The 127,324-nt window shown below is 42.0% G+C and overlaps 7 protein-coding genes and 1 non-coding gene across 9 annotated transcripts; 5 read left to right on the top strand and 3 right to left on the bottom strand.

The window, feature by feature from the left end:
- Window positions 1-19,079: 19,079 nt before the first annotated feature.
- Window positions 19,080-19,939, top strand: LOC103712541 (ethylene-responsive transcription factor ERF109-like). Its single transcript, XM_008799092.4, has one exon. The coding sequence runs from the start codon at window positions 19,087-19,089 to the stop codon at window positions 19,837-19,839; it is 753 nt and encodes a 250-aa protein (XP_008797314.4). The 5' UTR covers window positions 19,080-19,086; the 3' UTR covers window positions 19,840-19,939.
- A 6,321-nt stretch (window positions 19,940-26,260) lies between these two features.
- LOC103712505 (photosystem I chlorophyll a/b-binding protein 5, chloroplastic) lies at window positions 26,261-31,954 on the top strand. Of its 2 annotated transcripts, XM_039134176.1 has the most exons (7): window positions 26,261-26,625; window positions 26,737-26,869; window positions 30,809-30,921; window positions 31,074-31,178; window positions 31,346-31,434; window positions 31,516-31,685; window positions 31,820-31,954. In XM_039134176.1, exons 1-6 carry the CDS (start codon window positions 26,396-26,398, stop codon window positions 31,656-31,658), a joined length of 813 nt encoding a protein of 270 aa, XP_038990104.1. In that variant the 5' UTR covers window positions 26,261-26,395; the 3' UTR covers window positions 31,659-31,685; window positions 31,820-31,954. The 2 variants fall into 2 exon arrangements, with proteins under 2 accessions (XP_038990104.1, XP_008797264.2); XM_008799042.4 differs by having other exon boundaries at window positions 31,516-31,954.
- Window positions 31,955-44,265: 12,311 nt separating this feature from the next.
- LOC103712540 (protein WEAK CHLOROPLAST MOVEMENT UNDER BLUE LIGHT 1) lies at window positions 44,266-46,832 on the top strand. Its single transcript, XM_039134504.1, has 2 exons — window positions 44,266-44,686; window positions 45,003-46,832. The coding sequence occupies exons 1-2, from the start codon at window positions 44,324-44,326 to the stop codon at window positions 46,755-46,757; spliced, it is 2,118 nt and encodes a 705-aa protein (XP_038990432.1). The 5' UTR covers window positions 44,266-44,323; the 3' UTR covers window positions 46,758-46,832.
- A 1,494-nt stretch (window positions 46,833-48,326) lies between these two features.
- On the bottom strand, window positions 48,327-48,399 carry TRNAR-CCU. Its single transcript has one exon. It is a non-coding gene; the product is annotated as a tRNA-Arg (tRNA).
- Window positions 48,400-49,911: 1,512 nt separating this feature from the next.
- LOC103712504 (galactoside 2-alpha-L-fucosyltransferase-like) lies at window positions 49,912-57,268 on the bottom strand. The gene is made up of 2 exons (XM_008799041.4): window positions 56,918-57,268; window positions 49,912-51,719 (listed from the first exon to the last, which is right to left on the bottom strand). The coding sequence occupies exons 1-2, from the start codon at window positions 57,168-57,170 to the stop codon at window positions 50,254-50,256; spliced, it is 1,719 nt and encodes a 572-aa protein (XP_008797263.1). The 5' UTR covers window positions 57,171-57,268; the 3' UTR covers window positions 49,912-50,253.
- A 1,751-nt stretch (window positions 57,269-59,019) lies between these two features.
- On the bottom strand, window positions 59,020-63,076 carry LOC103712539 (galactoside 2-alpha-L-fucosyltransferase-like). The gene is made up of 2 exons (XM_008799090.3): window positions 62,611-63,076; window positions 59,020-60,796 (listed from the first exon to the last, which is right to left on the bottom strand). Exons 1-2 carry the CDS (start codon window positions 62,885-62,887, stop codon window positions 59,337-59,339), a joined length of 1,737 nt encoding a protein of 578 aa, XP_008797312.2. The 5' UTR covers window positions 62,888-63,076; the 3' UTR covers window positions 59,020-59,336.
- Window positions 63,077-67,583: 4,507 nt separating this feature from the next.
- On the top strand, window positions 67,584-70,911 carry LOC103712538 (probable LRR receptor-like serine/threonine-protein kinase At1g67720). Its single transcript, XM_008799088.4, has 9 exons — window positions 67,584-67,739; window positions 68,075-68,615; window positions 68,868-69,331; window positions 69,455-69,590; window positions 69,795-69,866; window positions 69,962-70,030; window positions 70,129-70,200; window positions 70,335-70,406; window positions 70,492-70,911. Exons 1-9 carry the CDS (start codon window positions 67,667-67,669, stop codon window positions 70,517-70,519), a joined length of 1,527 nt encoding a protein of 508 aa, XP_008797310.2. The 5' UTR covers window positions 67,584-67,666; the 3' UTR covers window positions 70,520-70,911.
- Window positions 70,912-73,722: 2,811 nt separating this feature from the next.
- On the top strand, window positions 73,723-89,550 carry LOC103712503 (probable mitochondrial import inner membrane translocase subunit TIM21). The gene is made up of 8 exons (XM_008799040.4): window positions 73,723-74,113; window positions 75,348-75,407; window positions 75,490-75,508; window positions 82,651-82,814; window positions 85,577-85,758; window positions 88,322-88,370; window positions 88,498-88,617; window positions 88,841-89,550. Exons 1-8 carry the CDS (start codon window positions 73,817-73,819, stop codon window positions 88,997-88,999), a joined length of 1,050 nt encoding a protein of 349 aa, XP_008797262.2. The 5' UTR covers window positions 73,723-73,816; the 3' UTR covers window positions 89,000-89,550.
- Window positions 89,551-127,324: the final 37,774 nt, after the last annotated feature.

The following is a 127,324-nucleotide window of genomic DNA, read 5'->3' on the forward strand; positions in this document are numbered from 1 at the left end:
GAGTACCGACCCAGACCGGCGATCAAAGCACAAGTGCTCGCAGACTTTATTGTCGAGTGCACTATACCGGATGAGATCGAGCCCGAACCTGAACCACCAGTGGAGCAGACCCCGAGTTTGACATGGACTCTGCATGCCGATGGCTCTTCAAACTCGGGGGGTAGCGGGGCAGGGCTCATCCTCACCAGCCCAGAAGGGGTGGTCGCCGAGCAAGCCTTGCGCCTCGAGTTCCCTGCTTTCAATAATGTGGCGGAGTACGAAGCGCTCGTCGCCGGGCTCAAGCTAGCCAAAGAGCTAGGAGTGAAGGACTTGAAGGCCTTCAGTGATTCTCAGCTCGTCGTCAACCAAATTGTGGGCGACTTCGAAGCCAGAGACCGACCATGCAGAAGTATCTTCAGAAGGTACGGGATCTCGCCTCGACCCTGGACTCTTTTCACATTCAACATGTTGCCAGGTCGGAGAACCTCAGGGCCGACCAGCTATCAAAGCTGGCGTCCTCTCGCATGAGCGAGCTTCCCAAGGAGGCAGTACTGGAGTATCTCCAAAAGCCCAGTACAGATGAGCCCGAGCAGATCCTCTGCACTGAGTTCGAGCCAAGCTGGATGGACGAACTCATCGGCTACCTGCAAGACGAAGTCCTCCCCACCGACGAACAAGAGGCTCGCCGGATCAAACGCCTCGCTACCCGGTACATATTGTACGAGGAAAAACTCTATCGGAGATCCTTCACCTCTCCCCTCCTCAGATGCCTCCGCCCAACGGAGGCCGATTATGCCCTACGCGAAGTCCACGAAAGGATTTGCGGGAACCATCTGGGAGGGCGAGCGTTGGCCCATAAAATTCTGCGCCAAGGATATTATTGGCCGACACTCCAGAAGGATGCCATGGACTTCGTCCAAAGATGTGACCGGTGCCAAAGGAACGCCAATGTTCAGCGCCGGCCCTCGGCCCCTTTGACTTCTATCAGCTCCCCTTGGCCCTTTGCCCAGTGGGGAATTGACATCTTAGGGCCATTTTCACTGGCCACCGGGCAAAGAAAATTTCTGGTCGTCTCCATCGACTACTTCACCAAGTGGGTGGAAGCCGAGCCCCTTGCCCGGATCACCGAGCAGAAGATGCGGGATTTTGTCTGAAAGTCCATTATCTGCAGATTCGGGCTTCCCCGCATCCTCATCTCTGACAACGGTCGCCAATTCGACAACATTCACTTCAGAGAGTTCTGCTCCGAGCTTGGCATTGACCACCGCTTCACCTCGGTCGCGCATCCTCAGACGAACGGAGAAACCGAGGTAACAAATCGTACTATTTTGCAGGGTCTCAAAGCCAGGCTCGACAAATCCAAAGGGCAATGGGTCGAAGACCTATATAATGTCCTGTGGGCTTACCGGACCACGTTCCGTGTCCCCACCGGCGAGACTCCCTTCAACCTAACATATGGAACGGAGGCCGTCATCCCACTGGAAGTTGGGCTTCCCTCTCCAAGAGTCGAGCATCATGATGCCAGCTCCAACTCTTCGCAGCTCAGAAGCAACCTCGACTTGATCGAGGAAACAAGGGAGGCCGCCCGAGTTCGTATGGCGAGGTACCAGCAAAAGACAGCTCAGTACTACAACGCCAGGGTCAAAATCAAATCTTTCAGACCAGGAGACCTTGTCCTCAGAAGAGCTGAAGCCTCCCGACCAACTGAGCAAGGGAAGCTGGCCCCAAACTGGGAAGGACCATACCGAGTCACGCGCATCCGCCGACCCGGGACTTATCAGCTAGAGTCTCTAGATGGGACTCTCATTCCGCGGAGCTGGAGCTCTGAAAATCTCCGCGTGTACCATCAGTAGAACCCTAAGGGGTTCCCCATTATTCAATTATTGAATTTCATTTTATGAATTCTATTTCATAACGAACTTATGGTCCGCATACTCATTTTGAGCTCACCGATTCTCCTGATTATCTCATGGTGTCAGGTTTATTTCTCCTACCCTGACCACGGTCAGGATGCCCTGCCACAACGGGATGCCCCGATTCGTCGGGATGGCCCGAGACGTCGGATATGAGTTAGCGGTCCTCTCTGACCGGACGAGCTCGGCTCGTGCTCCATCGGCTATGAGTTAGCGGTCCTCTCTGACCGGACGAGCTCGACTCGTGCTCCATCGGCTATGAGTTAGCGGTCCTCTCTGACCGGACGAGCTCGGCTCGTGCTCCATCGGCTATGAGTTAGCGGTCCTCTCTGACCGGACGAGCTCGGCTCGTGCTCCATCGGCTATGAGTTAGCGGTCCTCTCTGACCGGACGAGCTCGGCTCGTGCTCCTACCCTGAGACGTCAGGATGCCCCAATATATTGGGATGCCCTGCCACAACGGGATGCCCCGATTCGTCGGGATGGCCCGAGACGTCGGATATGAGTAGCGGTCCTCTCTGACCGGACGAGCTCGGCTCGTGCTCCATCGGCTATGAGTTAGCGGTCCTCTCTGACCGGACGAGCTCGGCTCGTGCTCCTACCCTGACCACGGTCAGGATGCCCCGAGACGTCAGGATGCCCCGAGACGTCGGGATGCCCCGAGACGTCGGGATGCCCGAGACGTCGGGATATGAGTAGCGGTCCTCTCTGACCGGACGAGCTCGGCTCGTGCTCCATCAGCTATGAGTAGCGGTCCTCTCTGACCGGACGAGCTCGGCTCGTGCTCCATCAGCTATGAGTAGCGGTCCTCTTTGACCGGACGAGCTCGGATCGTGCTCCATCGGCTTCAGCCAACGAGCTCGGCCCGCTCTTCATCATTGGATTTCTCTGCCGACGTCCCCAAGAACGGAGTCCGAGCAGAGAAGCGTCTTCAGTCGTCTCGGCGCAAGGACGCACACGGTACAAGGTACCCATTTATTTAATGTTTCTACATTATCTATTCTGTTCTCGGACTTCTCTCTGCCGATGTCCTCCAAGAACGGAGTCCGAGCAGAGAAGCGTCTTCAGTCGTCTCGGCGCAAGGACGCACACGGTACAAGGTACCCATTTACTTAATGTTTCTACATTAATCTCTCTATATTGTCTATTCTATTTTTGGATTTTTCTGCCGACGTCCCCAAGAACGGAGTCCGAGCAGAGAAGCGTCTTCAGTCGCCTCGGCGCAAGGACGCACACGGTATCTGAAGACGCAACAGGGCGAGCAGAGAGCTCAAGCACCTCCTGGCTTCCCCTCCCCTGCTCACAAAGCCTCAACAGGGCGAGCTTCTCTACCTGTATCTGGCCGTCTCCCCTGTAGCAGTAAGCTCGGTCCTGGTCCGAGAGGAGGGCAAACTTCAGAAGCCAGTGTATTACACCAGCCGGGTCTTGAGGGACGCCGAGACCCGATACACCAAGCTTGAGAAGACTGCCTATGCCCTGGTCATCTCAGCTCGGAGGCTCCGGCCCTACTTCCAAGCCCACATAGTGGCTGTGCTGACCGACCAGCCGGTCAAGCAGATCCTGCAGAAATCAGATCGCGCGGGACGGATTGCCAAATGGGCCATCGAGCTCGGGGAATTCGACATCGAGTACCGACCCAGACCGGCGATCAAAGCACAAGTGCTCGCAGACTTTATTGTCGAGTGCACTATACCGGATGAGATCGAGCCCGAACCTGAACCACCAGTGGAGCAGACCCCGAGTTTGACATGGACTCTGCATGCCGATGGCTCTTCAAACTCGGGGGGTAGCGGGGCAGGGCTCATCCTCACCAGCCCAGAAGGGGTGGTCGCCGAGCAAGCCTTGCGCCTCGAGTTCCCTGCTTTCAATAATGTGGCGGAGTACGAAGCGCTCGTCGCCGGGCTCAAGCTAGCCAAAGAGCTAGGAGTGAAGGACTTGAAGGCCTTCAGTGATTCTCAGCTCGTCGTCAACCAAATTGTGGGCGACTTCGAAGCCAGAGACCGACCATGCAGAAGTATCTTCAGAAGGTACGGGATCTCGCCTCGACCCTGGACTCTTTTCACATTCAACATGTTGCCAGGTCGGAGAACCTCAGGGCCGACCAGCTATCAAAGCTGGCGTCCTCTCGCATGAGCGAGCTTCCCAAGGAGGCAGTACTGGAGTATCTCCAAAAGCCCAGTACAGATGAGCCCGAGCAGACCCTCTGCACTGAGTTCGAGCCAAGCTGGATGGACGAACTCATCGGCTACCTGCAAGACGAAGTCCTCCCCACCGACGAACAAGAGGCTCGCCGGATCAAACGCCTCGCTACCCGGTACATATTGTACGAGGAAAAACTCTATCGGAGATCCTTCACCTCTCCCCTCCTCAGATGCCTCCGCCCAACGGAGGCCGATTATGCCCTACGCGAAGTCCACGAAAGGATTTGCGGGAACCATCTGGGAGGGCGAGCGTTGGCCCATAAAATTCTGCGCCAAGGATATTATTGGCCGACACTCCAGAAGGATGCCATGGACTTCGTCCAAAGATGTGACCGGTGCCAAAGGAACGCCAATGTTCAGCGCCGGCCCTCGGCCCCTTTGACTTCTATCAGCTCCCCTTGGCCCTTTGCCCAGTGGGGAATTGACATCTTAGGGCCATTTTCACTGGCCACCGGGCAAAGAAAATTTCTGGTCGTCTCCATCGACTACTTCACCAAGTGGGTGGAAGCCGAGCCCCTTGCCCGGATCACCGAGCAGAAGATGCGGGATTTTGTCTGAAAGTCCATTATCTGCAGATTCGGGCTTCCCCGCATCCTCATCTCTGACAACGGTCGCCAATTCGACAACATTCACTTCAGAGAGTTCTGCTCCGAGCTTGGCATTGACCACCGCTTCACCTCGGTCGCGCATCCTCAGACGAACGGAGAAACCGAGGTAACAAATCGTACTATTTTGCAGGGTCTCAAAGCCAGGCTCGACAAATCCAAAGGGCAATGGGTCGAAGACCTATATAATGTCCTGTGGGCTTACCGGACCACGTTCCGTGTCCCCACCGGCGAGACTCCCTTCAACCTAACATATGGAACGGAGGCCGTCATCCCACTGGAAGTTGGGCTTCCCTCTCCAAGAGTCGAGCATCATGATGCCAGCTCCAACTCTTCGCAGCTCAGAAGCAACCTCGACTTGATCGAGGAAACAAGGGAGGCCGCCCGAGTTCGTATGGCGAGGTACCAGCAAAAGACAGCTCAGTACTACAACGCCAGGGTCAAAATCAAATCTTTCAGACCAGGAGACCTTGTCCTCAGAAGAGCTGAAGCCTCCCGACCAACTGAGCAAGGGAAGCTGGCCCCAAACTGGGAAGGACCATACCGAGTCACGCGCATCCGCCGACCCGGGACTTATCAGCTAGAGTCTCTAGATGGGACTCTCATTCCGCGGAGCTGGAGCTCTGAAAATCTCCGCGTGTACCATCAGTAGAACCCTAAGGGGTTCCCCATTATTCAATTATTGAATTTCATTTTATGAATTCTATTTCATAACGAACTTATGGTCCGCATACTCATTTTGAGCTCACCGATTCTCCTGATTATCTCATGGTGTCAGGTTTATTTCTCCTACCCTGACCACGGTCAGGATGCCCTGCCACAACGGGATGCCCCGATTCGTCGGGATGGCCCGAGACGTCGGATATGAGTTAGCGGTCCTCTCTGACCGGACGAGCTCGGCTCGTGCTCCATCGGCTATGAGTTAGCGGTCCTCTCTGACCGGACGAGCTCGACTCGTGCTCCATCGGCTATGAGTTAGCGGTCCTCTCTGACCGGACGAGCTCGGCTCGTGCTCCATCGGCTATGAGTTAGCGGTCCTCTCTGACCGGACGAGCTCGGCTCGTGCTCCATCGGCTATGAGTTAGCGGTCCTCTCTGACCGGACGAGCTCGGCTCGTGCTCCTACCCTGAGACGTCAGGATGCCCCAATATATTGGGATGCCCTGCCACAACGGGATGCCCCGATTCGTCGGGATGGCCCGAGACGTCGGATATAAGTAGCGGTCCTCTCTGACCGGACGAGCTCGGCTCGTGCTCCATCGGCTATGAGTTAGCGGTCCTCTCTGACCGGACGAGCTCGGCTCGTGCTCCTACCCTGACCACGGTCAGGATGCCCCGAGACGTCGGGATGCCCCGAGACGTCGGGATGCCCGAGACGTCGGGATATGAGTAGCGGTCCTCTCTGACCGGACGAGCTCGGCTCGTGCTCCATCAGCTATGAGTAGCGGTCCTCTCTGACCGGACGAGCTCGGCTCGTGCTCCATCAGCTATGAGTAGCGGTCCTCTTTGACCGGACGAGCTCGGATCGTGCTCCATCGGCTTCAGCCAACGAGCTCGGCCCGCTCTTCATCATTGGATTTCTCTGCCGACGTCCCCAAGAACGGAGTCCGAGCAGAGAAGCGTCTTCAGTCGTCTCGGCGCAAGGACGCACACGGTACAAGGTACCCATTTATTTAATGTTTCTACATTATCTATTCTGTTCTCGGACTTCTCTCTGCCGATGTCCTCCAAGAACGGAGTCCGAGCAGAGAAGCGTCTTCAGTCGTCTCGGCGCAAGGACGCACACGGTACAAGGTACCCATTTACTTAATGTTTCTACATTAATCTCTCTATATTGTCTATTCTATTTTTGGATTTTTCTGCCGACGTCCCCAAGAACGGAGTCCGAGCAGAGAAGCGTCTTCAGTCGCCTCGGCGCAAGGACGCACACGGTATCTGAAGACGCAACAGGGCGAGCAGAGAGCTCAAGCACCTCCTGGCTTCCCCTCCCCTGCTCACAAAGCCTCAACAGGGCGAGCTTCTCTACCTGTATCTGGCCGTCTCCCCTGTAGCAGTAAGCTCGGTCCTGGTCCGAGAGGAGGGCAAACTTCAGAAGCCAGTGTATTACACCAGCCGGGTCTTGAGGGACGCCGAGACCCGATACACCAAGCTTGAGAAGACTGCCTATGCCCTGGTCATCTCAGCTCGGAGGCTCCGGCCCTACTTCCAAGCCCACATAGTGGCTGTGCTGACCGACCAGCCGGTCAAGCAGATCCTGCAGAAATCAGATCGCGCGGGACGGATTGCCAAATGGGCCATCGAGCTCGGGGAATTCGACATCGAGTACCGACCCAGACCGGCGATCAAAGCACAAGTGCTCGCAGACTTTATTGTCGAGTGCACTATACCGGATGAGATCGAGCCCGAACCTGAACCACCAGTGGAGCAGACCCCGAGTTTGACATGGACTCTGCATGCCGATGGCTCTTCAAACTCGGGGGGTAGCGGGGCAGGGCTCATCCTCACCAGCCCAGAAGGGGTGGTCGCCGAGCAAGCCTTGCGCCTCGAGTTCCCTGCTTTCAATAATGTGGCGGAGTACGAAGCGCTCGTCGCCGGGCTCAAGCTAGCCAAAGAGCTAGGAGTGAAGGACTTGAAGGCCTTCAGTGATTCTCAGCTCGTCGTCAACCAAATTGTGGGCGACTTCGAAGCCAGAGACCGACCATGCAGAAGTATCTTCAGAAGGTACGGGATCTCGCCTCGACCCTGGACTCTTTTCACATTCAACATGTTGCCAGGTCGGAGAACCTCAGGGCCGACCAGCTATCAAAGCTGGCGTCCTCTCGCATGAGCGAGCTTCCCAAGGAGGCAGTACTGGAGTATCTCCAAAAGCCCAGTACAGATGAGCCCGAGCAGACCCTCTGCACTGAGTTCGAGCCAAGCTGGATGGACGAACTCATCGGCTACCTGCAAGACGAAGTCCTCCCCACCGACGAACAAGAGGCTCGCCGGATCAAACGCCTCGCTACCCGGTACATATTGTACGAGGAAAAACTCTATCGGAGATCCTTCACCTCTCCCCTCCTCAGATGCCTCCGCCCAACGGAGGCCGATTATGCCCTACGCGAAGTCCACGAAAGGATTTGCGGGAACCATCTGGGAGGGCGAGCGTTGGCCCATAAAATTCTGCGCCAAGGATATTATTGGCCGACACTCCAGAAGGATGCCATGGACTTCGTCCAAAGATGTGACCGGTGCCAAAGGAACGCCAATGTTCAGCGCCGGCCCTCGGCCCCTTTGACTTCTATCAGCTCCCCTTGGCCCTTTGCCCAGTGGGGAATTGACATCTTAGGGCCATTTCCACTGGCCACCGGGCAAAGAAAATTTCTGGTCGTCTCCATCGACTACTTCACCAAGTGGGTGGAAGCCGAGCCCCTTGCCCGGATCACCGAGCAGAAGATGCGGGATTTTGTCTGAAAGTCCATTATCTGCAGATTCGGGCTTCCCCGCATCCTCATCTCTGACAACGGTCGCCAATTCGACAACATTCACTTCAGAGAGTTCTGCTCCGAGCTTGGCATTGACCACCGCTTCACCTCGGTCGCGCATCCTCAGACGAACGGAGAAACCGAGGTAACAAATCGTACTATTTTGCAGGGTCTCAAAGCCAGGCTCGACAAATCCAAAGGGCAATGGGTCGAAGACCTATATAATGTCCTGTGGGCTTACCGGACCACGTTCCGTGTCCCCACCGGCGAGACTCCCTTCAACCTAACATATGGAACGGAGGCCGTCATCCCACTGGAAGTTGGGCTTCCCTCTCCAAGAGTCGAGCATCATGATGCCAGCTCCAACTCTTCGCAGCTCAGAAGCAACCTCGACTTGATCGAGGAAACAAGGGAGGCCGCCCGAGTTCGTATGGCGAGGTACCAGCAAAAGACAGCTCAGTACTACAACGCCAGGGTCAAAATCAAATCTTTCAGACCAGGAGACCTTGTCCTCAGAAGAGCTGAAGCCTCCCGACCAACTGAGCAAGGGAAGCTGGCCCCAAACTGGGAAGGACCATACCGAGTCACGCGCATCCGCCGACCCGGGACTTATCAGCTAGAGTCTCTAGATGGGACTCTCATTCCGCGGAGCTGGAGCTCTGAAAATCTCCGCGTGTACCATCAGTAGAACCCTAAGGGGTTCCCCATTATTCAATTATTGAATTTCATTTTATGAATTCTATTTCATAACGAACTTATGGTCCGCATACTCATTTTGAGCTCACCGATTCTCCTGATTATCTCATGGTGTCAGGTTTATTTCTCCTACCCTGACCACGGTCAGGATGCCCTGCCACAACGGGATGCCCCGATTCGTCGGGATGGCCCGAGACGTCGGATATGAGTTAGCGGTCCTCTCTGACCGGACGAGCTCGGCTCGTGCTCCATCGGCTATGAGTTAGCGGTCCTCTCTGACCGGACGAGCTCGACTCGTGCTCCATCGGCTATGAGTTAGCGGTCCTCTCTGACCGGACGAGCTCGGCTCGTGCTCCATCGGCTATGAGTTAGCGGTCCTCTCTGACCGGACGAGCTCGGCTCGTGCTCCATCGGCTATGAGTTAGCGGTCCTCTCTGACCGGACGAGCTCGGCTCGTGCTCCTACCCTGAGACGTCAGGATGCCCCAATATATTGGGATGCCCTGCCACAACGGGATGCCCCGATTCGTCGGGATGGCCCGAGACGTCGGATATGAGTAGCGGTCCTCTCTGACCGGACGAGCTCGGCTCGTGCTCCATCGGCTATGAGTTAGCGGTCCTCTCTGACCGGACGAGCTCGGCTCGTGCTCCTACCCTGACCACGGTCAGGATGCCCCGAGACGTCAGGATGCCCCGAGACGTCGGGATGCCCCGAGACGTCGGGATATGAGTAGCGGTCCTCTCTGACCGGACGAGCTCGGCTCGTGCTCCATCAGCTATGAGTAGCGGTCCTCTCTGACCGGACGAGCTCGGCTCGTGCTCCATCAGCTATGAGTAGCGGTCCTCTTTGACCGGACGAGCTCGGATCGTGCTCCATCGGCTTCAGCCAACGAGCTCGGCCCGCTCTTCATCATTGGATTTCTCTGCCGACGTCCCCAAGAACGGAGTCCGAGCAGAGAAGCGTCTTCAGTCGTCTCGGCGCAAGGACGCACACGGTACAAGGTACCCATTTATTTAATGTTTCTACATTATCTATTCTGTTCTCGGACTTCTCTCTGCCGATGTCCTCCAAGAACGGAGTCCGAGCAGAGAAGCGTCTTCAGTCGTCTCGGCGCAAGGACGCACACGGTACAAGGTACCCATTTACTTAATGTTTCTACATTAATCTCTCTATATTGTCTATTCTATTTTTGGATTTTTCTGCCGACGTCCCCAAGAACGGAGTCCGAGCAGAGAAGCGTCTTCAGTCGCCTCGGCGCAAGGACGCACACGGTACAAGGTACCCATTTATTTAATGTTTCTACATTATCTATTCTGTTCTCGGACTTCTCTCTGCCGATGTCCTCCAAGAACGGAGTCCGAGCAGAGAAGCGTCTTCAGTCGCCTCGGCGCAGGGACGCACACGAGCTTCTCTCTGCCGATGTCCTCCAAGAATGGACACCGAGCAGAAGAGCGTCTTCGATCGCCTCGGCGAAGAAGTGCTCATGACACCAGCACAATATTATACTAAGTCCGGCGAATCCCCGTCACGAGCTGACGGGCATTCGACCCATTCGTTGGAAACGAATCTGGTCCGCCCCGGCAACGCGAGGATCGAAACTCGCTAACTTCGCTGAAGGTCAAGTCCTGGTGACCGCCTTAGGGCTCGGTCGAGTCCTGGACTAGGCTCAGAAAAACTCTCCGAGCCCAAATCCTTGGTATAAACACAAGCGTTGCTATACCACTGGTTGAAGGACCGGGCAATGGAGCTCGGCAAGCTAAACTTAAACTCAAACCCTGTGGCGGAAAAAGCTGAGGCCTTGGAGCCCATATCCTCGGAACCTAAAGTGGATCCGAGTAGGAAAACTTGGACTACGACAGACGAGTTTCCAAAACAGAAATGTATATTCATTTCAAAAAGGCCCGTAGGCTAAGTACAAAATTCGGGTTTGGCCCTTACAAGTACGGGAGGCCATCCCGACTTTACAAAACGAAACAAAAATTACACTAAGGCCCGCTCCCGTCCACTTCGGCTTCGACAGTGTCGGGAGCGGCGGGCTCAGCAGTCGGGACCTCCTCGGCCTCGGCAGCGATGGGAGTAGCCTCGGGGGCGGCTTCGGTCGCCTCGGCCTCCAGAGTCTCTGCCTCCGCATCCGGCCTTTCGACCCCTGCTCCCGGTTGGAGCAGGTTCACATCGAAATCCGGGAGAAGCCGCCGCAACTGGTTACGGAAGTCCCGGAAGCCTTGGATTAGCCCGTTCACGCCCTCCTCTTCTAGGAGGTCGCAGAACTCCCGATTCGCGAAAGAGAGCCACCGCGCTCTGAGCCTGCTCCCGAGCCTCGAGCTCCCGAGCCTCGTGATAGGTGGCCTTCTTCTCGAGGGTTTTTATTTCCCGCTCAAGCTCCGAATGTCGGAGGCGGGCATTCTCCACCTCCTGCTCGCGGGAGGCCAGTGCTTGCTCGATTTCGGCCAATCGAGCCTCAGCGGCGCGCAGCTCGGACCTCGCCGACGCATGCGCACCCTTTTCCTCATCGAGCTCGGCGGTAAGAGCTCGAATTCTTCCCTCAGATGCTCCGACCTTTTCTTGGAGCACCTGTCGTTCGGCCTCAGAGGCCTGGTACTTCGCCTCGGCGGCCGTGTACCTCGTCTGGGCCTCGTCGTACCCGCGCTGGCACCTTCGGGCCTTCTCCCGGTATTCTTGAACAAGGTGCATCAGCATCTCCGTCTCGTGCAAATGCTGTAAAAGAGACGAAAAGGAAAACATAAGACGCCACAAATAAAAAATCTATACAGATTACACAGGTGGAAAATTTTACTTACCCGGACGGCGTTGCAGCGGGTATAGTCCATGAAAGCATTATAGCTCATGGACTGCATCATTGCCCGGTCGGCTGGGAGCAGCGCGACCCGGAATATCTCCAGCGCTACTCGAGGGTTTTTGAGGGCTGAATCACCCTCGAACACCGACCAGGTGGGTGCAAGGGGCACCCGTCCCCCCGAGCCCGATGGGCCCGGAAGGCCAGCATCGGCTGGCCTAGGTAGAGCCGACCCCGAGGCTCCCTGACTGCTCCCCGGTTCGGAGCTAGGGGGCTAGGGTCGGACGAGCGGCCGATCAGATCGCCGCACAACTATAGCGGGGCGTGCAAGCACGGGACCCGCTGAACTCCTCCCCTGGTCGGCAACTGGAGCGTCCTGCCGACCAGGAATCTGCGCCAAGGGCGCCGGACATGGGGGCGCCATCGAGGCTCCTCTGGAGCCCGAGCCTCCAGAATCCGCGCCCTCCCTCCGACCAGCTTCGGGGCGCGCGGGCTGAGAAGGACCCGCCTCGGAGCGAGCGGGGCGAGAAGGACCCGCCTCGGAGTGAGCGGGCCAGGAAGGACCCTCCTCGGTCACTGCTGTCGCTGGGGCCTTGGAGGTCGCCGAGACCTTTTGCCTTTTTCTCGGCTCGGTCGGCTCGCCCGAGAGCTCGGCTGCCCTCTTTTGGAAGCGGGCGTAGAGGACTTCACTTTTCGTCACCATCTTTGCGATATCTGCAAAGGCAAAAAGGATTAGAACATTAGAACAGTAAGAAAATAAATACACCTTGAAATTACCCTTACCATGGGGACGCGCCGAGCTCAAGCCCACGTTTACCAAAGCGTCCTCACATATGAGGCCGTTCAGTAAGATGCTGTCCCCGAGGCTGCGGATGGCGTCGAAGATCCCCTGCTCACGCTGAGAAAGTCTGGGGGGTTTGTTGATGGCCTTGAGCTGAGCCGGTCCCCACCTGGGGTCAAACCCCCAGGACTGTGCAGAACCAAGGAAGAAGAATTTCTCCTTCCAGCCATGAATGGATGAGGGGGCACCATGAAAAAGTGGCCGACCCACCCGAAGGGCGATGTACAGCCACTCTCCGTCTCCCGGATTCGACTTAAAGATAAAAAGTCGCCGGAAGACGCTGACAGAGGTCGGAATCCCCTGCAGTAAACACAGGGACAGAAAACCGACCACCGTCCTCCAGGCGTTCGGGGTGAGCTGCACCGGGACCAACTGGCACACCGTTAGCAGCTCATTCACGAAGCCGTGAAGAGGAAATCGGAGGCCGGCCCAAAGCGACTCCAGATGCACTCCGATCCGGCCTACCGGAGGATAGGTTATTCGATCCCTCCGCCTGGCGGGCTCCAAACGGAACCCGTGAAGAGGGAAGAACCACTCTTCGGTCATCTCGACCTCCAGGACACTCATGGTGGACTCAACTTCGCTAGGGACAGAACCCATTGCAAGAGAAAAAGAAATCAAAAGAGGAGGGGAACCTGGGGAAGATGCCGGAGAAAAGGGACTTCGGTCTGAGGAAGACTGGAAAAATAAAAAGCTGGAAGCAGAAGGCAATAGAAAGAGGATAGAGGGCCAGGGGAGAGTTTAAATAGACCTCCCCAACGGCCCGGATCAGCGAGAAAAATGCTGCATCCTGTTTAGATGGCGACGCGTGTCGGTCCAAAAGACAAAGCGATGCATCTAATTAGGGCTAGCGCTTCGGACGCCGAAACGCCACCATCGGATCGTGCGGCCCCATCATGAGCCCACGACGCGAGGACGCTTCGCAAGAAGTGTCCCAATAATGAGACTCCTCGGGTAAGGAGAGACGCCGCCTATTAAAGGCATCTCGAAGCGCTCGATAATTCAAAATGCGCAACAAATTAAAATTTTCGAAATCCGTAATGCCCCAACTAAAGCTACTTCCCGCGCTCCAGCTGGTAGCCAACTGGAACTCGGAAGTCGGGGAGTAGTGTTGGGGGAAAAACCCCAAGTCATATCGCCACGGAGGTGCTCGGCTAGAGAGCGCCGACCGGAAAGGCGCTCGGCCAAAAGGCGCCGACCAGAGAAAGCGCCAAGAGGCGCCCAACCGAAATAACCAAGTAGGGATGCTCGGCTAGAAAGAGCCGACCAGCGGGCGCCGACCAAAGAAGCGCTCAACTAGAAAGCGCTGACCAGAGACAGCGCCAAGTAGGGGCGCTCGGCTAGAATGTGCTCGCCCAGAAGGCGCCGACCAGGAATACTCAAAAGCAACCCCGCCACAGGGTGCCCCATTGGGCGACCAGCTCGGCTCGGCACCCTTGCCGAGCCGATGCCTTCACCAAATGATTCAACTCTCGCTTGACCCTCTAAGGGACCTGACAACTCCACTATAACCTGTCGCTATCTTCAAGCCATCAAGGCATAAGATCTCCGCAGGTATTCAGCACGACCTGCCATTAATGCACGAGGCTCCCTCAAGTCTCCGATGCACTCAGTCATTTAATGAACACGGCCCAAGACGATCTCCGGATCACTGAACCATCAGAGCGTATGGCTCTCCCTGACCGCCGGTTCATTTGGTAATAAATGCACTTACCATCCACGGACCCCAGGCCCACCACGGCCGGCGGTTCAGCCACTTCAACAGGTCCGATCGACCGTGACAACTCCCTGATTCCGGTCTGATCCGGTCCCGTTCTCCATCACGCCATTAATGGGCCAAATCGTGCCCAATTATTACAGAACGGGACAAACCTACTGTCACCTCCCAGGTAACCAAATCCTCCTATAAAAGAAAACCTGGGGGGAAGAGGAAGGGGGACTCGGACTGGACTCGGACTGGGCTCTGGTAACTAGACTCTGGGGTCTGGACTCTGAGGAATCTCAGGACCCTCGGGACTGAACCCTCTTGGACAGCACAGATACAATGGATGACATCATCTTCTTCATCTTCTTGATCTAATCTAAATATTCTGGCTGTCTTCTCCACAGACTTTCTTCCCTGCTCTCTCCACATATTCGCCCCCTCTGACTTAGGCATCGGAGGGCCGGCGCCGGGGAGCCCGGCCACCGGTTCTTCCTGCAGGACTCGCACCCCACAGTGGAGGACGCGACCAGCCGGCGCACCGTCGACCACCCTTCCAGCGGCGGAGCTCTGCCCCTCCAGGAGGACGCCACCAGTCGGCGCGCCGTCGATCACCGCCCCTGCGGCGGAAGCCCCTCCTTCCCCGGCTTCGCGGCGGCCCCCGGGTCCAATTTCCAGCAACAGGTTGGATCCACCCGATCCGGACCCGGACCCAGACCCGACCCCACCCATTTTTTTGCTTGATGTTATTTATAATTATATAGTAGAACTTTGAATATGAATATACCCGGACCCGAACCCAACCCGAACAAAAAACCAGGTTGGAATGGGGTCACTCAAGACCTGATCCGACTCGACCCATTTGCAGCCCTTTATACAAATTTATAGAGATATCACATATAAAAGCTAATAGTCCATTCACTTTTACTTTTCCTCTCATTTTTTGTTGTCCACCACATGTCATAATTTCTGCAGCATATTTGGTCTTTCGAGTTGGTTGTCCAAATTCCATGCAACGGGGATTTCAACCCATACCATCCCACCTCACTAGCTTAAGCCAAAGCTCAGCTCTAGGCAAACTGAGTTGTAGCTCGCAGAACCAGGCTCCTTAAATCAAGGATCAAAGCGTACTGCGTGTGGAATCGAAGGCCTACTCCTTACCTGAAGTGACGAGGTGTTACCATCCGAACCAATGTTTGATGGTTAGCAAAATCTTTATCTCAAATAATATCTTAGTTTATATATATATATATATATATATAAGACAAAAGAACATGAAGATATGTGGCTGCATGGTTGTAAATATTTTGTGACAGTCATTATTTTAACCCATTGGTATCCCATAATTCATAGCAGAGGATACAATGACACGGCCACGATCAGTTGGATGTATGGAAGATGTCAAAAATCACCTTCAAGATCCGGCTCAATTCGCCAGTCTGGTATAAAACCAAGTGGTAGAAGGGTCTGATTAATACCATTAATCCTGTCATGTACCATATCAAACTTTGCCCATCCCATTAAGCTGATAAAATGAGTGGAGATTTGACAAGTGATAAGTAGTCTTACCATGGATGCATTCCGAAAAATGCTCTGATAATATAGAAATCTCTGAAAAATGGTCGAACAGTTATGTCGAAGGAGAGAAGAAAGAAAGGGATTTAGGTTCAACAAAGAGCCGGATACCGTTTCTGGCAAAGGCATTTGAAAAGATAAGAAGTTTCCAAACGGTATTCGGAGATGAAGCGGAGAGAGAAAGCCCTCGTCCCTCTGTTAGGTAAGTCGGGGGTATAGATTCTCCACTTCTTATTCATGTTTTAAGACAGAAAAATCAAATTTCTTAAAAATCTTTATCGTGCAATAGAATTAGTACAACTCCAATAGGAAAATTATGCACCCGCTCTGTAACTCCCATGAGTCAGACTTTTGTGCTTATTGTAGCATTTGTGATGCATAAATTATATGTAATTATTTCTTTCTTGATGAAAAAATAAAGAAAAAAATAACACATAGGTGTAATTTTTATAACCAAGAGACCATTGTCGTGGTACTACAAGTGTGAATCAATACTCCTTCACTGATTGATGCTACTGCATGCCTAATGTAAGACTGAAATCATGCTTGCCGTGCATAATATATCAACGTAGACGCGTCCCACAAAAGATCATTGAGACTTCGGATTTTATTGGACTCAGGGTGGCTTTTCTTCAGTTTGGGCCAAGGTTGAATAGAGAATTGCAGGCCAAGCCTGGGATTGCCTCCAGCCCAGTTTAGCCAGTTAAATTTGCATTACTGGATGCTAGTCCTTTTATTCGCCCCTACTTTAACGAAGTCTAGCAGTTGTGAACCCAAATTAAATAAAGAACCAGAAGAAGTATAGCTCCAGTGTTAATAGATATGTTATAGAAACTAATGAAAAAGCTCTTGCTCTGTTCAATCTTCAATAAAAGGGGAAAGGTTTTCAGCACTAGAGGTTTATCTCCTTTTTAGAACAAACCTTTTGAGGATTTCGTGATAGTCGCTGTTTGCACCATAAATCCAAATATTTGTTTGTTTTTTCCATGGAACATCACGTATTAGAATCATTGCTCACAATCTGCTAGCTCTTGTAACAAGGTGCAAATTTTATAGGACTTCGCTGAAGGTGAGAAATGTGGTGGTAGAGGCCAACCTGTTCGTGCATAAGGCCGAAGGAACAAATGTTGGTAAAAAATAAAAATGCCTACGGTGCATGCCATTTAACAGGGAAGGTCACTACTTGTTCTCTTTATGACTTAAAAAATTATATGGTGCATGCCATTTACTAAGTACCATTCAGAATACTTGAAATCAATTTTAATAGATGTCAACAACCTTATATAAACAAGTATACACAACATCACAAGATCAATATCTTACAAAGATAAAGGCAGCAGGACTAACATTATGCTTCAAGAAGACTACGTCAGCTTCTTGATCAGCAGAGCCTTTGTATGACTTTGCAAACTCCTGTTCTACGTACTTGCTGCTGCCGCAAGACGTGCCATAGAAATCCACCACAACGAGCGATCCTCGGTCTTGAATTCTCTGACACTGCTGGAAAGAGCTCGGCACTGCCCTTGTCATCATCAAGTACTCCTCCTGGTGATTAGTCTTGCTTCCCCTCACCTCAATTTTTTGTTGTTTGGTGTGCTTACATTTTATTTTTTGTGTTCATGTTCTTTGGACTTTGGTGACTCTTATCTCACTTGGCTGTAGCTATGCCTTTCAATTTTGTTTAATGGTTCGTCACTAATTGTAGCTTGTAAGGTATTTGATAACCGAACCTCTCAATTGAGAGCATTTAGCATCTACGATTTATCTTTTTCTGCAGCTAAAAATATTTTTTGTTTGAATAAAAGGTGCAAAATTGCTTCGATTCGGGCTTGATTAAGTAGGGCCGATGGTTGGGTTGATTGGGTTGGATTGGGCTAGATTTGGTGCATCCAAGACAAAGACTTTATTTCATCCTATGACAGCTTGGGGTTGTCTACATGACTACATAAGCCATATATAGATACCCAGATCAATGACTTGATCCATTTCGAGAGGTGCTTAAATCATTGCCTGCTAGTTCCCCCAGAGTCATGCAGGCCATGTTTCATGGCCTGTTAGGCCATTCATGTCCTAGCACTCAGGGCATCTTTGTAGGGCAAATGACCTCATCATTTGAGTCGAACACAAGATTTTTAATCATGTTCCTCTAAGGTCCCTATTGATAAAGTCTTCTTCTTATTATTATTATTATTATTATTATTATTATTATTATTATTATTATTATTATTATTATTTTGCAATAGTACCAGATAAATTGGATGGTGATCGTTAGCAGGGCATTCACTCCTGAATGAACAAGTCTGTACTGTAATCAGTTAGAAGACCAATTAACTCTCATGGTCCGCACATGTAGTCAAATTATGTTTTCTTCATTTACTTATTTTCTTAACCAAAATGATATGATTAGATGCATGGCATGGGTTAATTTAGGGGATATAACAGATTATATAATTTTTACTTTGGTGTGTGTGTTTTTTTTTCTTTTTTTTACATGTAAAAAATCATCTTATGCAATAATTGCAAATAAAAACCCGTCTTTTTTTTTTTGATTTGCAGTTCATGACAATTCTTAACCTAGAAATTCCCCAAATAGAATCCCAAATTAACTTTGTATTAATTATAATAAAAACCCGTTTTTCTCTCACTCATCCTCTTGGAGCTTCCGCACAACCGAAATTAACTGCTCTTTTAACCTCCACTATCCCAAATTAATTTGTTCTATATGGATTCGTGTGGACGCGGTCTCATCAGAAATTATCAGCAGCGAATTTACTTCGTTGACCTTATATATCTATATATGTGTGTGTGATTGTATGTACGGCACGGCGTTGGCCGTTAGACTAAGGAAGGTCCGATGACAAGCTGGCATACTAGAAGGTCAAAACATCCGCGTATATATACATGTATGCATACATGCATGTGCTTCTGACCGAGGAAAGCCCCCTCACAAGCTGGCACACCACTCTTCGCATCTCATTCAGGGTTTGACCGCGATGCCATGCTTTCCAGACGGTCAAAGCGCCCGCGTGTGAACCCATGTCGCGCGCTCCCTCTCCCTCTCACGCTCTCTCCCTGGCTGACGAGTCAGCGACCTGAGATTGGCCGTCCAAACTACTTCGCCATCCCGACAAACGGCATCCCCGCGCTTTTTCTCTCACATTTTCCAAGTGTCAAAGGTTCCCCAGAATCTAGATTCTAGAATAATCAAAGCCGTTTTCGATCCGCGTGTCTTTCCACCTGGCAGTGTTCCCCTCGCTTTATAAACACCGTGCTACCTTCGCACTCCCAGCTCCACTCCAAACTCAGACGGACACCCAGATGGTTCTGAAGCGAGTCCTCAGTTTCCATTCTCAAGTTCCCAGCAGAACCCACCGCCAGAAGAAAGAAGGAGACTTCGAGATGTCGCCGCCCCTCCCCTTCTTCTCCCGGCTCACCCACGAGCAGGAGTCCGCCATCATCGTCTCCGCCTTCTTACACGTCATCTCAGGCGGCACCACTCCGCCACCCGAACTGCCGCGCCCCGACACATGCTTTCTCTGCGGCATCGACGGCTGCCTGGGCTGCGACTTCTTCGTCTCGGCGGAAGAGGCGGCGACGACGGTGCAAGCGGAGGCGGTAAAGGCTGACAGCGGTTGGCCAAGGAGGAGGAAGAAGAAGAACAAGTACAGGGGAGTGAGGCAGCGGCCGTGGGGGAAGTGGGCGGCGGAGATTCGGGATCCACGGCGGGCGGCGCGCAAGTGGCTAGGCACGTTCGATACGGCCGAGGAGGCGGCGCGGGCCTACGACCTCGCTGCGATCGAGTTCCGAGGCGCCCGGGCGAAGCTCAATTTCCCGGTCCCGGAGCAACTGCCAGCCGAAGAAGCTGATGCTCGTGGAGATAATCCCCAGACCGCGGCTCCTTCGCCCTGGGATCAGCAAGGGCGGCAGAACGAGCATGGTGTGCAGCAAGGGGGAGCACGAGATCAGGGGCAGGAGATGGGGGAGTTGTGGGATGGGCTCCAGGATTTCATGGCGCTGGACCAGGGCGAACTCTGGATGGATATCGGAGCCGTCCGTCCACCTTTCTCCTAGCAGTCGTTGGAGTCCATCACACATAGATTCTTTTATTGATTGTTATTTCTTAACTCTTTCCTATTTTTGTGTAACAATAATAATAGAACAAATTAAATTACATTCTCGTTTGCAAAAATATTACAAGGATTTGGATTTTTTTAATTTTCTTTTGCCACGTGTCGACTCGAGCTCCACATTGGCCGCGTCACGTGGGGCCTAGCCGACTGGTCAGACGAATAATCGCTGGCAAGTAAGCGGGAAATTAGAAGGATGACTGGGAGGCGAGAAGGCGATAACCCCCACGCCGTTCTAGAAGCAGACCGCCGCGCCACCCAATTTAGGGTTTCAAAAAGGGTCTGAAAATTGGGTCAGACAGGTGGCAGCTCTTTCTGCAAGGAAAGGAACAAAATTCCGAAAGAAATTGAAGTGGTTTGGCCTGCAGGAACCAGGGGATGTGATGGGGGAAATTTGGTGAGGCCCAGATTAGATCAAGTTAGAATAGTATTACATGAACGACTTAACGTTGGATCACGCTTGCCCTTGAGTCTTTCCTTGGCTTGCTGATAAGTGATTCTATTTTATATGATCAGCTTCAATGTTGATCCAATTCAATCCGACTCGATACGGCATCCAGTAAATTGTACACCTATGAGATCATTACGGGCATGTGCTTAGTTCTGTATCAGTTGGCAGTTATAGATTAAGAGAGTTTGAATACTTGTATGGAATCATAAAAACTTAAATAATATATTCTACCTAGCTTTTTAGTATGAGATCCTGTGTTTGTGGCTGGCTTTGATTAGATTTGGACTCTTAGTTTGACGAGAATAACAGAACTTAAATGAGAAAAGTATATGAGAACTTGTATATATGTATATTTCATCCAATATCAGTTGCTTGTATTGAAGATCTTGGATATTTATACAAGGCTAAGGAATCTAAATAATACCTTCCGGGTATACCTATTGAATGTGCTCCTAGGTTGTTACAATTCCAAAAAACCAACTTAAAAAACCATCACTCCACAACCACTTTTAAAAAACATCACTTTATCCTAATGACTAAACTCAACCCGTCTTGGCCGATCCAAATAAAGCTTTGTTCTCATGGCTAGAGTCGAATCAAACTCTGACCAATGCTAGGCTCTTACAAAGATTAAGCAAACAATGTTAGCTCACGCCCCACCTAAATTAAAAACTCCTTAACCTAAGTCCCAACTAAAAGAAAATTGGGAAAGAGTGAGGTTTAAAGGTTGCGTTAATTTTTGCCATCTCCAGTAAAAAAAATTGACTATCCATGCAAGACATCTGGTAGACTTTTCAACCATGCTGTACTAAGTCTATTAAAGAACTTTAGAAATGGATCAAGTAAGGGTCCGCAAATTGGAGATCTTTTTATTAAAACATTTTTTGATCCTTGAATTAAGTGAATTAAACCCAAATAAAATCTACTAATTGAGCTTTGCTCCGCCAAAATACCTATTTGGCCCTTAAATAAATCAACTTAAACAAAGAACATGTTGCAACTTATGGTTGAAAATCATGTTTCTCGCATGTTTTGTTATTTAATTAATGTGAGGCCTAATAGTCCCACATCGGAAAGATTCATTCCGGAGCCTGGGCATATGAAGCGGGTGTCTCCAAATCCTGCAAACGCATTTTGGGTGGAAAATAAAACCGGGGAAGGGTGAAGGACGCTTGCGTGAAGCCCCAGAACCGGACAATATCTGGCAGGGGAGCCTCGTGTTCCCCCCTCATGTGGCCCCCACGTGAGGCACTACGTGCCTCGCAGAGACGGGGGCGTGACATTTGGTATCAGAGCGGACCCGGCCCATAACCTATGTGGACTAGGGGACACTGCAGCACGGATCTATTGGAGCTGACCACGGGCTGATCGTGGTGTTTGTGATTATATTCGAATGGATTTGAACCCTTAGCATGACGAGAACGTCAGGGCTTGAACGGAGGGAGTATGTGAGGACCCGTGCGGGCGTGTGTTTAGTCCCACATCGGTTATTCACTGGGTAGATCTTGGGTACTTATACAGGATCAAGGAACCCAAATAATACCTTCCGGCTAGCTATTTTGGGTGAGGTCCTGGGTTGTTACAAATGGTATCAAAGCCGAGGACGGCTCTTGTCCGATGGTGGAAAGGGTGTGAGGCCCAATAGTCCCACATCGGAAAGATTTGTTTCGGAGCCTGAGCATATGAGGCGGGTGTCTCCAAATCCTGCAGACGCGTTTTGGGTGGAAAATAAAACCGAGAAGGGGTGAAGGACGCTTGCGTGAAGCCTCAGAACCGGACAATATCTGGCAGGGGAGCCCCGTGTTCCCCCTCATGTGGCCTCCACGTGGGCACTAGGTGCCTCACGTGCCTCGCAAAGGCGGGGGCGTGACAATTAAACTGGATAAAACTTTATGACCTAGAATATACCCATCTGATTCATGAATGATCAAGAGTATACCTAAGTAAAACCCATTTATTCAAATTTATTATGCCAAACAACTATTCTTGTACCGAAATAAAGCACCTATCTAGATGCTCCACCTTTTAACCTGGATAACTTTCAGGAGTTATTCAGATAATCCAAATAAAACCATGCTGCCATAAAAAATGACTGAATAGGTATGCTCAGATTTATTCAGTTTTTTGTTCCTATGTTATTAGCTCAAACTTATTCCCATTCATATAATTTTAATAAAACTTCCTAGAACCAAAAGCATCAAAATGTTATCTTCTTCGTTGTTCTGGAATTAGCACTAAGAAAAGTGAGACAAAGGGGTCCTTTCTGATTCCGACAGGACAAGAACGTAGGCCCCGAAAAGAGCGACAACTCAAAACGTGCTCTTAGAAGCCCAGTAAAGTCCCAGCGTGTTTAAGCTTCCATAAATAAATAAATAAATAAAAAGCTACTCGCGAGTGACACGAATCTTCTGCGAATCAATGCCTCTTCTAATCACGGCAGCGTTAATTAAAAGATTACACAAATAAACATGTTTATTGCACATGGCGTTAAACTCGTTTAATTCACGATGCCGATGGAGAGAGGCTGCAAATTGTATACATGTGACCTTTTTATTTTATTTTTATTTTTCCTTAGATGGATGGTTCACGCCATTCTACCATAAATATATCCAAAAAAAATTATAAAATTATTTATCAAATCGGTCCATACAATATCATCCAAATAGTCCACGAAGAAGACCATCTAGTTCACAGCCTCGTTCATCTTATGGTAGACGTACTTCGCATGCACTATCTATTACTGAAAGATGTACTTTCTTTCGTGGCTAACTCTCAGAAGGCATGATTAAAATAATAAAAAATGTATCTGTTTTTTATGTATTTTTTTGGCACTTTTGCTAATCTGGTTTTATTAACATGTGAATTAAACAAAAATTACGTGATGCATTTGGCACGCCAAGAAACATGCTATTAGTGCTTCGATTATACTATGCTAATAATTAATTAAATATCAAAAGGTATAAAATATTGCTTTGAAGGTTAAACATGATAGAAATGGATTAAACAAATTTTAAAAAGTTTAAACTTATTTTAAATGGGTTACATGAGTCGAATTATGATCCGACTCAAGTACTAAATGGATCAAAATGAATTAAATAAGTCAAAGATCTAAACTTAAATCCGACTCGATAGATTTAGATAACTAATAATTTCTTCACAGAAAGTCAAGAGACAAAAACGACCAAGCCAGATAGAGATAGCTCATTCGACTGGAAGAGAGAGGGATCCCATATGAGCTCACTCACTCAACCATTAGATAGAGAAGCAAGCATTTCTGCTAGAGTTCGGATGGGGAAGAAAGACTAAGGGATAGATGATGAGGCTCCCTATTCTCCAACTTATTGTCTATCCCTCCCTCCGATATCCGCTGCCCGACCTTTATTGTTCGTTCGCTCCTGACCGGTGTCCCCTCCCAGATGGTCGAGTTCACAAATAACCTTGAAGAGATCCGGACGAACCTTCCAACAAGCAGAATAAAAGTTGACCACAAAGCAATCTCTGTGGGAGGCTACTACCCACAAGGCCATCTCGGGCATGGGAAGGAAAGGTGACGGACAACGACTGAACTGGGGAGCCTAAACGGCATTGAATCTATTTATGACATAAACCTATTTATGTCAAACTCGAATGCTTAAAATAGGTCATTTGCGGATTAGGGTGATGGATCGAGTCACCAATTACCACTCCTAGTTCCGAAGATCCCATTGGTAGAGTTGGTAAGGTCTATATTAGTAGGTTCTAAGGTCTACTTTACTTGGTTAGTTGGTTCACTTGATATAAATACTAGTTTGTAAATCCAAATTTGCTGTCCATAAACGAGCCTAAGTCGACAAGATTGAGATTAAATATAATCTAGGTCTAATTCAATTACTTGCTAGGAATGAATTTGATCTAATTCAATTACTTGCTGGGAAGAAATTAGAGTTGAACTGAAATTTAGCTATGTTTAGTCAAAAGTAGTGGGATTTTTAAGATTGAAAATTTCTTCGCCCTGTAATTTCCTTATTGCCACATGGCATCGAGGTTTTCTTTGATAGCTGGTTGGGACTCCTAGCAATACCTTTTTAGAGTTGAATTTCACTTTTGGACATAAATCCTAGATCTTTTGTAGTTTAGTTTTCGTTGCTAAGGACATACCTAAATTGTATCCTAATTTCTAGATAAGAGGCATGCACCTTCATAACTGATGACCTTCACAATAAAGATTTTTTTAAAAAAAATCATGACATATATTGAATAACTGAACATGTAATATTAAATAGCCAAAAAAAAAAAATATCTAATGGAAGATCATTCAAACAGCTTGCAATTTTGCACTCAATGTGATGCTAGTGTAAGAGTGAAAAATAAAAAATTTACTCTAAAAGAGGCCACCGAATCCTCGTGAATCCTATCATGCACCTCATGCCACATGGAATAGAGAATTTAGGATTGGTTTGGGTTGCGGGAAGAGAAATGGGAAAAATTGGTTTGGTTTTTCATGAAATATAAAAATCTTAATTTCATGAAAAAACTATTTTTCCATCATGGGAATATAAAAAAGTCTAATTTTTACTGACTGAAAATTAAGATAATTTTTTTTCAAAAATATCTTTAAGATTTTAGATAGAATGGTGTAAGAGGGCGATAATTCCGCCCGAGTTGTTCGGGTTCGAAACGCGCGGGCGTTGATTAAATTAGGGGACCGGATGCCCCACGCCCGGCTGGCTCGTTGGCGATTATGCTTTCCTTCCACTTGTACCAAGGTGGCGCTGGAGTGACGTACCCACACGTGTGGCGATGAGCCCACGGATCGGAGAAGGCACGCGAAACCTGTGAGGACCCGTGCGGGCGTGTGTTTAGTCCCACATCGGTTATTCGCTGGGTAGATTTTGGGTACTAATACAGGATCAAGAAACCCAAATAATACCTTACGGCTAGCCATTTTGGGTGAGATCCTGGGTTGTTTTTAATGGTATCAGAGCGGACCCAGCCCATAACCTATGTGGACTAGGGGACACTGCAGCACGGATCCATCAGCGCTGACCACGGGCCAATCGTGGTGTTTGTGATTAGATTTGAATAGATTTGAACCCTTAGCCTGACGAGGACGTCAAGGCTTGAACGGGGGGAGTATGTGAGGACCCGTGCGGGCGTGTGTTTAGTCCCACATCGGTTATTTGCTGGGTAGATCTTGGGTACTTATACAGGATCAAGGAACCCAAATAATAACTTCCGGCTAGCCATTTTAGGTGAGGTCCTGGGTTGTTACAAATGGTATCAGAGCGGATCCGGCCCAAAATTTATGGACTAGGGGACACTGCAGCACGGATCCATTGGGGCTAACCATGAGCCAATCGTGGTGTTTGTGATTAGATTTGAATGGATTTGAACCCTTAGCCTGACGAGGACGTCAGGGCTTGAACGGGGGAAGTATGTGAGGATTCGTGCAGGCGTGTATTTAGTCTCACATCGGTTATTCGCTGGGTAGATCTTGGGTATTTATACAGGATCAAGGAACCCAAATAATAACTTCTGGCTAGTTATTTTGGGTGAGGTCCTGAGTTGTTACAAAACCTGCGACCTGTATCGAACATTCTCTGATGAAAGGGAGGTCTAGTGATAGGGCTGCTACACGGGTGGGCTGGTCCCTCCCCCTCCCCTCCTATTTTATATATATATATATATATATATATATATATATATATATATATATATATATATATATATATATATATATATATATATATATATATATATATATATATATATATATATATATTTTCCCTGCAAGTCATACAAGTGTTTTAGGAACTTCAACGGTAATCCATGGGTTACTCAAAAGAATTGGAAGAAAAAAAAAAAAAAAAAAAAACACGCTACCAGCTTGTAGAACATATGAAAATATCTGATCAACACAAGAGACCTGAACCGCAGTTGAGAAGGTTGGGAGTAAGCCGAGCCCGTACGCCCGCCTCCTATCATCCTTTCCTCTTATCCGTTACCCACAACCTCATAAGCAAGAGGCTTGGAGCCTGCGGCAGCTGCCGACTTTGCCTCTCCAAAAGCCATGGGCTTCACTCCCGCAGTGGTAATTACTTCTCGCGCCGGAGCGGCGGCGCCGGCCTTCACCACCACCTCCTGGAGCATCCCCTCCGCCCCCACGCTCGCCGGGAGGAAGAGGAGGAGCCGGTTCCTCCAGTTCTCCTCCCCACCACCATTGGCCAATCGGCTCTTGGCTCAAGCCCAGCGCGCCACCTGGCTTCCCGGCCTCGACCCACCTCCTCACCTCGATGGCACGTCTGTTCCCAGTCTCCTCCCCTCGCTTTTCTTCTTAAGTTCTATACACAATGCTAATTTCCCACTGACTTAATTGTTTGGATAAAAATTGTTTCTTTTTTTTTCGTAAAGGCTTGCTGGTGATTTTGGATTTGATCCACTGGGGCTTGGCGAGGATCGGGAGAGCCTAAAATGGTATGTCCAGGCAGAGCTCATTCACTGCCGCTTTGCGATGGCTGGCGTGGCCGGCATCTTGGTGACAGATGTATGCAACTGACTCTCATCTCTTTTCTTGGCTTGGAATTTTATCCAACTATTAGATTCATGGAAGTTGTTGATTTCTTAGTCCAGACTTATTTTTGATTTATGACTTGGGCGATGAAGTTCGCATAAGATTCACTTGCAGTTGCCTGATGATTTACTTTATGCTGTGGATTTGGTAAGTTTAGTTAGCCACCATGAGTGTCATATGGATGAGCACAGCTGCATGCTCTCTTTGGTTAAATTGTGCCATATTGTAATGATTTAATTTATATGAAGGTAAACTTTGCAAAGTTCCAATGCTACTAAGGATCAAAAATTTTCTATACTTGAGCCAGAGGAACCTCAAAAGAAAGATTGAAGCCACCTTTGGAGGTTGTGCCTTCTACAATGATACCATTTAATCCTTGGATCATATCTTTCTCAAGTGTAGATTTACTGGCTATATCTGGTCTCTGCTTTTGGCCAAACTAAACTTCCAGAGTGCACCGAACAATTTTTACACATTTTGGACTACTTGGAGATCTAAAGATATATCTGCATGGCCTTTGATCAGTTATGTGCTACTTTTCTATGGACTTATTGGAAGGAGATAAATGCAGGAATAATCTTAAACAAAGCTATTTTAGAAGAGGAAGTACTATATTTCAGCCTCAAACTTCATAATGACTGGTCTATCTTGTGTAATCAAAAGCAACTTCTCTATTTCTCTAAGGTTTGGTACAGCATATAAGTTGATGTATTTTCCCTTTTCTTTTGATTAGGCACTATCTAATCTTTTCTTGTCTTTCTCTCCTTTGTAATTCTCTCTCTTCCTTTAAATAATCTATAGGTAGTCTAGCCTCCTTTTCTTTATAAAAAAGATTTAGTTTATGATACAATCTCTAAAGGCAAGGTTTTTACACAGAACAAAGACTTTGACCGATATGTTAATTAACCATTAAAATGCGGGAATGAGGATTAGCAGGCTAACCATCAGACCCAAATGCCTTTCTTTCAATGGTAAGAAGACCCAAAAGCTTAAGTTGTAAGGAAAAGAGTTGACGATGTATATCAAACTTAGCGCAGGAAATATAATAATGCGATCAGGTAAGGGACTCAGAGTTGCAGCCTTTGAGCAGTCCCAGTAAATAGGAGTACTTGGGGATTGCTTTGCAGAAAATCGCTATTATTCATAAATTGGTTTGATGTGATGCAAGATTTGTGGATGGATGTGTTTTTGGCATAAACATTGGCAAAAGGACAAAGAGTACTGAAATACTTTTGAAAAGGTGTTGTTCAATGGTAAATGAATAAAAGCCTTCGAAAGCAGAAGTGAGTTCTGGAAAACAATGCAACCTGTAGAGCATTTGGGCTAGGACTATGATTATGTTTGCTTCATGAATTGAGATCCATTGCAGACGGAAGGAAAAGTTAGTATCCTTGTCCCTTTTGTAAAGCACACGAATTGAGATCCATTGCAGTGCGAAGGAAAAGTTTGTATCCTTGTCCCTTTTGTTAGTATTGTTGCTGTTGTTTTCTTGTTCTCATCATCATTGTCATTGTTTTTATTTTTGTTGATAGGTAACTCTAGAGTTCAAAATAGCACATGCATGATGCAAGAAAAGAAAATATTGAAAAATTCACTTGATAAAGGTAGGCTTCGAATGAGAACGATAAGCAATCACCTTCGTTGAAGCAAGAAAAAATAGATGATTCCAGTTGCTTGAGTGGGCCTAACTACTCAAGAAAAAGTATTTGCTTCCCTTGCCAAGGATTTATTGAAAGTGATTTGCAGCCAGTGGAAGCTAAAGCTAATTGGGTGGATATGAAAGTGAACGTGATACAGGAGTTCTCTTAGTGGGATACATGATTTCTGTCTATTAACCTAATTTCACCATTTAACAAAATGAATAATCTAGCTTCAACACTTTTAGAAGGATGGGACCTGGATCCTAAGGGTTCGGTCATGTTCTAGGATACTTTATGATTCCAATGCAATAGCAACCCGGATTCTGGTAAGTACACTATCGATGGAGAAAAGAAGAAATCACTGAAATATTCTCGAAAAGTTATCAAATCCATTGTGTTTGGTCTTTCCAGAGTAAATGATCGACAGGAAATTGCAACCGGCATAGGAACCATCCTGAAGTTGATTACAAAGGCTTAGATGCAAAGAAATATGAGGATAGGAAAAGTAGAACAAATATGCAATATTTAAATTTAGTTGGCATTGATATTGCTGAATATGGAGGAATGCATAACTCAGAGAATAGAAGTACAGCATTTGCAAGAGGTTCTACAACAGTTAGGCTGCTGTACAGTGCTCCATTGGCAGGATAATGCTCTCAAGCACGATAAGCAGAGGGAGCAACCAGTGCGTGTTGTATGTTGAATAGGAATTTGAGAATGGAAAAGTCTTCTCAGAAAGAGAGAGAGAGAGGGGGGGGGGTAGGATCCTTCATGATGAGAAGACAATATTGCTCAATGTTACAAAGTGGGGGTCGACTTTTCATAGTGTGTCCTACAATTCTGCAACTTTGTGCAAGCAGCACAGAGAACTTTTGTGTGCATAGAAGTTGTATCATGAAAATTGTATCATCAAAAGAACATGGTATTAAGTCTGTCTTAAAAATTAAGAACCATTGAAAGCTGCATCATATACACAAAGTCATACACCACTAGCAGAATGGTTGAAAACAAATTTTGATGCCTGTTGAAGTACCACCTCCCAAAACTGAACAGGAACTCTTATCACATGGTAAATTGATGAATGCAAGGATAGGAATGTCTATTATGCTTTCTTGATTCATGATTGAAGCAGCCATAGAAGTCTTCCGTCTTTATTTCAGGACTCTTAACAATTACCAGAAGTAATGGACTAGATAGAAACAAGTTTAATAGAGCTCTTGCGCATGATGAAGATCTTATATTGCAAAAGCAATAGCGTAGAAACAGCTAATTAGCTCTATCATGGACACTGTTCTGTTATAGTATAGAAGCGGTTAATCTGTTCTATCATGCACATTTTTGTGTTATGTTCATAACTTTTTGGGAGAAAAATGGGTTTCCCTTAATTCATTTCATAGATGTTCATATTCATACCTTAATATATCCAAATAAATTTTATGAACAAAAATATCAACCAAGGTGAAAATTATATACCTAAATGGAATTTTTTGGTTGTTTTACATGTCAATGTCATTGCCTTAATATACTCTACATCATAAAATTATACCAAATGAAAATGACACATTCTATGTTGCATCATTCTCTCAAAAAAAGTTGGAGGACATCATCCTCTACGTTAATTTGGTTCTCCAATTCCTTTACCAGATATAGCGACCTGTTATTGTGGTTGTAATTTGAATTAGTTACAGTGATATTTTTCGAATTAAGGGAGGAACTTTCTCATCATATGCAAGTGCGGTTTAAAAGTTTTGCAGAACCCTATACTATGCTCTAATATTTCTCTTTCCTTCCAGACCTTGTCAATGCATATGTTATTGCTAGTAACACTATGGTGAATATTATACTGCTACAATTATTCAAAATTTCTTTCTGGAAATGTTCAAGATGATTTCAAGCGGGAATCAAAATAGCTTAAGATGGCCTCAAACAGGAAAAAGAAGAAAGAAACTGTTCTTAATGGAAAACCATGTAAATTGGAATAGTCTTGTTGGTTGGTTCTTTTATGTAGTAGATTAAATATAATGAAGTACAAAACATTAGGGTTCAATGTTATTCGTAGCTTAGACTAGGGATTTCATTTCACATCCAACATTTGTATGAATTAGAAACTGCTTCTCTTGCTTATTCTCCAATAACTGCCTTATGCAACTCATTTATTTTCCTTTCTCTCCCCCTTTATGAAACAAGTTTTTGTAGATGCTGTACTTCCTTCTAACTTCTTAATGGAATCATATGTCATCTAGCTCTAAATTTTGATCCTTTTTGCTCCTAGTTACTTCGTGTAACAGGAATCAGCAATCTACCGGTATGGTTCGAAGCAGGTGCTGCCAAATATGAATTTGCTAGTACAGGGGCGCTCTTCGTAGTTCAACTCCTCTTGATGGGGTAAGGTTCAGACTGCACGAACCATAGGCAAATGCATGGATTTAGCTTTGGGTCCATCAAAACATTAATCCTTATGATATAGTTAAAAAGCCACATGTTGGTAAGAGGGTTCCATTTTTATCAAGTTAACATCATTCTCCACAATATTTTAGATTCGTAGAGACCAAACGGTATATGGACTTCATCAATCCCGGATCACAAGCCAAAGAAGGCACCTTCTTAGGGCTGGAAGCTGCACTAGAAGGTCTAAGACCTGGGTAAGCATCGAACACCCTTGTCCCTCGCACTTAAAATTGGCCTAAAACTTATTCTGAAACAAGAATTTGCACCATTTCATGCCCTTATGGTGTCATCATATGTCATCAAGATATCCATTTCAGGTGGTTGGAAATTTAAACTTCTTAACTACTATAATTTCGTGCAGCTACCCAGGTGGACCGCTGTTCAATCCTCTAGGCCTGGCCAAAGACATCGACAGTGCTGATGAGCTAAAGCTAAAAGAAATTAAGAATGGTAATGCCACCAACTCTTTAGGGCAGCATGCTTCCTGTAATGAGATGCTTAGCTTCTTACAGAAATGTCGACTGTTCACAGGTAGGCTGGCCATGATAGCCATGCTTGGCATCTTTGTGCAAGCACGTGTAACTCACATGGGCCCAATCGACAACCTTTTAACACACCTTTCAGATCCATTTAAGAAAACTATCATTCAGACCCTCTCCAGCTCTGCTTCTTGAGAATAGGCTGCAGCTGTGAATGACTTGGTCACTGTAGCCAGATTCTTTGTTATTCTCATCAGCAGCTCTACCTTCGAAAGTAAAATGGAATGATGCTTGATTTCCAGAACATAAATCTTTTGACGATATGCGAAACTGATAAATTTTGGAATGCTGACTTGGTCACTGTAGCCAGTTCTTACACTGATTCTTTGTTATTCTCATCAGCAGCTCTACCTTCGAAAGTAAAATGAAATGATGCTTGATTTCCAGAACATAAATCTTTTGGCGATATGCGAAACTGATAAATTTTGGAATGCTGACTTGGTCACTATAGCCAGTTCTTACACTGATTCTTTGTTATTCTCATCAGCAGCTCTACCTTTACAAGTAAAATGGAATGATGCTTGATTTCCAGAACATAAATCTTTTGGCGATATGCGAAACTGATAAATTTTGGAATGCTGAAACGTATTATTTCAACGCTTCTTTGAAGCAAGAGATGGAAAGTGTTGTTTTTCATTCTTCCTTCTTCCATGAGATCTAGAAGCACTTCTTACAATAATCTGGCATTGTTTACTAGCCGGTTCGAAGATTTAAATCTGGAATTGTTTACCCTGATCCATTATACTTTTGGCAATTTTTTTAGATTTTTCTGATTTTAAATCTTCGATTCTAGCCAAATTATCTCCAAATATTCAACTTGTGGCTGTGTTTGTTGCGGTTTACTAGCCGGTTCAAAGCCTGGTTCAATGGTTTACCTGGTATCCTTGCTATATACAAAGAGAGCACTTCCACCGAAGGTCGTTTAATATAAAACTCGTGACCTCACATGATTGAAAAAGGAAAGAAGATTAGAACTCTAAATCAGACTCTTAATTTTCCGGTCACAAATTCGAAGAAAGCCAGCCTTTCCACAAGTCTTGGCTGCTTTTGTTTCCGTTTGAAGAACTCATACTGTCATGCTTTCAATGAGAAAAGCCTTTGATGATATATGGATCATAGCCATCTTCACAATTCAAAAAAGATAGAAAGAAACTTGAAGAAAAATTAATATTTTTGATAGTCATATGACAAAAGAAATCATGTTAAAAAAGAAATTTGGCACATATTTACACATAAAGAAGGAAAGTTAATCGGAAATTCAATCGTTCCAATGTATACAAGAAAATTCAACCATACTACAATTTGTACAATTAGGTTATACCAAACAAATCATACTATAATTAGCTAGGTTTCTAGTGGCACAAAAAAAAATGAATTCATAATAAATTAGTGATTCGTAGGTCAATCATACTAAATTTAACTATTTGTGCACAAAAAAATCACCATGGGAAAAAAAAAAATGTATGCATGCACAAGATTAAAAAAAAACATAAAAACAAAATTAGTTTTTAGTGATTCGAGTGCATAAAAAGGTTTCACTCCAAAAAAAATTCTCACACATGTACCAAATTTTTAACTGACGTATGAAACTTGATTGTTGCAGCTAGAAGTAGGTTTTGCCATAGGTACCATGTGAATACTCATAATCAACGATTGTTCTAATTTCTATTTTACATTGGTTTTAAATTATTCGACATTCAATTCAACTTATATGTAAAATTCATCTTATTTAATGTTAAAAAAAACATCCAATCCAATTATATTATTAATTATTTGAAATTTGATTCAATGTTAAAATATTATTAACTTGTAATATTAATATTAAAAGAATATTTAACGTTATTGGTCGGTTGTCTTTGAGAACGTAAGGCAAGCTGCTGTTTTGCCATAGGTAATATAGCTACACAAAATAAAAATATATTACTTTTTATTTTAAATTTATAGCTATCATGCCGTAGGTATTATTATTCCTGTAAAACGATTGGGAGGTTTAGAGAACCAATCGTTATCTTGACGATCGAAGCAATTTGGGGGGTTAATATTGTGAGGGCCCGGTCCATTGATCGGCCCACACTTTCTTTGAGCCTGTGGGCCGGACTGAATAGGCCAGGCCCATGGCCACCGGGCCTGTGGCACGATGAAGGCTGAGAAGAAGACTCCGAAAGGAGTGTTCTTCCTCCTCCGAATCCGGCGAGAATCGAGGACTCTCAGGCCAATCCGAGTTCATCTAGGACTCGGATACCTCGCCTATTTAACCTCCAAACCTCTCTTTCTCCCCACCGACGATCATCGAGCTCTCTTCTCTCACTTTTTCCCGTTAAAGTTCGCGGTTGCCTGTCACAGTTCCCGCCGAAAATCGAGGCCGGAGAGCTCGCCGGAGCCGAGGTAACGCCCCACCCTTCTTCCTATCTGTTCCCTGTTCTTCCCATTACCCGACATCATGGCCGTTAGTTGAGGAATCAGTCGGAAATCGACCAAAAGAAGACCCTGTTTTATTCCCCTGTTTTGGCCGACTTGTCCTTCCTTCTTTCGAACGCCACCGTCACCGGCGTTCGTCACTGAGGGCCTTAGACCTTCCTTGCATTGGTCTGAGCCGGGTGCAGACCCCAGCCGCCGGCGAGCGGGCTCGGAATCCGAGGACAACCGAGCCCAAAACTCCCCTGTTCGGCCCTATGTTTGGGTTCATTGTCGCTGGCCGCCGCCGACTGTGCCCTGCTGCCCGCCACCGCCGCCTGGCCAGACCACCTTGATCACAGCCACCAGCCGTTCCCCTTCCTCCTCTGTTTTACCAAGGAAGAAAGAAGAGGAGAAGAAGAAGAAAGTAAAAGAAGCAGAAGAGGAGGAGGAGAGAGAGAGAGAACCACCCTCTCTTTCTCTCTCTTGATTTCTCTCTACTTTCTCTCTTCTCTCTCTAGAATATCAAAGGAACCGGAGTCAGGGTTATGTCGACCAAATCTACAACCCGATTTGACCTCTAAAAACGCTCTGATCTGCCCTGGTGCCCAGAGTGCCTACTGGACTGATCATTTTGCCTACGTTGAATATCTTTGAAAACCTTTATTGATAAATTATGTTGATTAACCTTGGCCCCGATCGAGTCCATATTTTATGATTTATTAATCGAATCGCTCAAGCCCGACCCATCCGGAACTGCCGAACACTATCACCCGACCAATCGTTTCATTTCTTATTTATTTTAATTCGAATAGAAGTTAATCTCGCTTTTAATATTTTAATAGATAAATCAAACCGCTTAGTGAAGTTTGACAGCCTAAGACAAAAGAAGTAAGTAAGACTTCTACTCTTTACTAATTTTTCAATGATCCTGAGCCCTTCAATGAACACTATCAGAGCCCTTCATCCAGATGATCCTGAGCCCCCGGATTGAGCCAGACTCGTTTATTTGCATATTTATTTTATTATTTTATTTTTGGACTTATTTGCATTCTAGGGTTTATTTGTAGTTTATTTTATTTCTGGGCTTATTTGCATTTTAGGGCTTATTTGTGTTATTTGTGGGTTCATTAGGATTTATTTCTGTGTAAGGGGGGTTTATGCAAGTTGTGTATTTGGGCCCTATATATAGGGAACTATTTTCATGATTAGGGTTTAATGAATGATTAAGAATTTCTTTTCCTCCCAGATCTTATTCTTCCTCCTCCTCCTCCCCTTCTCTTCTTCCTGTGTCTCTAGAACCTCTTCTTCCTTCTTCCTCTCTTGTTCTTCCTTCTTCTCCTCTTTTTCCGCATTTGTGCGGCATCAACTTGGTATCAGAGCCCCAGCTTTGCCCCTGTTGCCAAAGCCACGATCGAGCATTTTCTCCCTCAACCTCCCACGGTCCACTGCCCTAGTCATTCACTCCACCAAAATCCCACCCGAGACTTCATCTCTGTCGCTTTCCCTCGGTGCTCACCAGAAGAACACACACACACTTCAAAAAAAAAAAAAAAGAAAGAGAGAAGGTCCCTCCCTCCCTCTCGGTTGTCACAGAGAACGAAGGAAGGGCTCCGCCGGAAGATTTCCCCTTCTGCCCGTCGCCGTGTCTGCGCCAACTGCCTCCACCTCGCAGTGCCGTCCCGCCGTTGGACCGCCAACAGAAGACGCCGCGACCCCACGAGAGCCATCGGCCGCGCCTCTGTGACCACCGCCAGTGGCCGGACCCGAAGGGGCAACGCCGCCGTTCCTTTCCATCGCCGCAGCCCGTCGCCTCAGGTCCTCCGTCGCTGCGCCCACCACCACCATCAGCCACCTGCGTCGGATCCGCAGAGGGGCCGCTGCCGGAAGCCGCTGCCGGAGCCGTGACCGCCTTGCCGTTGGCTCGCCACCGGATGCCGCCGTCTGCCGGAGTCTGCCGTCGCCAGTACAGCCGCCGCGACCTCCGCCCCTGCCCGCAGCCACCGCTGCGGAGATCGGCGTATCCTCCCGAACCCATCGGGAGGTTGAAGAAAGGATTAACGGGTAAGGCCTAAACCCGTTAACCCACAACTCGGTAGCCCGGATCCGCCACCAAAAAAAAAAAAAAAAAAAAAAAAGCAGTGCACGTGAGTTGCACGTGCGGATCGTACGGATATCGGGTCGGGTAAAACCCGATAACCCGAATCCTAACGGATCCGAGTTAAAAAAAAGAAAAAAAAAAAGAAAAAAAAAGGCAAAAAAAAAAAAACTTGACCTATCGTCTTCCCCCTCCACGGCCATCCGCAACGCCGCGCCGCCACCCGTGGACGCTGTCGTCCCGTCGCCGAGCGTCGTCGCCTCCGATCTCCTTCTCCTCCGTCGGCCGCCGCCCATAAGTTCCCGCCGTCGTCGTCCTCGTCTCGCCTCCCTTCGGCCGCCATCTCTTCCGACGCCGAGGAAGCTCCTTTCAGACCGTCGCCGACCACCGCCGCATATCGGAGACGCCTGCGTCCGCGTCCCCGCGCTGCCGACCCGTCTCCACCGGATCCCACCTCCCCTGCCAAAGGCCGCGCCCACGCCCGTGCTCGATCTAAGGCCCACCGCATCACCTGCGGCCCAACTGATTGCAGGGCCCGCCGACTGCTTCAAAGGCCAATTCACAAGCCTCTTCTTCATTCACAGGCTCGCCAGCCGCACCACACAGCACACCGGGTTGGCAGGTCCTTCGGGCCCACAAGCTACTTCGACCAGCTAATTCGTGCCTTCGACAAGCCAATTAAAGCCAATTGAAGGGTCCATCAGCTACAACTGTACTCCTGATCATCGCCCACAAGTGAACGACACTAGTCACCTACTTCACGACAGGTAATAGGTTTCCGCTTTTCTTGGGCTTGTTCATTTAATTATGTTCTAGTTCTCTTGCATGATAGCCACATTTTGAAAACTTACTTTTGCTGTCAAATTTCAGAACATAGAACCCCTACTTTCAAACCCATCCTATTTGTCCTTTTAAAATCTAAATATTAAATTAGCACACCCTAACAACTGGATGCTTCTCAACATCCTTCGATCAGATTGATTTAGGATCAGAACAACTGTACTACTTGATTGCAATCTAATTTCTTAAATTGAATAATCTTAATCCTTAATTCTGAATAACCGAAGTAAAAATCAGCAACATTTAAATTTTAAGTTATTATTGTGAAGACTTGCTGATTTCTGAAATCATAATAGATTGCATTAGTAGGTTGTCCTGCATCAAATTTGGTCCTACATCATAGTTATTAGGGTTTCATTAGTGACACTGTATTTCACATCATCACCCAGTGTCATCATTGCATGCCAACCTGTAGTGATATGGAGTACTATCTCAGTCAACCTAAAACTCCTGTAACTACCATGAATTCCGACATTTTGAGGTTTATCAAGGAACAGATCGTTGCCATACGGCTGGATACAAGGATTCACACAAGAGATCCGTGAGCTCGTGCAAAATTCTAGGACCCCTAAATCGCCAACCCCTGTTACAGCCCAACCTAAAATCGGTTTGGTCGCACCACCTGTAGTCCTTCCCCACTCTCCTAGGCACCAAACCCAATACTCTAGGTGTCAACAATTCGGCCACATAGCGCCCCAATGTTCCACTAAAACCTACTCGATTACTGAACCAGAAGTTAGGAACCAAGAGGCCGAATATGTCGAAGAAGTCTATGAACCAAATATAGAAGACTATGAAGAAGACTTTGAAGACGAACCTATAGAATTAGATTTTGTCCAAAATGATTTCCAAAGGGAGATTATTGATCTAAGTACAACCAAGTCATTTCACATCACTACTGTGGAAGAGATAGTGACAGATATTGAGAGTCAGTCACCTGAATTGGCACTTGTAGCTAAAGATACCCATGAGGAGTCCAATTTTGAACATTCCCCTATAGTAGTTTCCCTTCTAGAGGAGCTTAATGATGTAGTCCCTGATGATCTTCCGGATGCACTTTCTCCGATGCGTGATATCCAACACGCAATTGATCTAGTTTCGAGTATTTCTGCCCAACCTTCCACATCATAGGCTCAACCCAAATGCATATGCTAGGACTTGGGATTTAATTTTACCGACAGTTGAGTTTACATATCATAGTTCGATTCATAAGTCCATAGGTATAAATCCATTCGAAGTGGTGCATGATTACAAACCTAGGCAACCCATAGACTTGTTTTTCATGTCTCATCAGTATAGAGTCTTTGAGTCTGCACAATCAATTGCATCACATCCACATTCATTGCATCAAGAAATCAGCAATTGCAGTCACTTTAATAACTTAAAATATAAATTCCTTGCTGATTTAACCAGACGTTATAATGAGTTAAGTGAAAGAGATTACGTCATGATAAGAATTAGGTTTGAACGACTTTCTTCGGAAACGTTTAAGAAATTGCAAATTTGTAGTGCAGAACAGTTCAAAATCTTAAAGAAAACCAGTTCGAATGCATATGTTGTGGATCTTCCTGATGACTATGGGATTAGTGCGACATTTAATATTGAAGATTTAGTCCCATACAGAAAGATAATATTCCTGCCTTCTGACCCCTTTATTGATATACCTGCCCATGTTGGACACCCTGCCCTATTACCTGCTGTTGAGTCACCACCTCCCAAATTTCATGCACGCAGAGAACAAATAGAACATATATTGGATGAGCAGGTTATTTCAAGCAGGAACGGTGGTTACCAACGTTACCTTGTTCGGTGGAAAGGTCGACCAAAATCTGATGTGACGTGGATTTCCAAAGCACAGTTGCAGCGCATTGACCCCGATCTTCTGGAGCAGTACGACAGCCGGCCAGACCTGTACTCGACGGGGTCGAGTTTTTCTCACCCGGGAGGAGTTGATGGGGACATCAGAGCCCTTCATCCAGATGATCCTGAGCCCCCGGATTGAGCCAGACTCGTTTATTTGCATATTTATTTTATTATTTTATTTTTGGGCTTATTTGCATTCTAGGGTTTATTTGTGGTTTATTTTATTTCTGGGCTTATTTGCATTTTAGGGCTTATTTGTGTTATTTGTGGGTTCATTAGGATTTATTTCTGTGTAAGGGGGGTTTATGCAAGTTGTGTATTTGGGCCCTATATATAGGGAACTATTTTCATGATTAGGGTTTAATGAATGATTAAGAATTTCTTTTTCTCCCAGATCTTATTCTTCCTCCTCCTCCTCCCCTTCTCTTCTTCCTGTCTCTAGAACCTCTTCTTCCTTCTTCCTCTCTTGTTCTTCCTTCTTCTCCTCTTTTTCCGCATTTGTGCGGCATCACATGTATTCTATGCATAAAAAATTGCTTATGAAAATATCTTGTTTTTCTTAAAATTATGGATCAGTATATGTGTTATGAAAATCGTGCTTTATTATAAAAAAATAGCTCTATGAATGTTTAATGAAAATATCTTTGTTATGAAATATAAATCTGATCATACCATTTAGTGTTTTTTTATCTATGTATATATATGTTTTACGATAAATATATAAGCTTTCTAAAGACTCTCAGATAGCTCAATATGATTTCTTATATTGAAAAAATCGACACTCGGGGCTAGCATCCATACGAATACTGGCCCGCTAACGGGTATAAAGTTGGCATACGAATATGAATCTATGTCGGTTACGAACACTATTCTGTCACGAATATAAAGTGATAATGGCACAAATATCTATAAACAATGTTTTGAACTATGGTATGGCTAAATGATAGAAAAATGATTTATATATTTATTTACAAAATAGACTTGAAGGTATACTTATGAAATATGAATGATTTATGCATGTATGATTTATTTATGACTTGTTTTATTATACTGTACTATGATGAAATGCTTATTTCGAAATATGAAAAAACTTATGCTTGATCTGGTAAGGTAGTAAAATATTTATTTACTGAGCTGTGTCGCTCATATACCTCTTTTTATTTTTCTCTCTCTAGGCAAATAGAATCAATAAGGATGAAGGTTAGTCCAGACTTGGAATTCGCGCTAGCAAGCTTGGCGATTTTGTAGAAGAATTTTAGTATTAACTATAAATTTGTAGGTAACAATTTTATGAATGTTGAAGGTGATAGGTTTGGTATTAAGTTTGGATTTAGACGTACTGAGCCAATATTAATTTTAAATAATAGATAATAAATTTGGATTTCTATTTATTTTATTACATTTGAGATGGATGTGAAAGCTAAATGTAATGTTGGCTTCGTGTTATCGTGGGCTGTACTTTTCGGTTGCACGACCATGTCATGCTCCGAATATGAGGCGCGACAAATCATGCTCCGAATCCGGAGCATGGCAAATATTATATTATTTTTCAAGATTAATGATAGTTTTGTTGGATAAATGGACTTAGCTAAATAGTTTTTTATTTTTTTAAATTATTCATTTGTTCCTATCATGGAAACAATTGAAGTGTTTTTGATATAAATTGAAAGCATCTAAGATCTGAAACTTGATTGCTGCAGTTGGAGCAGAGCTTGGTGTTTCTGTGAGCTTAAAGCAAGTTGTTTATGTATTTATAATATTAATGGGATGTTTGAACCAAAATGGTTATTAATAATTGGATGCATTCCACTTACAGTATATTTTTCATTCTATTTTTGTGAAATTATTTATTTTTTTATTATATAAATTTATATTTATATTTTTATTATTTTTTCACGCATCGTGCGGGGATTATTTTTGTTCATATTAGGATGGGTTCGTGGCCGATATGATAAAAGAAAGAAACCGAAATTCTACAAAAAAAGAATCTCTCAACTCCGAACTTGCAATGGGACTCTCTTTCTTCTAAATTGAAAGATTGATGGATGACGGCAGAGCCGCTCACCCAAACCCTCGGAAGCATGCTCATGGCCGTATCAGAATCAGACAAACCGATGAAAACGCCTGGCCTTCGTTTCCCATGCATATATTTAATATTAGGAAAAAAAACAGCTAAAAATTTTATGAAAAATATTTTCATCTAATTATTGATTGCTTGGATTCAGGCTAAGATTTATAAATCGAGGTGGAGATTCCATTGCGGCTGATGAGGTGGCGGCTTGTCCTCGACCAACTCGAAATTCTCCAGATCCTCACATTCCCAAATAATGAATTACAAATGTTTCAAATTGCTGAGAATAAATAGTAGCAACTAAGAAAACAAGAATCTAATGGTTAGGGGATTCTTTGGCTCTGTTCCTGGGCCTAGATTCCGTTTGTCTGTCCCTTGTTCTTCCCCGTTCTTCTTGTAAAGTTCCAGGGAACTGTTTTTGTATCTATACAGTCTCTTTAAACTTCATTTTGTAATCTTCTCTTTTTTCTTAATAAAGGCCGGGTGATCTCACCTCCCTAAATCTCTTCAGGAAAAAAAAATGAAGAGAAAAATCTAATGGTTAGGAGGAACAGAGAGTTTTAGTATCGGAGAGAGAAATCCAATCCGAGGAGTCCACCCATCCAGCAGTTGATTTCCTCTCTCTCTTTCTCAAAGCTCCTGAAAGAGAGAAGATTCAAGTAAGTTTTGTCTCTTTTCCCCTGATATCTTTTTATGTATTTATTTTTTGTTTGTTTGTTTGAATTATGTCATTGTTTATTGCAATATGAAAGCATGCCTAATAATAAAAAAATATTCTGAATTTTTTGGGCTTTTGTTGTAATTATGCAATGAGGTATTTGTGTTCGTGGAATGGTTCGATAATAATAAAAGAGAATGGGATTGAGTGCTGCTCCTTTCCTCTCTCTTTTTTTCCCTCTCTCTAGATGACTTTTTTATTCCATTTTTATTTGGTCATAAGCTAATTCCTTTTAATCCAGAATCAAAATCTGAACCTATCTGTGTTTATTGTCTTTCTTCTTTTTTCCTTCTTCCTTTTCGGTTCATATTCTAAAAGCGAATCTTCAGGGAGATAAAGATTGAAAGAAAGAAAGAGGGGCGCGCGCACTGTTAAAAACAGAGAGTGCCCATTTTTTTCAATCCCCCCATGCGAACGCATCTCTCCTTCTCATCTCATCTCTCTCTCTCTCACCACCTTTCCTTTCTCCTTCTCATCTCTTCTCCCTCGCCCCTCCTCCACCGCCTTCCGCATCTCCATCTCTTTCTTCTCTAGTTCCTCCCATTTGCTGGCCTCATTCTCTTTCTCCTGCATCCACCTAAGCCGACGTTTCCCATCTTTCTCTTTTCTTATCTTAATCCTCTCCTTGCCGAGCCTCACCACCAATACTCATTCGTGGCAGAATCGGTTACTAGGTCGGCTTCTCGTTGGTAATTTTATTTGTCTTTTCTTTTTTATTCTATAGTTTCTTGTATACCTACGTAGTTCTAATGCTTCATTAATTTAAAGTTTTCATTCCATCTTTGTTCCTTAATCTGCTGGAATTAGGTTAATCATCGATTGATCGATTCACTTGGCTTGGACGGCTTAAGGGTATTTTGATGTTCTTGGTTAATTTATTGAATTTTGAGTTATTGTTAGGTGGTGTATAGAATTAATTGTTTCTTGGAAATTATTATTAATAATCATATATTATTTCTTAGAAATTAGAATTAATTGTTTTTCCTAGAATTGCATAGGAAATAGAGCAAGATTAACAGCTCAATTCCCCTATTATCATGGCAGTTAGTTTAAAAAGTAAGATTTTTGAAATTTTAGAGAATTTAAGAAATTATTTTAAAATATTATTGTGGCAATGATTCGATATATATATATATATATATATATATATATATATATATATATATATATATATATATATATATATATATATATATATATATATATATATATATATATATTGATTTTAGGATGATTAGGTCCCAAAGGATTCTTGTGAATTGACTAGGTTATCTAAAGTTTTGACTCCTACTGGATAAATGACCTAACAATTCACCTTATGTTTTCTAAGTGATCTTGAAAACTTATAGTTTATATTTTTTGATAAAATAATTTTTATAATTTTTGCTTCTATTTAATTAAATAGTCATGCATATTACATTTTTTCTTGAAAACGATATAAGAATAAAAGATGTATGAAACAAATTAATTATTTTGAATGCATGATCTGTTTTGGAAAATTTAACTTGGTAACTTATGAAAATGCTTTTATAATTATATATTCAGTATGACTATTATCTAATCTAACCCCGCCAATGGGGATTATAAGTTGGTCCAGTCGATTGATTCAAAGGCTAATATCAGTCAGTTTAAATCAAATAGGCATTATTCTTGATAAAAGTATCAGCATTGGATGTTGAGAAATATGTATTGAACCAGCCCATAATGTCAATTTGCCATTTTCTTGGCTCAAGAAGAAATTCTATCTAACGAATTTTTTAGTTTATCCAGGTGCTTACAAAATGTGCTTTTTGACGAGTGTTTCTCCTTCTTCCGGTTATACGATATTTTTCTCATTCTCATTCACTTGTTGCTCCCTTTAAATCCTGTTATTAAATCATTGCATAAATCTCTTTCAGAAGAAAAAAAAAAACTCGGTTGTTTATCCACCCAATATGATGTTTAGTTTCTTAATTGTTGCAAAAGTCTATCACATAAGAGTGAAATTACATATAAGAACGATTGGAAACTTCTGCTTCAGTTATAAATTCCCTCTCTTCAGTTTTAAGTTGACATATAAAAGCCATATATTTGAGCTGGCAGTAGAAAGAGTGGAAGAGAAACATAATGAAAAATTCAACATCAATAACATTTCCAAGATCTCCTAATTCTTCAATTTTAATCTTCTCTCTTTATCAGTTAGAGAAATGAAAATTTTCTTTTACTTCTGATTTATTCAATCCAGATTGCACTACGATGTGCTTCTACATTCACTGCACTTTATGCATTATATACAGAATGGAGTGAAATCCAGACCATCACTTCTATTCATTTCTGCTCTTTCATTTTACTTTGCTGGACCAATCAGATGTTCATCAAACTATCAGAGTCATTGGAACAAGAGTACCTTCATATGCTCTATTAGTAGTCTCAAAACTTTAAATTCTGTATTCCTGCTTTTCACCATGCTGGAACCATGTCATAGATTTGGAGAGTTTGTCATAAATGGTGAGTAATCTCAACTATTAAATAATTGTATATTGACATTGATTGCTGCAACATCTTTTGGGTTGAAACATTGTATTCCTTGTAGGGAAGTAGAAAGTTTTGAGTTCTTATGGTTTCAATAATACTTTATGATCTTAGTAGTAAGAATTGTTTCAATTGATCGATAATTATTACTATTTGAACTTATTTATGCCATATTTTTCTGTTATTATTTGTGTTCCAGTAATTAACTCAGAAATATCGATGAAACATAGGACACTGAAGGAAATTCTCTTGCCACTTTCAGTTCACTACAAGGCCCAACGAATCCCGATCCTCCTGCTTTCCCAATGATTGTAATTGATGCTAATCAGCAGAATAGAGCAATGATAAAGGATTATGAATTACTTCCAAATAATTTCGATAATTGCCTGCCACCAGTCCAAATGGCACCTAGTTCATCAGAGATTTTAAATGAAATGCAAATTACTCAAAAGGATGCGATACCTGGGGCATCAGAAGTGTGCAGCATTGAAGCACCTCATACATTGGACCAATCTAAGGAGCAAGATCATGAGCCATCACGCAAATTTAAAGATGCAATTACTGCTATAGTTGAAAACAGAGGCTTCGTTGACACTGCAGCACCTTTTGAATCTGTTAAAGAAGCTGTCGCCATGTTTGGTGGACATGTCGATTGGAAAGCCCACAAGGCAATGACCTTGCAGGTAGCCTTTAAAACTTCGATCCTTTTTGTGATTCACTTCTGCAGGGTGGTTCCATCTGCAATGTCTTTTAGGCCATTCTTAGGAGTCGAGGAAAAGAATTTCCTTTTGATGTTCTTAAATCTTCATTTGGATATTCTCTTCTTGCATGGAGCCTAAAATTCTAATATGAATAGCCACTGTTTTCTTCCAATAAGAAATACAATTTCTTCATTTTACAAGAAAAAGAAATTATTCGTTCAAAAATAAATATGATTTTTTATTTTTGAACATCTCTTTCAATTTGGGCTTTGCATAGAGGCAGCAGCATGTCCAACTTCAACTTCAGAAGATACAAGAGGAAATTCCAGAGTACAAAAAACAATGCGAAATTGCAGAAAATGCTAAAGCAGAGGTACTCAAGGAGCTTGATAGCACGAAGAAACTCATAGAAGAACTGAAGATAAGCCTGGAGAAAGCACAGAGACGAGAGGCCCAGGCAAAACAGGACTCAGAACTTGCTGAGCTCAGGGTCAAAGAGATGAAGCAAGGAATCGACAATGACGCAAGTGTTGCAGCCAAGACACAACTGGAGGTTTACAAAGAAAGGCACGCAACAGCAGTCGAAGAACTAAAATCAGTGAGAGATGAGTTGGAAGCACTGAGAAGAGAGTATCCCACTTTGGTTAATGCAAGGAATGTGGCAATTGGGAAGGCCGAAGAGTCTATTTCTGCTTCCAAGGAGATCGAGAAGGCTGCCGGGGATCGAACTCTGAAACTCATCACAACAAAGGAATCGCTGGAATTTGTCCAGGCTGCACATCTTGAAGCAGAAGGGCAGAGAATTAGTGCAGCATTGGCACGGGAACAAGATAAACTTACCTGGGAAAAGGAGCTGAAGCAAGCTGAAGGAGAGCTGCAGCATCTCAATGAGCAGCTTTTATTGGTAAATGATCTAAAATCGAGGCTAGATGCAACTTCTACATTGTTGTTCAAACTGAAATCTGAATTTGCTGCTTACATGGAAGCAAGACTGAGCCAAGAATCTGAGAGCATCGAGGAAGAGACCCTGACAACTATACCAGCAGAGTTTGCTCGAACCAAGAGGGAGCTCGAGGAAGTGAAGACCAACATTGAGAAAGCAAAAGATGAAGTCAATTGTTTAAGAGCCGCAGCATCTTCACTTAAATGCGAGCTGGAGAGAGAGACAGCAGCCCTCGCCGCCATGAGACAGAGGGAAGGGTTGGCATCTGTGTCTGTGTCATCTCTTGAGGCTGAGCCGAACAGGACAAACACCGAACTAGAACTAATTTCGATGAAGGAGAAGGAAGCCCAAGAAAAGATGGTAGACGCGCCTAAGAAGCTTCAACGAGCAGCTCAGGAAGCAGATCGAGCCAAATCAGTCGCTCACTTGGCTCGTGAAGAGCTAACACACGTCGAAGAAGAAAGTACCATGGAGATCAGACTAGCTGCTGCTTTAAAGGAGATAGAAGCAGCTAAAGCATGGGAAGCAAGTGAACAGGCTGCTGCAGGCTTGGAGACCAATGACTCCCCAAGTGGAGTGACCCTTCCACTGGACGAGTACTGCAGTCTCAGCAAGAAAGCCTGGGAGGCTGAGGAGCTTGCTATTAGGAGGCTGATTTCTGCCATAAAGCAAATTAAATCAGCCAAGGAATCCGAGTCAAGGTGCTTAGAAGAACTTGAGGAAGCAAATATGAAGAGAGAAGAAAAGACGAATGCATTAAGAGATGCAGTGGAAAAGTTTGAAAAGGCTAAGGAAGGGAAATTGGTTGTGGAGCAAGAGCTGAGGAAGTGGAGAGCCGAGCATGAAGAGCAACGGAAAGCGAGTGATGCTACTCAAAGTTTAGCTAATTCCTCATATTTGAAGGAGACAGCAGAATCAAACAGCCCACTTGATGAAGAAGAACCTGCTCCCCGTGTTTACCCTCGCATTGCTAGCCTCAGAGAACTCTTGCAATGGAATGAGACAACAAATGTCATGCCTGAACCGAAGTTTAGAAGGGGATGCTTCCTTCCCCGGATTTTTTCGGCCAAAAGGAAGGCACGGTCTTCGCAGTAATGAAACATATAATTTACTTAGAGATGTAGAAATCTCTTATATATATATGCTAATAATGTTTCCTAATTCTAGGGATGGGGGGTGAGGGATGGTTTTTAAGCTTGCAGTACTGGTATAGTCTTTTGCAGAACATGCTGATGGAAATATAATTGTCTGGATTTTCATAATCATAGTGTCCAATTGTTAAAGGAAGTTCTCTCATTGCTAATATGCCAATCTGCTGAAGAGTTTCAAGGTTATCATAGCCAATGGCAAAACCCGGAAAGGCACATGCATTGGCTCATGGAGAAGGATCTATGATCATTGTTAGTAGAAAAGAACAATCTATCAATAGATTAGATCATGTACAAGGATTGTTCAATCACTCTTCACTATGACAGGTGATGGGAAGGCATAATGGATCGTCTTGCTCTAGCATGGGATCATCCAATTCCTGCCGAGCAAACTCCAGAGCTGAACAACCCTCGAGCAAGTAATAACGTCCCGGACCCAAACTCGGGGCGCCCTGCAGGATCGACCAAGAGCTGAAGGCCAGATTTCAACCACAACAATAAGCATGATGAGCAAAGGGCGGTGATGCCTTTTTGTAAGGCTATGTAGCTTTCTGATGTAGGTAAGATGAGAACAGATTTATGGTTCTCATTGGCATTGGACAGTGAAAATAAGTCAGAATTGTAACTAAAACTTGTGAAGCACCTATCTGATTTGCCCGCACAGAGCTAGAGCCGAGGGAGCTAGGATTTAGGTTTGGATCCAGAAAGATCTTAACTTTTTTTTAGGTTTTTCTAAATTTAGGACTACTTTTTCTATAAACTTGTTTGTACATGCTTACGTATAAGTATAAATAACGTGTTTTTGAAAGCGTCTAGTCTCAAATGCTTCCCATGAATATCATGAACTTTTAAGGTTCACATACATATAACAGCTAGTAAATGGGGAATGTTTACAATATGATACCCTTTTTTTAATTAAAAAAACAATATAGTTTGAAGTTTTAGTTTAATTATAGTCTGGAAGCACCAAAAACAAGTTAAAATTTGATACAACAAAAACCATTTCTGTCAGCGGCTGGAGAAGAATTATGTTTTTTCAAGGATTTGGTGAGGATCATGTGGAGTTTTGCTTGCTGGGTCGAAATTTGAAGGTAAATTATGGAATATTTCGTTTGCCTTCTAGAATAATAAATAAATTTGAAAAAGTTTATCCATGGACATTAGAATTGCACTTTTCTTATATTTATCAAATGTATGATCTAGAAATAATGTTGCGTCCATCTTATTAATCGTTAACCTGACCCCCCCCAAAAAAAAAAAAAGTTAATCGGTACTATCTTGGTGAAATTTCTTTATTAATTTATTTCTATATTTTTTATTTTATTAATGTTGATGTTTCCTATTCTTCTAAAGTTTTATTTTTCAAATGGAAACATTTAAATCTTCTATTGATGAGTTAGGAAGAAAGAGTCTTTACTAATTTATATATTTTTAGCTTCCTAATTTTATATATTTCACATTTGGTTGCCTGTTTTCTTTTTTTTTCTGAAGGAAAAAAATAAAAAAATCTACCTATCGCGCCAGGTAGGGGTCGAACCTACGACTTTCTGCTTAGGAAACAGACGCTCTATCCACTGAGCTACAGGCGCTTTTGCAGAGATTTCGCTGTGTCTAATAAATCACTCATTTCTCAATGGAAGTTGATAAGGTGCAAATATTTTTTGATATAATGACTTCTCCGTTTAAAACTTCATCCATAGCTCAACTCACTCCTACAACTCGTGAACCAAAATCTTCCAACACTTTAAGTTCACCATGAAAGCATAGCTCCTTTACTTAGATTCAGGAGCGGCCCAATGTATTTGGGAGCTTAAGGTCGTTTTGTCTTTGAGGCCTTTGTTGCAGTAGGCCAGCCTAAGGTGAACTCATATGGGGGCCTTTTTTCTTTTCATTTTATCTTTGAGGCCTTTCTTATGGTGGACCTTCTTTGAGCCGGGGTCTCTAAGGGTTGGACCGGCCCTGCTTGGATTCCGTCTTTCTACTACCCAAGAAAACAATGAATTCCAAAACATTTAGAATAAATAAATACATGGGGAAAAAAAAGGTGAGAAACCTCTGCTAGTTTACTGCTTCTCTGCAGACTATGAAAGACGATCCAATGATATCCACGAGTTTTTTGCAAATATGAAAATAAAGCGGACTTTTCTACAAATTCTTCACTTAGGCACAATAAACTTCAATGCATTTAATAATTTCTACCATCGGTGGGGCATAATAGCCATTATTTCAATACAAGATTAACATGCTTTCATCAAATTATACACATATATAATGATTTACGGATCACTTGTTTCCCCACAAATAATTTGTGAGGGGGTGTCACAGTAGGCTATGAGTTTAGCATCCAATATAGATATATCCGTCTCCAAGAAATTGAGCCAAGAAGCAGAAAAATCAAGTTCATGATGGACCTTCTATCAAGCCACCCCGCAAAACAAACATTTGAGTGGCCTGCAACTCCAGTTGGTATAATCTTCAATGTATGAACATAGAGTCCTCTGTGCCTTGCCAAAGGTGCACAGTCTTCTTGATAGCCCTTTAATTTTTCCCTACCAGGATCACTCTGCTAAGTGCCTAGTGTTTCTACGTTATAGGCAATTTTACAACTTAATAGAACTAAAGATAGGACTAGAAGAAATAAAGAGTTGTATTGTAAATTTATTTATTTATATACTAAGTTGAGTCGGATTTGGGTTGACTTGTACCCGACTTGAGACCTGGCTAAGATTTTGAAGCCCAAAACCGCCACAAACTTATATGATCTCCGCCTAACATAATTTTTGACCGATATGGTACCCAGTACCAATTCAAGAAAGATCTAGGGTTCATCAATACCCCATGCATGGATACTCTTCTTATTTATTCAGTTCTTTCCGGATCATTACTGGAATTTTCAACCATTGTGTCTTCTTTCCTATCATGAGGCAGTCATTAACCAAAAGAACATAATTTGTATGAGGGCCAGACTCAATAAGTTCAAATTAGAGATTCTGCTATCCTCTTACCTTGTGAAAAATTTCCCTGAAATTCTTCAGGAAAAGTAATGTGTAATTATTCCCTCTGCAAAACAATGTCAGTTCCATGAAACTTAAAATCTCTTATGCAGCAAAAAGGACTTTGAATCATTAAGCTAAATTGATGGACTATTAAGCAGTTCACATAAATTATTCCCATAAATTAACATCAGAAGATGATAGAATGTAACACTCCCTCAACCTTGCTAGTAAAACAAAAATGGCAGGACTTCTTCCTTCAACAAAATTCCGTTGACAATTATCCAAGACATGCCATTTGCACGTAGCCCTAATCTATGACTATGGGCCAGACACTTATTAGTACATGATCAATCTAGCTTGCCTGCTTCTAGTGTACAACGATGAACTATTCCATCTGAATGCAAGTAGCAGGCATGCCTCAGCTACCAGTTGATGACATGCTCCAAGCTACCATTCAGCCTGATCAACCAGCTTGAGGCCCCAGCTCATGTCTTCACAATGCCTCACATGTGGGACTAGTTCTCCTGTGTCGACACCTCTCTTAGCTTTGCAATCATAAAATGGAGGGGCATGAAAACAAGGCTCCATCGACATGACTCTACGGCAGGGAGGGTCGGGTGCTGTCTGGTTTTCAGGCTTGAACATAATCCATGGCTTTAAACCACCAAGACCTTGAGCTACATACCCAAATGTAGACCATGCGCTTGTCACCAACACGTCGGTCAAACTCAAGAGATACATCTCTGCCCAGGCTTTCATGTTGTGCATTTGCTTTTCTGTCTGTTGGTATTCTTCATGGCTTGGTTGATAGACACCAATAATCTCGCCTGTGACAGTCGGGTGCTCCCAGTACATGTTTCTGATTTTTTCAAAATATCCAGAGTGTAAAGAAGTCACAACAACTGCTTTTGATCTTGCATCTGACGTTGAAACTACAGATTCTTGGGCACTGATATCAGGCAAGAGCTTTTCCTTCAGAGAACATCCAAGGATCTGATCTAGCACATGCTGAAATGGACCAGTACCTGTATCGAAGACTCTGATCTGGATACCCACCCTTTCTTCGGCCTTGGCTAGATAAGATTGATAATACCTGGTAATCAAACCCCATACACGGTTTGTAGGATGGAAAAGATAACGTCCCAAGTGATGGAAAACAGTGTCCTTCTCGGGGAAGAGCTGACTAAGTTCTTCTTCATATGTTGGAATCAGAAAGAGGGATGGCACAAAGTAGTTATCTGATCTCAGCACCAGCCAAGGGATCTTTTGAAGGACTCGTTGGTCATCTTCACAGAAGAAAAGCTTATCAAAGTCACCATAATCATGGGCTAGGTGGAGGTAGACATAAGCAGGTAGCGATCCCGTTGAAGCAGCATCAACACTGTTACTAATAACCTTTTTTTCCAACATGTTTCCATAACTCTGAGGAGCTTTAATATCAAAGCTGTTAAACTGGTTAACAGGAAAATCCAAGGGTAGAAGCCAGGACGTCTCAGGAAATGGTTCGCAAAAGAGGTCAGCCATGTCAACACCTCTGTCAATGAGTAAGACCCTGTTTGTAAGGAGAGCATAAAGAAATGCTGAAGCAAGAGTTAATATTCTGTTCCCTAACCCGCTATATGATATCCATACAACATAGTTGCATTCTGTAGCCTCAATGCTCTGGCCAGACTTCAACTGTTCTACAGCTTTGTTGTACAGTTCAGTGTTTGGGCCGCATTTTTTTTGGAGAGCTTCATGCTTTCGCAGCCTTTCCAACAAATACGGAGATGGCATGTGAGGTGATTCTTTACGATACAATACAGACTGATACCTACTTAGACAGGATCCTTCATCAAATCCAGCAGCCAGCAGGCCACCAAGAAGTTTGTCCTTTGGGATCTTCAAGGATGCAGAGGATCCATTTTCTGAACCTAATAATTGCACACATTTAAAGGCACTTAAGCAAGTTAATTGAACACGTACACATGTTTAAGACAGATGTTTTAAAAAAACAAAAAATAAGGCCTTGTAAGTAACAGTCATTTAAGTAATTAAAGCCTTACATGGGAAGGAGGCAGTCTGAAGTGAGCGAAAGGGACTAAGGAGGACAAAAACAAGTCAGGAAAGGTCACTGTTCCACAATATCCAGAATTTCTGGAACCTGGAAAACTTAAAAAAGATTCCGATGTCCCTAAATCTTGGAACTGCCGGATTTGGTGCCTGTATGTGCGAGATGTGTTCTCCAAATATGCATCTTGTGCATAACGGTGCATAGTTGCAGATCTGCATACAAAGAGAAATCCCAACCTAGCAAAAGCACCTAAGACCTCTGGACTCCACAATTAATCTATGGAAACAAATAATTGATTAAATTTAAGCAATAAAAAACAGTGAAGTAGCAATGGAAGAAGTCTGCGTGGAGGACATATGCAGGAGAACGGGACTTGACTTGTGAGGCTACCAAAAGTAGTGAATTAGTCACTACTTGCTCGGTGGGTACTATTGCTATAAGCAAGGTTTTGAGTACTTATGGGAAGATGGGGCATCCCACCATTTTAAGTGTATGGATGGGATGAGTCAAGAAATGGACTAGGATGGGATATCCACTCTCCCACCTGTTGGAAAGTAGGCATTCCGTTCCACAGGAAATCCAGCTGGTTCCATCCCATGGTATTTAAAACCTTAGCCAAAAGAATCTAGACAGGAAAGGCACTTCAAGGTCAAAATACGGCCAAATATTTGAAGGCAAGATGAGCAACCTGCAGGAAAATAGATAGAGATGGCTGCAAAATTTGAACTGTGTTATTCATGAAGCCACCTGAAAGAAGACTACCTCGTAGGTTTTAAATACAGTATCCAAACATATTTTATTACGGTGCCAACATAGTGTGCTTTAATTTATATAAATAAGTGGGAGTGACAGCCTTTAAATTGGAGTGAACACGTGTCCGTGAAACCAATTTTGCTTGGATATCAGTATAGGTACTGTGTTAACATATTTAGAGGTTTTAGATTCTCCAAACTCCATCTAACATTTGCATGCCTATGGACGCATATGTGTATCTTTTAGATAATATTTCACATTCATACTTCAAAATTTAAGTTTTGTTGTTCTTATGTATATGTAATGGTCAAAACTCAAAAGCAAGAGATGAAATTGAGTACAGCAAATTAAATACTTATCATGAGCTGACTCATGCCAAATAGTTTCTTGCTTAACCCACATAACAAACTTTTTTGTTTACAATTCAAGGCCATCTAAAACAGATAACTATGTTTCTGTTATTTCTTAAGTACGTTTTGCAATTCTTGCATTTGTTTTAGTATCTATCTGGTTAGAGGTATCAAAAAGTAAAAGAAAATAATAATTTCTTTGAGATCTTGCTCATAAATTATGGGTCCATTTTCGATAAAATCAGGATTCTACATCTTCAAAAATCAAAAAGTATCGGCATTTATTGGATGCTAATATGCGTCTGACACTGGTAACTTGGATAGGTAGTAGAACCCAGCAAACATAGGGCCAAAATATACACTTTTGAACTTACAGGGATCAAGAAACCATATCAGCAGAATTATAAAAGGTAAAGAGAAATGCATTACTTTAATTTTTTGTAGAGAGTATATAGTCTTTTTCAAACAAATCACAATGGGACATTTTCTGGAATTTAATAAGTCCATATCTTGATCTTTTCAATTAGAAAGAAAGGGAAAACATATGCCAGAGCTCATAAATCTGCTACAATAAAACTTATGACTCATAAACAAGTTCTTGTGTCTCTAGAATACATGAATACATACATACATACATACATACACACACATATATATATATATAAAGGGAGAGATACATATACATATATATAGATATATATGTATATACTTGTACATTCAAAGGATGCATATGGATTAACAAGCATACAGAAATGCAGAGCAAAGCAAACATCTACCATCTTCTCACCAGACAATAAATGGCTCATTGTGAAATTTGACTAGGTTATACAATAAGGTGTAAAATTTTGACATCTCAAAATAAAGCACAGTCTATTTCTCAAAGAAAAAAAGGCGGGGCGGGAAGGGGGTGTAGGGGCAGGAGCACAGCCCAGGCTTATTATGACATTTTGATCTTCCCCATTGTTTCAAAAAAGAATTGTCAGCAAGAATCAGAAGCCAAAACTAGATTCCAAGCTGAAAATTAACCAAAAAATGACAGACAAAAGAAACCAATGCATAATATTATGATGATACTTATTATAAGGTGCAATCCATGTTCTATGTTTCTGACTACCTATTATGCTTAGATTGATGAATTGGTGATGTCATGAAGGGGTTTCTTTGGATGCCTAGAATTCATATCCTTATGATATCGAAGCATAGAAGGACATGTGGCAGTTAGAGGAAAGAGAGAGGGAGGTCCTGGATGCGAAGATTCTAAGTATACTGGGATCCCTTAAGAAGGTGGTCTCCGGTAATACCAAAGTTTCAGAGGTTGGGAAATCTAGTAGCCTGCCTTGATCAGTCCATTTCTCACTCACCATCCATGCACTTCTCAAGACATCATTGCTACCTACTCATGTGAGGGATCACAGACTAAGGAACTGGCAGCCAAAAAGAGAGAAAGTAAAATGATTTGCAGCAAACTCATGTCAGCAAATTAAAAGAAAGAAAATGAATTTTGATATCGTCGTATAAATCGGCAAAACTACCTATATAACCATTTTGCCTTCCTCTTTCATTTCTCTAGGCCAAAAGCCCAATGTATTTTAGGCAAAATATTACATTGTGTGAAACTTCAATCGTTGTATAATGAGATAAGTCATCTTGGAAGTGGGGAGATGAAGAAATATGTTAATCTCACCTACTCTAGTGGCATAGCATTTGAAGATCCAGAAGAGAAGAGGGAGGGGGATGTGAAATGAGTGTTGGATATTTGGTAATGGGTTATGTGGAGCAAAAACTGGTATATTGTCTGCCTAAGTTCTTTCTTACAGGATAGCTTATCAAGTCAATGGGTGATTTATAGTTATAATACAAAAAGTAATGGGATTCATTGATATTTCATTTTTTACATAGGAAGATGTATAAACAAGACATACAGCTAGACGTGTATATATATGTATATTTATAAAAAAATGCTTCTTTTTTTATAACGAATCCTTATTTTGACCCCTATCGAATCACGCCAAAATATGGTTATCCAATCAAAAAAAGCTTCGCGGGCGAATTTATGTATTGTCTGTGGAGTTATATGATTGCGTTTTCTGGCCTTGGCATGACTGAATTTTAATCTTAACAAAGTTTGTTGTGTGAAAGTGATCCTCGGGGAGTTGGTAGAAAATTTCTGCAAGAGTGATTTTTACAGCTGATTTGAGCTGCAACATGCATGAAAATCAAGATATTTGAATACGGGAGAAAATGAAGGATTTCACAATGCTCTAATGATCAAGTACAAAGCCTTTTCCAACATCAGAGCTGGAGAAGTCACTTGGACCCAACATCTGGACTCCTACAAGAGACAAGGTTCTCTATAGCTAATTGCTTGTTTCCATTAAGGAACAAACATGCATTTTTTTCTTAGACATGAAAAATATTCAGTGAAAAAAATGCATCCCAAATATTTGATCCTTCTATTTATGCCTTACATATTGAAGACCTCCTTTATTGTACTGGCAGCATCATTTTGTTAGGCAATGAGAAATAGTTTGGTAATGAAATGAAGTTAACAAAGGCTCTTAGCATAACATTGATAAACAAATTCTCAGATGAAAGGAATGATTTGTTTGGAGGTGGCCTCAATAATGGCGGGAAGATGAGAACCCAAAATTTTTCTTTACAATACTCTGATTGCAGAAAATGAGAGAACTTTTAGCTCCATGTTGCAGATGTATCTACCTTTTAGTTCCAACTGGATTTCACTCCCCCTGTTTAACCAACATAGTATAAATCTCACTAAAATTATTTTGGCAATTAAGTCCATGATCTATAAATATATTAAAAGATTACTCTAACTTCGCCTAGACGGTATCCAAAGTCTAGCTTTTAGAGCAAACTTGCAAAGCTAATTTTATCCCTTGCCAAGTACAAAAATAATGAGCAAACCGTGATATGACAAGCAGTTCCACCTAATCCAGCAAACACAGGTGGAAACTTGGATTAGTCCATGTCAGGGATTGATCATACACCCTACTTATAATTTAGTTGAATGATAAAAGCACGTTACTTAGCCCTTAGAATGCTGGTAGATGTCTGTCATTCATAGCACTCTAAGTGCTTAATTCCCTCATACCTGAGAAAAGCATTCAAACTTTTAGATCACCACATTTTTTTTGATTGATCAGTGAGTGAAACCTGATGAAGTATGATGTCTTTAAACTAAAGAAATCCACAATAAGGTATACATTCTTAATTTTAGCAAGATAACATCATATGTACTTGCACATAATAAACTGGGAGTGTTATATGATAACCAATGATTTTGTTATACAGAAGGATTTCTACTATAATCCATTTCAATATTACTACCCTAAACATATTTTGAACACATTCAAACTGGAGATACATCATGAAGCAATACAGCTCAAAGTACGTCTGAAGCAATTCCCAATATGGCGAAATTATCAAATCCCTAATTTGAAAACTGAACATTTCAACTAATGGAACATAAATGTGTTATTTGGTCGGAGTGTTTTAGCTTGGCTTCTGCTAGAAATCAAGATCTTCTTCTCCCTGCTAAAGTTGCTTGTTTTGCTTCAATTTAAACCATATCTGTGCTACCTTTTGTATTCATTTCATTTCTCATTAAAGGAATTGGCGGGGGGCTCCCCCATCCTTCTCTCTCCAAAAAAAAAGAATGGAGAAAAGAAAACTAATGTGTACAAACCTATAAGCTTCATTAAGGAAAAACAAAGTTGACACAAATTTCTAAAATTTCTTTCTTTCCCTCACCAGATCTACTAAATTTAGAGAGGCATAGGAAAAGAGGAGCACTTAGCATGAAAGTTCCAGGAAAAAAATCCATAACCAGCAAACCAATCTAATTAGAATGGCAAAGCATTCTTCCCAAAATCACAAAACAAACAAACTAAATATTTTCACAAGAAGAAGAAGAAGAAAGAGTGATGGCCTGTACCTTTTCTTGATATTACTTCAAATTCCCCCTTTTCTTGGACTCCTCCGACTCGGTGAAGCCGATCCAGCGACGAGCTCCGGTGGGCGCTGGAGATGACCAGCAGGAGCACCAAGCAGGCGAGCAGGACCACGGCGGGCCGGAGGAAACCCGAGGCCGGCCTCTTCTCCGGGCCGGGTCGAGAAGGCTCGTTGCTCTCCGGGTCGGGGGCGCCGGCCGGCGACGGCTGCGGCCTCCGGATCCGCTTCATGTCCATCACCAGTCCTCTTCAGAGGACCCGGGCATGGATTTTGATAAAAGATTTGCCAACGGAAGTCTGAGAGGACGAAAGTGATGTCTGATCTGGGGTAGCGAGGGAAGGCAGAAGGACGGGTTCTCTATGAAATAATTGTCACGTTGGGCCCACAATACAAACAGCGGAATTCAAGGCCCAATACTGCTTGTCAAACTTGTAGGGCTTCTTTGGTTCACGGAAAAGGAAGAAAGTGTGATCAACACAAAAAAAATAATGAGGTGCCTCTTATTTGATTGAAGTTTTTAAAAGAGAGAGACGAAAAAGTTATATTTCTATAGAAATATGATTTCCAAATTTAATGGAAATTTTTTTCCATAAGAAACATGGAAAAGTTATTTTCTTATGAGCCGGAAATCACTCTATTTTTATTTTTTTCCAAAAAAACCCTTTAGCATTAAAGACCTAATTTTTATTAAGGGTATAATAGGAACTATACATAACTTTCCTAAAAAAGTGAATGGTCAACCAAACATAAGTATTCTGAAAAACTGTCACTTTTCTATGGTCAACCAAACATACCAAAAATACTTTCACATGCATCCTTTTTCTAAGAATCTGCTTTTCATGAATTATATTTATAGGAGGAAAAATGCTTTCCGCGAATAATTTAGTTATACATGGCTCATTGAAATTATGGATCAGATCATGCATACTTTTATGGAAATAATTTATGCAAAACTCTTTTGTAAATAAATAATTATGATTATCTGTATTTCATATCAAGGAATCAATTGCAAGCTGTGCATCTATTTGGCATTTTTACCCTCAATAGTTCTTTCATAAATAAATTGCCAATATTAACTATTTAATATGATGTCATATCAGGGTGCCGGTGCAAGATCTCACTGATGAAGGAGGAACTCAATGAAATCACTTCTCATTTAAGCAACTTTATAGGTGTGATGCCCAAACTCACTCTTTCATATCTATGAATATATTTTGAGTACTTAAAAATATCTAATCCTCTTTATAGAAAACACTCAGCCTTTTTACATAAATCTTTAGAGTATTTGTAGGTTCTTTTCCGCCTCTGAGGTTTATATGGGACACATGTTATGATGCACATAGCCAAATTTGTTTTATAGCAAGAAAATTTGTTTGTGAGTAAATGTATAGATTTTTGTAGCCATGACATTTCAACAATTATTTATGTTAAATGTAAAAAAAATTGGGGGCTTACCCTACTTCTAGCAAGGATAATTGTTTCAATGTTGTCTAGGGATAAAGATAGCTTTTTAAAACTAGATAATTTTACCCTTCCAATCCTCACCATTCCAAGTTGGTAGCAGTAGAGAATGTGTTTGTATAATTTCATGAGGTGATAAATTATTCTATGATTATTTACTATAGTCAAAGTATAATAATATATCACATTATGTTATTATCTTTTGAGTAATATTGGCATTGCTATAATTTTATATTAAAAATATGCCATGGAATAAACAACAGGCCATGGATGACATAATAAATTTATAATTTATTTTGTTACTAAAGTGGATTATTTTTACATCATAAAATACAATAAAAATAATATGACATATCATATTATATATCAATTACCAATTAATAATTTTATGAGATAATAAATATTAAAGCATGACAGATAATGCCTCGGGCTATGTGGCACATGATAATAACACAATTTATTTCAGCAGGTGATGAATTATTGTTACATGATTTTCTACACTTAAAATAAAATGAAAATATCATATCGTAATATTACTTTTCAATTAATATTTATATAGTAGAATAGTATATTAAAAACATGGTTTAGAATGTGTCATCTCTTGTGTAGGATATCAATGTCATATTTATATAGCAGAATGACATATAATATGTCAGCGAAGGTTGCTATAACAATGTAATAATTTATGGCAGCGCTGAATATTGAATTAATTGCAATGCCAAGTACAGCATATCAGCATTATTTACATTATCATGTTATTTTGAAATATATATGTGATATGTCACGTTTCTCAACTTGCCTATGAATAGATTGCAATTCAAGATCAGCACGAATAGGATCACCCAGGAGCACTCTGCCAACAATTAAGTTCCCAATCGTAGTCTATGGTGATGAACTCTGATCCGATTGGCCAAAGTCAACATGCACCATATCTACTGCTCCTATTGATCAACGAGCTTAAGGCCCCAGGTTACATCTTCGCAATGCCTCACATGTGGGATAAGAGCTCCTGTGTCCATGACTACCTTTGCTTTGCAATCGTAGTAGGGAGGAGTATGAAAACAAGGTTCCATCGACATAGCTCGACGACAAGGAGGCTTAGGCATGGTCCCGTTTTCGGGCTTGAACAGAATCCATGGCTTCAATCCGCCAAGTCCTTGTGCGACGTACCCAAATGTAGACCTTGCACTGGTGACCAACACATCAGTCAAGCTCAAGAGATACATCTCTGCCCATGCTTTCATCTCGTGCGTCTGCTTCTCCGTCTGCTGGTATCCTTCATGGCTTGGCTGATAGACACTAACAATTTCACCTGTGGTGGTTGGGTGCTCCCAATACATGCTCCTGATTTTTTCGAAGTACATGGAATCCAAGGACGTTACAAGCACAACTTTTGAGCCGGCAACAGTGCTTGAGACCACAGGAGGATCATGGAGACTGACTTCAGGCAATAACTTTTCCGTCAGAGAGCATGCAAGGATCTGGTCCAGCACATGCTGGAATGGACCTTTTCCTACATCAAAAACCCTGACCTGAATGCCTATTCGTTCTTCAGCCTTGGTTAGATAAGACAGACAAGATCTGGTAATCAAACCCCACACCGAGTTGGTAGGGTGGAAAAGATAACGTCCCAAATGATGGAAAACAGTCTCTCTCTCGGGGAAGAGTCGACCGAGCTCTTCTTCATATGTTGGGATGAGAAAGAGAGAGGGCACAAAGTAAACGTTTGATCTGAGCAAAAGCCAAGGGATCTTTCGAAGAAGTTGTTGATCATCTTCACAGAAGAAAAGCTTATCAGAGTCACCGTAGTCATGACCTAGATGGAGATAAACATAAGCAGGTAGCGATCCGTTTGCATTATCATCAGGCACGTTCCTGATAGCCTTGCGTTTCAGCATGTTTCCATAACTCTGAGGAGCTTTTCTGTTGAAGCTGCTAAATTGGTTAATGGGGAAGTCCAAAGGTAGCAGCCAAGAAGTTTCAGGAAATGGTTCGCAAAAGAGGTCAGCCATGTCGGCACCTCTGTCGATAAGTAATAACCTGTTTGTAAGAAGAGCATAAAGGAATGCTGAAGCAAGGCTCAGCATCCTGTTACCCAAGCCACTATACGATAACCATACCACGTAGTTGCACTCCATTGTCTTATTGCTATGACCGGACTTCAGCCATGCGATGGCGTTGTTGTACAATTCAGTCTTTGGACCGCACTTCTTTTGGAGAGATTCGAGTCTTCTTAGCCTCTCTAACAGATAAGGAGAAGGTATGTGGGGCGATTCCTTGCGGTACAACACAGACTGATACCTGCTGAGACAGGATCCTTCATCAAAACCAGCAGCTAGTAGTCCACCGAGAAATCCGTCCCTTGTGTTGTTAGAGGATGGAGAGGAGCCAACTCTTGGACCTAATAATTGCGAAGTTATAAAGGCATGAGCTACGTACGTGAATGTGGAGACGTCAATAAGAAGGTCATAATAAAAAAATAGAATAATGATAAGGGCCTGTATTAGTATTTGAATTTGTAAAAGGTAACTCTGATTGAATGAAGATCAAGAACCTGCTCCGATGCATAGCCTCTTAAATTATCTGCGACACATATATAACTCAAAAACGTAGGGAGTCAGGATAAAAACTAAGGGTGGCAATGGATTGGTTTGGGTTGGGTTCATATTGAATCCATCTGGGTTTGGGTAAAAAAAATTTAACCCATGCCCAATCCATTTATAATGGGATTGGAATATGTAAACCTGCTATACCAAATTCACTTATTTCCCATGAATCTGTACTCACCTACCAATCTATTTATATTTTCACGGTGTGTGTGTGTGTGTGGCTAAAAATAGAATAAACATACTATACAAAGGTCAAAAGGGAAAAAAAAATCAAATTTAACTTTAAAAGTTTAGTATATATGACAGTCTATAAATGTGAGGACCCGTGCGGGCGTGTATTTAGTCCCAAATAATACCTTCCGGCTAGTCATTTTGGATGAGATCCTGAGTTGTTACAATAAACTAATTAATGATAAAATTAACTAAAATGCAATGCTACAAACTAAAATCATATGACCCACTATATTCATTCATTTCATTGCTTCTATAACTTCTTTTTATAATAGTGAACTAAGGTATATGAAAAATTAAAGAACTATCACCTACAAAAATCATTCTAGGTGTAATGTTACAATATATACTTATGACTGAATTTGAATGGGTTTGGATTCTTAGGCTGGTGATGTCAAAGTTTAAATAAGGTATATGAAGAAGTGCAAACATATATTTACTTCTATATCGGTTATTTATCAAAGAAATTTTGAGTATTTATATAGAATTAAAAAGCTTAAATAATATTTTTCTGTTAGTTTTTTTGGTTGAAGTCCTAGTTATTATATTTATTTTGAAAATTTTGGAATGTCTACGGCTAGAAGTAGTTTCTTTTTCTCAATAGAGCTGTAATAGTTTCATATGACGTGTGCATGTTTTTTTAATTTTTTCAAGGGTAGTTAGTTGAACTTTCGTGAACCACGTCTACTTGCTTTTTTCTATTCAAGTTTGTACCTTACGTCAACTCTGTTCCCTCTTTTTCTGGTTTTGTATCTCTCTCTGTGCCAATTAACTTATTATATATTTATCCTCTAAAAATTTTTATTTATATATCTCTCTCAAATTATTTATTTTCATAACGATATGACTCTAGTTAGACTTTTAAATGACAATATTAATAAATTACTTATTCTAAATATAAAATAATTTATTGTCATTTATATTAATATTTCTAAAAATAGTAAAAATATTGCTCTTTATAATATAAATTAAATATTAAAATTTTCAGAGATATAAATGTGAACAAATAATATTAACATTCTGCACTTAAAATTGTTACGTACTAAAACTGTCGGTCATAATTCTAGCCAGCAAAAGAGGGAACCGGAGGAATTACTGCAAAAACAAAATAATTTGAAAGATACATATAAATAGTGAACTTTAGAGAATAAATACATAATAATCTGTATTTGTGAATGTGTATATATATATATATATATATATATATATAAGCTTTTTTTTTTGCCAATAAAACATGGGGTGTACCTTCCATTGTTTTTCGTTTTAGAGCTAAAGATCCCAAAATAAGTCAAAACTCAAAATGCAAAGACTACAAACTAGAAAATCATCATAAATTTCTTGCTAAATTCTCTTCAGAAGAATGAAGTAGGAATACCTTGTCCTGCGCTTGCTTTAAGGTCTTCTCCTCCATCGCCTCGGAAAACTCCGCAAAGCCTATCCGTTGCTGTGTTTCCATAGGAAACGGACACGAGGACGAGAAGAGGAAGGAGCATCAAGGAGGCCACCAGGACAGCCGTGGGGCTTCCAAAACCTGCACCGAGGTTACCAAGACTCTCACCTGTCGTCGACCCAGCTAGAGAAGCTCCCTCGCTCTCAGGTTCGGTGGAGCTGGCTGGAGCTGGCCTCTGCCTTCTGATCCGCTTCGTATCCATCTCTACTTCTCTCGAGCGTGGCCCACAAGATTCCCAAAGGGATCCAAACCGACAAAAGTGGTACCGTATCTGAGACTAGGGAAGGCTGGCTTGAGAGAAAACAACAGCGCTCTGGCTTTATCTCCGATTTCTGGAAAGGAGGGGAAATAAATGGTGAAGTGGATGGGTTTATGGTATATATAAGTCCGTGTGTGGCGTTTGGAAATTTCTCTTCTTGTTGATTTATATTACTGTCCATTATTGTGGTTTGGTGGAATGAATACATCCCACCTAACTTGGATAAATTTTTAATAGAGCAACGCTACGGTAACCCAGAAAAATCACTCAAAAAAATCATTCGACTGCCTGGCATTTCTATTTATGATATTGCTTGAATAATTTTTTCTAACTAGGAGATGGAGATGGCCGTATAAAAGTGTGATCGGAACAAAAACGTTGGACAGAAAATAAATATTCTTTTCTTGCAAAAATAATAACGATGATGGCGTGATGTATATTTATATATCAAAATGCCAAAATAGTATATCTATTTATAAGACTGTCACTAAGTTCTGTCTCGAAATGATTTTTACTTATAATGCAGTGCAGGTGCGCATGTCTGCAAAAGATTTAAGGTTTACAGTAACTCAAAAAAATATAATTTTTAAAAATATATAAAATAATTAATTATAATTATTTAAAGTTTAATGTAACATATTTCACCTTCATGTCTAGGTTCAGGAAAGTTCTTAAGACTCGCGATATTCTAACATATATGTTTTAGAAGTTTTTAGAGCCCTTTGTTCGATAATAATCAACCATGAAAAATTAAAACCGTGCAATGCATGACTGAACATACGTACAGGTAATTGTGTTCGAGGATTTTTACCTCTTCTGGTGATGGACTCAAGTACTGTAAACATTGACTAACTCTTCGGTCTACAAACTCGAGGGCAAACTATTCTGCTCAATATCATTTTGCCCGTGTGTTTGCTCACTTACAGATCCAGACCTCATTATTAGAATAATTGCAAACATCCAGGGGTGATGGCGAAAAAATTACAGAAGAATAAGGTAGATGGTTGCACAATGCTAGCCCAGAGCTTCCGGTCACAACCACGCCCTGCTAGGATCGACCAGAATTCACAAAATAACTGGAGGAGAGAGAGAAAGAGAGGAGAGAAAGAGAGAGCAAGAGGGAGAGAGAAACCTATGGGTTCTCTTCTCGAAAGAGAGGAAGAATAGAGCTCTAGGGCTGGCCACACGCACGGCGGCGACCCGCAGGGGTGGTCGGCCAAACGGGAAGAAGAAGAAAATGGAAAAACAGGGGAGGCCCTGTTCCCTGAAATCCGGCGAATAGCCGAGGCTAAATAAAATGAGGAAGATGACCAAAAGAGAGAAGGGCTTAGGTCCGTTACCAAAGTCCGGCGAGGTCCCATAGTCGGATTGAAGGGAAAAACTCAAAGAACTCCCAATGAAAAAGGCTTAAAATCAACGGTTCTAAGGATGGAAGTCGATGGAATTCAAAGGTAGGATGTTAGAGAGAGAGTGCGGATTGATTTTTATAGCCAAAATCCAGTGTTTAAAGAGGAAAAAATGGAGTCCGGATTCCCTCCGCTCAGTAGAATCGATGGAGAAGATAAGACTCCTCCCAGGAGTTCGCTTCTTCCGTCTCATGCAATTTTTTTTTTCTTTCTTTTGATCCCGTTCTAAGAATCGTGTGTGCCCAGGGGCGGGTCAATGGACCGGCCCCTACAGTATCTCTTCCCCTTTCTTTCTTTTTCTTGCTTGTTTTTTTTTCTTTTTGGTTTTTAGCTGCGTGCAGCAAAAACAAAGGTTGGGGTTGGAGGTGGCTGAGCAGGATTAAAGCTTCTTGCCATGCTACTTCAAGAACTTCCCCAGTATAGCCAAAAAGGAGATCATTTCAAAACATAGGATATATACATTGTAAAGTTTAACTTTTGATACTCTTCCATGCTTTTGCCAGTGAATTAAAAACCTTTTGAGACAATAAATCCTCTTTCAGCCATTCACCCTGTATTTTGTCTTCTATTTGTCTAAAATACTCAGTAAAGTTTGTTTTAAATTGCAGCATTTTTTTTATGTAAAAGGAGGCAAAAGGAGCCACCCGGCTTTTATTGAAGATTAAGCGTATTTACAATAGAGATGAAGGACAGAGATGAGTTACATTATCAAAAGAGGAGAGGAACGTATGCGAGAAAAAAAATCTAAATGGTTTCAAACCAAGTGTCTGATAATCAGAATAGGAAATGTTGATGCTCGTAAGAAGAAGCAGTGGAGGAAAGAACCTCATCCAGATCAATAAGTAGGAGTATTCATTGCCTGAAAGTTTCAAGCAATTTCACAAAGATTTTCCGAAAAAAACACCAGAATAAATTTAAAAAAGTCTTTGAAACAAGAAAACAACCAATTTTCCACCACCAATTTTCATACCACATCTTTTAAATTGCAGCTTTTGATCTTCATTGCATTTTTCCATTCTGCATCACCTTCATTCAAAGGTTTGATAATATTAGAGGCAAGAATATGCCGCGAGTAAATTTTTATGCTTTCATCCTTTTTGCTATTCTTTTATAGCTATTACAAGTGAATATTATTGTCATCGCTTAAAGAAACAAAGACGAAAAAATAGTTAGTGTAAAGATTAAAAAATAATAACAGAAGGAAGCTATACATAACAGATATGATAATTCTCTTGGATCATATCTCAATAAAATTCTTCGATCTATAAAGGTTTTCTGAGACAAATCTTTAAAGGTTTAACCATTGTCCGTTATGGATACTGATCTCTCTTCTAGATTGATCTGAATCCGTAGTGGATTTATTCGTAGATTTCTCTGATAGACTTGACATCAAGATTGCATTTGCATGCCAAGAAGTGAAATCTGGATCTACATGCAAATCTAAACCTTCCAAGAGCTGAACACTAATCTTAAAGTAAGTTGAGTCATAATAAATCATTTTTTAAGTTGATATTCTCAAATTGTAATTGAATGATAAATAAACCCTCAAAACCAATCATTTTCGTTTAAACCAACAAAGATGTCAGACCTGTTCTTGCTTGTATTTGATGTCAATAAGACTACATCTGCTCACAACTTTCACTATAAGCCATCAGATCATTGACTTATGTCAGTGGTAAAGCCACAAAAGTAATTCAATTGCAAGATTTAGTTGAGATGCAAGTCACCTTTCCACCACTAGGAAGCCGTGAGATTTCTAGAGCAATCTTATCACGATTGCTTGAGTTTGATGTCATATAGGTATCCATGTTTGAGCCATCACTCTTAATGCAAGTAAATTGCAAACTATAGGAACTGTCATTAATAACTCGTACATTATGTCTAAAGTTATAACAGTAATTCAATTGTAGCAATTGGTTGAAAAAGATGAAAGCCAGCGCTCCATTTGGAAAATGCTTATGCGATTACCAAACTTTGCTAAAGTAGGTATTTCATGTTTGGGACGTTCACTCTCAACCGGAATTAGTTAAAATGCAAGGGTCAAGATCGATTAACTCCAGATCCACCTATTGGGGTTTTACACCTGATCCAGGATCCTCTGCAGTGCGCTGTTTGTATTGAAGGATGCTGTGCAGCACTCGATGACCACCAATAGAAAATGAATGGCTATCAATCAAAATGTTCTTACGTGTCCTACGTGGCTCTCCTTTATCAACATGCCTCCTTGCTTCACAATCCTTAGTAGAAGGAGAATGAAAGCAAGACTCCATTTACATGTACCTTCCCATTCTCATAGTACATGTTCCTAATCTTCTCAGAGCTCTATCCACGTTAATTTTCTTTCCTCTCACTTCACATGGATGCCTTGCTCTAAATTCTCTCCTCTTGACCCTTTTTCTTTTTCACTTTTTAAGAAGGCATATAATGAGAGTGAAGCTTTAGACTAAACTTTCTTTTGATCCAACACGCCTTGACCATTTGCCATACCTGTTTGGAAGCCTTGCATTTTTCTATCAAACTCTACATTAAGACTATTTTATTTGTCGAATCAAATTATGTTAAACTAGGGATGCAGATCATGCGAGTTGGCTTCGAGGTTGTCTTGAGCTGAGCTTGCATTATCAAGTAGTAGGCCTGAGCTCAGCCCAGCCCATAGTTGGCCCATCATTTTCGACCTAGGTCTGACCTCATGTGCTGCAACTAATGCTTAGGGTTGACATATAGATTGACCAAAATCCCACTCATTTGACCTTTTTTTTTCCTTCTTTTTTCTGCAGTTTTTCTCTTTCTATTTCACTCAGCTGATATTTTCAACATATTTTCTGTCTATTTGCACACCCAATCAACCAAAATTTAAAAGAGAAACCAAACCAGCTGCTAGAAGTGGTGTGTGGTATAATTTCCCCTCCACAATGAGCATGACAGAAGTTTCTCGCTGGACTGGACTGTTCACCTCAGCACGTTCGTGATGAATCCAACACAGAAAGGAAGAAGGGTTTCAAGTTTCCCACTAACATAAAGTTCTTTTAGAGGATGGAAAGAACTCAAATCCCTTGTTTTAAAAGGAGAGAAGAAAGGAATAACTGGCCGCCATGTCCACTGAGACCACAAGAAACGTATCTTAGCTCGACCGGGTCCACCCCACAAAGCTTTATTCCTTGACAAAAAAACGTCCCATGTCCAACGACCAAACCCTTAGCCGGCAAACTGCTGTTCTAAAGTAATTATCGCCACCCCTTCCTCCTTTCTTTGGCCAGACTTCTCTTTAGAGGTGCACGCGTGCTGCTTCCAAGTCCCAACCCATCCTACCCTTGCGATGCTCCCCATTCTCTTCCTTTGCCTCCTCAGCTTCCCTCCCTCCCTCCATGCTTCCGATCCTCCTCCAAGAGGTAAACCAATCCACACATCACCATTGGAATACTAGATACACTTGCCATTTGTTTTGTTTCCATTTTTTCTTCCCCCCCATTATGATCATTGGCACTTGATTGTGTGACTCAGCGAGTTCCTTCAGCTCAAAATGAGATGTGTGCATATGTTTGACTACTATCTAGTTTTATTTTCAGTTTTGCTCTCGTTCTTCATCTTGTTTTTCTTGACACCTTGGTATATAGTTGATAGCAAAAAGCCTACAATGGTGCAAAGATTGAAGGCAATGTTTTGTTATGTTCCTTCTTCTCCCTTGTTCCTCTATTGATCCATCTTAGTTGCATATAATGCGTAGGTTACCGCATAAACTGCGGGTCGCAGGATGAGGACACCGTTGGAAGCATCAAATGGATCGCCGATGATGGTTTCGTCGAAGCAGGGAACATATCCAAGCTCAACATTCCAAATATGATGCCTGTACTTTCGTCTCTCCGGTACTTCCCCGACAAATCAGCTCGGAAATACTGTTATCTGATCCCCGTGGCCAAAGGAACCAAGTATTTGATCCGAACCACATACTTCTATGGAGGTTTCGATGGAGGTAATGAGCCCCCAGTGTTTGATCAGATAGTTGGAGGAATGAAATGGAGCACGGTGAACACCACAGAGAACTATGCCAAGGGCCTGGCCTCGTACTATGAGATCATCATGGTGGCAACCAGGAAGACAATGAGCATTTGCTTGGCGAGGAATGAGCACACTGTTTCAAGCCCATTTATATCTGCTCTTGAGGTGGAGTTCTTGGAGGATTCTATATACAACTCAACTGATTTCAAAACTTACGCACTGAGTACTGTTGCCCGCCATCGCTTTGGTTACGATGGCCCGATAGCAGGGTAAGAACATTACTTGAATTATTTCTGCTTTATTTTGAGAACACAAGCTAGAACATTGTTGTATTAGTTACACTAGCATAAGAGAGACCTACTTTTCTTATCCTGCAATTGAACTACTAGGAGATAAGGCAATCAAAGGTAGTCACAGGGTCTAAATTTTTTTTCTCTTTGGAGAATTCCTTGAACAAGTAGACATGATAGGTAAATGAAAATGAGAAGAATGTTGATTGATGATGTGGACTTCATAAATAGCTATCCAGATGACCCATTCAACCGGTTTTGGGAGGCTTTCAAGGACACCAACCCTGCAGTGGAGAGCCATTGGAGCATAGCATCATCCCATTTCTGGAATTTCCCACCACAGACGGCATTCCAGACTGCTCTTACAACCAGCAGAGGGAAGAAGCTTATAGTCAAGTGGCCTGCAATGGCACTTCCTGCTGCAAACTACTATTTGGCTCTCTACTTTCAGGACAACCGAAGCCCGAGTGCATTTAGCTGGAGAGTGTTCGACGTTTCAGTGAATGAGAAGACCTTCTATTCAGGCCTCAACGTTTCGACGGCAGGCGCCGTGGTCCACGGGACGAAGTGGCCACTCTCCGGGCAGACACAGATCACATTGACCCCTGATGTGAGTTCCTCTGTTGGGCCGGTGATCAATGCTGGGGAGCTCCTGATGATGGTCCCTCTTAAGGGGAGGACGCTCGGTAGAGATGGTAACCAAGCCCCTTCTTCTGCAAACAAACCTCTCTTTGGCTGAACTTTGTTGTTAAGTGAACTAGTATGTATGTCTGTCGTCTATTACCTTGATCTGTCTTTTGAAATTTTCTTATTTTCAGTGCTTGCAATGGAGGCAATTGCAAGAAGCTTCAACAACCCACCCTCGGATTGGAGTGGAGATCCTTGCTCACCCCCAGAGAATTCTTGGACTGGTGTGACATGCTCCCAAGGGAAACGCGCCAGAGTAACCGCACTGTGAGCTCAAAACTTCATTTCATAGCATCACAGAAGACATCCATGGCATATTAATTGAACTCCCCGCCTTTAACATTTAACCTTCCAAGGAAAAATTTAACCTTCAGCTTTATGGGAGGCTTTGAATTAGCTAGATCTTCCCCTTTTCAATTGATATAGAACTATAGATCTTGATGCCACCACTTCTTGTTGCCTCTGTTCCAGGAACCTTACAAACTTCGGCCTTACGGGATCGTTGCCTAACAGCATAGCCAAATTATCAGCAATCACTAGCATGTAAGCTTCTTTGAATGAAATATGAGCTTCAAAGATGACCTCATGGTTCTGAGTTCAAGGGAGGAATTTAACCAACAGTAATATGGTGATTGCAGTTGGCTTGGTGGGAACAAACTTTCCGGTCCCATTCCAGATATGGGCTCCCTCAAACGTCTGGTTTCTTTGTAAGCCAAAGAGCTCCATTGTTGTTACCCTTCATTTTTTCTATGAACAGTTTGATCTCTTTTCACTAATTATCACGTTGCTCCTCTCCTAATAGAAGGCATTTGGAGAATAACCAGCTTACTGGATCTATCCCTTCATCATTAGGAAACCTTGGAAAACTTCGAGAGATGTAAGTACTCGAATCCCCAGCGAGAATTTTGTGCTCGATCCACTGAATAGTTTAAGCACTAGTAACTTGCACTTAGAAGTTAACCCCTTGTCATCAATCTCATACATACTGACTCTCAAGTTCCTGATTGATAGATTTCTCCAAAACAACAATCTTGAAGGCCAAATTCCTGACAGTCTAAAAAGGAGAAGTGGAATTAATATTCAGTGAGTCCTATCCTTTGTTTTCCAGCTTTCCATTCACCACAATCTTTTTGGGTCGCATGACTCGTTGGTTCTGGTCATTCTATAGGATTTCACCTGGAAATCAAATTCACTGAGGTGCAGTGTATTAAAGCAAGATAGGAAGGAACCACGTATGCATACCAAACTGCTTTCAAACTCCAGTGACATGTCTCTTGAGTTCATTTCAAGGACAGAAAGGGCTGTGGAACGCCTTGACGGAATTCATGTTTAAGAGCAGCTCTTATAGCTTATTTGTGCTTGTTATAAGAAGCGAAGGCATTTACAGTAATATCATATTATGTGCCCAAAATTCATACTCTGATGATTTTGATAATGTAAATGGTTTTTGCTGGAGTTTTTTTTTTGGTTCTGCGACATCTGTCTGTCATATCAAAAAAAAAAGTGAGACTATGAATTGGATAGCAGAAAATATTTGATTGCAGTAGTTGATCACTGTTTGAACAAATGAGGTTTTATTTAATGTCAATTACTTCTTTTTTTGATGGAAAATTACTTCAGACTTATCATAGAACTATGTGATCCAAAAATTCATATTGTTCAGTGTTCAATTACTTCTTTTTTTTTTTGATGGAAAATTACTTCAGACTGATCAAAGAACTATATGATCCAAAAATTCATATTGTTGAGGGTTACATATTTTTATGATCATGCTTCATAAAATGCTTTACAGCATCATTATAGTTTCCTAGGTGGTAATGCACGTATAACATGGTGGTAGATAGTAATATTTGTAATAAGACCATTAGTATATAGTATTGGTGCAACAAAAAAGAAGCTGTAAAAAGAAAAGGTTGCATTCACGACATTATCAAGTGATAAAAAAAGCATGCATATAATAGTACAGTCACTCAACAAAATCATTATTTTCAGTGAAATAGTCCTGTTTTTGAATATATAAATTGAGATAAATTATTTTTATTCAATTTATGCAGTCCACAATGTCTTTTAATATTCTAAATTAGTAATACAATGTCTTATCACAATTAGAATATCTTAGCAGTTATTTATGATCCTTCGTACGCCACAACCACAATCTACAAGATTTTTAACCAACAAAAACTTGTAAAGACAAATGCAAATCTCTAATCATAAAATTCATTGTTTAACAAAGATGAAGGCATACAGCATTCCAATTCACCAAAACATGCAAAGATAGTAAAACTAGAATGAAAAATTTGAAATTGAAATTAAAAAAAGGACAAAGGTATGAGTGAATGCTAAGAACTACAAGATATCGTCCTTTCTTTATAAAAAGCTACAAAGAGAATCTTGAGAAAAAAAATCCTTACTCCCCTTCATGTCATCCTTATTAACATAACCATGTCCTCCCAAAACCCCATCCATAGTAGTCCTCATGCCCTTAACAAATAAGAGAAGGAAAAAAGCTGAATTTAATTGGAGGTGCCAGCCCATACACATTACTTGGCATTCAAAGAAGAGAGCTATGTTTTTATTCCAAAAGGATTAAAAAGTGGAGTTTTCTTGAGATATCATTTACTTGCTAGTAGATAATGTTTTCCATACTATTCATGTCACTATTCTCCTCTCCTTCTCCAATGTCGATCCTTACTCTCAACACGTCCTTGCTTTCAAACAATCCCAACTTGCTGGAGTGCAACACATCATCATTCATCTCTATGATTGTGTAGAAAAAAAGAGCTTGCAAGATAGGACCTCTTGCAATCACATTGCATCTTGAGATGGGACATCTTGAGTTGGGCCTCTTGTAGCTCTTACTATGGGCACAGTAGAGATGATGGCATAGGGAGAGGAAGATTGATGCAATTAAAACAATGATTAGGAATGGATGAAAATTATGGAGAAACAAATGGTAACTGTCTAACAAATACTGTAAATAATTATTAAAGGTTGATAAAGATTTGAAGTTTAATTGGAGGAAAAATGGTATGAGAGATTAATGGAAGGGGAAGGGGTGGGGGGGGGGGGGGGGGGGGGGGGGGGGGGTGGTGTGGTGGGGGTCGGGGGGGTGAGGCATTAATCAAGAAATTTTTATTTGAGTTAGTATAGGGTATTTATTGATACTTTTAGGAAAACGACCAAACCTCAATCTATTTGCTTTTAGGAATACTGCATATACAAATATAAATTATGGATTAACAATATAGTTATATGCTATCTTTTTTGTGAATCTAAGTACAAAAGTTAAACAATTTCTTTAAGTTGGTCCAATTTTGATTAGTTTCTTTAATCACACTTGATGGAGTCGATAGCAAGGATAAGAGGGATCGACGATGCTGTGCACTTTTATGATGAGTAACAAAAAATGATTGAAGGATGTTAAGTTCAATGGGTTATGCCCAAATGTTTTAATCAAATTTCATTAGCACAATTTATTCATGCTTTATTTGATCGGGTTCAAATTATTACAAATCCATAATTGATCGAGCCAAAATTTGGATTTTGATTTTATAAGCATATTCATTTACAAGTTTAAAATTTCTTATCGAGTTAGATCCAACCCTATTTTAAACTATCAATATTGCCATTTTGCATCTTAGAATTTTTAAAATAATTATTGCATAACTCATTTTCGTCTGTAAGAACTATATTTTTTATGCTTTTATTAAGTATCTTCCTCGTAGTTCAAATAGGATAATTGCATCTTTTTTGATAAGTAATATAAGTGATTCTTAGAGGGCGACTCGGCCACAGTGGTTAGTTGGATCCGGTGCCGGCAGGCCAGGCTGAATCTGCACCCACTACTTCAGGATCTTTGACGCATAATAGAGGAGCTTGATTTATTTCGAATCTCACATATATTTCGGGAGACGAATAGTGCTGCGGACTGGGTCGTCTCCTTTGCAGCTCACCACTCCGGGTTTATATCATGGGGTATGTCCGATTGTATGCCGCAGGTTTTTGATCGTGTTTTGTCTTGTGATTGCTCTGGGCCTTCTCACGGTCGTGTGTAGTGAGATGCCAGTTCAAAAAAAAAAGAAAAAAGGAAAAGATATGCTTAGATGCAAGAAAATCCATAAAAAAGAATTTTTTTTTCACAAAAGAAATTAATTTTTTTAGAAAATAATTATAAACTTTCCAAATTTATTAATTTTTAACAAAATAAACACATGGTAAATTATATTTTCTATGAAAAATAAGTATTTGAAGTGATTTTGGTTGCAAACATCATTGCTTCAAAACACGGCAAAAAAAACTCGCAAATTATCTAATGTCAGCACTGAAGTTGCCGACATCAGTTGATTCTTCGTCTATGAGGTACGAATACTGAGCAAGTGCTATCGGTTCAATTTTAGCGAGGTGATACGACACCGGCTCGAACAGCGTACCGATCCTCTTCTTTTGGTTTAAGGCCTTGTTCTCGCAGCGGAACGCCGAGGGAGGCGACGGCGATGGCCGCCCGTTTCTTGAATCGATCCAAAACCCTAACCCTAGATCGTCTCCTCCATCCCTCCTCTCCGGTCTATCCCTTCCCCTCCTCCCAATGCCTGCGAGCTTTTCTCCACTCCATCGTTTCCCTGCCGCCCTTCCGCCCTCCCGGACGCGGCCGCGTCCCTCTCCCGGATCCCAGGTCTGCCGCCTCGGGAACGGCCCCCAGTTCCCCTCTTCTTCCCTCCGCCTCCCCTGTGCTCGATTCGGCTTCCAGTCTCCCCAACGACGCGCTTGCCCGCACCCTTGGCTCCCGAAAGGTACGCGGTTTTCAGACTCTTCGTAAGCTTTGGTTTTTGTGCTCTGAATGTTGTATTTGATCTCTTATTCGGTTTTGGTAATTTGATATTTGTTGTCCATGAGACGACGAATCCTGTGATACTTCTCCTCCAGCTAATTATAGCTCTGTAAGAGATGAAGAATTTAGGGTTTCTCTGCTGTTTAGGGTTTAGGAAAGGGCAGAGGTTACCGAGAAAGAGATGCCCATTATAATAGAACGTGGTGATATTAAATTAAAGAGGACGCTCGTTGATTGGACGTATCACCTTGACTTGCAGTATAGTGAATGATAGTATTGTTATTGCGTGGATGAATATGATGCATGGAAGTCTTGGGAGCATCTCTTTGGTAATACTATCAGAGAAGTCCTGGAAACCCATCTACGCATGCCCGAAGCATCTGCTGAAACCAGAGTTTAAAATAACTGCCATTATAATGATCTTGGAGCTTCCCATTGCCTTTTCCATATGGAACAGGTATTTGAATATCAGCCATATTGTAACAAGTATGACAACTTTTATCTCTGACCTAAAACGATAGCCTTGGGGGATGATATAAATGGGATCATGGTGTTATTGAAAACATGGATGAGAAACTTAAACAAGCACCCTAGAAAGTAGTACCAGAATCTTGGACATATATTCAAGAATGGGGGAAATTTGTATATGATCCCACATACTTGAACAAGCTTTTTATTTGTAATGTTTTAAGATCTTGGATTGCCAGGATATAGCATCCCGGTTAAAAAGCTAGCAGTAGTTGTACTAAATGAAATTAAGGAGTCAATGACCATGTGATCACTTTGAACTCCTCAAAAAACCCCTTGAACTAGCAACATTTATCCCACTTTCTGGCTATTAAGGAGAAGATTGTCTTTAAAAGTATGCAAGAATGTATTAGTTGAGCTGGTCTTCTTGATATTGATCTGATTTTAAATTTTTTATCAGAATAGCTCAAGGTGATGAATTTTGATTCTTTGCTTTCCATAAGTCCTAAGTGCTCCCAGTCAAATCATATTTTTCCTCTAATTTCTGAAGTCTTTCAAATGAGCAAGTTTCAATGTAATGTAACATAATTTCTCGATGCCAAGATTATGTTGTCTTTCAGCTGCCATATATTCTGTGTTTCTTGCACTTTTTTTGGGTAAGGTTTTCAATAATCTAATGCTATGCTTGTACTACGTAACTTACCCCCTTGATGTTGCTACAATTGTAGATCGTCGAAGGGTCAGGCCATGCTAGCTGTTCCAGTTCTGACATCAGTAGGATGATCAAGGTGCGAATATGAAGAGAACTAAAATTTTCTCTACTCTCTATTAAGTAAGAATAACTGAATTGTTTGTTTGGTTGAACTACAGGGAGTAACAAAGCCTGAAGGTCAGTTCTATGAAAACCTATTTGAGTTGACAATCCTTTTATCTCGAGTCACTATTTAATAATGTACTTTTTTTTAAAGTGAATGCAAAGATATTTTGCAATTTTTGCCTTATTATTGTGCCATCCCAATTTTTTTTTTTAAATTTAGATGTCGGGAATATGCACAGATGCACTCCATCTATCCATTCAATGACTGCATCCAACTATTGTATTTTTTTGAATGAATTTTTTAAATTTTTACTTGGTATGTGTACTAACGCAAATAAAAATTTCAATAGCAATCCAGATTTCTAAAATCTTCGTGTCTTACTGGTTTGCTGCCTTTCTGGGGCATAACTTGAGCTACACATGCCTGTTTGAGGTGTGAGACTACTAGTTTCAAAGCTGATCGAGTCCTATGAGTTCTCTTTTAATGTTTTAGCTAGTTTGCTGTTTTGGAAGTCAAAATTCAGGCTAATGTTCTAGCATGGTATTAGATTTGAGACTGAATCAAATTTGGGATTTCGTGAAAAAAACAGCCAACTTTGTTTTACTTTTTGCAATTTGGGTTTCTTTTTTTTTATTATTTTTTTATTTGGAGGAATGACTGAGTTTTAAAATTTTGGACCCCTTTTGCCCTGGTTCTGAGTAGGTACACTTCAACTGTATATTCAAGTGGAGCTAAATGCTCCATATACTTTGTAGAGAATGAACATATTTTTGGTAGCGAGAGCACATATTTTCATATGAATGTACATATTTTTAGTACTGACTGCACATATCTGTTGAGGGTGCACTGCACACATCTGTTGAGAGTGCACTGCACATTCACAGGTTGGAGTTTATCTGTGGGACTCGGGCCCCAAAGCATCCAAAAATTACAAAACTGGGCCATTATTGCAAAAAAGATAAAAGTAATCTGAATCTGCAAGACCAAAAAAAGGGTAGGCCAGTTCTGCAAAGTCCCCAAATCGGATACATAAAGGCTTCTAGTGTTTTCTGTGTTAAAATAGGAGTCCTAGATATTATACTATGAACTGAGAAGTGTTTGACTAGTGTGTTAGTTTGCTCAGGAATTCTCATAGTGGGTTTATATATAAAGTGAGCCATATTTCAAAATTAAAAACATTTTCTCTTTGTTATTGAAGAGCATTGCCTTTCTCATGGTGAACTCAATGAATTCAAACGGTAAGCTCTTAGGGCCTAGTAACTTGCCATCAACATTATATACCTAAGAAACAATATCTTCTTTGAGTAGGAGAAGGTCTGTAATTTTGTGGGGGTATAATGGTATTATCACTTATGCATTTAAATAACATATATGTATGCCTAAATGATTATAAATCCTTATTGGCCATGTCTACCTGATAATAGTCTTCTTTGAGTAAGAAAAATTTGTTCCTTTGTAGCTATATAATGATATTTGTTGACATCTAACCATATTTTCCTATTAATAGTTGAGGCAAGGCTTGGTGATTCCTTAAATGTTTTTGTATGGATTTGTGTGCTTGGTACGCCTCAACTCAAATCAGCAGTAATTGCAAAACTAAACAGAATCTCTATCCATTTCATCGCTGCAAAAGCTTATTGTTATACCTTTCACAAGACTTGCAGCACTTTCTTGGCCAAAGCATGGTATCCACTTTATGAATAAGTACCGCCCTTCGAACATGACTAATTTTATAGATTTGCTCTCAGTTTCAACTTATAAAATTTTTCACATCAACCCTGATTAATTTTCAGCAATGAAAATTAAAATATGGAGTTGTTGACATGTCCATTAAGCACTTCAAACTTTTTCCCCTTTTAACCTCTCCACATAATCTATAGTTCTCCTAAAAGCAGAAAGAACAAATTTTGGTTGTCCTCTTCATACCCTTGGCCTTTATTTTATAAGAATTTTGCTTACTTATAGAGTTAATGTGAGACCAGTTATGAAATTGAGGATAATTTTTACCTTTAATTAGCCAATCAATAGCTTTTAGTTTATAGGCCACTACATCCCATCATAAACTTAATAATGGAGTCAATTATACATGGGTGAAATATTTATGGCATTAGATGTACCAAAGGACTTTTTATTAGAGTCATTTAGAGGCAATAAATAGTGCTATTAGAAAAAAATTCCATTCACTTTGCTACCCTGAAAATCCTATCTATCCTAGAGTTTTTGAGCACTTTAGACTAGGTAGAGACCAGGATACAATGAGAACAAGAAAGATTAATGGGCGGAAGCTCTAAATCCACGATCTATCTAATGATCCAACCATTAATTCTGGCTATGGGTTTCCATCACTGTCCTCTGCATATCCAAATTCAGCTTACCTCTTCTTCCATCTCTATCTACAATGCTTTAATATGATTTTTCTATGACAAGATTCAAGTTGTTACTATGTTCAGTTCTTATTTTTCACATCAAGATGTAATCTCATGTCCTTTCAATTTGTTTCGTTGGTCAACATCTGTATCCCCCTTTCCTTTCTGTCAATATTGATGAATTTTATTTTGATGGAAGATCATTTTTATGCTGCAAAATGTGATTGTTGTGGTATGGTTTCTCATCTTAATTGTTTTTGTATATTTTACATTATTGATTTTTCTTATTAGTTATCGTGACTTGTTTATTTTGAATATTGTTTTTATCTGTATAAATAGTCTGCTAATTGTTTGTTCAGCAAGTCTAGGGGTTTGATCTTTGATGCGATGCTCAGTGCAGTTCCTTTTTTTCAAGGGGGAGGGGTTGTGACAGGGATTCATTTTCAAAGCAGTTCTATTTGCCTATTGGGATAACAGCCACTTACAGTGACATCTTGTGAAGTTTGTTATTCTGTGACTTGTATGACTTGTAGGTTATCAAGCTATGGAATTTTTCATGTGTTAAAAAGGTTTATTATGAATCAATTCTGTTTTATTTTAATTCATTCAATACAACATATATCAAACATTCTAAAACCTTCCCAAGTTTGGGTGTGCTTGATTCGTTCTTTGTTTTCTTTGTATATTATATGCATTTTATCAATTAAAACCTCTTTTTGTTTATGCAAAATAATATTTTGATTTTCTAGTAAAAGGTAATTAGACGACTCTTTTCTCTATATTCAATTCATCTTAGGAGGTACTAAGAATTTTAGTACTCAAAATAAGGGATTGATAAGTTCATATTTTGTTGTACTTCCTGATAAATTAATATTTAATCTAGCATCATAATATTATTTAATTATTTAATAAAATATGTTGATTAAAGAAAATAAAGTGAGACTGTAAATGCAATGAGGTGATTCTCACACCGGCTCTTTACTAGTATAACGTAGATTCGTTTACAAAACTTTTGGTCGTCATATTATTGAGTATTTGGGCACTTTTACCAATACCAACCTAGCTGTTGGTCTTCCAGATCTTTTAATTTAGTTGGTGGATTACCCTGTGAACAACTAAGTCTAGCGCTACATGTTTTCTAATGCTATATAGTAAGATCATGTTTGGATATTGTAAGTTATTCAACTGTTATATTTATTTTGAATTTTATGCTCCCTTAGTAGGCTGCCAAACTTCTTTTCTTGTTATTTTATGTTTCAATATTTGTGCTTACTTGCTTGAAGTCTGCATTAGGATAGTCTCCATGAGTATGTGAATATTCTTTAATCTATTATTGCCAAAAATCGTTCGTTTTGCCTTAATCTAATTGTTATTATAATAATAAAGTTAGAATTCAGTAATTAGGATTAATATGATTTAGGCCAAAATTTTCTATTCAGGAAGAATTAAGTTGATATTTATGTGAATATTGGGGATTTACCACAATTATGAGAGGAGCATGTGAAGTCAATAATATGAAATCTGTATACTAGGAGTGGAGTGCAGCAAAGTTCCAGCTTTTTGTATATTGTATGCACAATTTCCTAGTCACTTAAATGTGAACATAGGCACTCACCATTTCAAGCAAAAGTGTGAGGGAAAATGCTCAAATAAACAACCTAATGACTAGTTTGGTGAGTTTTTTTAATTGTTAAAACCTTTGTGGCTTTGGTAGATTCATGCATATATGAAAATGAGCCATGACTCAATGGAGGTGATCTAGCCTTTGAAGTTTCTTTGTGTCCATGTGATGCTTCTTGACAAGGAGCATAGTAGATCATTGAGGTAGATTGAAGATAATTATTTGTGATATCCTATTATGTTTTTTCAAACAGTGGAGGTATCTGGCGGCAACGTAAAGAAAACATTGATAGTGTCACGCCCCGAACCCAGACCGCAACAGAAGCCGCATGCATGCAGGGCAGATCATACAAGCATGCAAGGCTACTGACCAAATCATAATAATTTCAAAGCAATCATAATAATTCTTTAATTTTTGAAAATTAATTTAATCAAAATCTAATCAATTCATTCTCATAAACAAATATCCCAAAGTATCATGAGTCAAAATATTCCAATATCATTCAATCCGAATAAAATATTCAAAATTAAATTAAACTAATATAAACTAAACTAAGCTAGAAGTCCAAATAATCACGAATATCTTCAGAAGATCTAGCACACTCTTCTAAGTTTTGAACAATCATGATTCAAGATCTAAAAATAGAAAAAAAAAGAATAAGGAGCTAGACCAGCCTGGTAAGCAACATAACACATCAAAGTGGGATTTAAGCATGCCAAACAAATAAATAATCAAATAGTATGATACTAATCGGGAATAAATCAAATCTCGAATAATACATATATTTTTTTCAAAAGTTATTTTTTATAAATTGATATTAGACCCAACATCAGGTTATGGCCACGTAACCTAGTGGCGTGGGTCAGATAGCAGATACAAGATGCACAAAGTGCCAGATAACAGATACTATTATTCTAACCATTGGTGGCTTGGTATCAAAATCAGTTTCTCAGATTACAAGTCGACAAGACTAACGTAGAATCTCCATTGGCGGGGCCAAATCATAGTCGTGCTGTGGATACGTATATAAAACAAATTTCATAATTTATCCATTCAGATTTTCAAAATTCATTTACAAGAGTATTAAAATACATAACATATTTTAGAACAATTAGGATAGTAATAATAGCATGCTTAATCTGTCTAATTAAACATAAAACAAATATCATAATCAAATTTAACAAATTAATCATAATTTCCAAAGGTCAAAAATATATTTTGAAGCATTAAGTTACTTACCTCTTCTCGCTTCAAAATTCCACTTCAATTAGATGGATCAGATTTACCTATTTTAATATCATTAGGATACAATTAATTTTATCATTATCTTAGAAGCCAAGCAAAATCAAAAATTAAGATAGTATTGGGGATACGACCTCATGCCCAAATCGGGGTGGACGACAGGCAAGGTCGATCAGGCGATGGTATCCTATTGCATGGGTTGATCTGAACAAGGTGAACTAAACTGATCAAGATGAGTTATGATTTAAGTGATTCAAAAATGGTCAATGATAACCAAATTCTAGGGATACCTGGCAAGGCTGAGATACTAGGTCGACGTGCCACCTAGGTATTGGGATGATTTAGGGCCTCCACATTGGGGCCAACTTGGATCCGAACAAAGGGTGACAAGATCTTAAACCAGCATCCCTAGGCTTACCTAGAGAGAGAAAGAGAGAGAAGAGAGAGAAATAATAAAGAAAAATAAAGAAGAGTAAAAGAAGAAGAAAAGAAGGAGAGGGCCACAGTCAGGTGGCCGTGGTGGTCGACAGCCGAAAGATCGACGACAAGGGGCAATCGGCGATAGAGCGGCCAGCGATGGAAAAAGGGGAGGAATGGCCGCAAAAGAGGGGTTTCGGCCCCTTTTTCTCTTCCTTCATGATCTCTGGAAGTGACACTCTAGTGATAGCCCAAAGCCGCAAAGGGGACAAGTCCCCATCTCCGGCAACAAGCGTCGGCAGCGGCGGAGGTTGGAAAAAGGAAAGATAAAGCAGCCTTTTTGGATCGAAAAACGGGGATAAACAGAGCCCCTTTTTTGTGGATTTTTTCTGCGAAAACTCGGCTGGCAGGCTTGTGAACGAGGAAATAAAGGAGAAGAAGATTAAGGTCCTTACCTAGGATTCCAGTGAGGGATTGGCTGCATTTTCTGGCGAACATAGTGAACCTACGCCATTGGCAATCAAGGGGAAGAAAGAGAAGAAGAACAGTGGTGGCTGCAATGATCTTTCGGTGAGGGAATGCTAGGGGGATCAAGACCCTTAAATAGGAGTGGAGGCTAGGCTTCCCTAGCCTCCGACGAACTTCCTGGATGAGGAGGAGGACTCCTTCATTTGTGCTCAACCAGGGCTCTGCCCTGTTTATGGTTTGAAAACAGGCCTTTGAGCCTTCATTTTGGCGCCGGGCCGGGCCAACAGGCCGGCCCAGTAAGGCTGGGCTTCACAGATAGCTCTTTGAATGTTCATAATCTTATATCGAAATTGTGGCATAGAATTTATTTCTCTCGCCTCTTGACAATTTGTAAGTTGGTTTTCAATACCCATCTAGTTTCAGCAACATTGAAAATCAAAGAATTGTCGAATTCTTTTTGCTTGTGCCTGATCACCAGAAATTTTGGATATATGACTGAAACAAGAGTGTTAAGATGAACATATGGTAAAACTAGAAAGGATAAAATAAGAAATGAATATATTAGAGGAGCTGTAGGAGTTGCACAAATTAAGGACAAAGTGATGGAAAATTGATAGAGATTGTATGTACATGTACAATGAAGATCTGAGGTACTCCAATAAGGAGAGTTACTTTGATTTCATCTGGAAGGTGGTAAGAAAAGGAGGGAAAGATCTAAGGTAACATGGAGAAGGTTGTGAGGAAGGGTATGGAGAAGCTTGGAATAACATGAAAGATGGCTCTAAATAGGAATACTTGGCGAACTTGGATCCATAAAGCTGACTTGAAATAGTTGGGATAAGGCTAAATTGCTATAGTTATGAATGCTCTTGTTTTTTCTGGATCAGAAGTCTTTTTGCCTAGTTATAGGCGATAAGGGTAAAGGTTTTAGATTGATAAATCAGAATATTGTTTGCTGTGGTGTTTGTCAGTCAATCTGGATTATTGATGCTAATCATTGATCAGACATTAGTTTGTTCTATGTTCAGAATATGTGTCTGACTATTTATGTTTCATGAATTTCATATGATATGCTAACATATATAATAACTCTTGACAGGCAACTCAGTTTTGTTTGGGGAACACTTCAGATGGCATACGATCAACAGAAATCCTACAAATCTTCTCAGTAAACATTTTGGAAAGCACTCAGTGATTCCTTGTTTAGGTAGAAGTTCTGCAGTCAGTTATTCTACACAAGCATCAGAACAAAAAACAAAAGAGGTTTAAGATTTACCATAGAGCTATACCATTTTTCCTATTCAACATTTTTTACATAAAATACACGTTATTATGTACTTTCTTGCTTTGATTCTCTTTGATGCTTCTTATTTTGAGCTTTATGATTTCTAATGGATTGAAATTACATTGATTGTTCTCTTACTATTTTGAAACACTTCCATGCGGAGAAAGAAGTATTGATGTGGCCTTGTTAGTTAACAGTAAGCTACGAAGTTTTGTATGTCAACAATTTGCTACTTAATTGTATGCCTGGTTGCTGGAACATACATCTATGGTTCGACGCACTTGGAAACAGATCCAACAAAATAACCTGATTTAATTTTTCATAACATGGGAAGTTTATAAGAAACATGTCGGTAGATGCCTAAGAAGGTTTCTGAAAAATGAGGTCAAACATGTAGAGAGTGAGCATTGAATTTTTCTACTATTGCGCCATATCTAAAAGAAATTTCTCATCTGAAAGACATGTTTTTAGTGCTTGGGCACCGATTTGTCATCTTTGTACGCATTTCAGCTAATTATGAAATCAATAGTCTTCACAAAAAAGTGTTTATATGACCTTTTCATCTCTGCATGGACTTGTGCCTGCTTTTCACTCGTCAGCTTCGGATGTAGGCAAGTGCTGCTTGATCTTTTGTCCTTATCTTTGTAAAGAGAATCTCTACTTTCAACACCATGCCTAAGTTTGGGCAATGGCTTCATGCATCAGAAGTTTCTCAACTCCAATGCATTTGTGCTATGTGACAAATTCTCATGTCCACATACATATCAGTGTATTAAAGAGACAATCTCTACTTTCAACACGATGCCTAAGTTTGGGCAACGGCTACATGTAGCATCTTAAGTTTCTCAACTCTGATGCATTTGTGCTATTTTAAAAATTCTCTTTTCCACAGACATATCAGTATATTATTATGGCCAAATTGCTATCCAGATGTGAATGTGTTCTTCATCCTTTATATATATAATATGTAATATATATATATATGCATGTATGTATGTATGTATGTATTCTCTGTGGGTGTGTCTGCTGTCACTTGTTTAACATGATGAATAATAATAAGTTATGAGATGATAAACATTCTCATCTTGTCAGATGTATTTGAGTTGTACATGTGGCACATGCTATAGAAAATCAAAATATAAATTCTAATGCATGAGAATATTGCCATGATGATTCGCATGTGTGGTTAGATGATTGACTGGCAATTCTTGTAAGCAGATGTCTCTAACTATAATGATTAAATTTATCTGTGACTTTCACATCTATTTTGAAATAACACTTAACAAAATTTTTATGTTAGTTGGAAAACTTAAATTACTAGACATTAGTAAATAACATTTTTTTTTTCCAAAAATAATTATATTTTCACCTTGTTCTATTAATACTCAATTCCTTTGACACGCTACCGTAATTTGCCTCGATGCTTCGAACCAAACTAAGGGGATGTTTGGTGTTGCTTCTGTGTTTTAGGAAGTTCTTCTCACAAAGGGAAAAGCTGGAATCTGGGTTTTCTAGCTTCTTCTTAAAGTGCTTTTTTGATTTCTCTTCTTGAAAAAATATTTTTGGACAATGTTATCAAAGATTTTCTTCAAGAAATGCTTTTTTGCTTTAAAAGTTATAGAAGTGCTTCTTTTAAGCAACACCTAACATGTTCTTAGGTTGTGTTGGCATCACTTACACTTTTCCTATTCTCAAAAACAGGAAAAATTCATTTCTACTTTTTTTTGTTCAAGATTTTCAAAAAATAAACATGTTTGGTGTAGTAAACTACTTTTCCTTTTGTAAGCAGAGAAAATAAAAAAATATTATAAAAAATCCAGGGGAAGTTGCTCTTGAGGTAGGCATACATGGTTGGCTTTGTGGGGCAATGCCCGATATGGATCTCGTTGGGGTTGCCGGGGGTGAAGGCAACAGCATAGGGCTGGGGAAGAGGAGCCTAGCAACAGTGGAGGGGGAAGAGGCGATATGGTTGCAGAGGCTAGTATGGCTAGTGTCTATCCTCTGGTTTTGTAACTTGAAGTTGCTGCCACCATTGGAGGCCAAGTGAAATTCAAGCACCACTAGGATTGTGATGGCTTTCCATCAGAGGAATGCTTGGCAACCGTGTGCTAGTAGCAATGCTCATAGTTTGCATGTCACCAGCGATGGATACATCATTATTGTGGGTGGAGAGAGTGCAAAGGAGTGCAGAGAGAGGGCGGGGTTGGGTTCTAGGGTTTTTGAATGAAGACATTGAGGAGGGCATTGGGATTTTGGGGTGGTGGAGAGGAGGGGGGCGGGGGAGTGTGGAGGTGTTGGTATCAAAGAGGAACATGGTTGGGTGCAAGGAGGCCAGGGACTCAGGGCAGGGGATGGGTCTGCTCGAGAAAAGGTTCTCTGTTTTTCTAAAAGACTGAGCCAGATTTTCTGGTTGTCAATTTTCAGAAAAAACAGATTTTAAAAGCAGAAGATAAAAATAGTAGTAGCAAACTTGGTTTTCTTGTTCTTGCTTTTAGGAAAAAGAAAATAGAAAAAAGACATGATGCCAAACATGCCCTAAACTTTCATAATTGAGTACTAGAAATACAAATCCCTTTCTGCAATGGATGACAATCTATCTGTTCCATAATTGTCATTTAGGCTGGTTCTTTTCTTTGATTATGCTTTGTGTTATTTAATGTGGCTTATGCTCACTGTTCTGGTCTTATGCTAATTAATTTACGTTTCACTAAAGACAACTAATAATCCTGTCCTTCCTCAGGAAATGAGAAAAGACATATCTACAGTTGAAGATCCCTTTGATGCTCCCACATATAATATTCCGGAAAAGCCAGTGACATTTGCAGAGGGAGCTTCGTACAGTGTTATAATACTTGCGGGGCTGGGCGTTGCAGCCTTGGCTGCATATGGTGTTTTTAAAGAGCTAATCTTTGAGCCAAAAGAGTAAGGTCCTTCTCTTCCTACTCAGCATATATGTCAATTAAATTTAGAAATTATATAAAATGTAAAATATAGCATGGGAATGGCAAGTTTCTATTTTAGTCTAACACTTCTGATAATTGTCTAGAGCCCAATTGTTAAAAAAATACTGACATCAAGTTGACTTCTGGTTGTAAAGGGCACTAGTTATGGACTACAGTGGGACTTTGGTATGATTGGTAGGAACAATTCTGTTACAGAAGTTTGTTACAGCTGATCCCCAGTGGGACCAGACAATTGACATGCTGTGTGCCACCTTATGCATAGATCAAAGGCACATTGGGAAATTACTCTAAATAAGGAATTGTGGGTCTGCAAAACTGCTGATTGAGGACTATTTTGTCATGTCCTACAAGGACATAAGTGTCATGTTAACAAAATGGAACCTTATCAATGGAGTTTGATTTTGCAGGAAACAATGTGCTTGCATGCTTATAGCAATCTGAGTTTGCTACATCCAAGTACTGACAGCTTATATTCTGAAAAGCACAAACTCAAAGAATATCTCTATTTATTTGTAACTAGTTATTGATCATCTAATTTCGGCAATGTTGTATAACAGATTGGCTTGAATATGAGCTGCTGACTTGTTGGATAGTATGCAAAGTAGGTATCTAAATGCAAGCAAGTTTACAAGTATCTGTTCATATGTTTGTTAGACTTGGGGAAGACACATATATAGTAGAGTTATATTGCATTTGCATGTCAAATATTAACCAAACACTAATAACCTGCAAGTTAAGTGGGTTAGGTCTGGGTTGCACCAATATGACCTGTTGTTTATTATGTTAACATAATGAGACAGGACATCGATATACATACATTCATACATACATACGTACTCTTTTTAATTTTTTTGAGGCCCTATTAAACATATTTAACAACAATATGGAAGAGGTAGAAAGAAGTGGATCAGAAGGGTCAGGTAGAGTTCACCTTTTTAGAGAAGCTGTGAGGAGGCTAGGCAGGTTGGCTACAGGTCTTTGAGGTTGACCCATTGGCAGGTATTGGCCAGGTGACAGCTTGCTAGTGGGTTCTGCTCAGTTAGATGCAGGTCAACTTTTTTTATGTACTTGACGCTAATTTACTATAAGGGCTGGTTAATAGTGGTGTTGAGTGGTATACTAGCTAGTAAATTGTCAATTGATCTGAGTGCAGTGGAAGGATTAGAAAAATATTTAATATATGAAGAAAGTAAAATTTGGATTTGTGAACTCCATGTTTGTGAGAGTTGTGCATAAATGGATGGGGAAGGTGAGTAGAAATTTGATTACTTAAATGGTGTGGTATGGTAGTCCAAATAGAGGTTTTATTTGATTCATTACTTAATATTTTGTTGGAGTAAGCAGTAAAACTCTTTAAGACCAAACTTATACTGGGTTATGGCATGTTGCCAATACAATTGTTTGGCGATGCAATTGTAGTGTTAGTGTGACCAGATAAACTTTGTCGTGGCAGCATATGACAGGGGTTATCATGCAGCAAGTGTCTTTTTAGTTTATTGTGTGGTGTTAGAATCATCAAATTATGGTGCCAAACATGTTCCTAAACCACTTCCTTTTGCCACTTAGCTTTTCATTTTCTCCAAATTCTTATTCCCATGCTCACTTCAGGTGGTTCTTTAAATAGGTGTTTAGTGTCTCATTAAGTTGAAAAACCTATACAAGGAAAGGAGTATGATGTCTGTTAAACACGTCAGGGCAGTCTTCCTACTACCAATCTGCACAATTATACTCAGACTTTCCAATATTGTTGAATATTGTCACTTCACTTAGCTTCATATAATTTGGTTGGCCCTGATTAATGAGCCACATTTGCTTTCTACATAATTACACTAAATTTTCATTATTCATGAAGTAGTATTTCTTTTTGTGGTTGTTGGAACTGTTTCTCTTAAAATCCAGATCTGTGGCAAAAAGTTCAGGCAATATATAGATCATAGCAATTCGGGAATACCTATATGTATTAGTTGAATTGAGACCAGTGCAAGAAAGATCCATTGCTAGGAATCTGGGCCCAATAAATCTTTGATCTACAAGGTCTGGTGTGTACCACATGATCAAAATTTTCTAACAAACTCATATCTGTTGCTTTGTGAAAATTAGAGGTTGGAAACAAAGTGACTCACCTATAGATTCTTTTGAATAAAGGAAAAGGGTGCTAAAAAACCTAGATTTGAGCACGATGCGAAAAAAATAAATATAATTTGAAAAGGTTATATATTGTTCTGATCTTTTCTGCCAAAGTAGTAGAGAATTCATTAAAAATCCTGAGCAAAATTTTGTTTTCTAATGACATTTTTGTTACGTACAATATCTCCTTTTTTAATGGTCTGTTTTGCTCGATACTTGTCTAGATGAGCACTACTGCCAAAAGTATTAGAGAATCATTAAAATTCCCGAGCAAAATTTTGTTTTCTAATAATATTTTTGTTACGTACAATATCTCCTTTTTTAATGGTCTGCTTTGCTCGATACTGTCTAGACAAGCACTTTTAATGTATCTTTGCCTTCTATCTCTTGTATAGGTACAAGATTTTCGGAAAGGCTCTTGAACGGGTTCAGAAAGATAGTCAGGTTTGTAGTAGGCTCTGACTGTTGTTCCATATCGAGTTTATATTATGTCACAGCATTTCATGCTGCCTTCTCATTCTTGGAGGAATTCTCATAAATGCTATTCATGTTATCTGGTTGGCCTCGTCAGGTTACAGTAAGAATTGGCTCCCCTGTTAGTGGCTATGGCCAGGAAAGCAGAAACCGTGCTGCTCGCCAACGTATTCCCAATAGGGTTTGGACTGACGAAGATGGAATCGAACATGTCGAGGTAACACCTCAATGGTACTTATGAAATACTTTGTTGCAAGATTCATGTTATTCCTTTTTGTTCCTTGGTTTGATTTTACCACTCCCAAATAAGGAGTGGAACAAGGGTTCCTATCAACCTGCATTATTGCCACTATTTACTGTCTTTTGAAATGCTTTACTCTTGGCAAGTTAGTTGAAAATAGTAGAAATGTAGATCAGACTGACATTTAATGAACATGCAGGTAAACTTCTATATTCGTGGACCACATGGATCTGGAAAGGTGTATGCTGAAATGTTCAGAGATCATGCTGACAGGAAGTGGAAGTTCACATACCTGATTGTTGAGATTAAGTCGCCATCTCATGCACAATTGTTGCTGGAATCTTACGTTCCGGCTTAAGATACGGGCAGGCAGGCAATTGTAACTGCTTTCTTCCCCTTCAATCTTCGCCTCCCCCACCCTCCCAAGGGAAACATGATGTGGAATGTAGCTGAATGTTCCCTACGTTTGGTCCATGCTTATCTTGGCTACTTCCTGAAGTAGCTGTTCCTCGTGTTATAGGCATGAATTAGCCAAATCCCATGGGAAACATGAAGGAGAAGATGACTGCCCCTAAGGCTTTGGTTCGGATTTAATCAAGATGTTGCCAAATTCCCAGGGAAACATGAAGTAGAATGCAGCCAGACCCTAGGGAATGAAGAGATGGAATCCTAATGAAGATTTTAAGTCAAGTTTACTAGTGCTTGCATAAAATTTTACGAGGGAGGAAATCCTTGTGTTGGATGACTTGTTATCCAAACAAGCTAAAATCGACCTGGATGACTTTTGGTTGTATGCATGTTTGCAGCCGGCCATTATAATGTGCGGACAATGGTAATTATCCCAATGTGCATGAATAATGAGGCAGAAAATCTTTTGTTTGGATTAATTTACCAATATTTTCTTTCGTATCTTTTTCTGCTATTCCATGCTCCTTGCAGCCCTTATAAAAGCATTCATTGATTCATTTTCTTAGGGACAATAATTCTTTTTCCAACGGCAGAGATACAAACATGTGAATCACTGTGTTCCCAGTGGCTCCATTCATAGGTGAAGAATTGGTGGTTATCTTAGTACCTCTTATGTGCCAGCCTTAAGATATTTTTCGAAGACCGTACTTCCAACGAGGTCTCCATATTGCGGTACAATGAATTTTCTAGACTTCTTGCAGCTTGTTCTCGGTCCTTTTTGCCATGGGCATCATTATTATTTCTTCCATCATCATCTCTCAGTTTCATGTTCTTTCAATTTAGCTTCTTGATGCAGTCCAACAATTAAATTTTTATAGCAACAACGAAAAATTGTTGCGAGAGCAAAATCAGTCATCAAATTTCCAGAAGCCGGATGAAGTATTGGTTGTGTTGAGGCTCAATTCAGGTGAAGTTTGCAGTGTGCACACAATCATACTCAACATGTAAAATACTATGCTAATATAACATTCAGTAGAAAAAGATGAAGTTGCAACTCACTTAAGAGTGGAAGTTTGACAGAACAAGTTATTATACTTAATAGAGTCTCCAGTTCGAGTGTAGGAATTGTTCGGCTTTAAGGGTTTGCAATCCGTTCCGACGAGCAGCTTCGCGGAAGATTAAACAGCTTTTCCATCTTAAGAACGGGAGGCAAGATATCGGTAATTTGGTGAGAATGTAAAACATAGTCGCGTGATAGCTAGGCATGGATCTTGGCATGCGAGAGCAACTTGACCGACGATTTCGATGCCCTCCCCCTTCCCATGACCGATCCCAACTCCCGCCGTCTCCGGTGCGATCCCAATGTTCAGGTTCCTCTCTATGCTTCTAAACTCTTCTTGTTCTTCAAAGGTTCTGTTTTGATTCATTAAATGGTGGTTTTTTATTTCTTGAAGGATTGTAAGGAAGTGGTATATGAGTGGACGGGCAAGTGCAGGAGTTGCTAGGGGACGGGGTTCGTTAGCTACTATAACAAAAAGGGGGGCGCGAGATAGTCTGAAGGTGCGTTCCTTGCCTTGGAATCGGTAAGGACTATTTCCTTTTCTATTTGATACTGTTTGGTTTCATTACTTGATGGAGTTGGCATTGTTTCTGATGTTTTATAGGAGAGACCCAGTTTTAGGAATTAGCATTTGTGTTTTTGTTTCTTGGTTGATTAAATATATGTTTGTGCACTTTGAAAAGAAAGAAGACATTGAGTGATGTGGAAGTAATTCAGGAAGAAGGGACAATCAGCAACCAAACCTTCCTCTCATTTTGTTTAGTAAGATATCTTTCTATCTAGCGCAGTACTATCTCCACTTCTATATTTATGGGAAACAATACCAACATATTAAGAAAGAAATAAGAGCTTTCGAAGTAGGGAAAAAAGGAGGAAAAATTACAGCTTTGTTAAAGCTTTGATCTTTTCTGTGTCTTGTGATTTTAATGGAAGAAAAAAAGGAAAAGGAACTTTTCTTGATAGCCCTTAAATGTTCAATATGAGCTTGTTGATCCATGCTGTAAATTAGGATATCATCAAAATAAACTACTACAAACTTCCTAATGAAGTATTTAAGAACCTGATTCTTGAATTTCATGAAAATACTAGGTGCATTAGAAAGTCCAAATGACATCACCAGCTATTCATTTTTCCCCTCTATTTTGAATGCTGTCTTTCACTCATCTCTTTCTCGAATTGTGATATGATTGTAGTTGCTCATCAAATCAATCTTAGAAAAGACTTGGGAACTGTTAGCATATCAAGAATATCATCCAATCTTGGTATAGAAAGTTTGCACTCAATAGTTATCTTATCTATACCCCGCTGGCCACACATGTTCTCCAAGTTGCATCCTTTTTTGATCTGAGCTAGGAATGCTAGTACGGTCCATGGACAAACTCTCCTGAATGAAGCCTTTCTTAAGAAGTATAAAAACCTGCTTTTGAAGTTCCTCATGTTCTTTTGGGCTTATTTGATAATGTTCAATCTGTCTTCCCAAGTTATTTTGCTCTCGCTCTCAAGCTATCTTCCCAAGTTATTATAACCTTGTTGGTCAAGCTTTTCCCCCGTAGTTGCTTTAGAGCATCTCAATCTTCATATATGCTGGCACTTCCTAATATGATTTAAACTATCTTGAGAATTATCAGATTGGTATTGTCGGATTTGCATGTATTTCAGATAATCAATGACATAGTGAGAACTTAATTTGCATTAACTATAATTAATTTTATTATGGTAGCCAGTTTCAGGAATTTCAAATTTTATGTAGGAACATGAAATAGTTTGTGCATTCCTGAATTGTTTCCTATGCTTTCAAGAGAAAGATGAACAGCAGCTGTCCCATGGGACCAGTTTGTTTCCCATATTAGACGTTTGTTTTTTTTTTTTTTTGAGAAAAAAATGTATTGTATCTTTTTCTTGAAGGTGGAGTATAGTACATTTTACCATTTTATGTGACTTGTACTATGAGGAAAGTTTATTGGAGCCTTGATTGAATCAAAGAGGTCTAAATTTAGTGTCTCAAGATACAATGCAGCATAATCTATCAATTTACCAAATCATTTTTTCTTTGTTTTTGCTAGTTAAATGAACTTTGTTCAAGAACATTTCTTAGTGGGAAAGAATCCACTTTAATATTGATAATGATGTGAATTACCCTCTGTATCAGTAACTTGGCCATTCGATTCTTGTGGTGGTAGTGGAGAAAACAAAATCTCTAGTCCTCGTCGTCAAACTCCTACTTTTGACCCTTCTGAAAATTTGTTTATGCATGTTAGTGAAATTTCAAAGCAAAATTGGTTTCTGATAGACTTTACCCCTTTTAATTTTGTGAATTTTGTAGATAAAATCTATCATGTAACTGCTATTTAAATATGGTGGCCTTTTGTAGAATGATTTTCTCTCTTACGGCTGGAAATGTTTGTGTTGGAACTCTCTTTTTGTAGAGGGACCTTTTTCCTGTCATTTAGGAGGGACATGTCTTTCTTAGGGTTCCAACCCAACTCCAAGAGAAAAAAAAGGGTGAAAAAGAGGTGCACATGCACTATTTTTTAGGTGCAGGGGAACCAACTTCAAGCATCCTTTAACCTTTTTGATTCTCTGGAAAAGAAAAATGTCTATCTCTTAATTCTAAGCTTGAGGAGCCACGTGCATTGCACATGTTAAAAACTATGTTTTACTTTAGTAAAGGATTAATTTATTCATTACTCAAGAATCTTATACAATTCTAGGCAAATCCAGAATAAATGCTCTGCAAAAATAAAAATAAACCTTTATTTATGAAATTAAAAATAGTAATTAATGGGAAAAATAATGGACATCTTGATTTCGGATTAGACTAACCTCTTTGACCCCAGTATTAACTGAGGTACCACTCTGCATGTGCTAATAAAGACCGACAGTAATGATAACACTGCAGTTAATGCATGATCGGTGTAATTACTGCCGCGTGCTGCTCGCATAGGACACTTTCTACGTTGTTAAGGTGCGGCCGACTATTACCTTGCACTTAAAGCACGTCGTGCCAAATCAGGTAATAGATCAATATTCTACCTTATATAAATGGGTAGCCTGAGAAAATAAGCTTATTTGGAGACTCCTTTATACAAATTTTCTTCCTTCTACATTGTTGCTATATTATTCTAACTTAGGCATTGGAGGATTCTTCGCCTGAAATTTCTAGTAAGTGGACTTCTTGCAGCTCAATTTCGAATGTGACCAGTGCTTTCTCACATTGGTCTCATCCAACCTTATTCAGTTTGGTTTGTACCAACCTCAAAGCAAGCCGAGCAGTGTTCCAACCTCGGTTCAGAAATTAACGACAATAGTAATCTTTTTTATAAATTATTTTTACATTATTACTTTTGATAGTTAATACTCTTAAAATTTTGTTTGTGTCACAATAGTGAACCAATCTCTTCGCATTCTTAAAGAGGACACCAATTAATGTTATCTGAATATGTATCCACCATGTTGATAAATATCTCCTGCATATCTAAAAAAGGTTTTGAGGCCTCTTAATTAATGTTTGTATTTCATAAATAGGGACGGATGAAGATGGACCTTTTTTTCTCAAAAATAAAAGGATTTTTTGTATGAATATTCTTCTAAATATCAAATTTTACATAAAAACCCTTCCAAAATTAATATTTGCATGTATATCCTCGTAAAACTCTATAATTATACAAATGCCCCTAATATAACGATTGTTCTAATAGTGTTAAGAAAAATCATATTTATATTAATTAAAATAAAATAAAATTTTAAAATTACGTTATTGTTTCTGTCTTCTTCTCCTGCTATTGCGATCCCGCGGACGATCGTGATCGCGAATGGTGCTTGTGAGATCCCAATAAAACAAAGTTTGCGTTCCGTTGTTGCTATTTTTTTTTTTTGCTTGTCAAGGGATATGTGCGGTGTTCTAAAAATGGCAATTAGATGACCCTCTACTTTTTTTTCTTGGCCTGTCCGCCCACCAGGTGCAACCACAGCAAGCTCCACAAGTGCATATTTAAGACTTTAAAATATGGAACATAGGAGAATTTGGAGTTCTGGTGCATTTTGAAAAAATAAATGCTCTAAAAGTAATATCCATGAGTTTATTTCGATATCACAGTGACCCTATCATCGCTATTGTTGTTGTCGTCACTGTTTCTACTATATTGTCGCTGCTATCATCATTGTGCTGGTTACATTGTTGGTGTTCGCCATAGTTGTCACCATCATTGCCATTTTCGATACTCTCATTACCTTCTCCTCCATACCACTATCTTGATTGTCGTCACCTTCTCTGTACCATCATTCGACTTGCTACCAACATCGCTATCATTTTAGCTGATTCCACTCTAGCTACCACCATTTCTACCGCCATCACCATATTTGTTTAAAATATATAATTTTTCAAAAATTTAAAAATAGCAACAAAATTTTTATTTTTTGCTTATTAAAATAAAATAAAAAAGTGATGTCAAAGTCCAGCTAAATGCTGGTAGTACCTGATTGTTTCTTTGAGCTTGGTTCGTGTGTGCTTTTGTTTTTTTAATGGATGGGTCTTAATTCTGATAACATATCTCTACTTTTTTCTGGTTGAGAGTGTGAGGACTATATACCTTTAATTTAGTAACCCGATATAAGGTTGGGGTTGTGCCCGAACAAACCACCCACTTTAATCCAAAAAAAAAGAGTTTTTCGCATGAATACCCTCCTAAATATCGAATTTTACATGAATACCCTTCCAAAGCTGCTATTTGCGTGTATACCCTTATAAATATTTCTATTTGCACGTCTACGTATTAAGGGTATTTTAGTCATTTTAATTTGAAACCGTTAATTTTTTAACGCCGTTAGATAGCATGGATACATATGCAAAAATAATAATAAAAAAAGAAGTAGAACAGCAAAACAAATGTTTTACGAGGATATATATTTAAATATCAATTTTGGAAGGGTATTCATGCAAAAAAAAATCTAAAATAAAATAGATAACAAAAAAAAAAAAAAGTTGAAGAGAGTTGAGAGATTCAAAAGTAAGGTTGAATTGGTTTGTCATGACTACTTTTGAGTACTCCAAAACTCAAGTGTAAATACAATTTGATAGTCCCGTATCTTGGAAAATGCAAGAGGTTGTCATCCTTTGATGCCCCTCCCAATTGCCTAAGTTTGTCGCATCCTCTCTTCATTCCTTTCCACTTGTATTGGAGATATCAAAGAGGATATATTTGTTGAGCTCCCAATAGGGTCATAGATCTTTCGAAGATCATTTTTTCTTTCTTTGGAGAAAACCTTTAGATGACTTTGTTTTCCAGAATGCTCAACAAGATCCATTTAATAGACTTTGCTTAAAAAATCCATAACAAGGTTATCTACCTAAGCCTATCAACATGTTCTTATTACAAATCCAATAGTTGAAGAGTTTTAACACATTCTATAATGACTGCACATATTCTTTGATAAGTTAAGTCGATAAGAGAATGACAGCACATTTTCTTGTGAAGATATTTGGATAACATTATTTTGTCCTCTTCTTTTTTATTCCCCCCAAACTGTACTTTTTTCACGCCCTCCTTTTGGCTTTGGCATCACACCACTCTTTTAAATCCCCATAGATGATGGAATCCTCTTATATTCCTCTCTTTTTTTGATTGAAGAATCCTCTTATATTCTATCAAAAGACTTGTAATAAACCTCTCTAGCAAATTGAGCTAGTCAAAAATTAAGTTTGTGGAGCTAGAATGATGAAAATACATCAAGCACTTTTGCCATCCAGATTGTGAAGAATCTTTACTGGGACTCTTTATCCATCTGTATTCTCATTCCTTTGTTGAAGATTCTTGGGAGTCAAATTATTGTAATCTTGTTGATCAGGCATTTCCCCAATGATTGCTTTTGAGCATCTCAATCTTCATACAAGCCAGCACTTCCTAGTGTTATTTAAATTATCTTGAGAAACATGAGACATCGCCTATTGGGTTTTTTCCTATCCATAATTTATACGTCAAATGAATGCCATTACTTATGGCTTTTTTGGTACCTAAAAAAAGAAGCAATAGATAAACACCCACACAGAGTCACAAAAAAATAGGCATCTTACACAACGGAAATCAGAGAAATCTCTTTAGGTATTATGTCGTTCAACTACGGTTTTTGTAATGATCCATGACTTGGCTGAAGGAGTTAAGCTGCTATTAGGATTCCAAAGAAATGCTACACTTGCGTCTCAACGGATCTCGAGAGTTAATAGTACTCTTCTTTCCCCTCTTCTTTTTTGCTCTTTTCTTTTTCTCTTGGAGACAATGGATCAATTTCGACTTTATTATCTATCAACCTAAATAGAAATACAAGACTTGCTCCAGATTTAAAAGCCTAGCCGAAGGTTGTTCTGTAACAATTTTTAGATCCTAGACATGAAGTGCAGCCAGGCATCAGTGCTTTGGCAGCCTTCTAACCTAAGACACCATAGGAAGGGGATAAGATGGAGCAATGCTTAAAGGAGAGGAATCGCACCAGTCATGATCACCCTGAGGAGAATCAGAAAGTGGGTTTCTAAGGCATCAATTATTGATGATGTGGACCTCACGCCTCCACCTCAATGCCACGTATCTTGGCTATTTAGCTATATTCTTCATTTATTGATAATGTGGACCTCACTGGCCTCCACCTCACTGACCATGGTCTGTAAGTAGCCAATCTATACTTGCTAGTTAGACCCATTATAACAACCCAGGGCCTTCCCCAAAATGGCTAGCCAAAAGTTATTATTTGGGTTCCTTGATCCTGTATAAGTACCCAAGATCTACCCAGCGAATAACCGATGTGGGACTAAACACACGCCTGCACGGGTCCTTACATAATCCCCCGTTCAAGCCCTGACGTCCTCGTCAGGCTAAGGGTTCAAATCTATTCAAATCTAATCACAAACACCACAATTGGCCCGTGGTCAACCCCAATGGATCTGTGCTGCAGTGTTCCCTATAGTCCACATAGGTTATGGGCCGGGTCCGCTCTGATACCATTTATAACAACCCAGGACCTCCCCCAAAATGGCTAGCCGAAAGTTATTATTTGGGTTCCTTGATCTTGTATAAGTACCCAAAATCTATCCAGCGAATAACCGATGTGGGACTAAACACACGCCCGCATGGGTCCTCACACCCATGGCAACCAAATTTCTGATCTCATTGTAGCAGCGAGCTATATGATCTCCAACCACCATGGTCCTTCACCTCCAAAATCCTCGTCATAGCAGTCTGAATATCTATCTGATTGAACAAGAGTTCAATGACTGGATTAACTGCGTCGACCGAGATGGCAATGGGCGCATCAACAGGCAAGAGCTACAAGATGCACTCTGTGTCGTCGGAATGAACTGGAGCAGATGGAAGGCATGAAGAGCAATGAAGAATGTTGACCTCAACCATGACAATTGCATTGATGGCAAACTGGAGATTAAGGCCCCGTTTGGCAGAGCTATTGGCAATAAAGCTTTTGGAAGTAGAGCATTTTGAAATAGAGCTTTTTGAAGTAGAATTTTTATAAAAAAATTATTTACTATTTGGTAACTACATTATAAAAATACTATGAAATTTTAATATATGTTTGGTAAACAAACTGAGAAAGTACTTTTGGTATGGCAAAATGACCATAAAGGACATTGCATAGTATTATACAACAAAGCATAATAAAATATAATATATATTAATACATAAATATATGATATAGTATAATATTACTGTAATGTAATATATTATTATTATAATATAGTAATATATATATATATATATATATATATTGTATACTATAGCATAAAAATATAACATAATTTGATATTATATAACATAACATATTAATGTATTATAATATAATATAATATTATATTATATTTATAGTATGATAAAATAATAAAGATATAAAATATTATAATAATTATTATTATTAAATATTAATAAATATAAAAGGATATTTTCTGTAATTTTATTATGGGTATTTTGGTAAAAAAAGAAAAAATTTATAAATCAAAACAGCTTTCCGACGTATGCTAAAAATGCTTTTCCGAAGAAATTTTATTTTGGAGCTTCTCTCAAGAAGTTGTTTTAGTTTTCTGGTAAAATAAGAACAACGTTCCGATATTTTTACCAAACATCTCATTCCATCCAAAAGTGTTTTTAAAGAGTCAGAAAGTGCTTTCTGGCCTACCAAAAGCTTTACCAAACGGAGCTTAAGAAGCTGACTGAGTATGCAGCGAAGCACTAGGGTATCATTGTCAGTAAGGCATGATGGCATGACAACACTGAATCCATCATCTCTTTCGATTTTAGGTTCTTAACATCTATCCTGCAATAATAAATGGAATGCTTGTATCTTGTATGTACTGCATGCTTTCTTGAGGTTGGTTGAGCTAGTTTGTAATTGAAGATCTTTCGTGAAGTAGGTTTAAGGTCGCTGTGCTACCTTTTTCTCATTTTGTTCTTATACATGGACTGAAGTTTCCTAGCTTGGGGCTTCATTCATTTGTTTTATTCTTGGGTGGCTCGAGAGAATGGTACTTCATGCCCATCTTTTGGTGGATAAAGTGAGAAGTATAAAGGTTGACGTCAAGAGGATTCGTCATGCTGGAGTAAGAACAATTTCTTATGTCATGCGCGCATCTCTCTTTGCGTGTGCATGCATGCGTAGAGAGAGAAGGGAGGGTTCGACATATGTAGAGATGGGAATCGGGCCGTGCCGGACCGGCAGGCCCACCGGGCCACAGACTAAACGGATCGTGCCTGGCCCGGCCTGTTACTAAACGGGCCGTGCCAGCACTTAACCTAAAGGCTAAGCCCAGCACGGCCCTAGGCCCGTGGGCTGACGGGCCGTGCCAGGCACGGGCCGTCTGTTTTGTGGCTTTTTACCCATTTTGCCCCTTCCAACAGCCATAAAGCGGCTAATTTGAGGGGTATTTTGGGAAAAAAATTGTAACGGGCCGTGCCGTGCTTGGCCCACGAATCGTGCCAGCCCAGGCCCTTATGAGCCGTGCCGGGCTCGGCCCGCGGGCCAGAAATCCTTAATCCAGCCTGGCCCCCTTTTATGAGCCGTGCCTAGCATGGCCCGTTACTATAGCAAGCGGGCCGTGCCTAGCACGGCCTGCTTTGTGCCGGGCCGTGCCAGACCATGGCGGCCCGGCCCAATGCCCACCTCTAATCATATGACAATGGAAGGACTGTTATCAATATACCGGAATGAAGCTATTGTTTTCGTTAAATACCGTAAATTAAATTATATGATGAACTAAATCATCATCAACGTCAATTCGTTTTCCGACTATACTCAAATTATTATTAGGAAAAAACTCTTACAATCTTATACAATATTGTTAAACAATGATAAAGATGAAGAATAAGATTAATAACATAGTATAAGCTTTTACGAAACAGGTATCTCTTCTTTGAAACATATACTCTCCTTTGGGTAAATATTGTAGGTAATGGTATTAGGGTTTGATTACCGACAAAGAATATTCACATACATGAAAGATGATTTTGAGAAGAAAACCGAACTTATCCAACACAATCTTCCATCACTACAGCCTCCTCCCCAACCTCGCAGCGAATCCCCTTGCTTTCACTTCCTTCTAGGCTCATAAGGCTCCTTTAAATTACCCTACTTATAAAAAATTTTCTATTCACTATGTCTTAACAATAATTGTATGTACTTATAAATACTCCTGCCTTGCAAATTTTACCAAAATATGGAACTACAGCTCTTAATTACATATGTTTAAATTTTGTGACATCGGCAGTCATATGTACCGGAAGATAAGGTATCTAATATAAGAAGGGCATTTGATGATATCAGCTATGTGATACAAGGGAATTAGTGTCAACGCAAGGTTAAATACTTAAATGTTAAAAGTAAATAATTATTACTAATTTATATTAAGCAATATAATTAGTTGTTGAAGAAAAATTTAAATTGCTCTATTCCTGTAACAACCCAGGATCTCACCCAAAATGGCTAGCCGGAAGTTATTATTTGGGTTCCTTGATCCTGTATAAGTACCTAAGATCTACTCAGCGAATAACCAATGTGGGACTAAACACACGCCCGCACGGGTCCTCACATACTCCCTCCGTTCAAGCCCTGACATCCTCGTCAGGCTAAGGGTTCAAATCTATTCAAATCTAATCACAAACACCACGATTGGCCCGTGGTCAGCCCCAATAGATCCGTGCTGCGGTGTCCCCTAGTCCACATAGGTTATGGGCCGAGTCCGCTCTGATACCATTGTAACAACCCAGAACCTCACCCAAAATGGCTAGTCGGAAGGTATTATTTGGGTTCCTTGATTCTGTATAAGTAACCAAGATCTACCCAGTGAATAACCGATGTGGAACTAAATACACGCCTGCACAGATCTTCACAATTCCTTCACAGCAAGTTGACTTCCAATTATATATGGACACGTCATTTAAGAAAATAAGAGCATTCTTAATGAATATGGATAGGACACCTTGCTAATTTTGAAACAGAAAACCAGAGTAGCTTTTTTTACCCCCTTATAATTCTTAAGGAGAACTCCTTTATACAAGTCATGTTCAGTGATTTTAAAGTTTGTGCGGTGGTGCTACTGCAAAGAAAGAAAAGAAAAAGAAAAGAGGTTCAATCAGCCATGCCCAGCCCACATCCATAATTCAGATCATAAAGATCCAAAAAAAAACAAAAAATGTAGATAGTGAAAACTAGAGAAAAACTGCTATTGTAGAAACCTCGCCGGGCCAAAGATCCAAATCCAACCACTATCGGCCCGTAATCGGCTGCAAATGGATCCATTTGTAATACCCCAAGATCTCATCTTTAATACTAGCCGGAAAGTAATATTTAGATTTTTTGATTTTGTACGTGCATCTAAGATCTACAAGTGCAAGACTTATATAGAACTAAATACATACCTACATGGGTTCTTACATGCATTCTTACCTATTATATTCATGTTTGATAGAGCAAGAAATAAATACGTTATCTTTTACCACTTTTAAGATAAAATGCACCATGAGAGGAATTTACTAGATCGTTTGACTGACTCAAAAATGTGTTGGTATTGTATCTCAAGATGATGCACAATCTCTCACTCGACCGAGTCAATAAGTTTTATTCTATACCCTAGTTCTTATCTAAAAAGAATCCACTTAAATATATGATAATTATATGAATTTCTCTTTACACCCCATGCTTCGCCATTGGATTCTTGTAAAGGTGAGGAATTAAGAAATTCAATGGTCAATGCAGTCAAGGCACCACTATGGTCCTGTTCAAAGTCATGTATGTGTTCAATGAATGCCCTAAAGCAAAATTGGCTGTTCACAGATTTTATTATTGTTATTTGTACGAATTTTATAGAAAGAACGCCCTCGATTTTTTTTATCAAATATTATTTTTATTCATTTCTAGGGCAATCTGTATTGGATGCTTTTACCTTCTGAGTTCTGACCGCTAGTTGAGGTTGCACCTTGTTATTGAAGGCAAGGACCTAGTAGTTAAGTCCAATATTAACCTTATAGAATTTTTTATATTATTTTTTTGACAATAATACAATCTGAATCCTTGTCAGTTAAATAAAATAGTGATTATTGATTTAAGCGGTTTGCATGCTAGAAAAAGATACTACGCCTTGTTCGGACACATATCCAATATCAATGTGATACCTCCTTGAGGGGTTCTACGTATGCGCGGGGAAAACATTGAAGAGAGAAGGTAGAGGGATTAAATTGCTGGGTTTGCATTAATGTATAATTTTTTTAAAAAAATATTAGAAGTCACTTTTTTAGATGGAATTTTGTATTCCAACATCTTAGGAAATGTAAGGAATTGTTAGCATTTCTTACCGCTGCCTCTTGACCATCTTATGATCACCTCCTCGATCAGTTTGGTGATAGCACAAATATGGTACCTGGCAACCAAAATGGTCATAGATTGATTTAGGAGATATGGATATTCAAAATGGAGAACAAAATCAATATCAATGTTCCTTGTTCAAAATAAATTCAATCCATTTATAAGGTCAGCTATCTAATGCCTGCCAACATGTTTTCATTACAGATGATTGTGGATCAAGATTGTGGTTGTTTATACTTATGAAATCCACTTCATCTGGAGTTCTATGATCAAAACTTGAGAGGTCTGCTTCCTCAAATATTTGAACTGGTTAATTTTTGATTATTTATTTTAAATAATTGCAGAGCTAGCTGCATCATCATTCCTGAAAATTTTTAACAAAAGTTAGAGGGGTCGAATAAAATAGTTGTCTTCACGTTTACGTCCCGAAGTGACGTGCCATTCCCATATATTCTCACAAAAAGACATATGGACCTGCTATAGCTTTTCTTCTTATTCTTTGTCAGGCCCTACTTACCTTTTTCTCCTTCTCAAACAACGCATTTGATTTCCTTCCTTACGACTTTGTATAAGAAATTCAATCTTTCTTTCTGATCAAGAGAGTTCAAGAACTCCAAGACATCTTAGAGTCTTTCCTCCAAGGGGTGATGGCTGGGGTGCTAGGATCGTGGAAAGAGATATTATACTGCTCGTTTCTAGATTTTGAAGAATCTTAGAACTCTTCTTTTTTTTGGGGACAAGAATCTTAGAACACTTTATCGATTTGCTTTCTTTTCCTCCCATCAAGCTTTTGCTCGGTACTGGCTTCTGATCATCTTAATATGTGAGAGCTCTTCCTAATATCATGATTTCCGTTATCTTAAAAAAGTGAGAAGGTTTTAGTAAAAAATTTGGAAATATGCTCCTAGGATGATCATTGATATTACAAGATGTTAATTGGCAGCTTTGATAAGTAGTATATTTACTTATCTATCACTCATTTTATTAAAGAAGTTCTTGACAGAAGGATTTAAATATTACCACATGTCAAAAAAAATAATTAAATAAATATTCTAAAAGAGATATCTCAAAATAAATGGATCATTAATAGTCTAAAAAAAATGGAAAGAACATGATAGCTTAGTGGATTAGTTCATGCTTTGTTTTATTTTCCTTCTCCAGATTTTGTAATGTCTTGTAATGTATTAGGTTGTGATTTGATCTTGAGGGAGTTCTTTTGAGATGATTTTCTCATGCTATATTTAGTCTTAGGAATAAAAGTGTGATGAATAAAATCTAACCATATCCAAATTTTGAATTGAATCAGGTCAAAATTCGGATAGAAAAATTTTTATCCAATCAAGTCTAGATTCTGATTAAAATATAAGGATTAAAAATTTGTGGAAATGGCATGTAAGTTCTTTCTTGGAGAGATTTGTGAGATGATTTTCTCATTCTATATTAAGTTTTAGGGTTAAAAGAGGGTTGAATAAAATCTAACTATATCTGAATTTGGAGCTGAATCAGGTCACATCCGGAAAGAAAAAAATTTAAGTCTAGATACCGATTAAAAAATATAAGGTTTCATATTTTTGTGGAAAAGGAATGTAAGTTCTTTCTTGGACAGATTTGAATATTTGGATACGTCAACATGCTTCATGGTCCATACTCTTATAAGGTTTTTCTTGTCGTTAGCTTAAGGTTCTAGAATTACCATCGCATTGTTAGGACCGTAGGCGCTACCATCTCACTAAAATCTGCAGGTGATAGTGAAGGCTTAACCATGGTCTTTAAACCAACCATCCCAAGCGCTCCTCCGGCATTCGATTGCGACTTGGCCCATACCGACCTCCGCCGCGGGCGAGCCTTACTGACTTGGCCCACACCGGCCTCCGCCAACAATTCCCCCCCCCCCCCCCCCCCCCCCCAAGAGAGTTTTTTTTTTTTTAATCGCTTATCCTGGAAATCGAATCTGTGCTGCTGGCTCTGTTACCACTGTTAGGACCGTAGGCGCTGCCATCTCACTAAAACCCGCAGGTGATAGTGAAGGTTTAACCATGGTCTTTAAACCGACCATCCCAAGCGCTCCTCCGGCATTCGATTGTGACTTGGCCCACACCGGCCTCCGCCGCGGGCGAGCCTTGCTGACTCGGCCCACACTGGCCTTTGCCAACACACATTCCACTTCCTACAAGACTCAGAATGCAACTTTCGGATCAACACTAATCTTCCCAAGTTCGTGCTTGCATATTGATGACTTCTATATCAGAAAATAAGAATACATACCAAGCAAAATTCGCATAGCAAGTATGGCTTTTGTAATGACTTGGTTGAAGGAGTTAGTGCTCTATGCTTAGTGCTCTTTTCTGCTCATCCATTTGGAAAACAATTTAAGAAAAGGAATGGATAGCAGATTTGAAAAGCACAAACCATGCATAAAACGGAGGTTCGGAACAATGAAGTTGGGAAAATGGTTAAAGGAACATTCCCTCTCTGGTTTATTTTTTTACTTACTTTTTACATTTTAGTTTCAGTTATTTCTCTTTTATATGTATTCTAATTATTCATATCTTCGCTAGCCAAACAAGCTCAAAAAGCATTCTTGTGGCCCACAATTTAATGAAAATCGAAACTACCGACGTGCTTCATTCACGCTCATATGAGGCATAATTCCAAAAGATGGGTGCAACTTTCGGTTTTCTTTTTGAAAAATCCCAAGGACTTTGGTGCTTCTGCGGTCAATTCGTCAAACAGCTATCTCTATTAGAAGAGTTTTTTAAGTTACTATTAGAACTCAGAAGAAATGCTGCACTTGCTTCTCAATACATCTCCAGCTAATTGCTACCATCTCAACGATAGATATTAAGAGTTTTGACTGTTTATAATTTTCTCAATATTAGATTTGATTTATATCAGAATGATTAGCTTCAGGTTTGGGATGGCATTTTGCGTTCTGGAATAACTTGAAAGCCACCAAGTATTCTTTTTTTCTTTTCTTTGTCCTTTTTTCAGGAACAGCGTTGGGCAAGACCATCAAGAACCTACCAATTTTAAATTCTGCAGCTACATGAATCGGATAAGATGGAATCACCACTCATCACCTGAGAAGAATCAGCAAGTTGGGGCATATGGCATCCATTATTGCCAACGTGGGCCTCGCTGGCCCCCATCTTGATGCCAGGTATCTCCTGCTTAATTAACTCGTCTTCTAGTCAAGTGACCGCTCCTCTTAGGTCTATAAATAGTCGTAACATATATTGCTAGTCCTCAGTCCCATAGCCATCAAATTCCTCATCTCCTTGTGGTTGCAGTAGTGAGTTCTAGTATTTCTCAAACCACCATGACACTTGGCGTTCGTAATCCTGGTCAGCACAGTCCCAACCAAATGACCGACCAAAGTTTCAGGGAGTGGCTTAAAACAGCTGACCTCAATGGAGATGGCCTCATCAGCGGGCGCGAGCTGAAAGAAGCACTCCATGCTCTTGGAATAAATTGGGCAACACTGAGGGCATGGTTGGCTGTGTTCAGGAACGACCTCAACCATAACCATTGCATCGATGGTGAATTGGAGATTAAGAAGCTGAAAGAGTATGCGGCCAAGAACTGGCACATCGTCTTCAGTGCATGATAGCACGACATGCATTTGCCATTAATCAAGTCTACCATCTCTCGGTCTTTAGGTTCTCTATATTATGTCCTCCTATGATAGCTGGAACTGTATCTTATATATATGCTGCTTTTCTTGTGGTTAAATCACCTCGTACGTATGCGTCCCTTTTCTCGAGTTCTAGTTTGGTGTTAAATAACCTAGCTTGTAACGGAAGAGCTTCATCTGTCAAAAAAAAGTGGAAGGAGCTCCTAATGAAGTATGTTTAAGGTTGTGATGTCAACTTTCTTCTCGCGTTAAAATATATGAACTTATGAACTGGGGTTTCCTAGCTTGTAATTACTTTATTTAACATTTTATTTTTGAGAAAATAACTTGTTTTAGTTTTTAATTTTAAATTTTCAGGATAGTCTTCTGCCCTTTCTTTTGGTTGACGGGGGAGTGAAAAGCGTGGAAAATGATGAAGGTCCAAAAGGACCTTTCCCATCTAGTAAAGGCTAGAAGGGAAGCTAATTGATTTCTTATCCGGCACTGAAGCTACCAAAATTGTAGATACCAAAAAAAAAACACCTAAAGTGGCATTTGGTGACCCAAATGGGGTCACTACGTTGATCTTAGATCACTTGTGATTCTTGTTCCAGAGTAATTCAATCTGCAACGTTAATCTAGCCATGTTTCATATGCTATATTCTAATTAAGGATTAAAGATATTTGAGTATTCACAATCAACAAGTTTGGTATGAGATGAAAATTTAAGATTACGAACCATGAAATATTGAAACAACCCGATATGTTGAATATATTTTGAAACTACTAAACAAATATTAGGTAAACACCCACGAATATAAATGAAATTATCAAAAAGTCTATCATTCGATAGTGTCAGAGGCAAAAATAAGACATGAGCAGCTGAGATTAATTCTCACCCATAACATACACGTCATGCTTGGATCGAGCCTTCAAAAACTTATTAGGGGGCTCAACATCTGTCATCTAACTGGTTTCTGATAGATTTTACCCCTTTTAATTTTGTGAATTTTGTAGATAAAATCTATCATCTAACTGCTATTTAAATGTGGTGGCCTTTTGTAGAATGATTTTCTCTCTTACGGCTGGAAATGTTTGTATTGGAACTCTCTTTTTGTAGAGGGACCTTTTTCCTGTCATTTAGGAGGGACATGTCTTTCTTAGGGTTCCAACCCAACTACAAGAGAAAAAAAAAGGGTGAAAAAGAGATGCATATTTCAATCATAATTACACCCCTACCTATAATTACACCCTCTATTTATACTCACCCCTACCACCCCACCGTTCCTGTACTTCTACCCTCTCTCTATATAGACCTAACCACGGTTCTGGAACCACCGGTTCCGGTTCCACAAAAACCTGGAACCTTAACCATAACCGAAAATAGTCGGTTCGGTTCCGGTTCTAGAACCACCGGTTCCGGTTCTAGACGGTTCCAGTTCCGGTTCTAAACAGTTTCGATTTTTCAACATAAATTATAAAATTTTGAAAAAAAATAGATTGTGTAATTAATTTGGAAAAAAATTATAAATACAAATAGATTGTGTAATTAATACAAAATGATAATTTGTACCTCATTTTATTATTTACTATCAAAATAAATTTTAATAATACAACTAGATAACATTATAAAAAATAATAAGTTACATTAAATAAATTTGAAACTAATTTATTTTATTATAAATGGGAAAAAAAAGAAAAAATTAGGCTTGAACTTAATTAAAATTAAGCTGTCTACGTATCCTCTTGGGGTTTAGAGAAATCAAAGCCCTCGTAGTTCACTTACCTTCATGGTTGAGCAATTAACCCTCTTACCTCAATGATCAATCACTATCATTGCTGCCGGCTGTAGACGATCCGCTAGTTCCAATGTCAAATAAGTCTTCACTGTCCTCAAATGTGTTATCTTGTAATCTACGTTCTGCCTTTCTCCAATCGTCAACACATGCTTGGGCTTCCAAGTTATTCAGCCTTAAACAAGATCGTCGCTCATCTAAGATTTGACCTCCAATACTGAATGTTTGCTCAACAACAACGGTTGAGCACGAGCAAGCTAAAATCTCCTTAGCAATTGCTGAGAGGACTGGAAATTGGTTTGAATGCTCCTTCCACCACTTTAATATTGGAAATTGTTGATCTGAAATGCTATCACCAAACTCAAAAGAAGTGGTTAGATAATAATCAAGTTCCACACTGGAACTTGATGAACTCCTCGAGCGCTTTTGGCGTTGCAAAATTATTTGCTGTGCAGTGCTAAGATTTGCAACATCTCCAATGCCTCCAATATTACTGGATTGTTGAGGGGTGACATTGTTACCATATTTTGCATTGTACTCATTATATAAATTAATAATATTATTTTTAATAGTAAAAATAGTATTTAAAACATCAATATCTTCTTCAAAAGGACCTAAACAACTATAATATGCATGCAAATAATCTGTCAAACCATCTAATTTACTACGTGGATCAAAAATAGATGTAACAAGATTAAGAGGTGGAATATTTTTATAATAATTAAGCCATTTCACTTTCATCGCAGAAATAGGAGCTTGCAAATCATTATCTTTCTCAAAAGTTTTTAATAACATCAGCAATATTAACACATTCTAAAACAAGTAAATGAGCAGTAGGATAATAAATACCAGATAAATTATTAGTAGCATTATTAAAAAAATTTAAAACGGTCATAATTTTTTTGCAAACATCCCACTGCTGGGAAAATAAAACCACACTAGAAACATTATTTGCAATAAAAGTACATAATAATTCTTTGTAAGAAAAAGTTTCATTTAAAAGTTCATACGTGGAATTCCAACGATTTGGAACATCTTTAGGAAATTTTTTTGGCCTCATATTATGAAGCCGACAAAAAGAAAACCACTCCTTCATAATTTGTGGACGAAACCATATATACTCTAACGCATTTTTAATTGGCTGAAGATACTGACCAAGAAATTTTAAAGCATCTTGAACACATAAATTTAAAACGTGACATGCACATCGTATATGAAAATATTTACCACCAAATGAAGGTTTACAAAGTTTTTCAAGATGAGAAATTGAAACAGTATTTGATGATGCATTATCATAAGAAATTAAGAATACTTTATAAACTAAATTATACTCATCCAAAACACACTTTATTAGTTTCCAAATATTTTCAGCAGTGTGTCTTTTATCAAAACCTCTAAAAGCAATAAGTCTTTTTTGCATTTGCCATTCATCATCGATCCAATGACATGTGATACTCATGTATGAATGGACTTGCCAATGATCACTCCATATATCAGAACACAAAGAAATATTTCCATTAAAAGATGAAAAAAATTCAGATAAATCATGTTTGCCTTTTTTCTAATTATATTTATAGTATGATAAAATAATAAACATATAAAATATTATTATTATTATTATTATTATTATTATATATTAATAAATATAAAGGGATATTTTCTGTAATTTTATCATGGGTATTTTGGTACAAAAAGAAAAAAAAATTATAAATCAAAACAAGTTTCCGATGTATGCTAAAAGTATTTTTCCAAAGAAGCTCCATTTTAGAGCTTTTCTTAAGAAGTTGTTTTAGCTTTCTAGTAAAGCAAAAATAGCTTTAATTTTGATATTTTTATCAAACACCTCTATTCCATTCAAAAGTATTTTTGAAGGGTCAGAAAGTACTTACTGCCCCACCAAGAGCTCTACCAAACGGGACTTAAGAAGCTGACTGAGTACGCAGCGAAGCACTAGGGTATCATTGTCAGTAAGGCACGGTGGCATGACAACACTGAATCCATTATCTCTTTCGGTTTTAGGTTCTTAACATCTATCCTGCAATAATAAATGGAATGCTTGTATCTTGTATGTACTGCATGCTTTCTTGAGGTTGGTTGAGCTAGTTTGTAATGGAAGATCTTTCGTGAAGTAGGTTTAAGGTCGCTGTGCTACCTTTTTCTCCTTTTGTTCTTATACATGGACTGAAGTTTCCTAGCTTGGGGCTTCATTCGTTTGTTTTATTCTTGGGTGGCTCGAGAGAATGGTACTTCGTGCCCATCTTTTGGTGGATAAAGTGAAAAGTATAAAGGTTGACGTCAAAAGAGGATTCGTCGTGCTGGAGAAAGAACAATTTCTTATGTCATGCGCGCATCTCTCTCTGCGTGTGCATGCATGCATGGAGAGAGAAGGGAGGGTTCGTCATATGACAATGGAAGGACTGTTATCAATATACCGGAATGAAGCTATTGTTTTCGTTAAATACCATAAATTAAATTATATGATGAACCAAATCATCATCAACGTCAATTCGTTTTCCGACTGTACTCAAATTATTATTAGGAAAAAACTCTTACGATCTTATATATACAATATTGCTAAACAATGATAAAGATGAAGAATAAGATTAATAAGATTAATAACATAGTATAAGCTTTTACGAAGTAGGATCTCTTCTTTGAAACATATACTCTTCTTTGGGTAAATATTGTAGGTAATGGTAGAAGAGATTACTGACAAAGAATATCCATAAACATGAAAGATGATTTTGAGAAGAAAACCGAACATATCCAACACAATCTTTCATCACCACAGCCTCCTCCCCAACCTCTCAACGAAATCCCCTTGCTTTCACTTCCTTCTAGGCTCATAAGGCTCCTTTAATTTACCCTACTTATAAAAAAGTTTCTATCCTAACAATAATTGTATGTACTCATAAATACTCCTGCCTTGCAAATTTTACCAAAATATGGAACTACAGCTCTTACTTACATCTGTTTAAATTTTGCGACATCGGCAGTCATATGTACTGGAAGATAAGGTATCTAATATAAGAAGGGCATTTGATGATATCAGCTATGTGATACAGGGGGATTAGTGTCATCGCAAGGTTAAATACTTAAATGTTAAAAGTAAAAAAATATTACTAATTTATATTAGGCAATATAATTAGTTGTTGAAGAAAAATTTAAATTGCTCTATTCCTTCACAGCAAGTTGACTTCCAATTATATATGGCCACGTCATTTAAGATAATAAGAGCATTCTTAATGAATATGGATAGGACACCTTGTTAATTTTGAAACAGAAAACCAGAGTAGCTTTTTTCACCCCCTTATAATTCTTAAGGAGAACTCCTTTATACAAGTCATGTTCAGTGATTTTAAAGTTTGTGTGGTGATGCTACTGCAAAGAAAGAAAAGAAAAAGAAAAGAGGTTCAATCAGCCATGCCCAGCCCACATCCATAATTCAGATCATAAAGATCCAAAAAAAAACAAAAAATGTAGATAGTGAAAACTAGAGGTAAACTGCTATTGTAGAAACCTCGCCAGGCCAAAGATCCAAATCCAACCACTATCAGCCCGTAATCGGCTGCAAATGGATCCATTTGTAATACCCCAAGATCTCATCTTTAATACTAGCCAGAAAGTAATATTTAGATTTTTTGATCTTGTACGTACATCTAAGATCTACATGTGCAAGACTTATATAGAACTAAATACATACCTATATGGGTTCTTACATGCATTCTTACCTATTTTATTCATATTTGATAGAGCAAGAAATAAATACGTTATCTTTTACCACTTTTAAGATAAAATGCACCATGAGAGGAATTTACTAGATCGTTTGACTGACTCAAAAATGTGTTGGTAGTGCATCTCAAGATGATGCACAATCTCCCACTCGACTGAGTCAATAAGTTTTATTCTATACCCTAGTTCTTATATAAAAAGAATCCACTTAAATATATGATAATGATACAAATTTCTCTTTACACCCCATGCTTCGCCATTGGACGCTTGTAAAGGTGAGGAATTAAGAAATCCCATGGTCAATGCAGTCAAGGCACTAGTATGGTCCTGTTCAAAGTCATGTATGTGTTCAATGAATGCCCTAAAGCAAAATTGGCTGTTCACAGATTTTATTATTGTTATTTCTACGAATTTTATTATTGGCTGAGTTCTGAACGCTAGTTGAGGTTGCACCTTGTTATTGAAGGCAAGGACCTAGTAGTTAAGTCCACTATTAACCTTATAGAATTTTTTATATTATTTTTTTGACAATAATACAATCTGAATCCTTGTCAGTTAAATAAAATAGTGATTATTGATTTAAGCGCTTTGCATGCTAGAAAAGGATACTACGCCTTGTTCGGACACATATCCAATATCAATGTGATACCTCCTTGAGGGGTTCTACGTATGCGCGGGGACAACATTGAAGAGGGAAGGTAGAGGGATTAAATTGCTGGGTTGGCGTTAAATTTCAATTTTTTTATCAAAATATTAGAAGTCACTATGTTAGATGGAATTTTGTATTCCAACATCTTAGGAAATGTAAGGCATTGTTAGCATTTCTTACCCCTGCCTCTTGACCATCTTATCACCTCCTCTATCAGTTTGGAGATATCACAAAATATGGTATCTGGCAACCAAAATGGCCACAGATTGATTTAGGAGATATGGATATTCAAAATGGACAACAAAATCAGCAGCAATGTTCGTTGTTCAAAATAAAATCAATCCATTTATAAGGTCAGCTCTCTAATTTCTGCCAACATGTTATCATTACAGATGATTATGGATCAAGATTGTACTGGAGATCAAAATGTAAAAGGAGGCCAGCTGTTACTATCTTGAAGGTGTAGTAGTTTATACTTATGAAATCCACTTCATCTGGAGTTCTATGATCAAAACGTGAGAGGTCTGCTTCCTCAAATATTTGAACTTTTTAATTTTTAATTATTTATTTGAAATAATTGCAGTGCTAGCTGCATCATCATTCCTGAAAGTTTTAAGAAAAAGTTGAGTGGTCGAATAAAATGGTTAGTCTTCACGTTTACGTCCCGAAGTGAGGTGTCGTTCCCATATATTCTCACAAAAAGACATGGGCCTGCTAGGATCGTGGAAAGAGATATTATACTGCTCGTTTCTAGATTTTGAAGAATCTTAGAACTCTTCCTTTTTTTTGGGGACAAGAATCTTAGAACTAGATTTTCTCGATTTGCTTTCTTTTCCTCCCATCAAGCTTTTGCTCGGTAGTGGCTTCTGATCATCTTAATCTGTGAGAGCTCTTCCTAATATGATTTCCGTTATCTTAAAAAAATGAGAGGTTTTAGTAAAAAATTTGGAAATATGCTCCTAGAATGATCATTGATATTACAAGATGTTAATTTGCAGCTTTGATAAGTAGTATATTTACTTATTTATCTCTCGTTTTATTAAAGAAGTTCTTGACAGAAGGATTTAAATATTACCACATCTCAAAAAAAAAAAAAAACTTAAATAAACATTCTAAAAGAGATATCTCAAAATAAATGGATCATTAATAGTCCAAAAAAAATGGAAAGAACATGATAGCTTAGTGGATTAGTTCATGTTTTGTTTTATTTTCCTTCTCCAGATTTTGTAATGTCTTGTAATGTATTAGGTTGTGATTTGGTCTTGAGGGAGTTCTTTTGAGATGATTTTCTCATTCTATATTTAGTCTTAGGAATAAAAGTGTGATGAGTAAAATCTAACCATATCCAAATTCGGAATTGAATCAGGTCAAAATTCGGATAGAAAATTTTTTATCCAATCAAGTCTAGATTCTGATTAAAATATAAGGATTAAAAATTTGTGGAAAAGGTACGTAAGTTCTTTCTTGGAGAGATTTGTGAGATGATTTTCTCATTCTATATTAAATTTTAGGGATAAAAATGGGTTGAATAAAATCTAACTATATCCGAATTTGGAGCTGAATCAGGTCACATTCGGAAACAAAAATTTTTAAGTCTAGATGCCGATTAAAAAAAATATGAGGTTTCAAATTTTTGTGGAAAAGGAATGTAAGTTCTTTCTTGGACAGATTTGAATGCAACTTTCGGCGTTTGCCTTCACATCTTTCTTAATCAAAAGATCAGTTGACACTGTTCTTTTGCTTACTACCGGGTCATAGATGGAGACCTTGTGCACGTATTTTTCTTCTCTGATCAACACTAATCTTCCCAAGTTCGTGCTTGCATCTTGATGACTTCTATATCAGAAAATAAGAATACATACCAAGCAAAATTCGCATAGCAAGTATGGCTTTTGTAATGACTTGGTTGAAGGAGTTAGTGCTCTATGCTTAGTGCTCTTTTCTGCTCATCCATTTGGAAAACAATTTAAGAAAAGCAATGGATAGCAGATTTGAAAAGCACAAACCATGCATAAAACGGAGGTTCGGAACAATGAAGTTGGGAAAATGGTTAAAGGAACATTCCCTTTTATTGTTTTACTTACTTTTTACATTTTAGTTTCAACTATTTCTCTTTTATATGTATTCTAATTATTCATATCTTCGCTAGCAAAACAAGCTCAAAAAGCATTCTTGTGGCCCACAATTTAAGGAGAATCGAAACTACCGACGTGCTTCATTCACGCTCATATGAGGCATAATTCCAAAAGATGGGTGCAACTTTCGGTTTTCGTCGTAACATGCACCTTTCTTTTTTAAAAATCCCAAGGACTTTGGTGCTTCTGGGGTCATGAATTCGTCAAACATCTATCTCTATTAGAAGAGTTTGTTTAAGCTACAATTAGAACTCAAGAAGAAATGCTGCACTTGCTTCTCAATACATCTCCAGCTAATTGCTACCATCTCAACGTACGATAGATATTAAGAGTTTGACTTATTAGTACTATTATTGCTATTATTATTATTATTATTGTTGCTGGGGGTCCAAACCGAGAACGATTGGCACAGCGGTATGAACGGGGTTTCCTTGGAATTACTTCGGTTGCGCTCCACCTTCCGCCGGGAAACCTGCAAGCAAGCCTCGCACCACCACCGGGGTAGTGGGGGCCCTCTGACAATCAAGTTAGGGGAGATTGAAGGAGAAGAAGAGGTAGCAGGTAAGATAATACTCTGGAAAATCTTGCTTACCCTCCCCTTCCCCCCCAGCCGCATATATATCAGGCTGGGGGGTTTTTCTGGGGATCGGTCATCGTGTGGCACGATGGGGTTGCCACTGACATGGTCGTTACAGGGCGTCGTGGGGCAGCGCTGGGTACGGCCATGGCAGGGCGTAGTGGAGCTCCGCTTTGTACGGCTGTTACAGGGGATCGTGGGGCAGCGCCGGATACGGCCGTTGCAGGGAGTAGTGGAGCAGGGGGCCGCGGCGTGCCTCAGGGGAACAGTCTGTTGTTGTCAAGAGATTGCCGACTTGGGGTCGGATTGCTGGATCAAGGGGCACCCGACTCGGGGTCGGGCTGCGGAGCCGAAGATATCCGACCCGAGGTCGGATTGCTGGATCAAGGGGCACCCGACTCGGGGTCGGGCTGCGGAGCCGAAGATATCCGACCCGAGGTCGGATTGCTGGATCAAGGGGCAGCCGACCCGGGGTCGGGCTGCGGAGCCGAAGATATCCGACCCGAGGTCGGATTGCTGGACCAAGGGGCAGCCGACTCGGGGTCGGGCTGCGGAGCCGAAGATATCCGACCCGAGGTCGGATTGCTGGATCAAGGGGCAGCCGTAGTCTTCCTGGGCGCGCGTGCCGGTCACGTGGGGCATGGTGGCTAAGTTCCCCCGTAACAGTAGCCCCCCACTTCCGAGCCTGGAACCAGGAGGGGAACGGGTGAAGGGAGTGACGCTTCGAGATTGCCGCCATCCCTCGGAAAGGCGCGCGCGCTCCGAGCTCCCCGCCTTCTTTATGGCGTATGGCGGTTGTCGCTGATCTGGCAGTCTGCGGATTTCGGCGGACATCCTTCCTTAATGGCGTCGATTCGCCTTTGGGGCGCGAACGATCCTTCGGCAGCCGGGCGTCCTCTGGCGTCACCGAGGCGTCACCCGCCTTTCCGCCTATTTGACCGGAGGCCCTCCCCCGTCCGCCTTTCTCTTCACAGGCATCCTCGAGTTTCTCCCTTGTGCTGCTGCCGTTGCCGTCGGACTGTTCGTTCGCTCCTCCTTTGACGCTCTTAGTAGCGTCTCGCCGACTCCTGACTCTTGAAGTTCCTCCGGCGCTAGGCCAGGCATCCGAGGGTTAGGCCTCAGGAAATTCTTCCGGCGCTAGGCTAGGCATCCGAGGGTTTGGCCTCAGAAAATTCTTCCGGCGCTAGGCCAGGCATCCGAGGGTTAGGCCTCAGGAAATTCTTCCGGCGCTAGGCCAGGCATCCGAGGGTTAGGCCTCAGGAAATTCTTCCGGCGCTAGGCCAGGCATCCGAGGGTTAGGCCTCAGGAAATTCTTCCGGCGCTAGGCCAGGCATCCGAGGGTTAGGCCTCAGGAAATTCTTCCGGCGCTAGGCCAGGCATCCGAGGGTTAGGCCTCAGGAAATTCTTCCGGCGCTAGGCCGGGCATCCGAGGGTTAGGCCTCAGGAAATTCTTCCGGCGCTAGGCCGGGCATCCGAGGGTTAGGCCTCAGGAAATTCTTCCGGCGTTAGGCCAGGCATCCGAGGGTTAGGCCTCAGGAAATTCTTCCGGCGCTAGGCCAGGCATCCGAGGGTTAGGCCTCAGGAAATTCTTCCGCTGGTCGGCGAAGGCTGGCGCAAGCCGAGGCGACCGGTCGGGGCTTCAGGCTAGTCTGCTCCCGGGATGATCATCGGGTTAGCCTGGCATCCGAGGGCCGAGCCTCGGGGAATTCCGCTCGTTGGTCGGCCAAGGCTGGCGCAAGCCGAGGCGACCGGTCGGGGCTTCAGGCTAGTCTGCTCCCGGGATGATCATCGGGTTAGCCTGGCATCCGAGGGCCGAGCCTCGGGGAATTCCGCTCGTTGGTCGGCCAAGGCTGGCGCAAGCCGAGGCGACCGGTCGGGGCTTCAGGCTAGTCTGCTCCCGGGATGATCATCGGGTTAGCCTGGCATCCGAGGGCCGAGCCTCGGGGGATTCCGCTCGTTGGTCGGGCAAGGCTGGCGCAAGCCGAGGCGACCGGTCGGGGCTTCAGGCTAGTCTGCTCCCGGGATGATCATCGGGTTAGCCTGGCATCCGAGGGCCGAGCCTCGGGGAATTCCGCTCGTTGGTCGGCCAAGGCTGGCACAAGCCGAGGCGACCGGTCGGGGCTTCAGGCTAGTCTGCTCCCGGGATGATCATCGGGTTAGCCTGGCATCCGAGGGCCGAGCCTCGGGGAATTCCGCTCGTTGGTCGGCCAAGGCTGGCGCAAGCCGAGGCGACCGGTCGGAGCTTCAGGCTAGTCTGCTCCCGGGATGATCATCGGGTTAGCCTGGCATCCGAGGGCCGAGCCTCGGGGAATTCCGCTCGTTGGTCGGCCAAGGCTGGCGCAAGCCGAGGCGACCGGTCGGGGCTTCAGGCTAGTCTGCTCCCGGGATGATCATCGGTTTAGCCTGGCATCCGAGGGCCGAGCCTCGGGGAATTCCGCTCGTTGGTCGGCAAAGGCTGGCGCAAGCCGAGGCGACCGGTCGGGGCTTCAGGCTAGTCTGCTCCCGGGATGATCATCGGGTTAGCCTGGCATCCGAGGGCCGAGCCTCGGAGAATTCCGCTCGTTGGTCGGCCAAGGCTGGCGCAAGCCGAGGCGACCGGTCGGGGCTTCAGGCTAGTCTGCTCCCGGGATGATCATCGGGTTAGCCTGGCATCCGAGGGCCGAGCCTCGGGGAATTCCGCTCGTTGGTCGGCCAAGGCTGGCGCAAGCCGAGGCGACCGGTCGGGGCTTCAGGCTAGTCTGCTCCCGGGATGATCATCGGGTTAGCCTGGCATCCGAGGACCGAGCCTCGGGGGATTCCGCTCGTTGGTCGGCCAAGGCTGGCGCAAGCCGAGGCGACCGGTCCGGGCTTCAGGCTAGTCTGCTCCCGGGATGATCATCGGGTTAGCCTGGCATCCGAGGGCCGAGCCTCGGGGAATTCCGCTCGTTGGTCGGCCAAGGCTGGCGCAAGCCGAGGCGACCGGTCGGGGCTTCAGGCTAGTCTGCTCCCGGGATGATCATCGGGTTAGCCTGGCATCCGAGGGCCGAGCCTCGGGGAATTCCGCTCGTTGGTCGGCCAAGGCTGGCGCAAGCCGAGGCGACCGGTCGGGGCTTCAGGCTAGTCTGCTCCCGGGATGATCATCGGGTTAGCCTGGCACCCGAGGGCCGAGCCTCGGGGAATTCCGCTCGTTGGTCGGCCAAGGTTGGCGCAAGCCGAGGCGACCGGTCGGGGCTTCAGGCTAGTCTGCTCCCGGGATGATCATCGGGTTAGCCTGGCATCCGAGGGCCGAGCCTCGGGGAATTCCGCTCGTTGGTCGGCCAAGGCTGGCGCAAGCCGAGGCGACCGGTCGGGGCTTCAGGCTAGTCTGCTCCCGGGATGATCATCGGATTAGCCTGGCATCCGAGGGCCGAGCCTCGGGGAATTCCGCTCGTTGGTCGGCCAAGGCTGGCGTAAGCCGAGGCGACCGGTCGGGGCTTCAGGCTAGTCTGCTCCCGGGATGATCATCGGGTTAGCCTGGCATCCGAGGGCCGAGCCTCGGGAAATTCCGCTCGTTGGTCGCGCGCCTATCACTTGCCGCTCGACGGGGTTTCTCCGTGGCCAGCTGCGATCGTGTTTCTCCTCCTCTCGAAGTGTCACCTGGGGAACACCAGAAGGCCATTAAATGCTAATTGAGGCGTTACCTGGGAAATCGGACCGGCCAGTTGCTGCTTGCGAGGAGTGCCAGTTAAGCGGCCGCGATACGCGCGTTCTTCGAGGCGGATGCGGCCTGGGCGCATGCGGAGATACGGGGGCCGCGGGATACACGCCGCCCGGAGTGTTCTGCATGAAGAATACAATTAAGGAGAACGACGCTTAGGAGATCGTGGGGGGATAAGCCTCGAGAGCCGGAACGGCTCCGGATTCGATGTGCCCGCATTTATTGGAGCCACCCACATCGGAACGACCGGAGGGCCACAGTTTGGCTATAAATATAAGCGTAGGTGCGGTGGAGCCTGCCAAGCCGGAGCTGTTCAGGTTGCCATGGGTCGTGGACCTCCTCTCTGGCGCGTGGCTGGGAAATCCCTGCCGGAGGAACGGGAGGCGCGCCCCTCGCGACTTCCGCCAACTAGCCGTTTCATCTGGGATCAACGGGAAGATTCTCCCCGGTGGAACTCCGCCCTAGGCGTTTCATCCGGGATCACATCCCCCCTCTTTTCAGTCCCACCTCCCGATTGAGCTCTGCGCTAGACGCTTCATCCGGGATCGCGCCTCCTCGCGCTCTTCTTCCTTGTATTCCTTTCCTCCCCTTCTCCTGGGGAAGACCGGAATATCCCTTGGAGGTAGCGTTCCTCTAGAAGCAGTGTGAACTTCTTCTTCGTCCGCGCCGGCTCTTCGTCTTTTGCGTGAGGCGTCGATGGCGCCTCCGGGGGGAAGCACCCACGGCCAGTGGGATTGTAGCTGTTTCGGGCAGAGGGTTCGGGATCCCAGGTCTTCAGCTCCACGGAGTTCCCACCTCTTCCTTACTTTCTTTACTCCCCAATCCCCCTCTGGGAATTCTTTGTAATCACACGAACACGCCATTGTAACCAGGAATTATTGAAATGAAAAGAACTATATATTTTTTTGAACTGTCTTTCTGGCTTTGTCTTTCGGGCGTTTTAACACTTTGAAGAATGGTTGGCAGCGTTCGGCCGATTTTGCCACAAATCGTCCGAGCGCGGCGACCCTTCCAACGAGCTCCTGAACCTCCTTCACTTTGGTCGGAGGGGACATACCTTGGATGGCCTTGATTTTATCCGGGTTGGCTTCGATACCCCACTGGTTGACAATGAAACCGAGGAACCTCCCGGCCGAAGCGCCAAAGGCGCACTTCGCTGGGTTCAGCTTCATGCGAAACTTCCGCGGGTTCAGCTTCATGCGAAACTTCCGCAAGGTGGTGAAAGTCTCCTCCAGATCCACGATGTGCTGGTCTGCCTCCGGGTCGATCCCAGGTACATCAGCCGCCGACCAGGCAAATACATCGTCATTGGCTCGGAGGAATTCCACCAACCGGGCCCGAGCTCCCGGGTCGAGATTGGCGCCGACCCGGACCGCCCGGTCCCGGCGGCCTTCCTCGAGGGGAACTTCGACCACACCCTCGGCCGGCTCCCCCTGCCGCAAGGCCACCTCGTCTCTGGCATCAAGGGACTCGACGTTGAGGGCTTCTGCGGGCTTCTTCCCTTTGAGGGTCGCTAAGAAACATTGCCGTGCGGTCGGTTGGTCACCTCGGACCTCCCCGATCCCGACCGTCGTGGGGAACCGCATGAGCAAGTGGTACGTGGAGACCACCGCGCGAAGGGCGTTCAGCCCGGGTCGTCCGAGGATAGCGTTGTAGGCCGAGGGAACACGGACGACCAAGAACCCGAGTCGCACCGTGGCTTCTGCGGGTGCGACGCCCGCAGTCACAGGCAGCTCAATGACACCTTCCACCGGGACAGCGTCGCCGGTGAATCCTATGAGGGGGGTGGATATTTTGCGCAACGATTGTCTGGACAAGCCCAGCTTTTGGAAGGCCTCGTAAAACAAGATATCAGCTGAGCTTCCACTATCCACAAGAACACGCCTTACATCATAGTTTGCCATAGTGAGGGAGATTACCATGGCGTCATCGTGGGGGGTCTGAACCCCCTTTACATCCTCATCACAAAAGGTGATTACATTGCGGACCCTCTGCCTCTTTGCGACGGCCGCACCTGACGCCTCCGTCGAGCCCCCTGCGTTCCTCACGGGCCGGGGGTAGCCCCCAGTGATAGTGTGGATCACGCCCGCAACGGGTCGATTCTGCTCTCGAGGCTCCGGAGGAGCCGGGTCGGCCGGACGCGGGTCTGCGAGGGGACGTCGGTCGCTCACATATCGACCGAGACGCCCCCGGCGGATGAGAGCCTCGATCTCGTCCCGAAGCTGGAAGCAGTCTTCTGTGTCGTGGCCGTGGTCTCGGTGGTACTCACAGTACGCCCGGGAGGGCCTCTTCCCAGGGATCTTCCGCATCTGTCTCGGGGCCGGGAGGTCCTCCCGCCCCTTGATCTCCATAAGGATCTGGGCCCGGGGAGTCAGGAGAGGGGTGTACCGGTTGAAACGTCGGGGCGGAGAACGAGGGCGTGGGGCGCCGTGGTTCTTCGCCGGCGACGGGCTTCTGCGCCGACGCTGGGGCGTCGGGCTCCTCCTCTGGCGTGCCTCTTTCCGCCTTTTCTTCCCAAGCTTTGGAGGGATCTCGGCGGCCTCCTTGCTCCGGTGGGCGGCCGCCTCCTCGGCGTCCGCATACTGGTTCGCCCGGGACAACAGCTCTGGGAAGCTCCGCGGCAGGCGTTTGTCCAGGGAGAAGGTGAGTCTGCCCTTCCGGAAGCCACGCTTCAGGGATGAAAGAGCTACTTCCTGACTCAGGTTCCGGACCTCCAGCGTAGCCCTGTTGAAGCGGGTAAGATAATCCCGCAGGCTTTCTCCCTCGTTTTGCCGGACATCGAAGAGGGAGTCGGAGACCAGTCGCCGCCGGCTACTGACGGCGAAATGAGTGACGAAGAGGCGAGTGAACTGGTCGAAGGACCGGATTGAGTCAGCCTCCAGCCCGGCGAACCACGCCCTCGCCGGGCCACGGAGGGTTGCCGGGAAAGCCTTGCAGAGAAGGGGATCTGATGCTCCGTGGAGGAGCATAAGGGTCCTGAAACTCTCGACGTGATCCCGCGGGTCCGCCGCCCCGTCATAGGGCTCGATCGCCGGCATTTTGAACCCCGGCGGATTCGGGGTCCGCAGGATCCTCGAGGCGAGCGCCGGCTGGGAGGAGATCTCTAAGTCGGCGAAGGGATCTTTGGAATGGCCCTTCAGGACCTGGAGTTGTCGGTGGAGATCGTCCACCCGCCGGTCCAGGGAGCGCGACCGGTGGGTGGGAGATAAGGAGCGGCGAGAGGGGGACCGACTGGAGCGCGGGTTCCTCGAGGACTGGGGGGTCTGGGAACGCGCCCGGGCCCGCCTCTCGGACCCCGCGCAGCTCCGGTGGGAAGGTCCCGGCAGAATGGAGCGTGCTCGAGAATCCTCCTTGCGCCGGCGCTCCTCCCCATGGGAGAGGAAGGAGCGCGGGTTGAGGAGGACAGGCGAACGCTCAGGCAGCGGCGGCTCCTGAACCCGCTGCGGCGCCCGGGACATCGCACCCTGCAGATTCTGCACCGCCTCCGCGAGGGTGCGAACCTGCTGGGTTAGCTGGTCGAACTGGGCGGCTTCGACCGTCTGAGCGGGCGGTGGGGAGGTGGAGTGTTGCTGAGAGTGTGTTGGAGATGCAGCGGCCCTCCGGCCAGAGGCGCGAGAGGCCCCGCGACCGAAAGCATTGGAAGCTCCACGACCACCTCGCCGTGCCATTACGATCGCTCTGAGATCCGGCCCTTCCTCTAGCGCCAACTGTTGCTGGGGGTCCAAACCGAGAACGATTGGCACAGCGGTATGAACGGGGTTCCCTTGGAATTACTTCGGTTGCGCTCCACCTTCCGCCGGGAAACCTGCAAGCAAGCCTCGCACCACCACCGGGGTAGTGGGGGCCCTCCGACGATCAAGGAGATCGAAGGAGAAGAAGAGGTAGCAGGTAAGATAATACTCTGGAAAATCTTGCTTACCCTCCCCTTCCCCCCAGCCGCATATATATCAGGCTGGGGGGTTTTTCTGGGGATCGGTCATCGTGTGGCACGATGGGGTTGCCACTGACATGGTCGTTACAGGGCGTCGTGGGGCAGCGCTGGGTACGGCCATGGCAGGGCGTAGTGGAGCTCCGCTTTGTACGGCTGTTACAGGGGATCGTGGGCAGCGCCGGATACGGCCGTTGCAGGGAGTAGTGGAGCAGGGGGCCGCGGCGTGCTTCAGGGGAACAGTCTGTTGTTGTCAAGAGATTGCCGACTTGGGGTCGGATTGCTGGATCAAGGGGCACCCGACTCGGGGTCGGGCTGCGGAGCCGAAGATATCCGACCCGAGGTCGGATTGCTGGATCAAGGGGCAGCCGACCCGGGGTCGGGCTGCGGAGCCGAAGATATCCGACCCGAGGTCGGATTGCTGGACCAAGGGGCAGCCGACTCGGGGTCGGGCTGCGGAGCCGAAGATATCCGACCCGAGTCGGATTGCTGGATCAAGGGGCAGCCGTAGTCTTCCTGGGCGCGCGTGCCGGTCACGTGGGGCATGGTGGCTAAGTTCCCCCGTAACAATTATTATTATTATTATTATTATTATTATTATTATTCTTTTTGACTGTTTATAATTTCCTCAATATTAGATTTGATTTATATCAGAATGATTAGCTTAAGGTTTGTGATGGCATTTTGAGTTCTGGAATATAACTTGGAAGCCACCAACTTTCTTTTTTTCTTTTCTTTTTCTTTTTTTGAGGAGCAGCGTTGGGCAAGACCATCAAGAACCTACCAATTTTAAATTCTGCAACTACGTGAATCGGATAAGATGGAATCACCACTCATCACCTGAGAAGAATCGGCGAGTTGGGGCATATGGCATCCATTATTGCCAATGTGGGCCTCGCTGGCCCACATAAATAACTCGTCTACCAGTCAAGTGACCGCTTCTCTTAGGTCTATAAATAGTCGTAACATATATTGCTAGTCCTCAGTCCCATAGCCATCAAATTCCTCATCTCCCTGTGGTTGCAGTAGTGAGTTTTAGTATTTCTCAAACCACCATGACACTTGGCGTTGGTAATCCTGGTCAGCACACTCCCAACCATTCGACAATCCAAATGACCGAGCAACAGTTCAGGGAGTGGCTTAGAGCAGCTGACAGCAATGGAGATGGCCTCGTCAGCTGGCATGAGCTGAAACAAGCACTCCATGCTCTTGGAATAAATTGGGCAACACTGAGGGCATGGTTGGGTGTGTTCAGGAACGACCTCAACCATAACCATTGCATCGATGGTGAATTGGAGATTAAGAAGCTGAAAGAGCATGCAGCCAAGCACTGGGATATCGTCGTCAAGGCATGATGGCACGACATGCATGTGCCATTAATCAAGCCTACCATCTCTCGGGCTTTAGGTTCTCTATATTATGTCCTCCTATAATAGCTAGAACTGTATCTTATATATATGCTGCTTTTCTCGAGTTCTAGTTTGGTGTTAAATAACCTAGCTTGTAACGGAAGAGCTTCATCTGTCAAAAAAAAGTGGAAGTAGCTCCCGATGAAGTATGTTCAAGGCTACGATGTCAACTTTCTTCTGTCGTGTTTAAATATATGAACTGGGGTTTCCTAGCTTTGTCACGCCCCCGAACCCATCACCCGGGTCCGGCACGCGACCGGCCGCATGATCCCTAGAGCAATGCCCTAAAGATCATGCAAGGCCTAAGATAAACAACAATTCCAATAATTCCAATAATTCCAATAAATGCCAAAATCAATAATTAATGGAATTCAATCAGATCCAACCAAAATGTACTGAATGATTACATAAATTCAAATGTCCATAAATAAGAGATAAATTGACTTCTAACTATCTAGCAGTCTGACTCAGATCGAGCTCACTTCTTGTCCCATCCGACAGATTCTACGAATCCAGTGCCTCTGAAAAAAAATGGAAGTGTAGTATGAGCTTTTCCAGCCCAGTAAGAATCCCAACAGCCACACACAACAAAATCATAAAATAATCAAGTATCAAAATATACATATCATTTCATCATTTCAAAAGCTCAACAAACAACAAGTGTATGTAATCAGTACATATACACCAATCCTTTTCACATTATGTGATCCATTCCCGTATTACTCAGATTTCAAGTTTTCAAACTTTTCATTTCTGGCATTGGACTAACCAAGATCATGTCCCAGTCCAAGACTGCACAAATCCCACGCATAAGCTCGTGGCAGCTATCCCACGCGTAAGCCCGTGGAGGCTATCCCACGCATCAGCTCGTGGCCGCTATCCTACGCATAAGCTCGTAGAGGCTATCCCACGCGTAAGCCCGTGGAGGCTATCCCACGCATCAGCTCGTGGCCGCTATCCGTAAGCCCGTGGAGGCTATCCCACGCATCAGCTCGTGGCCGCTATCCGTAAGCCCGTGGAGGCTATCCCACGCGTAAGCCCGTGGAGGCTATCCCACGCATCAGCTCGTGGCCGCTATCCGTAAGCCCGTGGAGGCTATCCCACGCATCAGCTCGTGGCCGCTATCTCATGACAAGGTTAGTCCAACCCATATTACATGTCTAGTTTTACATGTTCAATCACATTCCCATCACATCACATATTTTCATAAATTTTCAAAAATATATTATTTCTTCCCAAATGAATTTATCTCAATATATTCATTAAAACAACATGCACGCCTCATAGGTGCCGCATCAACACATAAACAATAACAACATAATAATGAAAATTTGTTGATAAACATTCATCTCATATGTGTCATATCAGCTCACAAGCAATAACAACACAACCGTAAAATAAATCCAACGATAAATCAATATATGCATAGAAGTGCTCAGATGTAGGGATTCTTACAGAAATTGTCGACTGACTCAAATACGGTCCGAATCACAACCTACGCGCTGGGGTGCTGAGTCCCCTGATCAAAACCTCCTGGCACCGCTGTCTCCTCCCCTACAGCATCAATTACAAATCACAAACTAAATCATTTAATATTAAAATATTCTGAACTATAATTCTCATCTGTTATGGGGTCCATCATCAGGTCCCCAAACCTCTCAATCCTCCCAGATCTAGGGCAGTCGGGGTGGCCCGACTCCCACTCCGTACCACCGGCCTGTGTCGTCGCCAGCCGGGGCCGCTGCCATGCCGGCGACGATGGCCGGTCTCGGTGAAAAGACCAAAAGAAAGGAAGAAAATCCTTCATGGTTGGGAGTACATCTCCCTCCTTCTATTTACTTGGGTCCAAGGGTAATAGCCATGGTGGCTGTGCCCTTTTCCTTCCTCAACCCAACACACCTCGGCCACTACTGGCCGGACCATCGCCGGCCGCCCCTGCTGCAGTCGCCGGCGATGGTGGCTAGCCAAGAGAAAGAGAGAAGAAGAGGTCTCCTCTTCTTCTTCTTTTTTCTTCTTTTTCTTCTTCTTCTTCTTCTTCTTCTTCTTCTTTCTTTCTTTCTTTCTTTCTTCCCTCCCCTCCATCATCAACAGATGAACCACCGAGGTGGTGGCTCAGCCTTTCTCCCCCACACCCGACGACAACCCAAGCTGCCTTCCCCCCGACCGCTGTCGTCGCCGCCGGTGGCCAACCCACGCGGAGGGAGAGGAGGAAGGGACGGGATCACGAGGAGGAAGGCCTCGGATCCGCCATCCCCCATCTCCAATCAAAGCCCTAGAACCCTACTCCAAATCTCCTCTATCTCGACCACCCCACCGCCATGGACCTCGGCCAATCCCGGCGGCCGGCGGTGGCGAAATCCAAAAGAAAGGGGCCGAAACAGGGGTACCCTGTTTCGGATCCCTCTTCGACGGCTTCACCGGCCAAATCTCCAATCCAACACATCCCTAACCCTAGCAAAGGAAGTACAAAAGGGCGAGCTATGCTTACCTCAGCCCGACGGAGCTCCGGCGACCTTTCCGGCGAGAGATGGTGGAAGAATCCGTGAGCAACTCGGATCAACGCGCACGGCCGAGATCTCTTCACCCGTGGGAATCTCTTTCGAAGGAGAGTGGCCTTCCTTCGCGGCCGGCCGGATCTCGGTGTTCGGTCTCCCTCCAGCGTCCGTTCTCCTCCGGCGATCAACCCTAGCGCCGCCGTCCTCACCCCTCTACAATCCCCCCTCGTCCACGATCGTGCCCTAGGCACGATCGTAATAAGTGGATGGGCCCGGTCTTTTCGGGCCGGCCCGTCCGCCTTCTTTTTTTTTTTTTTTTGTGGGTTTTCACATTCTCCCCTCCTAAAAAAAAATTTCGTCCGCGAAATTAATGTACCTGGAATACCAAAAAGTTGAGGATGTTTGGCTTTTATTTCTTCTTCGAGCTCCCAAGTGGCCTCTCTTTCGGAGTGGTTGCTCCATTGCACCTTTACATAAGGAATGGTCCGACGTCGCAACACTTGATCCTTTCTATCCACAATCCGTACCGGGTACTCATCATAAGTCAGATCCTCATGCAGACTTATAGGCTCAAAATCTACCACATGGTTCGGGTCCGGAATATATTTCCTTAGCATTGAAATATGAAATACATTATGCACACTTGATAAAGCTGGTGGTAAAGCCAAACGATATGCCACTTCTCCAACCCTGTCCAAGATCTCGAACGGACCAACATACCTAGGGCTCAATTTGCCACGAACCCCGAACCTCATCACACCTTTAGTAGGAGATACTCTCAAGAAAACATGATCGCCAACCTGAAACTCCAGTTCTCTTCTCCTATTGTCAGCATAACTCTTTTGTCTACTCTGAGCTATAAGGAGCCGTTTTCTAATCACCTGTATCTTATCCACTGTTTGTTGTACTATCTCTGGACCCGATACTTTTCTTTCTCCCACATCATCCCAACAAATTGGAGATCGGCATTTCCTGCCATACAGTGCCTCAAAAGGAGCCATCTGAATACTGGCCTGATAACTATTGTTGTAGGCAAACTCGACCAGCGATAAATGACTATCCCATGCTCCACCCAAATCCATGACACAAGCCCTCAACATATCCTCCAAGATCTGGATAGTGCGCTCCGACTGTCCATCAGTTTGTGGATGAAAAGCTGTACTGAAGTCCAGTCTTGTACCAAGTGCTTTATGAAGGCTCTTCCAAAATTGTGACACATATCTAGTATCTCTGTCAGATACAATTGAAACTGGAATCCCGTGCAGCCTTACAATTTGCTCTATGTACATACTTGCCAATTTTTCCAAAGAAAAACCAACTCTAAAAGGCAAGAAATGTGCTGACTTGGTCAGTCG

The sequence above is a fragment of the Phoenix dactylifera genome, chromosome 15 (assembly GCF_009389715.1).
Source record: "Phoenix dactylifera cultivar Barhee BC4 chromosome 15, palm_55x_up_171113_PBpolish2nd_filt_p, whole genome shotgun sequence".
Taxonomy (NCBI): Eukaryota; Viridiplantae; Streptophyta; class Magnoliopsida; order Arecales; family Arecaceae; genus Phoenix; species Phoenix dactylifera.

What these genes read in the sequence shown, in the direction of transcription:
- LOC103712541 (XM_008799092.4), top strand. Translation starts at nt 19,087, where the DNA reads ATGGTTCTGAAGCGAGTCCTCAGTTTCCATTCTCAAGTTCCCAGCAGA.
- LOC103712505 (XM_008799042.4), top strand. Translation starts at nt 26,396, where the DNA reads ATGGGCTTCACTCCCGCAGTGGTAATTACTTCTCGCGCCGGAGCGGCG. An exon ending in CCGGCATCTTGGTGACAGAT is followed by an intron (nt 26,870 to 30,808) that starts GTATGCAACTGA and finishes TTTTGCTCCTAG; the next exon opens with TTACTTCGTGTAACAGGAAT. An exon ending in GCTAAAAGAAATTAAGAATG is followed by an intron (nt 31,435 to 31,515) that starts GTAATGCCACCA and finishes GACTGTTCACAG; the next exon opens with GTAGGCTGGCCATGATAGCC.
- LOC103712540 (XM_039134504.1), top strand. Translation starts at nt 44,324, where the DNA reads ATGATTGTAATTGATGCTAATCAGCAGAATAGAGCAATGATAAAGGAT. An exon ending in TCGATTGGAAAGCCCACAAG is followed by an intron (nt 44,687 to 45,002) that starts GCAATGACCTTG and finishes GCATAGAGGCAG; the next exon opens with CAGCATGTCCAACTTCAACT.
- LOC103712504 (XM_008799041.4), bottom strand. Translation starts at nt 57,170, where the DNA reads ATGGACATGAAGCGGATCCGGAGGCCGCAGCCGTCGCCGGCCGGCGCC. An exon ending in TGAAGTAATATCAAGAAAAG is followed by an intron (nt 51,720 to 56,917) that starts GTACAGGCCATC and finishes TGCAATTATTAG; the next exon opens with GTTCAGAAAATGGATCCTCT.
- LOC103712539 (XM_008799090.3), bottom strand. Translation starts at nt 62,887, where the DNA reads ATGGATACGAAGCGGATCAGAAGGCAGAGGCCAGCTCCAGCCAGCTCC. An exon ending in TAAAGCAAGCGCAGGACAAG is followed by an intron (nt 60,797 to 62,610) that starts GTATTCCTACTT and finishes CGCAATTATTAG; the next exon opens with GTCCAAGAGTTGGCTCCTCT.
- LOC103712538 (XM_008799088.4), top strand. Translation starts at nt 67,667, where the DNA reads ATGCTCCCCATTCTCTTCCTTTGCCTCCTCAGCTTCCCTCCCTCCCTC. An exon ending in CGCGCCAGAGTAACCGCACT is followed by an intron (nt 69,591 to 69,794) that starts GTGAGCTCAAAA and finishes CCTCTGTTCCAG; the next exon opens with GAACCTTACAAACTTCGGCC. An exon ending in CTCAAACGTCTGGTTTCTTT is followed by an intron (nt 70,031 to 70,128) that starts GTAAGCCAAAGA and finishes TCCTAATAGAAG; the next exon opens with GCATTTGGAGAATAACCAGC.
- LOC103712503 (XM_008799040.4), top strand. Translation starts at nt 73,817, where the DNA reads ATGGCCGCCCGTTTCTTGAATCGATCCAAAACCCTAACCCTAGATCGT. An exon ending in CTAATCTTTGAGCCAAAAGA is followed by an intron (nt 85,759 to 88,321) that starts GTAAGGTCCTTC and finishes TCTCTTGTATAG; the next exon opens with GTACAAGATTTTCGGAAAGG. An exon ending in ATGGAATCGAACATGTCGAG is followed by an intron (nt 88,618 to 88,840) that starts GTAACACCTCAA and finishes ATGAACATGCAG; the next exon opens with GTAAACTTCTATATTCGTGG.